Raw genomic sequence first — 108107 nt, 5'->3', positions numbered from 1 at the left:
TCCGACAAAATCAAAAGATCAAGCCATGAAGGCCACCAAAAATTGGCTGCAAAACCCTTTGATGCATAAACTGCTAAAAACCTTTCTAAGAACGCTGAAACACAACCTTTTTCTCATCCTAACGTCATAAGGATCCACAGAACAACATTTCATCAAAGAGATCACCCTATGTCAGAATCTTACATTAAAATATTAGAAATTCCAAGATACGGTTGAGGCATAAGCCAGGTGCCCTGCAAAACCGGAAATCAAGGTAACTACCACTAAAGTTCAATAAAGGCCAATAAGAGAAGATTACATACGCAACTTTAAAAATGAGAAGTTCCGCTTAATACAGTTGCAACTGTCGATTAGTTCTAGCCGTATCAGCCTAGAATAACCAAATTAAACATTTGAGACAACATAATTTGAATGGAGTCATCCAAGGCCATCCAAGTTTCGTTAGAAGCAACAATAAAAGTTCCGGATATGCAGCACCAACTAAAACAGACACCAAAAACAATCAAACAAGTTTACTCAAGCATTGTGTTCTGCGAACACGCCCAAATCACCAACATTCTAAATCAAGTCTCGTCATCCCCTGCCCACCTTGAACTTGTAGGTACTGGAGCCTTCACGTCATGCATCTAATCATTTCCAAGCAAAAAGAATGATGGGTGGTCGGTACTAAAATCAATTTCAACTGTTGTCACCTCCATCAGGAGATTGCTTTCTTTCATGCTCTCCCTGTTTTCCATTTGAATCCATGGAATTTCGATGATGATCATGATGGCGATGATTGTGATGGCGATGGTGGTGGTGGTGCCCGTGCTTGTGATGAGGCTTCTTGGTATCTCTTTGCTTCCCAACCTCCTCCCAGTCGTCATCTGATGACTTCCCCACAGAGTGGCTCCTTCTATTATGCCTGTGATCATCAGAATCCGACACAGAATCATCAGCACTTGATATATGATGGTGCTTCCGCTTCAAGTGAGTCTTCCTCTGTTCAGAGTCTGATGCTGAGTCATCATCATTTGATCTGTGGTGGCGCTTATGGTGCCTAGAGTGGCCCTTTCGTACTCCTCTGACTTCATCTTCACTACTTGATCCTGAGCTGCTGGACTCTGTTCTTGAAGAATGATGTCCGTGCCTCCTCTTCTTGGAGCATCTCTTCCTCCGATGATCTTCCTCAGACCCGCAATAGTATCCATCACTGCTGCTCTCATCACTTGAGCTTGTGTTCCTTTTCTTTGATCTGTGTCTACGCCTCCCGGTGTCTTCTGAGGAGTCAGAGTGACCATGCTTCCGGTGTCTTTTGTGAGCCTTCTTCTTCCTGTGCTTCCTGTCAATGTCACTGTCATCAGAATCACTGTCATAATCAGACGCTGAATCCATCTTCCTCTTGTGCTTTATGGCCTTCAGCTTCCTCTCCTTTGTTTCTGCATCAGCTTTTGCCTTGGCTGCAGCTTCTAGCTTCTGTTCCCATTTTAGGGGGCCTTCTCTCTTCTCCAGCATTCTCTTTTTCTTCTCTTCAACCAACTGCAAAAACTTCTTGCTTTCCATTTAATATTATAAAAGTCCAACTTGACACCTGCATAATGGTGAGATGATGCAAGGAAGTGCATCTCACAAAAGAGAAAAATCAATGTTAGTTCTTCATTCATCCAATGATTTGTAAGTTCCAATACATATATGCATATATATATAAACTCTAAAGAAAAACTAACGAGTCACGCTAAGCATAGCAATTATACCAAATTGTCAATAGAATATTTATTCAATCTTACAGAATTAGAATTGCTCAATTTTGTTTGATTTAATGGAAAAGAATATGAATCAATACTATTACATTCCAATTCCTTTTTGATACTCCGAAGGAAAATCTTGAATTGGATCCAAAATTGATGGATTGGTGTGAGCTTATTCATGCGGTTATACACTTCTCAAATAGAAATCGATTTTCTTAGCTCTTTCTATCTAACATACTCTCTTTCTCATGAAGCAAAAACATATTCTTTGGTGGCAGTGGCACTCCCAAAAACTGGATTTCATCCACAACGAATAGAGATAGGTGGGCATTCAAACATAGGTAAACATCAGCATATAAAGAAGAGATCCATTTTCTACAGAGATAGTTGAGCCAAGCTAATCGACTCAGAAGAAGAAAGAGCACCGGAACCAACATCTATTGAAGGAAATCAATTTCCTTCAATAAACAAATATATACATACATATATAATGTATCTATTGCATAGAAGTCCATGTAGGCGGTTTCCGACACCAAAGATGTTAATAGGAAAATTAACAGCGGTTGATGATATCTTCAATCCTAGTTACTGCAGAATAATTAATGGATACGAGGTATCACATGTGGCAATATCGCACGAGAATCTGAAACCAGTCACCTCCAAAGCACATGAAAAACAAGGCAACATCACATATAGTCTGCCAAAAGTCATTTACCAACAGAGTAAATGGACAGATCTTCAATGCCAAGATGTGGAAAAATGAAAATTAGCAGTGGAAAATGAGTGTAGGAAAGGAGTTAGGTGAGAGGGGTAAGATGAAGCAAGACTCAATCGCTCGGTGGAAAATGAGTGTAGGAAAGGAGTTAGGTGGGAGGGGTAAGATGAAGCAAGACTCAATTGCTCAAAACTCATAGCAATCTCCACCAAGTATAATGTAATGCCCACTAGATCATATAACCAAAAAGATTTAAGTCTGGAATGCCAGGAGGATTGGAAGCCAGAGAAGGGTGTAGATTTACCACCAAAATATGGTGATGCCTACAATTCTAAGGATTGGACAATCAAATGACATGAACTTACTGCCTAGCATCTAAAACAGTAAGGAACGGGACCAGCTGTTTTAGCCCTTCCCACACGTGTGACCATGTGAATGTTTGTCCCCAACTCCTAGAAAACAAAAATTTATGTTGACATTCACAAAATTAGGTGAAAAGTTCTATGTTTAATCCAGGTGATGAGAGCCCTTCCTCTTTAATTAAAAAAAAAAATGGCAGCACTGGTTCTTCTGCTTCTAGTTCTCATATGCTACTTTAGAGCATATTCATGGTTCTAAAATGCAGTGCATATGGCCACATATGTGGCCGCATATGCTGATATCATCCCTTGACCAAACGAAATTACCTATACACAGTTATCATTTCCAGCCATAGCCATGAAGGCCAAAAAGGCAGTCCACTTAACATTGTGCTACTAAATATGAGTTGGACAGGATGTTGATATTAATAATGTTTATTACTTGCGCTATCATGACAAACTACTATGTGTAAAGTTGTAAACACCAATTGTTAGCTGTTATTGTCATCAAACCTTGACATTATTTATCAATATTAATAAAGTTACTAATATTAATAAAGTTAACATTAATATTTATCAATACTATTTATCAATTGTTAACTATTATTGTCATTAAACATTGCTATTATTTAGCTATAAAGTAGTGAATCAGCAGTCATTTTGTTGCATCCAATATTAATTTATATTAAAAAGTAAAAAAAATACTAATCATATATCAACCTGCTTATGTGCTACATGGTCCCTTGACCACCCACAAACTGTGTCCGTCTATTAAAGAACTTGGAATGTTTTCTAAAGAAATTTTCCTTAAGATTAATGCACAGGTGAGCTTTTTGAAACATTTCAATTGTATAGACAAGCAGAATGGAGAAATTAAAATAAAGTGGTTCAGAAATAATCCTACATATTAATCTTAGCTTTCTTTTAAGTGGCAGATTTGTTGATTTCCTTGGTCCCTGTACAGGTCACTTACCAATGTTCAGGCTCAGTTCTTGTAGTCAAGGTTGATTTTTATGTATAAGATAATTCTGCATATCCTATACAATAAACATGTTGTATGATGCTTCTGTAAAGGTTGGTACTCTCCTATGAAAACTCTTGATCACTAAGAATTAATGTGGTTGGAGTCCATTGTGTTCAACTTTTCAATAATAATGATGGGTTTGTTTGGATCATTATAATATAAAAAAGAAAATACAACCAAAAGATTGTATTGTTAAGAATGAAAAACAAGAGGAAGAACCACGTGATCAACATTCTTACCTTATGCAAAGGCTTCTGGAAAACAGGCTCAAATACCTTAAATCAACAAGATGGAATCTTATCTCCTTTCCAATTGGAAGCTGAAAAAGGAAAAGAAAATTTGAAGTCAATAATCACCATGATTAAATCTAAAAAGAAATTTTTTAAAATATGAATGGGAGAAAACTGATGCAAAAAGAAAGGACAACCAAACTTCCACCACAATAGAAACTGAAAAGGCAGTTGCTGAAAAAAGGGGGGAAAAAGAGGGGGTAGTTCTTGGCAGTTTAAATTCATAATAAGGTCAAAGAAATAATGAACTTCTTAATTACATCTCATCTATATATAAGTCAGACACCACAATCACAAAATATATGTTATGCAGAAGCTGAATCACCATGCCTTTAACTCAAAAGGCTCAAATCATTCTTAAATGCCATTGACAATCCAATATGCAAAGAATGACTAGGCAAGACATAGTTATACTATCCGTGCGACTGCAAGCTACACAAGACCTGTTCCCAAAAAAGGAAAAAACAATTACCGATGTTTGAGTTTAAGATAAGGTTCACAACTTATCATTTCATTGCCACTTTCCTTGTAAAGCAAGACTTCTATATTGAACCTCCTCAACCTACAATCTTTAAAAAGAAGGACATCCATCGAAAAAAGCACCTTTCAAGGACATCAAAAATTCAACCAAATCATACTTCATAAGGCTTGAGTTCATATTAGACAGATAAAAGCCTTCTTATTGCGGTTTATGACTAAATTTAAGTTAGAATGAATTTTGACCCGAGTGTGAGGGTAAAATCGTACCTATCATTCAATACAATGCTGCCTGCATTCTTGTTATCAAATTCTAGTCACGTCTTAGGACCCACAAGCTTCAACCTAGGGTGCATTGGCTCTTATGCATGATCATACATAACAACTTAAGAAGCATCATCAAAAAGAGAGCAAGAAATAAAAATCAGCACATCTAAATATTAGGTGATTCCATCTCTACAGAATTAACTAGAAACTAAACGCTAAACCCTAAAAACCCTAAACCAAATAGATTCTAAAACTTTTAAATATACAAATTTAAAAAAAAAAACACATCACTTGCAACAGATCTGGTTATAAAAATAATAAAAAAAAAAAGCCAATCAAAATATAAAAAACATAAAACTTAAGGTTAATTAATTTATAAGACACAAAATAGGAGAAAAAGAGTAAAACAAACATGAAAACATAAAACAGAAGGTACAAACCCGAAAGCGCAGCTGCATGTGCAAATAATGAAACCCTAAACCCCAAATTCCGCCAACAAAACCCTAAAGAAGGGCAAATCCAGCGCAAAACACCCTAAATTCCAGGATCCAGACTTCACCCCAAGAAAACAAACGAAATAAAAAATCAATGACATCCCAAGCAAAAAAAACCCTAAAAAATGGAAAAAGAATGGAAAGAGAAAGAGGGATCTGAAATCTACATGGCCCTCGATCAAAAGAAAGAATATTATGGGGAAAAGAAATTAGAGCCCTAAGATCTTACCAGACGGATGAAAAAAAGCAGCGGAAGACAGGAGGCGTGGACGCGGCGAGGACGCGTCTGCAGATGCCTTGCCCCAGCTCCCCCTTCCGATGGCGTGCGAAGAGGAAGACAACCCGGGCGAGCCCATATTTATAGGGTGACGCGTATATACGGTGTTAGTCTGTACATGCTGTCGAGTCGTGTGGAGACTATTATCCACCGTTGGATTTCTATCGTCCGGACCGATGGTGGGCGGTGGTGGCTTTACGTCCGCATTTCACACTGGAATGCCTTGTACGCGCCCATTTCGTGCTTGACTGCCGCGTTAGGATTCGTATCGAAGCATGTGATGGACGGCTGTTAATTCTGTCAGTGAACAAAAAGAGTTATTTATTTATTTATTTTGTAGATAGCAATGATCAAATAACCCCATATATTTTTTCATTTATACTACATGAAGTTGTTGCTGTAACTGCTATTTAACGGCTCTTGGGCCATTTATTATTTTATTCCAAGATAAAAAAAAATAGGCATATAATAGAAGTCAATGTTATAATGGAAAATCCCAATTTGTTAAAAAACTCCTCATAAATGGACCAAGTGTTTTGGGATCAGATCTCACTTTTTTCAGAATTTGGAGATTTAGAGATATTTGAAGAAGGGCCACTCCTTGTTTTATATACATACACATACCTTAGCATATATTTTCATCTCCATACAACCTTTGTTATAGTGGTGAAATCATCTATTTTTTACTAAAATACAAAACTTTCATGACCATGCATTCTTCATATGTATTATATGGGATGTAAATCGAATTATAAGTAATAAGTATTTATGAAAAAAAGAACATGCAATATGCATGACACAAGGCCGGCTATGGTTCTTATCCAGCAGATAGGTCATAATTCATAACTTCCATGATATCTATCACATGGTACATATTTTTGAAGTTCATATATCTTTAAATAATATAAATAGAGAATGAACTTTCAAGAAAGAATGTGCATCTCAAGAAAGAATGTGTATCCAAAAATAATCTTTAATGGTTAAATAGTATTCAATTAAAAATAATGATGTCAAAAAAAATAGAGATACAAATTAGGGCTAAAAATGGATCAGATATTATTTAGTTAATTTTATTTCAGGTCAAATTCAAATAGAAATTTTTGTATCTAAATATCAGATATATATTTTTCCTATTAAAGAAGTCTACAAACACCGGTAATAGAGGAAAAAAAACTTTAACATATACAAATACAAGTAATCAAGCCAAAATCCTCTTGGATTGTTGTATATTACTTAGCCACTATAACAATGTTGACTTTTAGTATATAATTATTTTTTTGTTGTACTTATTTAAAATTTCTTCATATTATAAAATAGGATCATTTCAAGTATATCATTTAATATTTTATATTTTAGTAAATAATTATTTTCATAAAAAATCCAACCATATCCCTTTTGTCAAAAATGAAAATAATTTTAATTAATTACTGATAATATTTTGAAAACTTTTTAAAAAACTAAAAAATATCAATAATGTCAATATATTGATATATCTATATATATATATATTGAGAAATTAAAAAAAAAGATAATTGATGATTATTTTTCTTCATACTATAACTAAAAAGTAATTTTGAAATTTAATATAGAAAATTTTTAATACTTTATATTATATTTTTTTATCTAAATAGTTCTAATTTTAATATATTTTTACTATAAATCATGCTAGATTAGTGATCAATAGATCATCCTTGGTCAAATCGTGTTTATGCAAGTTTAATAATATGTCTGAAATCATTAACTATTTATGGTGTATTAATTGTATTCTTGATAGTGGATTTTGTACCCATTCATTATGATTATATCCTTTATTTAGTTTTTATTATTATATTTTACTCGATATCAAAAATAATATTCAATTTATATCAATATTCTAATGGAAAAAATATGGATATAACTAATATTTGATTTGTATCTATTTTCATTTAAAATAAATATAGATATAGTTAATATCTAATTTGTACACACATGCATTTAAAACAAATGTAGATACTATATATTGGTATCCATTTAATATCTACATCTGTATCCCTATTTGTTAAAACATATGGATATACTAGTATTTGTTCAAATTTGATCCATTTTCAGCTCTAGCATAAATGATTATTTATAATAAAAATACTATACTGAAGAAAAAATTTATGCAAATTATGTCAAATAAGTTGGTCGAAGAAATATTATAAAAAATTAAATGCCATTCATAATCTACATGGAGCGATTATAAAATAAATAAAAAAATGATAATAAAAATTTCACACTCTAATCCTCCTCCCAATCTGCTCATCTTTATTTACACTATATGATGTATGATTTCTTTGCTTTCTTTCTTTATTTGATAAGATGACTATAATGGCAATTAGGGATAGGGATGTATTATGATGGTAGTTATACGCTCATATTAAGTGTTGGAATATAGAATAATATAGTTATATGATAGTATTTACTCACATAGAATGATAGAGTTAGATGATAGTATTTATTCACATAGTATATTATAGGTGTATATAATTCTTTGAAAGAAGTTGGTTTAAAAAGAAAATTAAAATCAAAATAAATAGAAAATAGACAAGTATTATATGCATGATAAAAAAGAGGAGAAGATGGAACAAACACGTGTGAATCACTTTAGAATTTTGTAGGTATATGAAATCTATAACACAAATTTTTTGATTATGTGGATATAAAGTAAGAATTATTTTTTTCATGAATTATATAAAAATAGGTAAACTTCATTTTGCTCGTGATTTCAGTTTGGTCATTTATTTTTTTCATCAACTCTTTTTTTTGAAAAAGAGCTTGTCGTGGTGAAATTTATGATAGTTTAGTATTATGATCTTCTAGTACACTTCAAGTGGAAAAGTGAGATGCAAAAAATAGAATGCTGTACAATTTCAAACTACACCAGTAATAAGAAGAAAGAAATACTTCAATCTACATTATTTCTTGAGGTAGCAAAACAAGACATAATCCTTCGATGGCATTTTCCAACTCTAAAATCTATCCTTGTTATTTCTCTATTCTCCAATATGCTCTTCTTATTTTTCTTTTTCTTCCTTCATTGCTCGAGTTCAAGCAATGTTCATTTTGTCTTCACATTTGGAGACTCCACTCTAGATGTGGGAAATAATCCATTGATCAACAATTACTCCATGTAAGCAAATTTTTCTCTGTATGGGCAAAACTTCTTTCATTGTCCCACAGTAAGATTCACCAATAGAAGAGTATTTGTTGACTTCACCGGTAAGTCTTTATTATTCTCTCTCTCCCCCCCTCTTTCTATCTACATATATATCTATCTATATTTTCTAATATTTTATAGAAATGCTGTCATATATATAAGTGAGTGCAGCAGTGCCTCTTAACATAGACTTACAAAAAGCCATATCCAAAAGTGGAGCTGTTGGTGAGGAGTATGAAGTTGAAATCCAACAAATGGCATTAACTTTGCAAGTATCGAAAGTGGAGTATTGAGAGAAGCAAATGAACTGATAATAGGCAATAATCTCTATCAAGTAGTGTGTCACTCAATATTTAGTGCATGGTATCTAATTTCTTATTTTGAGAATAATGGTATTTAATTCTTAAGTTTATATGTTGATCTGGACTAACAAAAAAAATTTATTGCTTGGTTATTGGCTTTTTAGAGTATGTGATTTGTTGAATCATGATCTTGTAACTCTTATTATGTATATTCAACAAGTACAGCTTGAAATATCTGCAATCTAATATTCACTGTCCACCTCTCTTCATTTTTAAAATTTGGCACTATTTTTTTTTAAGACAATTAATGATGCTAGGTTAATTCAGTCTCCATTCAGATAGGTAACATATTGTTTGATGCTTGATTCTCTTAAAATATTTGGTGCTTCTTTGTGCATGACACCACTGCAACTCCAAGTACCTACAACTATTGGAGAGCCTTGTGAATGAAAACAAGATTAGCAAGAAGATCATTGAGCAAGCCCTTTACATCTTTGAGATTGGTTCTAACGGTCTTTGCCTATTTCATCCCCACCAAAGCCTAGGAACCTGCTCTTGATGCTTTCATCAATATGATGCCATCAATATTCAAAGTGGTAGTTCAGCAAGTTTATGATAGTAGAGCATGCTAAATAGCATTTTTTGGGCTAGGTCCATCAGGCTGCATTCTAATGAGTATTATTTTGCCTGGGACAACTATTGAGTAATGTTATTAAGATGAATGAGATCGTGGTGGAGTATAACTTGGGCTTGGAAGCTATGGTTAATGGCATGCCAACAACATTAAAAGGGACAATTGGAGTTTATAGAGCCACAATTAACATTGTTGAATTTTTCACCAAAAAAAGAAAAAAAAATTATCGAACTATTTCTTCGACTTCCTCAATGGTACAGTAAGTTATAGATATTAAGAAAATTACATATGATGCTCTGCTTAGTATAACTACTGCTTAATTCATTTTTCGAGTAGTAAAATAAAATAAATCTGATTTTGCCGTTAATATAGCAATGTGTGGATACAGACATCCTTTCATAGTGACTAAATGAAGTGATTATGTGTCCTTGGAGTTATCCATGAACCACCACTATTTTTGTTTTGATTGGTACTAAGGATGCTTATAAGGCATCTAGGAAGTTGGTAACTGTCTGAAAGATTTTATGGCTATGAAATGTTATAAACAATTATGGTTATCATCCTTAATATTAAGATTCAGACTTGAATGGCACCATGATTTTTTTTTTTCTGATGGAGGCACCATGATACTTATTTTTTTCTTTTAAAAAAAAGAAGCCAAGGAAAAAATAATGTACTTGGGCATGCGGGACTATTTTGTATCACAGGATTGCGTACCTAGTAATTGAAGGACTCAACAATTTTGAATATTTCACATGAATCCTGTCTACCAAAAAAAACAAAAAAGAGTTAGGTCTAGAAACTTATTTTCAATCATTTTAGAATATAATTGAAAATTGATACCATATAAATAATGATGTTTTGACAAGTTTGATAAATTAAGAGAGATGCCTCGTTAGACCTAGATATGTGACTTGAATGACCTCAAAGCCACATACATTAAGTTATGCAATTGAAAATCATTGCAAGTATAATGAATTTCCTCGGAGTAAGTCTAGCCAAGTACCTAATTATGTCATTTGCTTTGTGATTTTTAACTGAGTGATCATATTCTTAAGTTTATCTTCTATTGATGACTATATTTGAATCACCTAATCCTTTGATTCCTGGCCATAATTATCAGTAGATTAATATTCTTGTTTATTTGACAAGCGGGATTGAGCTAGGAACTGAATGTTGTATATCATTGTAAAGGTCTTGGAAGTTTGAAAACTATGTTGTTACTTTTCCAAGTGCTTGTGGCAGCTTAACTAATGGCTCCTTTTTGTCACTTTTATGTTTCTTCCGGACTTCATTAATGTTTAAAGTGCTTGCTGTTGTGAGGATATACTTAGAGGAACACCTCAGTGTGGAAAAGGGAAATATGAGTCATGCAGCAGCCCTGGTCAATACATATTTTGGGATTTTATCCGTCCAACAAAGCATGCTTACAACCTCATTTTTAAGGCATTTAGGAATGGTAAAAGGTTCATGGATTAGGCCCCTTAAACTGAAAGCTATAGTGAACCTTCTGCTACCCTATCCCAGGTTTAAAAATTTTTGTTAAAGATGCACTTCCTTTAGTTTTGTTTTTGATTGAAGGGGAAATCACTTCTATTGCTCATTCAAAACAAAGAAAAAGACTTCTATCGCAAAAAGTCTTGCAAGCATGCCCACAGTATTACAGGTGCCTTTTTTTTTCCTCATTACAAATAGTATTACAGGTGTTTATGAGCTTATTGATTTCATGTTTCACTGTTATGTTTAGGACAAGGCATAGCTTTTAGTCATTAATTCTGTTTAAGCAAATTTGCATTATATAAAAAGGAAAAATTTGAGTCCTCTCTGCATCTTATTGCACAAATAATTTCGATCTCGAACGTAATTAAGCTGGAGGGTCCATGGGAAAAAGTCCTTTGGGAAAAGGTCTCTGTTTCTCTTGTTTTTTTTTAATAATATATTAAGAAAAACATGTAAGCAATGATTAGATAAAGAATACACAATTGCTAGACTCAAAATAAGAGCTTCCCTTTCTTATGCTAGTCAACCGTAAATGACATGTTTATTAGATATTCCTTCTTAACGTGGTACCTTTTTTCTGGGATAACATGATTCATAAAACTCTTATATTTTTTGGTGGAGGCTCAGAAAATATTTCAGGAGTTTACTTCGTTCACACTGCTGCTGGTGGTGCAGGACTGTAAAAGAAGGAAAATTGTCAACATATGCTGCTGTGATCAGAATTATAGTGGAACCGCCATAGCCAATCTGGAATAAAATACCAAGAGTAAGATCATGATCACTGTTTAAATTATAGAATATTACATGATTAGCCGTGCCAATATCTTTTGGACTCTGAGATGTAGTTGTTACATAAATATACCAATATCTTATTTCATACTTTTAGATGCCGGTGGAATAAAATGGCTCTTTGCCGACAAGTTAGATGAGCTAACGAACTTGGATGATAGAACATCCAGAAAACAGGACAAGCTACAAACTTAAGAACAAGAATTCTGCCTACTAACTGTACTTGATAGATATGACTGCTAGAACCGGTTCATTTTAGATCATCAACATGTAGGATGATTTCCCTTATTTTTGGTAGAAGGATGTGAATTTGAATTACAGAGTATTGATCTCTGCAGTCTAGTTGGTTTCCCATAACATAAGCCTGCTTTTCATAATGCCAGGTCAAGCTCCATTTCTTCTTTGGTCCCCATTACTACCAAGTGAAGGACCTCTTCTTCCATACCAGCTGCATCAAACTTCATAATGGCAGCTATAAACCATCTTGGTGATTAGGGACAGTAAATTATCATTATTTTAACTGGTATGCCAGTAACTACAGTGTATTTAAAAGTAGTGTGATAAAATTGGTATATAAAAACCTCTTATGAAAGTCATAATAAAAGATATGTATGTTTTGCAGGTAACTCCAGTGCAGTGGCAGCCTTACAATGGTTGTTGCAGCTATAATTACTGATCTTTGTAAATTAGAGGCCAGAGACAACCGGCCAAATGAAATACTGTTTTCATGCAAACTTGCTGCATAACTAAACTACTGCAGCACATCAAACTCTAATTCTTTTGTTCTTTATGTGTATTGTTGTGGTATACTGCTAAGCATTTTATTACTAATCAAGGCAAAAAATGCAAAAGGAACGAGTGTCCTCTATGAAGAAAGAAAACACTGACTCTTATTCATCAATGAGAGTGGGAAACCAAAAAGAAGTCTAAGAAAAGCAAAATGGCAACCAGATTTCACCTCCAAACAGGAAGAAAAAACATATTATGAACATTATTTATTAAAGAAAGTATTTGAGCGTTGACATATTGATAGACTACTTGAATTACGATGACATCATGTAATTACCAACCATTTGATCAGAGAGCCCTTCTTATATTTGTTTCTTTCCTCCCCTACCTATCTTCTTTCTCTGCCACTCCTTTATTCTCACTAATCATATGTTCTAGTGACAACTTGCCTATACCTACAAAATGTTCCCATCATATTTGTAAATGGTTCATCAGGTTGGCCTTAAGATTCTTCATATGATTAGCTAATATCTTTTCCAAACCTCCCAACTAACCACAGATGTGGGACCTGCGGTTTATAAAATAATAGTTTGCATTAGCAAGCAACTAACAAAGGGTTGTTCTGATATGGTACCCTAGGAGCAACCTTAGTAGGGTCCAACCTTGCCTTTTGCCATATAATTATAGTTGCTTTCCTTGCAAGTCTGCTGTTGCAACTTTCTTTTCCAATGTTTGCTCTGTTCTAAGACAAGAATTACAAGTAATAAAATTTCAGAACATAAACCAACAGCTGCGGCTGTTAAAACAACCAAAAGCTCAATATGGATTCATGCTGTTTAAACAAACTCCCTAGGGACCAAATCACACTTTAGACTTGAACCATATTCCATTTTGCTTTATTTGTTCTAGACAGATTCAAGCAAGAAACAAGCGTCACAAATTCAACCTAGTTGGACTAGCAACTTCCTCACCAAGCTCTAGCCTCCACCTTTGAGCACAAAGTATGGAGAAGATTTAGCCGGAGGACAAGGAAACAGACAGCATGCAAGCTCATTTCCATCAGTGAGACAGAGAGCAAACCTGATCAGATGGTGATTGTGGATAGGGCTAAAATCATATTTTAGAGGAAAGCAAGCTGCATTCAGCCCTTGCTCCACCAGCCAAATCCTCATATGTGGTGCGACTCAAATGCCCAAGAGTGGCAACTGATACTGCCTACCTACCTCACAAAAACCATGCACTTGGGGACCCCCAATTTTGTTCCACGGTCTCCGACCTTTCTTGCATCAACCCCCCCATTAGAAAAGTTTCTTCAATTTGATGAGACCCGTTGGATGGTGTTAGGTGACAGCCCAACCAAGCTAATGATTTGGTCTTGTTTGATGGCTCTCGTTTTCCTTTACGTTGCTTTGTCCGCATCCATGCAGCACCGAACTCCTCAACTCCCTGCCCATGTGCTCCTCCTAAAAAACTATCCCCACCAAAAGCGACCCCTTGCCAAATCTCTCTCTCTCTTCCTTCATGTAGACTTATATCAGCATCCACTTGCCTTCATAAACAGGTAGCTCGGGCCTCCTTCCCTCTTCTTATAACCTTCATCTTCCCATGTCAACACTCACTGGCTTTCACAGACCAGCAAGTCTGTTGCTTGGAAACGTATAGAAACTCCTCCATCTTTCACTCATTCAGTCATTCCCATGGGGAACACCACATCATGCACACCTTTTGCTGTTCCAACAGGATCCATCAAGGTCATTGATGACAATGGTGGAGTTCAAGAGTACATGCACACAGTGAGAGCAGCCGAGCTCATGGTAGAGAACCCGGGTCAATTTGTCTGCGACTCGAACTACCTCAACGTTGGATGCCGAATCCCCGGTCTTGTGGCCGACGAGGAGCTCGAGCCGCACCGCCTCTATTTCCTTCTTCCCATGGACATGCTCTACTCTGTGCTCACCGAGGAGGAGAAGGTCTCACTCTCATGTAAGGCATCCAAAGCAACGAAGAAGGGTGGAGGGCCTAAGAACATTGGAAGAAGAATCCTTCCTGTTCTCAGTGACTTCTGCTTGTTCCCTACAGAAGACAAGCAGGTGGCAGAGCGAACGAGGAGGGTCAACAAAGTGGGTAGGAGGATGTCAAGGGAGCGGTCTTGGACGCCGGCATTGGACACCATTGAGGAGGTTCCATGAACGAAGTCATGTGGAAGTGTTGGTATCGCACTGAATGGAGTTTTTTAATCCTATTTTCAAAGAATCTCTACGAGAAATTTTATTACCAATGAGGATTTTTATTTGTGTATGCAATCTCGAAACATAACTAACATTTTCCTGGCTTTCTTTGACCAAGTTTGTAAAGAAGTGCTTCGTTGTTGTAAAATTATCTTCCTTATCATGGTCCATGTTACATTTTTTTTTTTTGTCATCGCCTAGGTTATTTTCAGCTGGGAGGCATTAAATAAACAACCCTTGCTGCCTACTTTGATATATTGTAGGGAAAGATCGCTCGTTTTTAGGCCACGTAGATGTGAACAGAAAGCCAGAGTAATAAATGTAGTTTTTGGGCTTATATTGGCATACGTAATTGGAATTTCTTAACCGAAAAAAAAAAAAGAAGAGGAATTGATATTTGCTTTGTGCTTATGTTTAAATATCAGAGTAACAAAACTTAATGTAAACTAATTACAGCTGCATATCCATTCAACAATAATATTTCTATTTAAGGCAGAATAGCAAATCCTGCTTCCTAATTGGATGGTCAAAATGCAATTTAAGCATAAAAATATCCATGCAAGAGCACAATCTACTAAGAAATTGTACTTACACTATATATATACCATATAGCTGTACATATTGTCAAATCACAATTATTTATTTCTATGAGCTTTTTTTTTAATAATAATATGAATCTTGTTCATCAAGTGTTCATCTTGATACAACTCTATAAAAATGAATAGCTATAATTATCAGCATCCACAGCCACATGGTGCATGTTATATAGAATATAATTTTTTCAACCTACCATCCATGATGGCAGAGGAATACATTCTCAAGCAAGCCAATTATATTTATGCAAGATTTTTAAAGAGTGATGTCCTATTTATTGCAATGAATGATCGATTCCAAGAAGAATCGAGGTATTCTTTAGCTATGCAAATAGAAAATATCAAAATATTTCTAAAAGGGTGCAGACATTCGGCGATTCTAGTACAATAGATCATCTTATATTGAAATAATAATGACCTACTAGAGTTTTATTTTATATATCGGTTTTCATTTACAGTCACTGATGATTGATTAATTGAACCGTTGGACGCGGTAATGAAACAAAGGCGTTAGCCGGGATCACGCGGCCGCATAGAATGTTTATGCGCACACGTGGAAGTGATCGTTAGTCGTTTCTAGGCTTGTAGTTGTATCTTTTGCACGAAAGAACGATTCACCTTCCTTCGTGAGAATCTACCGTTGGATCATCCAGTGGTCGCCTTAGCTCTGTGCAGTTGGGGTGATCCAACGGTGGATTCGCGCGAAGGAAGGTGAGTCCTTCTTTCCGCTGGAAAGCTACAACCTCGACCCGCCGTTCAACTTAACCGTCCCGCTTCAACGATTTAACGTCACCATCAAATGGCATTCTCGTGGTTTCTAGCAACGTCAGGGCCAATACGTTTACCCGGCATCCCTGCGCGAGCTCCGCGAGGACGATTCGACCGTCCAAAAATCCGACATCGCCGGATGGCATTCCCTTCCTCTCTCCTCGACTCCTCCGCACATCCCTTTTCTCTCACCTCCCCCTCCTTTTCTCTCTCCTCGATCTCTCTCTAGGGTTGCATCGTCGTACTGCATTTCGGAGAAGATATCGGGGTGATCGATGGCGGGGATGCGGTTGCCGCCCGAGGACAGCGATCTCTTCCCGGCGAGGCCGCCGGCGGCGTTGGATCTGATATCGGACGACGACCGGTCGGTGGCGGCGGACTCGTGGTCGATAAAAAGCGACTACGGGAGCACGATGGACGACGAGCAGCGCCATGTCGACGCCGCCGAGGTCCTCTCCAGCTGCAACTTCCCCGCTGCTTCCGATTACAGGTCTCTCTTTTTTTGGTTCGCTCTCTATTTTGATCTTCTGAGTCGCAGAACGTTTGGGATTTGATCTGCTTTGTTAAATGGATGGCCTGTGGATTGTAATGTGTGCAATTATGTGCCCAAATTATAGCGTGGAGAATTGGCAATGGCCAAATTAGTGAAACGGACTCGCACGGGATGTAATGAATGCTGAGAATTTGGATGGATTGCATGCTATTTTCTGTCTCTGAATGTATTTGTTTTCTCGGCCGCTGGAACATTGTTCGAGATCTTTTCTTTTAAAAAAACGTAAAAGGATAAATTGTAGGAGTCAATTTTCCAAAATGTGAAGGCATTGGATAGTTTACAAAGTGGTTTACATTCGAAATATATTATTAGAAGCAATAAACATTTGCAAAACATGTCTTGAACTATGGTTCATAGTTCTGTTTGATGAAAATTAGATGCTTGGGGATTATTGATGAAATAAATTATTTGTCCCTTTGCACCACACTAGATCGCGACTGTTCATGTGGTCCATCTTCCAAAGTCCTTTTTCGCTTGCAACTTAAAACTTAACAGCATGCTTAAGCAAGGGTTGAGGGGCTGGTCCATGCTGGTCTTGTCTGTCTGTGTCAGCTGTGCCATGCTTTATCAGGTGCATGCCGGCATGTGCCGTGTATCTCGATGGTCTTGTTAACTTGTTGTGAGTACTTGGGTTTGTTGTGGTCAGGAAATTCTCTCTGTTGCCAGATAATACCAATGCTCCTTCTGTCCGTAATGACAAAAATGGAATTCAAGCTTACCAACCTTTGGATATCAATGTTCTTTTGTTGTTGTTTTCTCCATAATTTTTGGAAACATATCTATACTAAGAGAAGCAACTAATTTATGGTGATTTTTGCTTTATTATTTTGAATATGTCACTCACCTGAAAGTAGATAGCCCTGCTGATATATTAGTGCATTAGTTCGAACAATTTTGTTACTTGCTGAATATATGTACTGGTGGAGCAGTTCTGACAAGGATCTTCCAGATGCCAATGAGGTTGAAACATTGGTGTTGGGCTCACAGGGCTACTGGGATGCTGCTTATGGAGAGGATCTTGCAAATTTTCATGAGCATGGCCATGTGGGTGAAACTTGGTGAGTAGTACTCTTTAACATTACAAGAACAACTATACCGACAAAAGACTGGTATTGATGTTTAAAAGGCATGTCATCCCTGCTTTTGTTTGTTCAGTATTATGACCATTTCAATTTCATGTCACAGGCATGCATGTTTATCACTCAGTTTATCTGAACATATAAACACTAGATACTTTTCATGTGATCTCTCGTAACTACCCCTTTACTTTGTTCACAATCAGCTGGTGATTATGGCAGCAATTGGAATAATTCATAGATGGAAAGAGTACTTTTTCTACGGATGCTAGTTGAAGCTTGGTGAAAATTTCAAAACCACATTTATCTTGTGCTAATTTATGTGTTGTTGAGCATCCTAAATAAGAAAAATCTATAAATTGCATCTTCTTGCTTTTATGTAATAAAAGCAGGGTGGTTTACACCTTTCTTTCAATCAAAAAAAGGAGAAATATCTATAATTAATATGTTCTAGGACTCCTTCACCCTTACAGGCAAGGCTGTAAAATCAGTATTGGGAACTGTACCTGTATGTTATTGGTTTAGTATTGTCCGGTATGTATAATACACATCCTGTACTACGACAGGCTCTCGATGCTTTCTTCTCATTCACAATTTTAGTGCTATCTGAAATCAAGTGGTAGGGGTTGATACTGGGTAGTTTTGCTCAGTTCAAATCAGTAAGGATTGGTTCAACTCAAATACCAAACTGAACCTTGGTATCTTATGGGTATAGTCAGGATGGGGTCATACAAGCTGGTATGGCAGACCTTGCTTACACCTACGCAATTATAGTAAGATAGTTATTTTTAATCTGACAAAAATCAAGTGAAACATGTCAATGACGAGATTACTACGTAAAAATCTGAGCTCGGATTCATGGTGTTTGGCCTTATTCTTCATGATTTGGTCATTTTTGGTGGTGAAATACCTCAAAAAGGATGATTACAATGTCAAGTCAATTTTTTTATCTACTTTTTTGTTATTTGAGATAAGAAATTTCAAATTACTTATGTATTAGAGAATTATAGAGAAAAGGCAGTTAAAATTTGAAATTTGTAAAATTATTAAGTGGAGGAAACAACATGTGATGTTGTATGGGTAATTAGAACATTACTCTAGGGAAACAACTTCTGCAGTCCATTATAATTTAAAGATTCTTTTGTGGGAAGCTGCAATTTAAATGATTTGGTCTCTCTTTATTTTCTTAGAATAAGAAAATCACATAATTTATCAAATTGTTGAGCGAATTTTATGAAATTGAATTTAAGCAATAGCTGGCAGCTGAACTATTTCTTCATGCATGTCTGTGAATTTCTCTATATATTGCATAAAATAAAAACTATTCAGGTTTGGAATTATCAATTTGATTCAACCACCCTCTTGCAGCTTCGGTGTTGAAGTCATGGAAGTTCTTGTTACTTGGACTAAAAACGTGTGTGTCAGCATGTGCCAAGGTCCTAACATGGCTGATGACAAAAGTTGTAAATCTGAATCAAGTGACAGCCACAGAGAGTTGTCCAGCTTGAGTGTACTTGATATTGGAACTGGGAATGGTCTGCTTCTGCAGGAGCTTGCAAAGCAAGGGTACTCTCCCAATTTTATGTCCTTACTTTAATCTAATAGGTTGCTTCAAACATTTGTCACAAAATATTTAAGTGGCTCTTAGATGATATGAGTTCTACTCTCTGTGTTTTATATCAAGTGTAGAAATTTGGAATTTTATGTGTGTTTGTGTGAGTTGTTTTCTTTGTGGATGGATGTTCATGTTAGTATTGCATTTTAATATATATCAATTTGGATGCTTCTCTATAAATTGCTGAGTGGGAGTTCCTAGTAAGCTAAATGCTATTTTAAGTAGATAATGAGGTATTCTTTATGTTTGAAACGAATAGATCCATAAAAATTGACAGTATTTTCTCCTTATTTAAATGCAAATAGAATTTCTAAGGGAGGGCTAATTTTGTGACCGTTCATTAATAGTTTAATAGCTTGGTCTTCAGCACTAAATCTGATTGTATACACAATTTGTTGTTCACTGTTATGATCAACCATCATCCTATGGTGAAACATTGATGTGTATTAGCAAGAACATTATCTGCTTCATGTTGTTGAAAGTGAAATATGTTGCTTTTAAAAAAAAAAAATCCAAAATGCTTTTTGGATGAGCACACATAAGCAGATATTTTGCTGTCTGAAGGAAACCAAATTTGCCTGATATGCCAGCAGAACTGGACTGGCTCTTAAGATCTAGCTCTCATCCGTGTACATATGCTTCCATTCTGGGCAGGGAATTCTATGGAAGTAACATAGTGAATGCAAGTTCATCCATGTCCCACAACTCATCCTCTTGAAGGAAGAGGAGCTGCCATACTTTGCTTATCTATAATTTCATATTAACTAATGGGTCGACTTTTTTGCAAAGCATTTTAATGGCTTCAATCCTATGAGTACATTTATAGATCCACCATTCTCCACCGGTCTGCAGTAGCTTGTCATAACTTTTTTGAAGAATCTTGCAACTGTTGAGACCTTCATCACCTGGACCTGTTACCAGGTATCTTGCCTGCTGTAATACTTGGATCTTCTTGCCACCTTCTATTGGAAAGCCTTGTGGTGCATGGATGGATTGGTTGGACCAAGAACTTCCACCTTATATTTTCTTAAATACTTAGTAGCTGCACTTTCGGGTGGGAAATTGATGGTTGTATTATTTAACTAACATTAGTGATCTATCTGAGTAGGTTCCCGCATGTTACATCAACGTTGCTAGGTGTCACCCTCAACTAGGGCTGGCAGTGGTTATATTCTGGTTTAACTCTATGTTTATCTGAATCTCTCTTAACCTGTATTTGGATCTGAGTCCTCTTTGAATCCAGATACAGGCATGCATAATAATCTTCTTCCATTTTTTGCATTTATACAAAAGAAAAGGATCAATTATGTTGTTATATTAATGTTTTAGGGTTGTGACTTATGAAGCAAAATTGGATCTGGCAAGATCAAAATTGGTCTCATAAGTATTCAGATTCAATTTCTTTGATCAGAAGCAAACCTAATAAAGTTCAGAAATCAGAATCTGGATTCTCATATCGAATCTGAGATTTTCAGTTACATACAAATCAGATTATTATCCATTTGTCCAATCAAAATAAATGTTTCATGCCAATCTGAAATTTACATTTGGGCATTGATTCTATTATCAGCAATTTTTAAACAGGAAACACAGTAATTAATTGATTTAAGATTTTACATGTTAATGGAGATGTATAGTAGAGGTGGTAGCACACCAAGGACATATTTGCATAATTTGTGCTGTGCTGAGTTTTCAACCCCAGCTTCTTGTTATTGAAAATACATTGTGGAATTTGTGCACAAAATTATACTGAACGGCATTAGCAAAATGTTCATGAAGCCTTGTGCAGATGTAGTTCTAGTGTAGTGCAAGTTTTTTATTTGCCTTCTGAATCACTTGAGTTATTTTCAGCCATAGGAAAATTCAATCTTCACTATTACGTCCATCGACAGTTTATGGTGCCATTTCTGTCTAATGAGCAATAAAAAGTCATTTGGTGTCGCAGAATTTTACCTTGCATGCTTGTCTTCATCAGATTGGATTCTCTAGGCCATTGATCTTCTTATCGCTTATCCATTAGGCATTATCGATGATGCCAATCTCCAAGTAGCTTCACTCTAACACCTGCTATAGTTATTCTACAATTTTGTTTTATTTTATATCTTCAAGACAACTTACTGGTATATCAACTTCCAGGTTTATTGATCTTACTGGAATTGATTATAGTGAAGGAGCCATTGAGCTTGCAAGAAACATTGCTCTTCGTGGTGGATTTTCCAGTATTAACTTCATGGTTAGTCATATTTTCTATGAGGATATGTTGCTTAATTATGCTTTCTTGTGCTCCTTTTCTCCATGATGCTTTTTTATTATTTGGCAGACATTCATGCTTGTGTTGTGGTGCTGATATGTGGTTACATGCATGACTGTCCGTATGGTGCCCCTTATTTCAAATCATGCATGTAAAGAAGCCTAAGTTCTAATTTTCATAATATGAAGGCCAGAAGGATTTTTTTAGATTTCATTAAAACAGCAACCTTAAAGGTCCTAGTCAATAATTAGGACCTTATGGTTATGGACATCTTATGTGTTTTCTTTAGTTTTTACTACACATGAAAATATAGTTAATCATTTTGTTTGTAACCCATACTTGGACTTCATATCCTTCATCTATAAACTATTTTTTCATATATAATTAGGGGAATTCATTGCATCAGCTCATCCATGTATCATGTGGAACTATCTATATCCACAGAGATGCCACATATCTGTTCAATAAAGATTTATATATGCAAGCACCAAAGGTTTTCATTTTTTTTTTTTTTTTTAAATAACTTATTGATGACTTCTGTTGTAATGTGGATGTTCTCATGATTCTTACATCAATCATAGAAACTATTTGCATCTTTTTCTTTTTCTTTCTTTTCTCTGGAAGATGATTGCAGGTGACTTTATTGTGACCATGTTGATGTGCGCATGTTTATTTGTATTTTATTTTGAGATTTAAATCTTGTGGAGGAGGCCTTTTGTGATCATTGTATCATTGTAATGAACAGGTCCAAATGTTTCAGTTGCTATTTCTTTTCTTTTCATGTTGCCTCTGTTCTTTTCCTTTACTTACCATGAAGCACAGGATGAATTATATCTCTAGTATATAGAACTAGACTTAGCAGTTGCATTTGTTCATAGAATTGGCTCATTAACAGAGAGCTATCGCTGGCCACGGAAGCAAAAAGAACCATCTAGCTCACATATCCATGCTAATGAATGTTTGGCATGTGCAACTCTCTCTCTCTCTCTCTCTCTCTCTTTCTCTCACATGCGCTTGCTTGCTCGCATTTTTAACATAGCTCCAAAGATACCATGTTAAATCAGTTACAGGAGTAGCAAGTGAAAACTACTGCTGTCTATCATGTGCCAAGTGTTAAAATGGAAATGCTGTAGGTTGTCTATTCAAGTTTTTTGCTGGTATTCTGACTGAAATCCAAATGTGTTGTGCTTGTGAAATGTGGTTAAACTAAACAAAGTTTATCTAGCAGTCAAAATTTGGATGCTTCTCATTGTATACCTGTTAGAGTAAAATACAAGTGTCTATTGCTATCACCTGTTGGATTTTTGTGTTAATCACTCTGGTGGGTCGTTCCTTAATTTGATGGTTCTTTTGCAGGTTGATGATGTTCTCGAGACAAAACTGGAGAGAAAATTCCAACTTCTTATGGACAAAGGGACTCTAGATGCCATAGGGCAGCATCCAGATGGCCCCATCAAAAGGTAACTGTACTTAGGCACTGGGAGATGGTTGCTCCAGGTTAGCTGTAGTCTTAGTTCAATTGTTTACATACTCTGTATGTTTCTTGCACTATATGTTCCCTGCACTTAAAAGAATTAAACTAACCATGTGATTAGATTTAGTTTGAATGCTTTTTGTGGCATAACCTAAAGATAACCAGGAAAAATTTAGATCGGGTATTGAGTTTGAGAGGATTCCTGTAAACAGCACTTGTATTTACTATTTAGATATTACTTCACTCCACTTGTTTTTTTTTTTTTTCGTTAGTATTTTTGGTAGAAGATATTCCAAGTACAGAATAAAAAGAAATTAGTATAATTACTGCTGCCTTAGGAAAAAGTTACTTATCTAATATAATTTTTTAAATTTTTATCATAGTTTGATCTGTGTGCAATTTAATTTTCAGAATTATGTACTGGGAGTCTGTATCAAAGCTGGTTGCTCCTGGTGGTATACTGGTTAGTACACTAGCTCGATTTTTGTTTCCTATAAAATGAAAAATCCTTTCATTTACAAACTATTGTCTTTCTGTAATCCGCCCTTTTCAATCTTTCTTTTGATGCATTGGCATTTTTTCTAGGTTATCACATCATCTAACAGTACGAAGGATGAACTACTGCAAGAGGTGGAAAATTTTAATCAAAGGAGGCTTAGTGCTCAGGACATCGATCAAGAGAAAAACAGCAAACCTGCTGTCTTCCGATATCTTGATCATGTCCAGACCTATCCTAATATGGTGTACGGTGGGGCAGAAGGGTCCCGTGTGGCCACTGTCGCATTTATTCACAAGTCAGATTAGAAGCTGTTTATCTCTTTCCACTTCTATTCGTATATGGAGTTACATTCTCTCCTGAAGTTCTCTGGTTTTGAGAGGGATTGCTTATGTTTTTGATGAGAGTTGAGTTGATACTGTTTGCTCTGGAAAGTTTGTGCTTTGTGTAGTTTTGAATGTTTTTGTTGTCTTGGCATCAGGTATGGAAATATTGACATACTGCATACAAAGATTATTTTACTGAGAACACTGTTCTGGTTTTTTGCCGGACAGAAATGTTCCATTGGACTTCTCTGGGTCATCATGCCTCTATCCTCGTAGTCATGATTATCTCGTCCTCACTCCTCATTCATTTGTCCAGAGGAAGAGAGGAAAAAAAGAGAAAAACCTGGCTTCAATCTAGCTTAAATTATATTATCATGGCTCAAACGTGTTGAGGTTGTATGACCAAATCACCTGCCAATAAACTTTACTGTGGTGATAGAGTGTCATCAGATAGCCACGAATCCCACTAACAAACAAGGATTTACCTGACTCCTAACATAACATTAAAAGGGTTTAGATCTTCTCTCGTTCATGTTTATAAACTGGAGAAATTAGAATTACTATGGATGGCAGGTGATTTCAGCAGGCGTCTCATAGCTGAGAGAGAATCCAGGCTTGGTACTCGCCATGCTCACGTGAGCTCAAGGATAAATATCCCATCCAACGCATGCTTTATCTACATGAATGGAAGCGTGTCAGTTTGTGATAATCTGATCAGAAGTTTGTTCTAGCATCTTGGTAGCTTGATATATGTAATTTTAGGGGATGTTTGGTTTGTGACTAGGATTAGAATCGGAATCGAAGTGGATTGGAATCCAAATCAGACGGCCATATCCTTCAAAGTATTTGGTTTGTGATTGAAATCAGAATCGAGTTTTGAATCTTTAGGAAAGAGTAGGGGTTAGATCATTCTCATTCCATCTTAAAATCAAAATAAGGCTTTCTCCAATCAAATGACTGAAATGGTTATTTCCATTCCGCTCTCCAACTAAATAGTTAAAATGGAATGGATTTCCATTCTAGGCCCCAACTTCTCCTAATCAAACACCTCTAAACCATTTTATGTTTTGGTAGCTTGATATGTACTTTTTTTTTTTTTTTTTTTTTCTCATTTGAAGAAGAACAAAATTTAACCGTGTATTTTTCATTGAAAGCAGAACTAGTTGTAGAGATGTTTAAAATGGAGACGACGTCAGCCACATGAAAAAGAATACAGTTCTTTTAGTTCTAATTTAAGTCACATTCAGCATTGAAAAAATGTAATAAATGCACTTTTTGGAGGCAATAAGTTCATTAACTTGCTGGCTTTGAATACAGAGGCTTGCTTGATATTCCTTAGGCCAATATATGCGAACGTCTTGATCGATTTTCCCTCACAACTTCCAACTCCTAAAAGACTACAATCCTCCAACCATTCCGCTGGGCCTGTTCTTTTATGGCTAAATATTATAAAAAATTTAGCTAATTTTCTCATTGATCAGCTTATCCATATTTTTACGTTTTTCAAGATTGATAAGTTATTTTTCATGAATAGTATGTACTTATGAAATGGAGAAAAAATTTTATCCACTTAGATGATGACTACATCATTTTCTAATCAACCAGTAAAGTAGGTATTTAATTTTATTTCTAAAATATCCGATCCTCATTTTCAATGCCTTCATCATTTAATATCCAATAACTCAATTATCCACTTTCTCCAAACCTAAAAAGCATGAAGGGTGTTATAAAAAATATGGATAAATTTTAGCAATTTATCCAGAAAAGTAGTAATCCAAAAGAACGTGGATAATAGATTTTGAAGTCACTTTCCTATGTATAAAATAACATGAGTAAATTATGTTTATATCTAATTATTTTTTAAAAAATATTTACTTAGAAAAATATAGATTTCAAAGTAAATTTTTTATCCACAAAAGAACAAAACCTTTTGATCAGCGATTTCAATTTCTATGTACCACCATTTTCATTGGAAAACACGATTGCTCATTACAGAGGCTGGTTACAATGTTCTTGTTCTCTCCCAATATATAGCTCGAAACCAAGTCTTCCATGTATCAAGCATCTCTTTATCAAGGAGTTAATCTAAGCGTGCTATCAATTCAAAAGATGAGAGGCAAAGATGGTGGTGGTGGTGAAGGCAACAATAAAGATGGTAGCAGCAGTGGTGGTAGGAAAGATAATAAAGATAGAGACAACTCCAGCAAAGGAAGTGGTGGAGGTGGTTACTTGGCAACTTTGGCAATGCAAGTAGTTGCAGGAATGGAGGCAGAGGAATGATGAATGCTCTATTGGAATTTTAAGGGGCAATAGAACTTATATGATGAAGAAGTCAAATCACTTAGTCCAATTACAAGGAGTTTTCTTAACAACTTGATAAGCCGATTGTAGTATTCTATTCAAAAAGCATTTATATAGAGGTGAAAGTGATATGGATAATATTTATCTGGATTCATTTTCGTATCTGCAACAATTTGGATATGGACAAAAATTTAAAAATGTGACTAATATTCATATCCATATCCATCAAAGAAAAATAGATATAGATAAACAACTATCTGATCCATATTCGAATATTCGAATCTACCTATAATCTTATACAATTTTATATAACACTTATTAATTTTTAAGAAAAGTATAAAACCATATAAATATTTTATTAACTTGATTTGCCATCTATTTAGTAATATCTTGGATTCCATAATTATAAAATTTAATTATCCAACTTGTATTCATAATTATATCCATAGTTTCAGTATCCACATTGTGTCAATATCTATTTAAAATACATATGGATATGAATTTTTATATCTAAATAATCATCATATCCATATTTGTATTCATCAGATAAAATAAATATGGATATAAATATGCTAAAATTTAATCCATATTCGTTCTGGTTTAATCCTATTTTTGTATGCTTTTGTTTTTAAAATTTTTACGAGCATATTAACATGTGCGATGCACAGGCCTCCTCCATCTTCCTCCTCCTCCCCTGCAGCTTGAGGCTTCTTCGCCCCCCCACCAACCCCCCCCCCACCCACCTAGCGCCGTGGCTCCTTTATGCGACCCTGACCCCCTCCGCGGTTCCCCACCTCCCCACCCCTGCGACCATGTGGCCCGCGACTTCTCCTCTATGCATCCCAGATCCTACTCGGGAGACCGCGCCTTCTCTGTGGTACCCCACCATCACCCCCATGGGTACGGCCCGTGGCTTCTCCTCTATGTGGTCCTCCTCCCTGCCCCTCTCATCGGCAGCCCATGGCTTCTCCATGGTTTCTCCTTACGCCTCCTCCATCTTTGTTGGCCTACGGAGGCGGGCTTTCTCCATCCTCCTCCATCTCTGTCTCCTTTGGCGGCTGAGCGGGCCTCGAATTAAGTGGCCAAATAGGGAAGCTTAGGCGCTGGACTTCTCCAACAACAAAACCCTCCTCCGCTCCTTTGCCACTGGCCCTACCCCCAGCTCCTCCTCACGTCGACTTCCACCATGTTGTTTTTTTTTTTTAGTTTTGAACCTTCTTTGTGGTTTCCCCCCATGCCTCCCCTGCCTTCGCTGGCCCACGAAGGCAGGCCTCCGCCATCTTCCTCAATCTCCATCTCCTTTGGCGGCTGAGCGGGCCTCGAACCAAGCGGCCAAATAGGAAAACTTAGGCGCTGAACTTCTTCAATAGCAAAATCTTCCCCCGCTCCTTTGCCATCAGCCCTGCCCTTAACCCCTCCTCACGTTGACTTCCATCATATTATTATTATTTTTTTTATACACACATGGCGGATAGAGGCATGCCCATATGATAGACGAAGACACACCAACATATAGACACACACATACACACACACATACATATATATATATACATATTACATGCGCACGTGTGCACACGAGGGAAAGCCTCAGCACAACAGTAAGATTGCTTCATTAAAACCTTAGTGTCACAATTACAATATATAGAAACCCACATGTAGGGATAAGGCTTAATAAATCTAACTCTCTACCAGTCCTGCATTGACGGGAGCGTCGTGCAATAGTCTACCCTTTTTTATCAGATGTAGATGGATATATAATCATGAATGTGAAAAGTATTTGTTGGTCATTTATTAAGCTTGCAATTTGGATTAACAACTTAGTCTAGCTTAACCTTCAACAACATCAATAACGAGATGTTTATGGGAGGATTTCTTTTCTGATGCTTCCTTGGAATTGCCAGCTCAGAAGCAGCCTCACCAAGCTTCAGTGATAGCAACCACACTCACTCTCCAAATTTTCTCCCAGAGAAAGGGTATAAACAAGAAAGGCAACCAGCAGAAATAACTTAAAGAACCACTCTAGCTTTTAAACATACTTTCAAATGAAGAGAGCGAGGATCTCAGACTAGGGTACTATTATATCAATTCCCCGAGATTAATCTATTCGGTTTAGGGTTTTTAAGGTTTAGGGTTTAGTTTCTGGTCAATTCTGTAGAGATGGAATCACCTAATATTTAGATATGCTGATTTTTATTTCTTGCTCTCTTTTTGATGATGCTCCTTAAGTTGTTATGTATGATCATGCATAACAGCCAATGCACCCTTGGTTGAAGCTTGTGGGTCCCAAGACGTGACTAGAATTTGATAACAAGAATGCAGGCAGCATTGTATTGAATGATAGGTACGACTTTACCTTCACACTTGCGTCAAAATTCATTCTAACTTAAATTTAGTCATAAACCGCAATAAGAAGGCTTTTATCTCTGTCTAATATGAACTCAAGCCTTATGAAGGTATGATTCGGTTGAATTTTTGATGTCCTTGAAAGGTGCGATGTCCTTCTCTTTAAAGATTGTAGGCTGAGGAGGTTCAATATAGAAGTCTTGCTTTACAAGGAAAGTGGCAATGAAATGATAAGTTGTGAACCTTAACTTAAACTCAAACATCTGCAATTGTTTTTTCTTTTTTTGGGAACAGGTCTTGTGTAGTTTGCAGTCGCACGGATAGCGGAGCACGTACCACTGGCCTAGTCATTCTTTGCATATTGGATTGTCAATGGCATTTATGTAATGATTTGAGCCTTTTGAGTTAAAGGCACGGTGATTCAGCTTCTGCATAACATATATTTTGTGATTGTGGTGTCTGACTTATATATAGATGAGATGTAATTAAGTAGTTCCTTATTTCTTGGACCTTATTATGACTTTATACTGCCAAGAACTACCCCCTCTTTTTCAGTTTCTATTGTGGTGGAAGTTTGGTTGTCCTTTCTTTTTGCATCAGTTTTCTCCCATTCATATTTTTAAAAATATCTTTTTAGATTTAATCATGGTGATTATTGACTTCAAATTTGCTTTTCCTTTCTCAGCTTCCAATTGGAAAGGAGATAAGATTCCGTCTCGTTGATTTAAGGTGTTTGAGCCTGTTCTCCAGAAGCCTTTGCATAAGGTAAGAATGTTGATCGCGTGGTTCTTCCTCTTGTTTTTCATTCTTAACATCACACTCTTTTGGTTGTATTTTCTTTTTTATGTTATAATGATCCAAACAAACCCATCATTATTATTGAAAAGTTGAACACAATGGACTCCAACCACATTAATTCTTAGTGATCAAGAGTTTTCATAGGAGAGTACCAACCTTTACAGAAGCATCCTACAACATGTTTATTCTATAGGATATGCAGAATTATCTTATTACATAAAAATCAACCTTGACTACAAGAACTGAGCCTGAACATTGGTAAGTGACATGTACAGGGACCAAGGAAATCAACAAATCTGCCACTTAAAAGAAAGCTGAGATTAATATGTAGGATTATTTCCGAACCACTTTATTTTAATTTCTCCATTCTTCTTGTCTATACAATTGAAATGTTTCAAAAAGCTCACCTGTGCATTAATCTTAAGGAAAATTTCTTTAGAAAACATTCCAAGTGCTTTAATAGACGGACACAGTTTGTGGGCGGCCAAGGTAGCAGCACATAAGCAGGTTGATATATGATTAGTATTTTTTTTTTTTTTACTTTTTAATATAAATTAATATTGGATACAACAAAATGACTGCTGACTCACTACTTTATAGCTAAATAATAGCAATGTTTAATGACAATAATAGTTAACAATTGATAAATATTAATGTTAACTTTATAAATATTAATGTTAACTTTATTAATATTGATAAATAATGTCAACGTTTAATGACAATAACAGCTAACAATTGGTGTTTACAACTTTGCACGTAGTAGTTTGTCATGATAGCGCAAGTAATAAACATTATCAATATCAACATCCTGTCCAACTCAAATTTAGTAGCACAATGTTAAGTGGACTGCCTTTTTGGCCTTCATGGCTATGGCTGGAAATGATGACTGTGTATAGGTAATTTCGTTTGGTCAAGGGATGATATCAGCATATGCGGCCACATATGTGGCCATATGCACTGCATTTTAGAACCATGAATATGCTCTAGAGTAGCAGCATATGAGAACTAGAAGCAGAAGAACCAGCGCTGCCATATTTTTTTTAATTGAAGAGGAAGGGCTCTCATCTCCTGGATTAAACATAGAACTTTTCACCTAATTTTGTGAATGTCAACATAAATTTTTGTTTTTTAGGAGTTGGGGACAAACATTCACATGGTCACACGTGTGGGAAGGGCTAAAACAGCTGGTCCAGTTCCTTACTGAGTTAGATGCTAGACAGTAGGTTCACGTCATTTGATTGTCCGACCCTTAGAATTGTAGGCATCACCACATTTTGGTGGTAAATCTACTTCCAATCCTCCTGGCGTTCCAGACTTAAAATCTTTTTGGTTTTATGATCTAGTGGGCATTACATTATACTCGGTGGAAAATGCTATGAGTTTTGAGCGATTGAGTCTTGCTTCATCTTACCCCTAACTCTTTTCCTACACTCATTTTCCACTATCGATCTGGACGGCAGAAATCCAACCGTGGATATGTACAGACTAACACCGTATATACGCGTCATCCTATAAATATGGGCTCGCCCTGGTTGCGGATCCCTCTCGCATGCCATCGAAGGGGGAGCTGAGGCAAGGAATCTTCTTTTATGCAGACACGTTCTCGCTGCCTCCGCCCCTCCTGTCTTCCGCTGCTTTTTTCGTCCGTCTGGTAAGATCTTAGGACTTTTATTGCTTTTCCCCATAATATTCTCTTTCTTTTGATCGAGGGCCATGTAGATCTCAAATCCCTCTTTCTCTTTCCATTCTTTTTCCATTTTTTAGGGTTTTTTTCACTTGGGATGTCATTGATTTTTGATTTCGTTTGTTTTCTTGCGGTGAAGTCTGGATCCTGGAATTTAGGGCATTTTGTGCTGGATTTTGCCCTTGTTTAGGGTTTTGTTGGCGGAATTTAGGGTTTTCAGAAAACAGAGGACCAATAACAGATTTTTTTTTTTTAATAGGAAGGAATGCACTCCCAAATTCTGGTTGAAGGTAAATGACTCAATGGACTACAAGAAGAGGCAATGGGGAGAGAATCAGGGGTCTGAGTGTAGTAGGAACAGCTTTAACCTTGTGCCAAATTTTTCCATGTTCCATCAGTGAGCTTCCGTTGCATAACATGGACCAAAGGTTGAAGAGATGCAGCTCTTCAAATGCCACGGAGGCCATGGGTGCATGCTTGTTGAGGAAAATTCTACCATTCCTGTCTTTCCAATAGCTCCATGTAACAGCTCCAATGAGCATTAACACCACCAACCTATCTGGGAAGTTGCGTCTTATCCAATTCAAGGAAAGCCTTGTATAGGATCCATGACATTGAAGCACCCCAAGCTTGATGGCATATGGGGGTCCTAATCAGTCCTAACACGCCATTTCACCTTGCATTGTTGATATGAGTGTCCAAAAAATTGAGGATCTTCAACCTCTTATTTTATTCTAGACTAACGCATGACAAAACAAAGCAAGAATTAATGCTTTTTCTATACTTCAAGAATATCGGCAAAATTGCTTATTGATCATCATAGGAAAAAGATAAGGCTAGCACAATTTTGCTAGTCTGCTGGTTATAATGTTAAACTATTTTGAGAGATAATACAATGAAAAAGAATGAAAAAGATATCGAGAGGAAACGAGAGATGGAGAAAATGAAAGGAGATGGGACTAGGATGAGAAGAAAAGCGAATATATTCAAACTTAAGAATATGCACTATAAAATTGTTTGGTAACCTCCTTGTTAGGTGAGATAAAAACTGTAATTGATATTTTTGAATTGAGCAAAGGGGTATTACCTCAAACTATTGAATTGAATTATCCTATCTAGTAGATATTCTAGAAACAGAATGAGTAACTATAATGAGCGTGACTAAATCCCTTCCCTCACAAAAACCCTTGCAAACAAATAATAATAAAATAAATGAGAAAGGTAAGTGGAATCTGATAACTGACAATAACTAGAGTAAGAGGGGTCACCATTGGATTGATTAGGCTCAACTTGAGCATCCTCTATTTTTTATTAAGGCCCTCTTGAATTGGATCACAGGAGTCTGTAAAACTTCAGCAATTTTTTTAAAGATTTTTATCAGTGATGGAAGGAAATAAAAAAATGGATGGGATGAAGTAAGAGAAGGGATTGTACTCGGGATGAGAGATCGGGAGAATTGGATGATTCAATCTTTAGAGGAGAGCAATAGGAGGAGATCGAGACCGAGCCGAGTTGGGAGAATGAAAGGGAGGAGAAAGATGAGACTATTTAAGATACTTTTTATTGGTCCGTCATTCCAGAAGGTTCCTACGATTTATCCCATCTTTTTCTTGATTCTAATACTTGACTCCCTTGGTCAACGTTACGGATTCCTTCGTCTTGGTTTTCAAAAACAAGGTTTAAATAATTAAATTATGATCGAGAAGAGAGAAAATGATATTGATGAGATTGCCAATTTACATTATTAGTAGAAAATATTTATGGTTGAATTATCATCTGACCTTGACCTACCCTTCTTTGGTACATTACTAAATGCCTACGTCGGATCCGATATCGGCAACTTGAAAGAAAGCCAAAAGATATCCTCGGACAATGAGAATAGAAGATTGGACAATTGGACTATCCGGACAAAATGATTCTTTGATGTTGGCTATAACTCGAGCTCACATGCATGCCGACCTTGAGGTTGTCGGGACCATACCGATGACAAGAGACAAAGTCTAGACCATTAGGTCGTTATAGAAATAAGGGTCATTCCTAAAAAGTCTTTCAAAATTTTAGATGATTTTTTTTAATTATAGGCACGTGAGCTAATATCACATAATTAATGCTCGTAATCCACTACCTCCGATCCTCACGATCGTGGGCATTGATTCTCCACTTCTGTTATCGAATTTGGAGGTAATATATGACTACTCTCTATACAAAGGGGGATACAGAAGACTCTCATGTAAGTTTTTCTTCAAGAGAATAGGCTCTCTCTCTCATTTTTCTTTTTTTTCACTGTTTTTAAGCTGCTGCTGACTTAAGCATTGGAAGAGATCCTATCCTTGGACAAATACTGAACTCCAGGTCGATAGGAGACTGACTCTATCTGTCCATCTTGACCCAGAGACTTGCAGCAACATATTAGCATTAGAGGAAGGGCCTTGTCCAATTTGAAGATGAAGGAGAAAGTAAGAATGTGCGCACAAAAACTCCGCCACCTCACATCGCTAAACATCTTGGTGAAGCCAAGGAGGCATTGCTCGATCGTCCCTTGTAGTAGGATCCACAACCTCTGGTAACGGTGGACCCACAAAAATTTGGCATCCTGGTCCAATAGATCCTGGGATTAACCTATGTCGTTTAACAACTTCAATAGGCGATGGAGCGGTAGTAGCTCTTGGAGCTCATTCATGAAGCGGCTCGGCATTTCCGGTGATGCCTTCCCTGAATCCGAAACTTGACCATCCGATTCCGTACGGACGGCCGTGACGATTTTATTCGGTGCCCGTATTATACGAGAATTCCGTCCGAGTTCGGGTATCGTCACCGCCACTTAGCGATACGTTCTGCGATCGAATCCCGATTTGCGGCTAAAAATGGGAAGTAGAGCGGGTGAAACGTGGAAAGGAGGCTCCGACCTCGTGGGTTTCTATTGGGGAGATTTGGATCACCATTTATAGGCGTCGCAAAGGTCTTTGCAAAGGTCTTTATTGGCGACTGCCTCGAAACTAACCAGTTTGCCAAGAAGAAAAGTTTGAATCTTCCATCCTCAAAAAAAAGTTTGAATCGTCCTCTTGTTGATGGTGGGGTAAGCTTCCACAAGCTACTTGATCCAATTGATGTGCTGTTTGTGTGTTTTTTCTTCGAAATTTCTTGCTTTCTTTGGTGTATATGTATATCTCTGAACAGGATTCCGATACGAAATCCCTGCCTCAGTTCTTAGTATTTTGTGATTTTGCTGCTAAATTTTCGTTGCTCGTTTATCTAAATCAGCTGTTACTACACGAAAGATCTATTTTTTTCCCGGTTTCTCTCATCTTTATTTTAATATCTTCAGTGAAATCTCCAGAACCTGTTGCATAGATCTTGTCATCACCTTCGGGGTCGTGTTTTTTGGAAGTTTTATTGTGGTTGGGATCAAAAGTTCTTCGTTTGCAATTAGAACCTTTTGTGAATCCGAGGAAAAACCCCAGCTTTTGATGCTCAAGTGAAAAGCTGAGATTTTTTTTTTTTTTTTTGATTTAGCTTCAAATCTTTACAACAAGTTTTAAACCCATCTCCAATATCACCTAAAATCCGAGAAAGGGAGAATGATTTTCGCTGCCATGGATCAAATGAAAAACCGACACGAGAACTTATTGTCGGCCGTGGTGCCCCTGATGAAGCTTTTGTGCCTCACGGTCATTGGCCTCATACTTGCCCACCCAAAAACCCAAATTGTGCCAAGAGCCACCTTCAAGCTCCTCAGCAAGCTTGTCTTTGCTCTCTTCCTTCCCTGCCTCATCTTCGTCCACCTCGGTGAGTCGGTCACTCTTAATGATGTACTGCGCTGGTGGTTTGTGCTGTCAACGTGCTTATCAGCACAGCCATAGGCTGCGCTCTTGGTTATATTGTTGCAATCATATGCCGGCCGCCGCCCCAATTCTTCCGGTTTACTGTGATCATGACTGGATTCGGCAACACTGGGAATCTTCCAATTGCCATTGTTGGATCGGTTTGCCATAGCTCAGACCACCCGTTTGGACCAGACTGCCATAGGACGGGCATCGCCTATGTCTCTTTTGCCCAATGGGTTGCAGTGATTCTTGTTTACACCTTCGTCTATCACATGATAGAGCCACCTATGCGACATTATGAGATAGTCTCAGCAGAGAACGAAAGAATGAAAATCAAAAGTAAGGTACATATTTTTTGCCAATATTCTTGAAGTATAGAAAAAGCATTAATTCTTGCTTTGTTTTGTTATGCGTTAGTCTAGAATAAAATAAGAGGTTGAAGATCCTCAATTTTTTGGACACTCATATCAACAATGCAAGGTGAAATGGCGTGTTAGGACTGATTAGGACCCCCATATGCCATCAAGCTTGGGGTGCTTCAATCTCATGGATCCTATACAAGGCTTTCCTTGAATTGGATAAGACACAACTTCCCAGATAGGTTGGTGGTGTTAATGCTCATTGGAGCTGTTACATGGAGCTATTGGAAAGACAGGAATGGTAGAATTTTCCTCAACAAGCATGCACCCATGGCCTCCGTGGCATTTGAAGAGCTGCATCTCTTCAACCTTTGGTCCATGTTATGCAACGGAAGCTCACTGATGGAACATGGAAAAATTTGGCACAAGGTTAAAGCTGTTCCTACTACACTCAGACCCCTGATTCTCTCCCCATTGCCTCTTCTTGTAGTCCATTGAGTCATTTACCCTCAACCAGAATTTGGGAGTGCATTCCTTCTTATTAAAAAAAAAAAATCTGTTATCGGTCCGTAACTGCCTCTGTTTTCTGAAAACCCTAAATTCCGCCAACAAAACCCTAAACAAGGGCAAAATCCAGCGCAAAATGCCCTAAATTCCAGGATCTAGACTTCACCGCAAGAAAACAAACGAAATCAAAAATCAATGACATCCCAAGCAAAAAAAACCCTAAAAAATGGAAAAAGAATGGAAAAAGAAAGAGGGATTTGAGATCTACATGGCCCTCGATCAAAAGAAAGAGAATATTACGGGGAAAAGCAATAAAAGCCCCAAGATCTTACCAGACGGACGAAAAAAGCAGCGGAAGACAGGAGGGGCGGAGGCAGCGAGAACGCGTTTGCAGAAAAGAAGATTCCTTGCCCCAGCTCCCCCTTCGATGGCGTGCGAGAGGGACCGCAACCAGGGCGAGCCCATATTTATAGGGTGATGCGTATATACGGTGTTAGTCTGTACATATCCACGGTTGGATTTCTGCCATCCAAATCTATGGTGGAAAATGAGTTAGGAAAGGAGTTAGGTGGGAGGGGTAAGATGAAGCAAGACTCAATCGCTCAAGACTCATAGCATTTTCCACCAAGTATAATGTAATGCCCACTAGATCATATAACCAAAAAGATTTTAAGTCTGGAACGCCAGGAGGATTGGAAGCTATCTTTCTAAAGAAAAACGAGTTGTGGTGATGACTTTTCACCTAATTTTGTGAATGTCAACATAAATTTTTGTTTTTTAGGAGTTGGGGACAAACATTCACATGGTCACACGTGTGGGAAGGGCTAAAACAGCTGGTCCAGTTCCTTACTGTGTTAGATGCTAGGCAGTAGGTTCATGTCATTTGATTGAAGGATGAGACTGAAGTCCTAATTCGGAGATGCTACTTTGGTAGATATGTTTGGGAGCGGAAGTCGAGTATCAGAATCATAGGAGAGATGGGACGAATGGTAGGAACCTTCTGGAATGGCAGATCAATAAAAAGGAAGTATCTTAAATACTTTTGTTTTTCTTCTCCCTTTCGTTCCCCCAACTCAGCTTGGTCTCGGTCTTCTCGTGTTGCTTTTGTCTAAAGATTGAATCATCCGGTTCTCTCGATCTCTCGCCCCAAATATGATGTTTTCTCCTACTTCATCCTATTCATTTTTTTCTTTCATTCCATCATTGATAAAAATCTAAGGACAAAAATTGTTGAAATTTTGCAGACTCCTATGATCCAATTCGAGAGGGCCTTACTCAGCAATGGAGGATGCTCGGGTTCAGCTTAATCAATCCAGTGGTGACCCTTTTTACTCTAGTTATTGTCGGCTATCAAATTTCATGAATCCTCTAGCATTTATTATTATTTTTACTATTATTTTTATTATTATTATTTGCTTGCGAGGGTTTTTGTTTTTTGGGGGGGGGGAGTTTGGTCTTGCTCATCATATTTACTCATTCTGTTTATGGAATGTCTGCTAGATATGGTAATTCAATTCAACAGTCCGAGGTCATACCCCTTTGCTCAATTCAAAAATATTAGTTTCAATTTTTATCTCACATGATGAGGAGGTTAATATCAAATAATTTTATAGTGTACATTTTTTGGTTTGAATATATTCATTTTTCTTCTCATTCTAGTCCCATCTCCTTTCATTTTCTTCTTTTCTCGTTTCTTCTCGATTCATTTTCATTCATTTCATTGTATCATTTCTCAAAATAGTTTAACATCATAACCAGTAGACTAGCAAAGTTGTGCTAACTTTATCTTTTCCGTATGATGATCAATTAGTAATTTTGTCAGTGTTCTTGAAGTCCAGAAAAAAGCATTGATTTTTGCTTTGTTTTGTTATGCGTTTCTACGGAATAAAATGAGAGGTTGAAGATCCTCAACTTTTTGGACCCTCATTTAAACAATGCAAAGGGTTGATTTTTGGGCCCTCATTTAATTCCTATTCAAGCTTCTGTTTAGTTTAAACTTATTCTTTTTTTTTATCTTCTAATATAATACACATTCAAGATCTCTCTGTCTAGACATCTATGGTACTTATTACATGCTTTTATTTTGTTCCAGATTCTCTTCATAAGTTTTACTTTAGGTGTTAATCTACCCTTATGTCTTTGAATTGCTGAATATTTTCTGTTCTGTTATTTGGTGACATTTTTGATTGGTAGGTAATCATATGGTTTCTTTTGGACCTTTTCAAATTTATTAGTCACTCTGGATGCCTAGATTTTCATTCTTTATGCATTGTGTAGGTCTGAATGATGATGATGATGATGATGTCATCACTGAGAGTGCTGCAGTTGTGCGCGATGAACCTCCCCAAGATGACAAAGGTCCCCCGAAGATTGACTGTGAGATGGAGGTCCTTCACGAGAAAGTCAAGAAGCAAGTAATTAAGGAGGGACATGGTCAACAGCCAGCAAAGTTTGCGACATGCTTTTGTAAGTGTTGTATGATTCTGTTATGTCTAGGCCATTGAATGAAGTTCACAAGCTATTTGGTGGCAGTGCAGTTTCTTTTGTTTGAAGTCATGCTATAATTTTGTTGCGAAAGGTTTATGTACATAGTATTTAGATGGCTGCTTCCTTCTAGTCTACTGATGCATCAATTTTCAGATTTTCATGTGATGAAGAGGCAATAACCAATACCTTAATCTTCAAGTTTTATTTGATCTATGGGGGTTTGGCTATTTATGCTAATATTGAGCGTATGTGATGCATGGAAGGGTTGTAATGCACAAATTAAATGTTAGTTTTCAATTTATAAATCTACTTTCCTGATGACCAACATGCATGTTTTTCAGTCGTAGTCATACTTTTCGAGAAACATGTAAGAGAGTATTTGTGAGTTAGAAGCATATTTACTAAAGATGTTCATATCTTCACATGCTCTTCAGTTGGTTAATAGCTGAAGCAAATTCTTCTGATCCATTGCAACAATGTTGTCCAAGTTGGGAAAAAATTATTCAGAATAGTCACCTCTTCCATTAAAATCAGTTGTAAACACGAGCTGTATCCCAATATGGGCAAGCTCCAGATCAAACAGGCGATTGAATCTTCTGATCATGCAGTTCCAATCTGTTTGACCAACCTTATCCGATCCTAAGAAATCTGCTATTAGACAATAGCCTCTTGTCTGGAAAACAAGCTCTATAATTCAGGCATTTGGTGCCGTTAAAAATATACACACACACACACATATATATTGGTTTTGTCTGTTTGTCCAAATACCAACTTTAAAACCAAGTCTAAAACCAACTCTAAGTTGGAGTCTTCACACTCTATTGGTTGGGAGGAGCTTTTTGCACCTAAGTGTGGTGAGACTTAATGTCTCAGGCAATTGTTCATCATCGAGTCAAGAGGAAACCTCAAATGTGTTTTGGCATTCACACATAAGGTTTTGAAAAGTAAAACCCTTTATTGGTTACTTCTGGCCCAGTAATGTTTCTTTCAACCATATTGTTCTTCTCCAGTTTTGTCTTCAAAGTAGCCAGCGAGCTGGCAATTAGGATAATTACAAACTTAAAATAGATAAGAAAAGAGAAAACCAAAACATGACAACAATTTATAAAAATAATTACAAACTTAAAATAGATAAGAAAGGAGAAAACCAAACCATGACAACAGTTTATAAAAATAGTAAAATTATAAAAAGGATTGTAAAGCAACTTAAGCAGCAAACAACAATAATTAATATAAGAAAATAAGCATCTTCATGTGGCAGAAGAGGAAATATAGAAACAAGTTTAGGTGCAAGAGGAAGAAGAGGGGAGGAAGTAAGCAGCAGCAGCCAAAAGGTGTGAAGGGTAAAAGGACAATTCAGACAATAAGAAAAGAAAAGAGATCCAGTACAGTTGGAACATAGGGGTAAGAGGACTGGCAACAATAGGGTGGAGGAAGAGTCACTCAGTAGGGTCATTAGAAGTAAGAATACGAATGACCAAGGAGATGGTGGAATTTTACTGGAAGAACATTGTTCTCCTATGTGGCCCATGATGGAGCCCCTAGATAGGGACATTGTTGCTGATGAACACCAATTTTGTGATATTTCAAACATGTTGTAACTTTTGAATCCAACTACTGTGAAGAGCTTATTCTTATTCAGCGGCAATTTATCTTTGTTATCATTGTCCAGAGTTATGTGTATTACCTTTCATCAACTGCATCTAGTTGTGGTTAATATGTGTTCATTGTATTGCTGCATGTAGCAAACCTTGTCCTTGGTTTGTGTATATGGCTATCTATGATTGGCACAACTTGCATTACTAAAAGTTCTTCATCTTGTGGAAGATTGTTAAAAAATTAGTGATGATTCACATTTATTGTGCAAGTTTTTTAAGTCTCTCTTTGTTGTGGCAGTGCACTATAGGGCATGGGTTGAGAACTCTTCGCACAAGTTTGAAGATACCTGGCAAGAACAGCGACCGGTTGAACTTATCCTGGGAAAAGGTATTTCATTTCATTGTATTTTTCAGTATATTTTTTGTTTTTATATTAACTCCTATCTAGCTGTAGGATGATTTTATTCTGCATGCTTTTGGATTTTCAACATTACTGTTTCTCTGTTCTCATTCTTCTCTTACCATCACAAGTGGAATGAAACTTGTATAGTTGGTTGTTGGCTTCCCGTGTTGCTTGACAACATTTATAGATCATTTCTCCCTGGTAATCCTGTCACACATGGATATTTTATCAATATTACAAAGATTCTAGAACTGTTCCGAAACAATAAAAAAGGGATTCTTCTGGCTCAATTTCAAGTGGTGTCAAGCCGTGTTTACCTGTTAGTTTGGAATGGGTTGGTATCCTTCATATCTGCTGTAAATTGTATCAGACTTGCCTGCTGCACCAGCCCAGCATCATTGAGCCCTCAATGACACACAGTCATACAGTGCCAATACATTGAAAAAACTCAACAGAACATACAATGCTTAATGAGTAGCTACTTTGAAAACATGCAAGCTAGAAAAATCTATTCTCTTATAGAGACCAATTATGTTGAGTTTCAAAATGATGAATAAACTTGCTTTCTACCTTTGAAAGGTGTGACTTATTCTCTTGAACACTTTTTGTTATATTAAAAATTTTGAGTATGTACTTAATTGGTATGTGTTGTTCTGCATTTTGGTGAATACACCATGATAGTAAGCAATGCTCACCAATTCTTGGTCCCCAAAATACATAACTTTGCTTGTGATGCCTAGCTGTACTATGCATTTTATGATACTAATGCAACAATACTGCCAACCACGGTTGTTAGTAAGTTATCCTGAAACTAACTACTACATAGAAATTGAGTATATGTTCTTTTAAGAGTTCATGAGTACTCTGGTCCCCATTCATGCCATCTAAGAGTAACAAATGTCTTATAAATTATGACATATCATAGCATCTTTAATATCCTATATTCACATTTAATTTCTTTAGCGTGCTTTAAATTACTATTGCATATATGAAGATGATGTAGGGAATTAAGTGAAAGAAATTTCACAAACTTCTCATGCATAGGAAGTGTAGAGAAAATTTCAGATCACATATTGAACGATAGAGAACTTGAACTGTATATTTTAACAAAAATGTAAAGAGGGATATTAGGATAAGTTGACAGATGATATCTAGAGACGTATTAGATGTTTTGTGAATAAGAACAAAAAGCAAGGCCTTAATAAATCAGATTGTTGTAGCAGATAGAAAATTATAAATTACGTTAAAGGTTTACAAGGCCTTAACTGACAAGAAGTTTCAATGGTTGACTCAAAAACAAAGATCACTTCAGTGCAAATCTTATAAATATCATACTTGTCTATTATCATTTCAGAAACAGGGACATGAGCTTAGCCTAGAAATTTGTTTCATATCCACATCAAATATTAATGAGGGTGGGAGCTTAATCCATTACATTATAGTAGTTTTATTTCAGATCTTGCCTTTCTTTTCTCTTCATATATTTTATAAAAAGAAACATATTGGAAGTGATCAACTAAGAGTAAAAGAAAATTTATATTTTATGTGTATGTGCATGTATGTGCATTTTGGTGTTACTCCCTTGGCAAAGACTATGGCTACATTCGTCTTCCTTGTTTCCTCAATAGCCACCTATGCCTCCATTCCGTCCCTTCCCTCTTTCATCATTCTTACCCCTTGCCCTGTTTCCCTGGTCGGTGGCTCCAAGTTTGAAATATTGGTATCAGGTAAAAAAGTAGGAATTCTGAGAGTTTAATGTAGGAAATTTTGAGCATTCAAACCATGTAATTTGAGCATTCAAATGCATTTGCCTTTATCCTTTTCTGAGTAATAAACTAAGAGAATATATTATAGTGAGGGGACAAATAAAGTTTTTTCATGGCCAACCCTCGTCTCGCCAGAACTATTTTAGTGCCAAACTGCAAGATAAGGCCTCTATTAATGCAAATATTATAAGAATATGTAGTGACACCAAGGTGTTTGTTGAAGAGGATATGGAACTTTGTTCAATAAGTGTCATCTATATCCATCCAGGAAAAATCATTTCCCAAAAGTGTATGCAATGGTATACACAAAGGCTATCTGATCCATGAACTTAAAATCTTGTCATCAAGAATCTAAATGGATGAAGGGGAAAACTCATATGGTCTAATTCAATTTATGACTGGCTGATGGCTTATGACTGTCAAAATGGAATTTTTTGATGGATTGTTAATTATGGCCATATAATGTCCAAGAGTTAAATAATTAGAAATTATTAATGCAACTATCAGGTTTTATCCCAACTATGTTTGGTTAGCCTTGTGGATCCTTTTTCACCAAGAATTCCTATTTAGGGCCAACATGTTCCTGATTGTATTCCAAACATAATTTTTCTTTCATTACTTTTAATCTTGACTAAATATTCCTAGAAAGCTAAAATCAATATGGAGAAAACTTTGATATGATTTTGGAGAATTGAAAAAAACTAGAAGTCACACCAGGAATTTTAGTTCTGTTCCAAACTAATACTGGAAGAACCTGAAATTGGCCAATATACCTGGGCCATGTCATAAACTGAATCATTTCCTTTCCTATATGAGTGATCGGTCTAGTGTGAACTCTGTATTCATTCTTGAATTGATTAGGGAGAAATAATTTGTAGCAAAGAAATATTACTGACTCTATTTATGCCACAACAGAAAAAACAGAAATGACAGGGCTGGGCATCGGTGTGGCAAACATGAAGAGTGGGGAGCGTGCGCTGTTGCATGTTGGTTGGGAACTAGGCTATGGAAAAGAAGGAAGTTTTTCATTCCCAAATGTCCCTCCTATGGCAGACCTTCTGTATGAAGTTGAGCTTATTGGTTTTGATGAAGCCAAAGAAGTATGTTGTCTCTTGTTTTTTTGCTACTGTGGCATCTTATATCAATAATCCTCCAGTACTTGGTGTGTTTTATATTGTCAAATATGTCTGCAGATTTTATTATAGGCGAATCTTGAAGTTTAGATGATTAAAAATTTAAGCTTGATATACTACCGTGAGTTTGTGACATACATCTGATTAACAGGGGAAAGCTCGAAGTGACATGACAGTAGAAGAAAGAATTCAAGCAGCTGATGGAAGGAAAATGGAAGGGAATTCTTACTTTAAGGAAGAAAAGCTTCCGGAGGCCATGCAACAGTATGAAATGGTTATCAACTTTATGACCCCTGGATTTCGTCATTTTTGTTCTTTTTTATAGTTACAAGTTTTGTAGGAAGTCATGATGAACTTTTCCTTTGTGTCAGGCAATAGCATATATGGGTGATGACTTCATGTTCCAGTTATTTGGAAAATACAGAGACATGGCTCTGGCTGTCAAAAACCCATGCCATCTTAACATGGCTGCATGCTTACTCAGGCTAAAGCGATATGAAGAAGCTGTTGGACAATGTAGCGTTGTAAGTTTATTGATTAAGTTGGTTTTTAATTTCTTGCATTAGTTTGTGCTTGTTTTCTTTTACTGATCATTGCTTGATAATGACAGAGACCTGGTAAATAGATGATTCCTGTATGCACATGTTATATTTGAAGACTGTTTTTCAAAAAATTGTTTTGAGTTTTTTGTTTAAAAGATGCTATCGTATGGTTCATCTTTCCTTTTCAAGATTTTCTATTAAAACCCACCTTGTTATTTCTTTTCTAAAACAAAAATTTCTTTTCAACTCCCTTGGAGAAGTGGCATAACGTAATTTTGTTTTCAAGCATTTTGTACCAGTTGTAGAGTGTCGACATCATGCCGAGGACTTGTTGCAAATAGTGCTCATTCAAAAGGGTATAACATGAACTAATAGGTTGACCGTATGTAAATGGGACTAAATAGTGCTTTGTGGGGTCATAATATTTAGCTATAAGTTGGGTACAGACATAAGCACTTGGTTTTGCAAAGCTAAGAATATTGAATTGGATGCATGACAAAAGTTGGGTGATTGAGTATTAAATGACCAAAGTTGGGGAAGCTTAAAAGTTACAATCCAAGTGTTCGAAGTGATGGGGAACTAATTGAGCTTGTGCGAGAAGGTCTCTGCGGGGTTGGGTAGAAGTTGTTGTCAAGATTAGAATGGAAAAAAGTCTTGTCTATGAAGTAAGCCTAGCTACTGTTATATTTAGAACTTGGTTTTCTCTATTGTTGTTTACCTATTGGAAAGGTAATATGCAGTTCTATAATGAAACATTAATTTTTGTATGTTTTCTTTTCACCTTGTGCCTATTTTACATTATTGTTTTGACTTTTGACAGCTGGTGCTGGTTGGTTCTATATTATATTTACCGTGTTGTAAGAATGAAAAGAATGATTTTCATTCTATTCTTGAAGTAGGGCATCCAAGGGTTATACCATTTTAGTTTTTGTTTACATAAATGCTGCCTTGATCTTGAAACTGTTAAATTTATAAATGGTGTGCACTGATTAGAGTTTTGTTGCTATTGTAGTCTGGAGTATCTTCTTTTGTTTGGATGCCTTCTAGCACCAAGAAATCCATGTCAGCTGGGTGCCTTGGTGAGATAAAATTTTGATGTGACTAAGTTTTCAGGTGCAATGGGCTTTTTTCAGGTATTATCAGAAGATGAAAACAATGTGAAAGCATTATTCAGACGAGGAAAAGCTAGAGCAGAACTTGGTCAAACGGATGCTGCCAGGGAGGACTTTCAGAAGGCCAGAAAATTTGCCCCAGAAGACAAGGCTATTGTGAAAGAGCTGAGGCTGCTCGCTGAACACGACAAAGCTGTCTTTGAGAAGCAGAAAGAGATTTATAAGGGGATTTTTGGACCCAGGCCGGAGCCCAAACCCAAAAGGTTGAGTTGGGTGGTTGTTTTCTGGCAATGGCTTGTGTCCTTGATTTGCAGCCTATTCAAGCGCCGGCGGCCTAAAGCTGACTAAGCATTGTGCGGTAAGCACTCAGCACCAAATGAGACCATTAAAAAGCATTTTAATTTCTTTTGAATCCCATGAAGGAGCCTGCGTTGCTTGTTCCTTTATATTTTGTTAGCGTTGATGCTTGTCTTTTGTTTTGAATAGAAAAAGCTCTCTCTCTCTGTGTGTGTGTGTCAAACCCCCCACCTCCCCACCACAAACCACCCGCCGCCCCCAAATTACTGCTGAATAAATTGCTTTAATGGTGGTGGGCACTCTATGATCTTCTAGAAACAATTCCGATGCTATGCCAGTCACATCTACAGTTAGCGTGTGATGCAATCAATCCGAATACAGAAATTTAGTGCCTACATGAACCGCATGCTTCTTAAAGTTCCCACATTTTGTCTGCTTTTCAAGAATAACAAGCTGTAAGGCAACTATGTTTGTTTTAAAGGCACCCTGCATAATGCAAAGTTTTGCGTGTCTGATTCGCATTATATGAAATTTTCATGGGATACATGCTAAAGTAGTATGTGATAGTGGCAGGTGACAGCTCTTTATAACTGGCAAATGTGGTGTCATCTTCCGGTTAATCTCAACCAGGGGGAGGCATGAATGTCTGGTGTAAATTATCTTCAAATCCTGAAGAGATTAATGACTTTGTTAACGTTTGTAGAACAGATGGAAAAGAGTCTGGAAACAGGCGTTTGTTATGATGTTGAATTTCTATCGAGAACAGGGCCTCTGCTCTTTGTTTTGCAAAGTCTGCGCATATGCGAACAATTTGCATCAGTCAGTCAGTGTAGAATCTGCAACGGTATTTGCATTCCTTTCATTAACTTTTACATGCATCTGTGGAAGATTGTGTGTTATAAATCACTGCAGCATGAATCTATCTTTTACTCAAGGATCCGTTCGACAACAGTATTTCTATTTAAGGCAGAATAGCAAATCCTGTTTCCTGAAACAGGATGGTCAAAATGCGCTTTAAGCATAATAGTATCCATGCAAAAGTCTGGAAATTATACTTACCCTATATGTACCATATAGTCATGTATGTCATCAATCGCAACCATTCATTTCTCTCGGTTTTATTCCTTAAGCGTTCATCTGGGTACAATCCCATGGAAGTGGACTGTGATGGTGCATGTTATATAGGATATAATTTCTTCAAATCTACCGGCTATGATGTTCAAGGAACACATCTTTAGCAAGTCTGTTATATTTATGCAAGGTTTTTAAAGAGTGATGTCCTATCTATTGCTATGAATGACGGATCCCAAGAAGAATCAATCTATGCTGAACTTCTTGAACTATGTAAACAGAAAATATCAAAATATTTCTAAAAGAGTCCAGACATTCGGCAATTTTAGTACGGTAGACCATCTTATTGAAATGATGACCTGTCAAAGTATCATGGGTTTCATTTGTAGCGACTGAAAATTGATTTTTTTTTTTCCGGTACATGGTCGCTGAGAAATTGATTAATTGAACCGTTGGAAGCGGTATTGAAACAAAGCGGGTTAGCGAGATGGACGGAACATCACGCACCCGCATAGAATCTTTATGCGCACACGTGGAAGTTATAATTAGTCGTTTCAGGGAGCTCCGGGCGGTTGGGTGATGCAATGACATTCTCGTGGCTTCTAGCACCGTCAGGGCCAATACATTTACGTGGCACCCCTGCGCGAGCTCCGGGAGGGCGACTCGACCGCCCAAAGATCCGACATCGCCGAATGGCATTCCCTACCTCTCTCCCTCGTCCCCCTCCCTCTCTCTCTCTCTTCGTTGTACTGCATTTCGGAAGTGAATTTTCCAACATGTGAAGGAATTGAATTGTTTAAAAAGCGGGTTACATTCGAAATATGTTATTAGAAGCAAAAAAACATTTGCAAAACATGTCTTGAACTATGGTTCATAGTTCTCTTTGATGGCTTGGGGATTTTTGATGAAATAAACGATTTGTCCCCCTTTGCACCACACTAGATTGCAACTTATTTTCTTCAATCAGATCACGCATTTCATGTGGTCCATCTTCCAAAGTCCTTTTTTGCTTGCAACTTAAAAACCTTAACAGCAAGCTGAAGCGAGGGTTGAGGTGCTGGTCCATGCTGGCCATGTCTGTCCGTGTCGGCTGTGCCATGGTTTATATGCCAGCACGTGCTGTGCATCTCGGTGGTCTTGTTAACTTGTTTTGCGTACTAGGGTCTGTTGTGGTCAGGAAATTCTCTCTGTTACCAGATAATACCAACGCTCCTCTCAGTCTGCAGTGACAAAAATGAAATTCTAGCTGTTGAGTTATTTACTCCTATTCGAGTGTCCAAATCTTTTTTTATCAAGACAGAGATTTTGTATTATATATTTTCTAACTAAATAAGGGTTATAGTATTTCCTATTTAGTTGAAGATCTTATATCTCTATAAATATGAGGATAAGGCTATGGATTTTTGTGGTGCATGGTACATGGTATGCATGAAAGATTGTGAGAAATGATTTGAGAGTTTCTCTCTTTGTATTCTAATCCTGAAATAGTGCATCTCCATTCTATCGCTTGTAAACGTAGGCTTCGGCCAAACCATGCAAATTTTTATATTTTCTCTGTATTTTTATTTTTGTGTGCCTATTTATTTGGTCTACTTGTCTCCAAAAATCTCCAATAACTAGTACCAGAGCTTCGTTGAATTTTTTTATTCTTTTGGGATAAGATTGATCGAAGTTCGTGCATATAGTGGACTATTTTTTGATGCAAGGGTTATTAGTACTATTTTATGTATCCTGAGATCTCAAATTAAAAAACTGGTCAGACGGTTGCATTCTTAGCATCAAAAAATGATGGAAGGTGAAATTTTGCATCAATCAAAAGTCGATAAGTCTTTGAACATACTGGTTAAAATTTAAAATTTCGATCAACACTTCCTACCACGTCATCGATCATGCTAGTTGGTAGATCAGCAACTGCTACGACATCAACCACGTCAACATTTGCTGTATTATCGACCACATAATCAGCCACATTAACAACTACCATGCATCTGCCATGTCATCATCTATTGCATCATCGGCTATGTTAGTTGCCACATCAGCTTTCGTTCATCGGCCGCCACATTATCAGCCCTTTAATCAAAGTTTGACCCATTGATTTATACATTTTTAAGTCAATTTTTTGAGTTCTAATACTGATTTCTAAGATTTTCGGACGTGCTAAATCTATTTTTGATATTATTTTTGCAAAATTCAGACTCCAAGATATCTTTATTTCAATTTCAAGTTGTTTGAGAAATTTGAAATTGAGAAATTTGATGGATTTGAATCTCTAGTAGATTATGACGGAGGCTATTTTGATTTAGAATTGATTTGATTCAGCTCTTTTGAGAAAGAAAAAGATGTCCTCGATGTTGAAGGAAGAGTAGATACAAGATATAGATCATCTAGCATCTTCAACTATTCATCTCTATCTCTCGACAGTGTGGTTAAAGAGATCTTGTTTGCAAAATCTACGGCAGATTTGTGGAATAAGTTGAAATCGCTGTATTTGATGAAATCCACCTCCCATAAATGATTTTTGAAAGTCTGACTGCAGACTCTATGCATGGAAGAAGATATGTTTATTCGATCATATTTAAATATATTTAATCAAATTATTATTGATGTCAGGACTCTGGAAGTGAAGTTAGATGATGAAGATGAGGCTATCGTCCTTTTGTGTTCTTTATCACATTCTTTGGTAAGTTTCAGAGATTCGTTCCTTATCATCAGAAGGAACTGACTAAAGTGGAGAAAATTAAGTCAGCTTTACTATCCAAAGAGCAGATTGATAAGAAGCTAGGTGAAGGTGAGAATGGCAACAGTGACTTTATATTGACAGTTTGAGAAAAAAAATAAAGCAATCCACTGTTATTATTGCAAGAAAAAGAACCATGTCAAGGTAGATTGTTTGAAATTAAAGGCTCGATGTGAAAAAAATTTGGAGGATAGCTAAGAGTACAAGAAAAAGGGGGATGCAATGGTTGTTCATGAATTAGATGATGGAGATGTCTATGTAGTAACCAACAATACCGGTGTTGAGCATGACGACTGGGTTTTTAATTTCATTAGTTCCTAGCACATCACTCTTAATAGGGATTGCTTCTTTAATTATAAACTCGTGAGGAGTGGTATAGTGCATCTAGCAGATAACACCGAATACTAGGTTATTGGCATAAGAATGGTTCGTGTGAAGTCATCTGCCGGTTCAGTTGTGATACTCCTGGATGTATGTTATGTCCTCAATTTAAAGAAAAATTTGATTTCACTAGGTTGCATATTGTCGAAGGGGTGCAGAGTATGTGTGCAAGGTGAAATTATGTGCATTTGGAAGGGATCTTATCAAGTTTGGAAGAAAATTATGTGCATTTGGAAGAGATCTTATCAAGTTTGGAAGGCGAAGTTATCACCTGATTCTAACCTATACAAGTTGTGAGGAGTCACAATTTGGAGAAATAAATACGGTAGAGGTAGCATCGTGCACCTCAAAGAATAGAGCGATCCTCGTTACATTATAATTGGTTTCATTAGTATTTTTGTATAGCATATTCAGAGGTTTTGAAGATCGTGGAGCTCTGCATGCTTCGAATTGAAATCAAAATGGAGATTATTGAGTTATTGACTCCAATTCGAATGTCCAAATCTTTTTTTGTGAAGGTAGAGATTTTATACTATGTATTTCTTAACTAAATAAGGGTTACAATATTTTCTATTTAGTTAGAGATTTTATATCTTATACCAGAAATTATTTTCAGACTCCGTGTCCAGTATGTCAGGATCAAATTACCATAGGTCATTTAAGTCGGCATTTAATCGTAGCCCTGGCATCTATCAAGACTCGAGCCTGAGTCGTTTGGTTGGAAAATAAGGCTCGTTCCGCTGGGCTACCACTACGATGATTTTTCTCCATAATATTTGGGAAGGCATCTATACTCAGAGAAGCAACTAATTTATGGTGATTTTTGCTTTATTATTTTGAATATGTCACTGACCTGAAAGTAGGTAGCCCTGCTGATGTGTTGTTGAGGATCCTAAATAAGAAATGTCTATAAATTGCATCTTCTTGCTCTTATTTAATAAAAGCGGGGTGGTTTACACCTACCTTTCAATCAAAAAAAAAAAAAAAAAGAGAAATTCGATAATTTATACGTTCTGGGACCCCTTCACCCTTACAGACAAGGTCTGTAAATTCAGTATTGGAACTGTACCTGTACGTTATTGGTTTAGTACCGTATGATACACATCCCGTGCTACACCAGTCTCTCAATGCTCTTTTCTCATGCACAATTTTAGTGCTATCTGAAATTGAGCGGTAGGGGTTGGTACTTGACAGTTTTGCTCAGCTCAAATCATTATGGATTTTGAATAGCATGTTTATGAGCCGGTTATCAAATCAACTACTCTCTCCATTGCTCTAAGCCAAGGCTGATAAATCAAACCACTTCATGTTAACAACATCTCACTTACAACATTCATGAAAATAAATGATGAGGCGCGACGGACGGGACTAACAAGACTCTATGGCTTAACCAGTTCCTTTCCTGCCAAAATCCTGGCTCGGGCCTCAGCAAGGCGAGAGGGATCAACTCAAATACCAAACTGAGCCTTGGTATCTTACCGGTGTAGTCAGGAGGTAGCAAATCAATTATAATAAAAAAGTTAATTTTAATCTCACAAAAGGCAAGCGAAACATGTCAATGACAATATTAGTATGTAAAAATCTGACATTGAAACCATGGTGTTTGGGCTTATTCTCCATGATCTGGTCATTTTTGGTGGAGAAATACCTTAAATAGGACAATCACAATGTCAAGTCGATTTGTTTATCTTCTTTTTTGTTATTTGAGATAAGTAATTAAAATTTCAAATTACTTAAGTATTAGAGAACTATAGAGGAAAAAATAGTTAAAATTTGAAATTTATAAAATTATTGAGCGGAGGAAACAACATGTGATCTAATTGGATGGGTAATTAGAACATTAATCTAGGGAAACAATTTCTGCAGTCCATTGTAATTTAAAGATTCATGTGGGAAGATGAAATTTAAATGATTTGGTCTCACTTTATTTTCTTAGAAGTGAGAAAATCACATAATTTATCAAATTGTTTAGTGAATTTTATGAAATTGATTTAAGTAATAGCTAGCAGCTGAACTATTTCCATGCATTTATGCATGTACACGAATCTCCGCATATATTATATAAAATAAAAACTATTCAAGATTGGAATTATTGATTTGATTCAACCACCCACTTGCAGCTTCAGTGTTGAGGTCATGGAAGTTCTTGTTCACTTGGACTAAAAACCTGTGCGTCAGCATGTGTCAAGGTCCTAACATGGCTGATGACAAAAGTTGCAAAATCTGAATCAAGTGACAGCTACAGAGATTTGTTCAGCTGTGAGTGTACTTGATATTGGAACTGGGAATGGTCTGTTTCTGCAGGAGCTTGCAAAGCAAGGGCAATCTCCCAATTTTATGTCCTGACTTTGATCCAGTAGGTTGCTTCAAACATTTGTCACAAAATAATTAAGTGGCTCATACATTAATTCCCATATCGTATGGTGCATTGCGAGTATCACAGAGGATCTGCACCACCCTGAGAAGTTTATTCTACCACCTTGGTAGCTATAATCTCTTTTTTTATTTTGGCAGCTTGGTATGTCTACTTACTTTTCTTCTTTGGAAAAGAACAAAATTTAAGTGTGTATTTTTCACTGAAAGCAAAACTGTTTATTTACAATGGACATCAGCCACTGAAAAATAGAATACAGTTGTTTTAGTCCTAATAAATTATATTCAGTTAGGACTGACAAAATATGATCCGATTCATCAATTTGATTCGTATTCAACCCATCATAAACAGTTTGAATTTAGGCTAAACAGATTCGAATCATAAACGGATCGATCCGTTTAACCCATTTAATAAATGGGTCGGATATGTGTTTTAGATATCTAATACGTTTAACTCGTTTAATATTTGGGTTGAGTTAAGTCAGATATCCCATTTAATCTGTTTAACCTGTTTAACCTATTTTTGACCCATTTAATTCGATCTATTTAATCTGTTTAACCCATTTATGACCCGTTTAACCTGTTTAAAATCTGTTTAACCTGTTTCTGATCCATTTAATTTGATCCGTTTAACCTGTTTAATTTAATTTGATCTATTTAATAAATAAATTAAACGGATCGGATCGAATTATCTGTTTAATAAACAGATTGGATTCAGATTTAAATTTTTGATCCGTTTAATAAACAGATCGAATTTGAGTTGATCATTTTTTGATCTAATTTATTTATGATCCGATTCATTTACGGTCGGTTCGATGCAATTGTCACTTCCTACATTCAACATTGAAATAAAATAATAAATTCATTTTTTCGGGGCAAATAAGCTCATTAACTTACTGGCTTTGAATACCGAGGCTTGCGATCGAGATATTCAGCAGACCGTCTTTGGGAACGTCCTGATCCATTTCCCCTCACAACTTCCAACTCCAAAAAGACCACAACCCTCCAACCATTCCCCTTCGGCCATTAACAAAACCCTTTTGACCGGCGTTTCCACTTCCTATGTACCACCATTCTCGTTGGAAAACATGCCGACTAATTAATTAAGAGGCTGGGATACAGTGCTCCGGTCCTCTATATATAGCTCGAAACGAAGTCTTTCAAGTACCAAGCATCTCTTCATCAAGGAGTCAATCTAAGGTTGATATCACTTCGAAAGATGGGAGGCAAAGGTGGTGGCGGCGGCGGCTGCAAAGGTGGTAGCGGTGGTGGTGGTGGGAAAGGCAGCGGAGGTGGAGGCAACTCAAGCAAAGGAAGTGGTGGTGGTGGGAAAGGCAGCGGAGGTGGAGGCAACTCAAGCAAAGGAAGTGGTGGAGGTGGTTACTCAGCCAAGTCTGGCAGTGGAGGCAGCTACGGAGGTGGAGGCGGAGGAATGATGAAGGCCCCTGGTGCTGACGGCTACATTTTCAGGGAAGCATTTAAGAGCGACCCTCAGGGATACTTCCAAGATCTTCGCCATGGAGACAAGCAGGCTGGCAATTGAGTGGCCTGCTTCTCTCTACTCTAGTTACAAACTAATATAACTATTAGTTATAATCCTATATGCATTTGGTCTTGATGTTGTTGGTTTGGGTCCTTATGGTCTTGGGATGTTCTTGTGCTTTTTCTTAATTTCAACTACCCTTCAACATCTGGATCTCAATGTCAACTTTTTGCCGTAGTATCTATGGGGAAACCTTTCTGCATCTAATTGCATGCGTCAGTTGCTCGTACTTTAAGCAAACAGGTCAAGTTTTGCGGCACTCGATCCGTGTTTTAAGTTGATACGGGCCACATAAGTGAAGTTCTATTCTTTCCAACTGCCAAACATGTCCCACCATGCTGAAAGCTTAGTATTCTCGGTGAATTTTTTTCCTCTGAAACTGAAAGTTTATAAAATTTTTCAATTAACCAATCAAATCCGAGTCGTAGAGAATTTTTTTCAGACTTTGCGGAAAGTAGAGAGATGTACTAGAAGATGATGCGAGCGTCCAGGATTCTTTTTTGGGTTATAGTTGCCAAGACAAAATGGTCAAACACAACATGGTTGCCAAGACAAATGGTCAGAGGAATAGTTCTTTTTAAAAAAAAAAAAAAAAAAAAGAAGGCTAGTAGGTATTTCAATATGCAAGAGATAGCAGCCCTCTCCCAAATACCTTTGTGAAGGTATTTTTGAATCCAAGTATCTTGTATGACCACCAAAAGGCTTTACCAGTAAGAATAAGTAACATCAAATGATTTGAGATCAAGGTGTTCGGCGTTTTGAATCATGAGCTTTATGTAGTTCCTTCTCAGCTACTACAGTAAAGTTGCTTCTCAGCTACCATAACAAGTCATGAAGTGGATGCAAACCTACAGCCATTGTCAATTATGGTTGGACCTTATCTTCTGAGATTCTTCACGCCACTGATCACATCGGAAACTGACTATACGACAGAACATCTCGTGGCTCGTAAACTCTAATTGGCATCTGATAGCTATCTATTTGTTCAATGTTCATTTAAAATTCCATTTGGAGGCCCACTGGGGGTTCTGAAAGTGTTGTTTGATCACATCCAGATCCGTTTTTTCAAAGGTGGCCAGTCTAAGATATTGCATCGGTGGCTTTCCATCACTCAAATTCCCTTATCATGCCTATGGTGCTATTGATTGATGACTCTACACTTTGTTTCCTTATGATCCTTCAAAGAAATTTGAGGTTTAATTTGACATTGCTGCGATAATTTCTTAACTGATTATTACTTTCCTGTAAGGTGACAATGCTAATCGAAGATAAATCTTGGATGTAACTTCTATTGCTTAATTTCCTACATCACCATATGTTGTGTAGCTTTGTTGATCATTTCACTCGTAGTTTCTTCATATTTTATTCAAGTAATAAGATTGGTTTGGCAACAACTTATAAGAAGATCACGCTATTGCTAAGCTGCCACAAAATGCTCGAGTCAGTGATTCGGTCGAAGGCCATCTCATGCCAGGACTCGTTTCCCACATGTTTACAGCGTTGTAGCGGACCATACCTGAGACTAGGATTCTCAAGATGGTTAGGTAGGGTATTATATTTTTAAATGGATCTTCCTTTGGGCTACATTAAGATGAATAAAGTAGAACCGTATGTAACAAATATTTCAACTACAGTTTCTTGAATCAGAGCACAATATATCATCATAATCATCACTATCATCATCATTATTTGATTAATGATAATCTCAAGATTCACCATCTTGATACTGAATTTTGTACCGATAAAATTCTGCTGCAATATCAATATATAGTTTAGTAACGCCGATACGTTCCAAAACACCATATTGGTACGATATATCTCGTACCAAATGATATGGGATGGTATGGGATTCCATGGATGATCTTGTTGATTGATGAGCAAAGAAATGAATAAGATGAAATTCTAGAAGGCAATTTGAGTGCAAGCAAGTTAAATCATTTTAAGTTGATACGCCTAGATCGCAAACTTTCTCAATACTCTGCCTGGTCAATCGCAAATCAGAAGGCCAGGAAAGAACCAATTGATATACTTCCCAGAACAACAGTAGGAATCATTAGAAGGAATTGCACAAAAATTTAAACAACTAGCAGTGGTTCTTTAAGTCATTTAAAAAAAAAAAAAAAAAGGGAAACATCTAAGCCAAACTGAACAGGTTTGGGAGCAAAAACATAGATGAGTAGAATCTCTGATTTGTGGCATTGATGATTCTGAATCTTTTTTGCTCACTTGAAACACAATTCTGCTTTCAGCTGAGTGAGCTAAACTAGCTTCAAATAAAATGTGCAAGATGCGCAAATGAGATTGTTTCCAACTCCTTTTCACACTTTCAAAAATTCAACTTGGACGTTATTCAGTCATGATTGAACGATTGACTGGTTGAGTTTAGGGTACACTGATGTTTTATATGAACCCATCAATCTGGCTTTTAAAGTTTTACTTTTTATGCAGCTGGCGCCCGGAGGCACCAACTGAGATTACCATGCTTTTACTTTTAAATGTTTTGAGCTCGAGAATCATTCTTTGTTGTCTCATGGTGGCTTCAGATTCTGACCTTAGAAACGATACCAAAGACAAATGCAGGGCATGTTCTGGATTTGAATCCAAACTTCCGAACAGTCTCATAATGTTTTGCATTAATCTAATCAGAATTATAAAGTTGGGACCCAATGTGTTCATAGCTAAGCAACATTTTACTGCACCGGAAATCGCTAAAATTGAAACAATTCTCCTCGTTCAAGCATAACAAACCACTTCATCTTCAGACTTTTGAAGCGAGTGGCATCCTCGTGGGAAGTCTGCAAGTATTCATAACATATATATACAGTGACTTAATTTGATCTTCTCAATATAATGTAATCATTAAATTCCATCTGAAGCTTCACTTGATTGATCTCCGATTCTTCTGATTCGTTTTTCTTTGTTTCATACTTCTTGCATCACCAAAGCTGTGGTGGGATTATTTTGGTGGAAACCAAGCAGCAACTTTTGATTTTGTTAGTGTGTGCGAATGAGATATGGTTGAGACTGCATTAGCTGCAAGGAATGAGACTGTATACTTTCCCCATCAGATGAAGAGATGGATATTTCATGACTCACCTGCATTGTTGATTGATCGAAATTGGAACCGTCGACAAGAACAAAATGAAGAACATGATTTCATCCTCAAAGAACCAAAAGAGAAAAAAAAAATACCCGTCGCTGGTGTCGACGATGAAATGTGGTTAGCACTCTTGCCATTACAAATATTGGTAGAAGGATTCCAGCAGTCCTCAGCATCAGCAGCTTTTAAAAATATGCACATATAAACACAATTAAACCATGAAAAGACACATTTTCAGAAGCCAGTGATTTCTATAATGTGCTAAGAGAATAGCTTATTTTGTTCCATAAGGGCTTTACTGAGAAAAGTGCGAAGGAGTACTGCTCAGATCCACTGATTATGAGAGGAAGTGTATGGCGAAGAATCAAAAGACCAATGAACTGGATTCAGATGAAAAATGAGGTTATATTAGATTCAGAATACCACAAGGAATAAGAAGCCAAGATATGATCCATTCAAACTTATCAACTGGAAGAAACTCACAAGTATGGCAATTGATCGACAATAAATTGTGCTTCTTGTGCTTGAAGGTGAATAATCGTCATAGTCGGATCCCATACGACCATGATCTGATGGAACCATTGTTATGATCTGGGAATCATGTTGATCCTGCCGGGAAATCTCCCAGCTTCCCCTGATAGTTACAGAAGTTATATTCAAGGCCTATGAGAGAGACATATATCTATACTATTGGCACTATTACTGTACGTCTAAATTCACTCATAGATTATTAGAACACAAAAACACAGAGATAGATTGGTGTATAGCACAAAGTGTACCTGAAGTTCATGGGGATACTACCATAGTGAAACAATGGAGGCGGAGCAGTATAACCTGGCTTGAATTGCTGGCATTCAACAAAGTAAGATTAGATATTAAGCCCATGCATCCTCATACAAGAAAAGAAAACAACATGGTTTCAGTTCTTGGTCTAGATGTATGCCTAGATGAAAACACCTAAATATGCAATACACAAATTATCACTTATTGTGCAAGCCCCACCCAGCACTTGCTTGGGAACAACACCCATTATTTTAAGTGCCTTCTCACCTAGATGATCATGTAGGTGCAACAGTCATTTTAGAATACAATGCATTCATAGAACAAGACACCTGTAAGTCCAGACAAATAGGCATCACCTGCAGGCATATCTCACAAATGGTATCACCCTTCTCATTACACCACCGCTGTATGCATTTTCGGTGAGCATACTGCAAGCAAGAAGATGATTGTAATGGATTGAGATTTTCTTTCCAAGTTCAGTATCAGAATGAAATAGCATCTTACATTCACTTGTCTGAAAACAGATCAAAAACCAGAATACTTTCCAAATGGAATATGAACAATTATTAATCCATTTCTTGAATTAATAGGAAGCTTCTGCTAAATTTTCCAATAATTACAAATTCACAAGGCATAATGTGAACTCGTATTTATGATGCAATGCTGTTATGTTGCAAATGGTACAATAGACTCTTCAATTTTTTTTTGAGATAAAAGACTCCTAAGTGCTCTTGTTTGATTGTCATTTAGCCAGCTTACAGCAGGAACCAATTTAACAAACAGTTTACCTTCTTCCAGAATCACATATTTCCAATTGTCATCTTTCTTGTCATATTTAATGAACTCATCAAAGATTTTAATACAAACCAGTTAATCAATGAACAGCAAACTAATTGATGCACTTATCATAAACTTAAATAGAATATAAAGGAAAACAATTATACGATCCTATCCTTAGCAAACTGGATGGTTTACTATTTTTCAAGTTAATCCAAGTAAAGTACATTCATTATTGAATTTTCATGTTAAAGGCCACCAAGTAGGTATGACCTGGCTCAATCTTTCAGCATGGAGTTAAAATTAGTTGGCACAAAGCATGTTTCTAGTACCATTCTTCATGTGAATATTAGTTTGCATTTTAGTGTTACATGAACTTCCGGGTGGACATCTGTCAGGCAGCAGTCAACCAAAAAAAAGAGTGAAAAATGAGAGTTTAGATTCCAAACTAAAGTTACATCATGCTTTACATAGAACCTAGACATGTGCAGAATTTGAAGAATTGTTTAGTAGACTCAAATTTCAACACTGCAGCACCCTCTATGCAAGAAGAAACACAAAATGCAGGAAGTTCCATAACAATATGTACTGCATTGGAGATCACAATAGTGGTTTTCCCTCATGTCTATGACAAAGTAACACAGATCATAGTCTTTACTTTAATTCATATAGATAAGAAACTGGAAGTAGATGCAAAATTTGAAACTGAAGTGAAATTAGGCAATGTGACTCCCCAAACTTCCCTTCCGCTGAATGTTTCAATGTAGAAAACTATTCATCCCTTATATACACATCACCCGAAGAATTGCATCAGACTTGATATTTAGCAATTTTTGGGGATCAGGAGCCTCCCAGCTTATGATCTTCTAAAGGCTGTAGAATCGATGTATCCCAATGTTTTGTCATTTACTAAAACTCTTGCTCAGACTTCAACCGATCCAGCAACCAATATATTTCTTATCATGAACCAGAAGCTAACTTCATCAAACAAGCACAATTTCTCTATATGCTAACTAGGAAAACCAGATTATCCAGCAGAAGAAATATTTGTACAGACAGAATACGGTATCAGATTAATATCTAATCACCCTTTACCTTTAAGCTGCCACAACATGCACAGGGAATCTCCATGTTGGAATCCACATCTTCCTCTTGGCAGATCCGGCACTCGACCAAATTTTGGTGAGAGGTCTTATCTGCAGAAGTTATCTTCTGAGTTAATTCACTCCCAGGATCCCCAAATGATGCCGAGACCGGCCCAATTTGTGCCTGTTTTCTGCTTGCAATGGCTGCTTCAAGAGTTGATTCAGTGAGCAGGCGGTCCACCAGTAGGGCAAGATGGTCTCCCATCCCTCTAGGATTATCAAAAACAAAAGACAGAGTAAATTGAGAGGCATACACAAATTATTCAAACTTTAAAAACGAAAAGACTAAAAAACGGAAATGAGTTCTGTATGCACAAAAGAGTAAACCTTTAGCCAGAAGAACAAGAGATTAAACTGCAAGATATATTTAAAAGAAAAATAAAATTCCAACCATCAAAAAAGAGAACTAAGGGAAAAAAAAATAAAAACAAAAACTAAATGAAAACAAAAATTCGATCATATACAGGCAAGCAAAGGAAGAGATTAAGAAAAAGAAAACCACATAAATAAGAACAAATAGAAAATCATAAGAAAGAAGCCATCTTTATAAGCAAATTGGAAGAGGAACTGAACCGAACTACAAGAGAGATCAGAGAAGAAATTAAACCCGCACTAAAAAGGGGTAAAACCCCCAAACAACTCTTCGAAAATCAAGAACAACCTGACAATCTAAACATAGACAACTGCAACCCGAACGTACCGACAAAGGAAAAAAGCAGTAATTTCCCCAAAAGAGGAAACCTCCTTTATCAATAGAAGCCAGCAATGAACCAACAAAAAAAAGGGGAAGTGAGGGAACCCAATGAAGCCCTGTACTGGAAAAGGCCAGAGAAGAGAAAAAGGGAAGGAGGAAAAATAGCCAAGGAAGACCAGTAAAGGAAGCCGACCCCTCCAAAAGCGAGGAGCCTAGCCGCCCAAAACCCAGGAGAAGGAAAGCAAGAGGAAAAGAAGTTACCAAATGGAAAAGTTGGCAGCTTTCTTATGGTTCCGGAGAGCTCTTTCTTTCCCCTTCCCAAAAGTGGAAGGCTGAGGAAAACCAAGCCTTCGAGGAAGAAACCCAAGCAGTGGAAGGAGGAGGAGAAGACTTGCAAGGTGGGATAAGGATATGTTGGAAGTGAAGGAAGAGTAGAGAGGTGAGAGGAGAAAAGAAGTGGAAGAGAGAGGAGGGGTTTGAGGAGGAAGCAAGAGATGGAGTGGGGTGGGGTGTTACAAAGAACCCAAGCCAAAGTCTCCAAAATTTAAATACTATCCTCTTCGATATTTTGCCATCCTCGTACCAGTATCCTACCCCTCTTCCCCTCCCTCCTATTTCATTATTATTATTATTATGATCATCGTTCTCATCCTTACCTTCGTATTTTACCGCTCTACCATTAACTCCCCCGGCATTGGCCAACTTTATGACCTTGGCTTCTAGCCATCAATCTTGGCTCCCTTTCGAACTGTTGTCGTTGTCAATGTAACCCATCGAGATTTCCATGAATACCCCTCGGAAGGTTAGTGTTCCCGTGCTGCCCCCGTAGCATCCTCCATATTATCATCCAGTCTACTTCCCTCGGTCTCTCTCTCTCTCTCTCTCCCCAACACGTTTGTCACGATATGGCATTACGGTTTTACCGTTTCAGTCGTTTCTGCCCACGAACACTAATTTTTCGCTCAACCGTATGTGATGGATTGTAACATGTCGTGAGTCTTGGCTTCCATCATTGGAATCTTAGAGGTTGGTTAGGGATAGGTGGGTCGATGCAGTTGCAGCTGCAGACGAGAACACACTGGATTTCTTATTTTGACCCGAGCCAAATTCTTTGGGTTTAGGCACATGTTTACAATTATATTGCTAATTTACCTAAAAAATATTTGGTTGGGCCAAGTCCGGTCTAAGCTAGAGCCAAGAGTTGTTGGCTTTGGTTTTTGTCGATTGAAGCCAACTTCTGTAATCTGGACTATATAAATTCTATATGGTCGGACTGTTTTAGAGACTGTTCTCTCTGTTTTTTTTTTTTTTAGAGTAAGGGAAAGGACGATTGTTTTGCCTGAATATAAACAAAGTCAGATAATTACAGCACAAACACAAGAGTCCTTGTGCACAGAAATAAAATAGCCACCGAAGAGGCCGTAAAGAACAAAATCAGCGAAAAGACCTCCCCGACAGGTAGGGTTTACATTAGATTATGGAAGCATATGCAATCTGATCCAAGATGGTAACCTGGACCCAAAAAAAAGATAGCCTGAAATTTGTGCAACTGAATCTCAAAATAGCCTGATCCAGTAGCAAACGAGTGAGATGTAAAAGATAAGTGCAATGAACATGAGACATAAGAAACCCAATTGCAGCTTGGCAATTTGAACAGAACACCTACAGCAGCAGAGTAAACCGGTAGCCCGCCGCCAAGAAGCCTGTAAAGCTGAACAACTAATTCCCGAGCAGCCCAAAATGTCCTGCTGGCATGGCAGAGCTGAAAGATAAGAGGAATGAAGTTTCCCAAGCATCCAGTTGTAATGCAGAAAGAGAGTTCGATTGGATGGCCTGCCAGGAAACCCTGCAGAAGAAGACACAATTCGACCTATTCTTGAGAAGCTGCCATGAATGAAGCAAGGAAGTATCAAACAATTGTATTGTGACAACCAGCAGCAAAGAAAACGTTTTGCAGATGAATGGTTCCAATATAGCATCAGCATGAAGAATACGGATTAAAGTCCCTAGCAATGTATCAAACTCTGAAAAAGAAAACGAACCCTTTAGAGCATCAGCATCATCAGAGTTGAGCTTCATTACTCCAAGGGATGGGAGCTGCCAAGAAACATGTCTCATAAAATCAGACTTGAAGAAGAACCACAGCCTTGATCGGTACCTTGCGTGAGTATGAATAGAAGGAATGATAGAAGATCAGAACGTATCAACCGCCAAAAAAACACTATATCTCACCAGCCGATTGGGCTCCCAACAAAAGTTTGGACTGCTTTAGAGATTGTTTGGTCGCCTGCACCCGTAAATAATTGCATTCCAGATGCAACCTATTGGGATATACCGGCCGACCTCTATACGCCGACTTATTCTCAGAATGGTCCGACCAACGCCCGACTCTACCCATCGGGCGGACAGACGACTCCGACAATAACTGCCGACAATATTCGGCCAAAGGTATGCCGGCCAAACAGGCCCATACTATTTCCAACCGGCCGAACGACTGAACCCATATCACCGACTCACTGTCGGGGGTGGCAACCGACGTCCGATTTTCACAAGGCACCAGATCAGGCGACGGTGTTCTCGAGTCGTCACCCGATGTTCCGACAGCCGAATACCGACATATAGTCGGCCAACCTGCCCAAATACCGTACAACCGCTATGGACTGTTGTCCTGCCAAGGACATGCTGTACGACCGTCATGGGACGTTGTCCTGCCAAGGACATGACAACCCACACCGATTTGACAGCTCCCGATGATTTGACAACTCTCTAGTTGTCTGCACCATTAATGGCGGGACCATATCGCATTCTACTATAAAACGGGGTAAGGCAACAGTTTTGGTAAGTTTTGGCAAGCTTTCTCAATCTCTCTTAAGCTTTCTCAAGCTGAGCCCCTGGTTCTTTTCGCTGTTGTCTAGTCTCCTCTCTGACTTGACTATCGAGGGGTCTCCGTCGGAGGCATCTCTGGTCAGTGAGGACTTTTCTTGCAGATGCGCGACCCCGACGATCGGACGACTAGGGAATTGGCCGCAACAAATTTGGCGCGCAAGGTAGGGGTATTCGACGGAGGCAAGACAGCAAGCTCCATAGAGCTTGAAAAATCTCTCGAGATGACGAAAATCAGGGCTTAGCGATCGAGAGCTACCGGATCGGTGAGGCACTCTTCCCGTCGGGAAGAGGCCCCTCCTTTACCCTCCATAGCGGAACCCAGCTCTCCGCATCCGATGGTGACCACGGAGGCACAAATCACGACGATCGTGCGGCAAATGACTGTTCTGACGGACGCGATTAAAAACCTCCAACAATGACCGACCCAGTTGCCGCAACCGCTGGTGGAACAACCGACGGCGCACCCTATGCCATCCAAAAGCAGCCGCCGATGCCCATGTCAACTTCCGTCTCCTTCTCAAGAGCAGCCGTCTCAGCACTCCCATCGAGAAGGAGTGAGGCGGCCACGGTGTGACACCCACCGGTCTCGACATCCCTCTCCTTTCCAGCCGCAGCGAGCGAGGAAGGAGAAGCGACCGCAGACACCGTCCGCCTCACTCTCAAATTCATCGGGAGGTTCGACCCCTGGGGTTTCTCAACACCGACGGTTGGACGACTACGAACGTAAGTTCGAAGAAATCGACCGTCGGCTTGCCCAGCTCCAGGCGGATGGTCAGAAGTCTTCAAACGACGTCGACTTTCGGACCACCCAACCTCTCTCCCGATTTATCCTCGACGAACCGATCCCTAGTTGGTTCAAGATGCCTCATGTGGAGCCTTACGATAGCTCCACCGACCCAATTGACCATCTAGAGAGCTACAAGGCTCTCATGACAATTCAAGAGGCAACCGATGCCCTCCTCTGCATCGGCTTCTCCGCCACACTCCGTAAAGCTACCAGGGCCTGGTACTCCGACCTCCGCTCAGGAGGTATCCACTCCTTCGCACAACACGAGCATTCTTTCGTGACTCATTTCAGCACTAGCCGGAAGCCGTCACGAACCTCGAATAGTTTTTCTCCCTCAAGCAGGGAGAAAATGAGACACTCTGACACTTTGTGGCCCGATTCAATGCGACCACACTTGAGGCTCGGGATCTCAACGAAGACATGGCTATCTCGATCATGAAGAGGGGGCTAAGGGGATCTCGATTCACATATTTTTTGGACAAGACCCTCCCCCGGACATACGTCGAATTGTTGGTGTGCGCGTACAAATACATACACACAGACGAAGGAGCTTCCGACCGGCGCCTGACCGAGAGCACGGGTCAGAAGGAAAAGCGGAAGAAAAATCGGGCTCCTGCTGAACCCAGCAGGCTCCCCCACCGATAGACGGGTCTCGCTCTGACGACGGAGTCCGAGACCGACGCATTGCAGGTATGACTCCTACATCCCTTTCTCTGCTCCTCGTGCGCAGATCTTGATGGAGATCGAAGGAGCGAAATATCTACGACGGCCTCTGCCTCTGAAGGCAAAGGGCCTCGACTAACGCGGCTGGCTAACTTACCGATTTAGCTTCGACTAAGAAGGGCAAAACACCAAGACAACCACGGTCGCACTCGCGACATACCGACTTGGTCACGATCGACCGAAGGATATTTGGCTTGCCATTGTTTATCATACGTCCCGACGTGCATGCCCGACCAAGGGCTGGACAATAGATATTCGACTTGTCATCGTTATCCTATTTAAATACGTCGGACGCTACTCGACTATCAGACTCTACGGGATGATCGTGTCGACAAGCTACGTTCTGAGATTAGCCGACACCTGACCCGACGTGCATGCCCGACCAAGGGCCGGACAATGGATATTCGATTTGTCATCGTTATCCTATCCGAATACGTCGAACGCTACTCGACTATCAGACTCTACGAGATGATCGTATCGACAAGCTACGTTCGAGGATTGGCCGACACCCGACCCGACATGCACGCCCGACCAAGGGCCGGATTACGGATATTCGACTTGTCATCGTTATCCTATCCGAATACGTCGGACACTACTCGACTATCAGACTCTATGGGATGATCGTGCCGACAAGCTACGTTCGGGGATTGGCCGACACCCGACCCGACACGCCTGACCAAGGTCTGGGCGACGGATGCTCGACCTACAGACGGGATGACTCTCGACCATCGGATCCTATGCAATCTATACGACAGTTAGGACGTCGGCCTTCAATCGGGGCTTGCTTTGCTCTTAGCATGGCGCACACCACTGACTACCTTGATCAACTACGCTGGATCCTACCGAACATCCTAACGAGGTATGTCGGAGCTACAACCTATATACTCGAGGATGTCTCGGCAAGGGGCATGACGTGATGGAAAACCACTCCTTTCGCTCGAGGCCGTCGCCCACGTGGTGATGCGGGCCAACATGACATCGAACTCAAGAGTGGGGGGGGCAACTATTGGGATATACCGGCCGATCACTATATGTCGACTTATCCTCGGAACGGTCCGACCAACATCCGACTCTACCGACAATATCCGACCAAAGGTATGCTGGCCAAACAGGCCCATACTGTTTCCAACCGATCGAGCGTTCGAACCCATATCACCGACTCACTATCGGGGGTGGCAGTCGACGTCCGACTTCCACAAGGCACCAGATCAGCCGACGGTATTTTCGAGTCGTCACCCGACGTCCCGACAGCCGAATACTGACATATAGTCGGTCAGCCCATCCAAATGTCGTACAACCGCTATGGACTGTTGTCCTGCCAAAGACATACTGTACGACCGTTATGGGGCGTTGTCCTGCCAAGGACATGACAACCCACGTCGATTTGACAGCCCCCGACGATTTGACAACTCTCCAGTTGTCTGCACCATTAATGGCGGGACCATATCACATTCTACTATAAAATGGGGTAAGGCAACAGTTTTGGTAAGTTTTGGCAAGCTTTCTCAAGCTCTCTTAAGCTTTCTCAAGCTGAGCTCCTGGTTCTTTTCACTGTTGCCTAGTCTCCTCTCTGACTTGACCGTCGGGGGGTCTCCACCGAAGGCATCTTCGGTCAGTGAGAACTTTTTTTGTAGGTGCGTGATCTCGACGATCGGACGACGAGAAAATTGGTCGCAACACAACCGTATCCAAAACTGTTGCATTTGTATTTCCAAGTATGCTTGCGTATGAAAAGTACAAATATAGCTCTTGTATTTGGCCGTTTAATGTAGAGAGGTTGCAACTACTTTGAGGGCCCATTTAGTTGGAAGATAATCTGGTATAAAAAAATAAATTTTATATTAGATTATCATATTCGTAGATGATAAAATAAATAATAAATTTTATATTAATTTTAAAAAATAAATTTTATATCAGATTATTATCATATTTGGAGGTGATAAAATAAATGGTGAATCCTATTCGATTTTTTCGAAGAAAAAAAAAAAAATATCACCAGAGGAGTGGTAATTGTTTTCCCATATTAGATTACTAAATGGCAATTATATGAAAATATTTGAAAAGAAATACCCTCACTATATTATATTAATGTTGTGTTGGTTACACTAATATAATTAATATTAATCATAGTAATATATATTATATTAATATATCATAAATATATTAAAAAATTGATTAATGATATTTATAAATTATAATATATTTAATATTAATATATATCAATTATTAATAAATAATTAATAAAAATTTATTAATTATCAAAAAATCTAATATAGAATTTATTAATCATTAATATATTTATTTACATACTAGAACATACTAAAATTTATTTATAATAAAAAAATATTTTTTAATATATGTATAATTAGTTTAAAAATATTTATTAAATTATATAAATATATTTAACCATTTGAAATAGTTAATATTAATAGTGTTTATATAAGTAAGCTATAAAAAACAAATAAATGGATTAGAAAAATATTATGTGCTAAATTATTTATTTAAAAATATTATTAAAAATTTGATAATATATTCATATAAAATTGACTTCAATCAGACATAATAATTTTTTTCAATATTTTTTTAAATAATATTTTTATCATTAAAATATGATAAATTTATTTTTTTATCATTATTTAAAATAAATAATTTTAAAAATTATTAAATTATTTCATAACATGACATATTCCAACTAAATGAACCATCATGGGATGGAAAGATTACCTCCCATATTACACAATCAATTTCTTAGGAAGTGCAGCAAGCCACCGTGGACATTGAAGATTCATACCGTACATGAGAGTCACATGGGTAAGGATGCGCCCGTGTATCATGTCACCAGTCACCACATGGGACGGACTAGCGTGGAACGATGCGGCATCCTTCTATTTTATAAACATTATTATGTTATAATATATCTATAATATTATTATAAATTGTATTGTAATGTAATATTATCCACTATGTAACAATATAATTCAATACACTATAATATAATAAATATAATATAATATTATACTTTGTACTATAAAATCTAGTATAATATAGTATAATATAATATAATATTTAGCATCTGATACTAAAAATAATACATGATGATGATGATGATAAAATACTGATTCATACGATTATTACAATATCTATTTTTACTTAATTAGTTAATTATTATAGATGTCATATTAATTAATGATAAAATGTAACGAAACGGTTTCTGGCCTAGCTTTCCCAACCCAAAGTCGCTGGCTAGCCACCTTCCACGGTTCCACAAACGTGACGTGGCGCCTCAATTGGAGTTAATGGCACCAATATTATAATAACAACGGAAGGCCCGTTTCGGAAGAGAAATTAATATCCTTTAAACTTGAGTCAACATATACCTGCACCCAATCAACTAATTTTCTGGTATGATTTTTAGATATTAAACCTATTAATCAATAAATTCTAGATTTTGTTTGCAAAAAAATATCGTGGTCAATAAAGATGGTACAAATAGGAAATTGAGGCTCCCATTTGACTATGGACGAGATTGGTTTGGTTCGGTTGGTGACCCAAACCTAAAAATTTGGGATTTGTCTCTCATTCATTTACGGAGTGATGTAACCTCTATGACCTCGTTCTTATTTATTCCGGTGGTCAACTAGGTTTTATATCCAACTTAACACGTCTCAGTTTGAACTAACACTTACCCATTGTTTGGACCCAGTCCACAATCTAGCACTAATTCACCAATTTAAGCAAATATAAATTTATTAAATGTTATTAACTTACATTTGTGAGAAGTATGTTCAAAATAAATTAGTTCAGATAATGGTCTAGCTTGTAAGTTATGTTCTTAATCAACCTGATCCACCCCACAAACAAGTGGGCCGGGTCTCTAAAAAAATAAAGTTACAGCAGATTAGAAGCTACACCAGATTTTTTAGCACACATCTTAATGGTGGTCAGATCGTTTTCCCAGAGCCCATCATTGGATGGGCCTCAAGCCTAAGCTATATTCATTTTTAGTTAGGCTTGGGACCATGTCTCTCTAAAATTTAATGTTTTTTGTGCCTAAGGCCGGCCTATGATCAGCTTCAATCCACCCTAAGATGTTAGACGGCGATTTGTGATTGGAACAACCTGCCACCTTTTTACTTGCAAAGAAACATTTTTCATTCTTGAGGTTGTTGTGATCCACATAACAAACTTACAATAAACTCTTTTCAACATAAATTGTACCCGGAGAGGTAAGAGGAGATAACTAGAGGGGTTTCAGCTTCCACACAATTGAGGAATGCACAAGAGCTGTTGGTAATGAATGTAAGTTTGCTTTGTTTATTTTTGATTGCTTTGCATGATAAAGAATGTAAGTTGTAGTTAAGTGACGGGAAAGATATGACCTTCCAGAAGCAACCCAATCAACTTGATTGGATAGGATTTTAAAGAGGCATATTGGCCAATTATTTATAATATTTAAAGAGAGTGGATGAGGTAATGTCTCACTTTTTCTTGTGATGCATGATTCATTGTTTGATGACATGTCGTATGTCTACTCAGGCCAGGATAAGCCTAAATAATTAGGTCTTTGGTCCTCTTGGTTGGTGCTAGGGCAGCAAATGGATTTGGTTGCATCCGGTTCGACTGACTTATTTCAAGATGATCTTGTCATTAAAAATTTTAGACCTAGATGTAATCTATCACTCAGGGTTTGAATCAACTCCAGATTTTCAATTATTTTTCATTGTGCTAGAAAGTCAAACATGCTGAGACCAATGTTGAGATCTATACATGATCCAATTATGGTTCATGTTTGAAATTACGGTTGACCAAATGTTCTTATGCCTTTGTCTGAGTTCAAAACAAAGTCAACTTACTTGGACTATTAGAGCATCTAGTATGCTAACGGACTCTTTATTGTCAAAGCATTTTCTTTTCTAAAAAAAAATATATTAGTTATATGTAACTAGAATATAGCCCGTTCATGACCAAGGAATTAGCTACTTGTAAAATAATTTAATGATTTTAAAATCAATACTAGGTCATTTAAATTAAAGATCCAACCTAATTGGCATAATACATACTACAAAAAAAGATCTCTAGATGGCTCAAAAATTTTCAATCACTTATAATATGAGTACATTTTTAAAATTATTTACTTTTTAAATCAATCAATGTTGCAATCTTGGTTGAGGTTTCCATATCTTTATTCTCATATCCTTTGAGACTTTGACAAATCTTGCTGCTGCTTCAAAGTTTTTATTTTTCATAGTAACTGAGACATATAAATGTTAATATATCATGGAACCAGCCTCCTATCGACTCGATTGGCATTTGTATTTAAAAACATGGACAAGAGTCATTTTCTCTACAAATTGTGTAACGTTGATATCGGTAGGCACTCCTAGGCTAGGTGACTTGTTACGGTGGATGTGACTCTTTCCTAGATGCAATGTTATGTTGTACCACAAGCACCTCTAGCCTTGTTGCTGAGCTAGCCTAGTGGCTACTGCACCGGTAGAAGGGCAAGCACAAAAAAAAGTTTAAAAATAACTGTTATGTTGGTTCCACTTCCTGCGTTCAATGTTTCAGTAGCAAGGTATTTTTGATTCTTACCCTAAATATTTGGTTTTAAATCTTTCAAGTAAGATATTAACTATTATAGTAACATCATACTTTGAAACAATAGATTAACAACAGTGTTGTATTTCCAATAACTATTCATTCAATAAAATACTATTTAACAAAATATCTCAATACCATGCAGCTTCTTTGAAGGGAGGGCTAGTTTAACTATTTGAATTTTGAAAAGTAAATGATTTGAAAAAATACTGCATATAAAAATATAACGTAATTATTTATGTTATAGTGAACCATTATAATATAGCTGTTATGTTATTCCTCATCACCATAAGCATAAGATAACAAAAAGGACCCAAAATTGTTATAGTAATTGCTATCTTAAATCTTGACTATGTCAAATATATATAATAGCATAGAAAGAAGTTACAGTCATTGCAACTGATAATTCAGTGTTGGTAATCAGTTATTACAAAAATGGTTATCATTATCTGCATGTGTACTATTTTTTTAGATAAAATAATAAATTTTCAAATAAAATAAAAAACTTTTCAAAAAATGTATTGTTATTTTATCATTATTGCCTATTAATTGTTATTATAATGTCATTATAATGGCCGCTACAATATTATTAAAAATTGAAATCTTATTAATTTGTGAGGCAAATAACGGCAACCGGCTTTAATAGGGGTCGCCCAGATGGGATGACGCTGTTTATTTGCCAACGCACCATTCACGTACATGTACATGTCGCAACAACCCATTTCACAGCCACCCAATACCATCAGAGCTGAGGTATGAAAAAGGCTTTTAGTTTGACTCATTCCACCCTCTCCCGATTGCAAACGGTCAAATTTAGTTGTCGTCACGGCAGCTTTCATATTTAATGCATGCATGCTAATGTAACTTCAGGACATTCATTCCGCTATCACTACACGTGTGTGGTGGAAAGCTCACACAGCGAACCTCGAATCTGACATTCAGATCTGCTACTAAGCGTACGGTGCTCCACTGCGCCTCTTTTCTGTTCGCTTCTTTCTATTGTTTTAGCATCAAATTTTCTTGTGCAACGCCTTTCGTCTCACAAAGTAAGCTACTCATCGTATGGACAGATTAACAGGTTTGGACATGCAACGACCTCAAAAAAAAAAAAAAAAAAGAAGGAAAAAAATGAAGCAATTTTGGAGAACTTTAATTCTATTTAGTTGATATGGATTTGGCAATGTTAATTAATGTAATTTTGGAGATCCTAAAAGACACTTGCAAAGTAATCCTTGTTTCAATTGGCATGACCTCTTGGAGTGAGTCAACCAACCCTGCTCAAGCATTCTGAGCTCAAAATCCATAATTCTTAAAATATATTAACATTTGGCAGACGTTTGGCCCTTGTGCTCTAGCACCAAACCAATCATATGATACAAGCAACTCTCTTGTACATCGAGCAGTCCGCCTACGTCTGACAAAATCTTAATTATGGCCTAGATGCGGCCCAATATTTGGTGCCAAATCCACATCAAGCTAGCTCCAACTGGGTCCCACACACATGCAGCCCAGCTCATATTTCCAGTCCTCCAGTCCCCAAAGTGACCACGTAAGTAGGAGTAGGACCACACTAGTCCAGACTGCTATGACTATCGGTAGTCCGCAAGCCGAGCGCATGCAGATTTTTGCGATTCTTTCTTCCTGGTATGCTTAGGTTCCACTGCATAGTAGCCTTTCACTAATTTCAAATCAATCATTCCCTTCCACCGTTGGTTAGACCATTGTTAAGGGAGCATCAAAAAAACGCATCATTTAGTCCTTTTAACCAATAAACTCAACTAACTTGGCTAAAAATCAAAGATGAAGCCGGCAATGGAGAGCATCATGATGGTGTGCTCTTTGTCAAGCCTGCTATGGCCTTGTGCCACCAAAGTTTGAATGGACTGGCCTGCATGCACTGAGCCCCGACATCATCATCGACATGTATGATGACGGCTGCAACCTCAACGATTCTAGGGAGATCGTTCAAACTTGGAAGTGATGCAAGATGTATACACCCTCCATTTCCCAACACGGTTGGGAAAAAAAAGGGAGGTAAAAGGTCGTTGAGCCCACTTAAAAATTCACCCTAGTTTGCCATGCACGCTAGCAATTTACGTATCATACCAAGTTCTTTGCTGAATCCTTTCAAGTCTCAAATGTTGGAATGTCGGCCATCCTTGGGTTCTCCTATGTCGCATGAAGTGGTTGTTCTCTTATTCAGCCAGATCTAATTTGCTGATGCACCGAATTAGTGAAATTTAAAACCGCATTCCATCGTCCTGCGTAAGAATCGACATCGAGGTACCTTCAGTTTGAGGTCAGAAATATCCTAGCGTCCACCTTTACTAAAGGAAAAGATCTGATCCAGTCCGCCTCCAATCAGGAAGTGGTTCCTTTGATAAGAGGCTTCTGTGCGGGTGCTATGGTCCTTGAAGCTCATGATGGTGCTAGCGCAAGGACCACCAAATAAGAGGCCATGATGTAACTTGAGCTCCGGCACAAGGAACATGCTCCCAGGCACCTGGACTCCAAATGATAACAAATACTATAGTTTACACAGGTCCACGAGTAGATAACATGGGTGAATACACTGCATCAAAAGCATAAACATTCGACAACAACCAATCCAACACGAAACCATCACGAAATAGCCAAGCACGCCAGAGTTACAATAGAACTCACCTTTATAGCTCATTGCTCCAAATACCATGGAGAAGGCCAAAGTTGATGAATTGCTACCGGTGCAAGAATAAGTGCTCATATATACGAATTTAGATGATATATTTTTCACCCAGATGGTGCTTCGCCCCACTTTTTTGGGAGGGGCGGAGGGAAGGAATGCAATGCTTCATATATTTTTAGATCTACGTACACTAGGATGATACATCGATTCTTACGGAAATGTTGCTATTTGGAGCAAACTTCACTTCAGACAGCGGCGCAAACACCTCCTCCCTTTGGGGGCGGTTCGCATAGAAAATCCACAAGATGAGGCAGAGCAAGACCCCGATGGATATCAGGGCCAGTCCAACACTGACCATGCGGAGGTCGTGCTCCAGATTGGGGCAGTAGTTTGTGGTGATGGTGTCGAACGTTTCTCGGACGAATCTGCAATCCTGAAGACTGAGTAATAGCGGAGTGTAGTGGTAGAGGGCATAGCTCGCATTTACTGCCTCTGACAGATGAAAATATATATCTGGAGTAATCCTTCCACTGCTGATACATAAACCTGAAACCGAAACTTCGCACGTGTAGTTCTGCCAAACCTGAAAATTTTTAAACATGGAGAGATTAATGCAAGTGAAGAAGATATATTGATCATATCGTAGGGGCAAAGAGACTATCATTGACTGTGAGATGGCAAAAAGCATACGACAAAAGTGAAATCCCTGTGGCAAAAGACATGAAATGTTCCAAAAAGAATTTAGAAAGCACAGCCATCTGAAAAGGATAAATTATGTTAATTTACTTGTGGAGACTTTGAAATAAGAAATATCTAGCAAGAAAATGTGGGATTAGTATAAGAGTTAGAAGAAAATAGTATGCTATGGATCTATTTGCTATGTACTTTACAAAGTGGGTTGAACCGTTTCAAACAAATTAATCCTTCTATTTTACAAATATAAAACTAATCTAGGTGAGGGGGGCAGTGATAACAGCTGGCATACCTGAAAGGACAAATAGTTCATGATAGCACAGCATGATCTTGACTCTACAATACTTTTTTTTAAGGATTTCAAGTTCATCTATGCTTGTAATTTCCAATTTCCTCTTTCTAAGCAAATGTTACAAATGAAAAGCATTTCAGGGAATTTTTGAGGTGTGACTTGCTTACGCACCACTGGTGCATCGGTGATTGACACCTCTTGAGGTTCACATTGCCGATCATTCAGCTGAGAATCATACGGGGAGCAGAGAGATGGCATTGGCTGTCCAGACTGATTGTAAAAATTGAACACATTTTGGAATGCAGCATTTGAATTTGCAATAGCAAAAACTGCAATGTTGACCATGTTTACGAGCAGTCGAACCACTTCTTTACTTTGGTAGAGTGTGTGTTTTGTTGTCTGCTCATCAACACATGGGAGAATGTTACTGAGAGCTGTCTCTGCCTGAGGATAGCGCACCCACTCATCCATTGCGGTACAAGTATCTGCTGCAGCACTGTTGCAGTCAACATATGTGATTCTTGTGAGATACCAAAGTGAATAGATAACTATCTTCCACCAAAAATACCAAAGTGTCCACATACATACATACATACATAACCATTTAAATGTTGTATAGGAAAGGTTAGCACACAGAGATGAAACCACCAAAACACTCCTTTATCTCTCTTCCTACGCACTGAGAAAACAGGAGGGGTGTTTTAGTAATTTCACCAGTGTATTAAAGGCATCCAAAAGTCAAGAACATGAAGCTTACATATTTAGGATACCTGTAAAATTACCTACATACTCTCATAGATCTTAAATGCATGGAAATAAACATGATGGGCCTTTTGGTAATACACCCCTAAATCAGTACAAGTGATGTGCCTTGCCTTGCTACTCGCGGCATGCATACATGAAATGTACACCACACACATTCAAGTACATTTATACAGATGTTCTGATCAGAGCATAAGCATTTGATCACTTCTATGACAAAATGCCCTATATTTTCATATGGTCATAGGTTTGTGTAAATGAGAGTTTTGGTTCTTTAACTGGTTTGCATTTAATGGATGCAGCATTTCTTTTCTGTGCGTGCATCAGTAAGAGGACAAAGAGTTAGGAGAATTCATGGAAATAGAATAGTTATTATCATGTACCAGCAACAATATGTAATGATTGCCATGAGATTAGAAATCCCATGTGCATACATTCTGCACAGCCATTCGTGTGTCTGCATGCTACTTATGCATGCACATAGATATACATGAATATATGCACACACATGTATCATGTTACAGTGAATAGCTTCCATACTAGAAACTGATCCAATGTAGTTGGAAGTTGAATTTTCCTGGAGTTGATTGAACTTCTGATCCTAACCTCATTATTTCATCATTAACACATGTTCATTAAGAAACCTTTCACCTCTCAGAATGTAATAATAATGAATGGACAAAAATTGTATAATATAATAGCTAAAGGCCTGTCTATTGATTAGAAGAAGAATCATGCTTATGCATCTTGGCAAAATCAATGAATCAATTATTAGGGATGAAGTATAATCCCTTAAATTAAGAACTCAGAACTCATTGCTCAAATTTGACTCCAGAAAAATGGAGAAAAGAAAAAAAAAGGGGTTTCAAGCGAGTCCATTATGTCATACTGGAGGGATTAGTGATGATAACAACAAATTGTCAAATACTTCATCCGTGTTCTGGTTGATGAAGATGCCAATGACTATTAAATATTCATTAATTTTAAAAATTCCAACAGACCTTGATGGACATTTGGGGATCTCTATTTGCGTGTTTTGTTGACAAGTTTTTTACTAAAACAGGTTTACATTTTTACAATATGTATGTTTGGTCGCTTTCCATAAGCATTGTTGGCCAAAATTGACAAGTATTAAATTCTGATAAATGAGTTTTATGGAAAACAGATCTCCCCCTCTTTTTCATCAAACCTATTTTACAGAGAATCATGTTTTATGATTTTCTTGGAAAAGCAACCAAACAGCCTACTTATATTTCAGTATTACCACTATGAACGATTCTGACCGGGATATTACAATCTTAGATATTGGCAGATCCCTGTTGCAGGTCTGGGATAACGTGTGGAAAGAGTCAACTATTGAACTATTTGTGAAGGAGTGAACGAAATATGACATGAACTGCAATTTTTTTATTCAGTCCAGTTCTAAGAGTGTAGTGCAGAGCTTGTAGGTATTTTCAGAGACATTTTGCTGATTCACATTAAGCTGACAAAAGGATGTTTGAGTGTCTTGCATGCATCAATCAGAACCTTGAAAATTGTGTGAATCAATTTATCACAGGACAATAAAAAAGATGAATGGTTTCTGTTAAGATGGTTACCAAGATTAAACATAAGAAGGCAGATCAGTGCGATTCAGTCCATTAACATCTTGTTTTTGAGGAATATTTTACCATGTCTGGTTCATTTCTGTAAGTTTACTTGGGCTAACATAGGCAATCTAAAAAGGCCATTACCCAGTTACAGTCTCGGCAATCGGGGTTCTTGGGAGGGGCAGCCTTAGGATAATAAACTTAACATTTGGTGCCTTTTTTCATACAAAGTGGCTGCCCCAATACTTCAACCCACACCATTGCGCTTGTCAGCTCAAGCCCTTTATCATTCACCAAACAATGTGCAAACATATTTCATACAGCAAGAATTAGTTAGCATTCTATGGGTATGCATTTTAATACATTAACCCAAATAGTCATTCATTTAAAGGGTTCCAGGATTTAAGGTGTTTGTTTCCATTCCAAATTTGGTTCAATATTCCCTTTTTTTTTTTCTTTTTTGAGAAGAAAGAAGGGGATTACCCCACCTCCCCACCTAGGTGTAAGTGGAAATCGAATCCAGGTCGTTGGGTACCACAACCAAATAACCCTACCAATTGCACTATTGGCACCCACACTCTGGTTCAATATTCAAATCAAACTATATCTTGCTATGAAAAATCCTCTACCTGTGTGTACTTCATGCATATAGTAATCCCCCCATCTCCACCCCCCGGCAAAGGAAAAAAAAAACAAAGGACAAAGTTTTAAAGCATTTTGGATGATCCAGATCACTATGAAATGCATAAAATACTGAATTGGATTACCAACCATGCACTTTGGCACTAGGCATATAACCATGTTAATGCTGCCTTCTGAACAATGAAGTTCCCATCTATATGGCACAAATGGTCAGGGAACCTATTCCTTTTTGTATGTGCAAGTAGAAGTGCATGCAGAAGTTGAGAAACACAGTGTATATCATTCTATTGGTGATGCAAATATAATACCGATTGTTTAGATGATAGTTGTATATGTTAGTTGTGAAAGAATACACATGGAAAGAACATATGAATGCTACCAACTAACAAAAAGCAGATATTCCAAAAGGATGGTGAATAGATACCCAAAAGCTTTATTTTGTTTTCCATGACTTCATCTGAGTTGTTATATGCTTTCCTGTCAGTTATGTAAGCAAAAGCTGTTATTTTCACCATACTGCTTCATATTTGTCAAAGTCAGAGATGGTAAAACAATGCCCTTCTATAGAGAAAAAGTCTGCATATGCTTCAAAGGAGGCACAAAGAAAATTTTATAAGCGATCTTGATGAAAAATTGATTCCTTGGATTCTCGCTTTGAGAGCATTACAATGCATAGTTATTAAAGACCTTTCTTGAAGGTTGATAAGGCATCCAGGAAAATCTGTTCTATGCCCATAAAACATCATATTTCTTACATTTTTTTTTTGGAGGGTAGGTGAAGGTGGGGTAATTCTTGAAATTCTTGCGCAAGCCACAAGGTATCAAGATTAATGCCATTTCAGGGTAGAATATTTTTGAATATATTAAATTTGTAACACTGCCAGCTAGTTGTGCAATAATAATGTACAAATGCATCCATTCATATTCACCACTCATTCAAACACCGTGGAAATAGTTCCATTTATGAGTATAGAAATGCCATGATAACAACATATAAGATTACATTTGGTTGGAAATATTAGTCTTTCAGGTAAAAAAGACATTTATCTTCACAATCAGCTAATTATTTGTTGAAAAAAAATAATAATAACAACAGAGAACAGAGAAGATCACACAGTATGTGCAGAATGAGAGGTCTGCCTGGCACATGCATTTGCCAATCTCCTAAGCAACAAGACTACATTTCAACTGAGGGTGATATATGAAAGTTTATGACAAATACAAGAATTTCTTATATATCCAAGGATTTATATGCAAGTACAGACATATGTATGTGTGCACACTTATAGATATTATGAATGTATGTGTTGCATATATACATGCATAAAAGTAGGAAGGGCAAAGTGTTGAATGAGATTCTTACTTATTAAGGATCACAAAAAATCCATAGAGAATGAAGGTAACTGCCACAAGGAGCCAACCACTCATTATAAATCTGAAAGAAGAAAATAAAAGATTATAAATAGACATTAAGAATTTCAGATCTTGAAAAAATTATACGTCAAGTTAACCAGTAGTTTATCTCCAACTAAAAAGTACAAAGCTTTCAACTTACACATAAATTGCATGTTTGTGACCCCAAACTGAAAGCACTGCAGAGAAAAATTGCTGCAGGTCAATATAAAATTCCGGTAGATTAAAAGTTAAAGTACAAAAAAAAAAAAAAAAAAAAAAATCATTCTTGTATTTGGAGAGATGCGAAAGAAGTGAATTAATGCAAAAGAAATGAACTTCTACAAATGTGAAGTAAAAAAATTCTCAGTAAGGAGATAAATTACATACAGAAACCAAGTATGGCCAGCAAAAGCATCAGTGATGCTACCACAATCAATATGCAACGCCTATCACAGGACAAAATTTCAGTTTGTGATTTTAATATGGATATAGTAATGGAGCTTTTAAAAGAGTAGGAAACATAATCTAGGGAAATACAAGTCATCGATGACGGCTCTGATTTTCTCAGAACTTTCATTTGTTTTCTCTGATAGGATACTAGCTGCACCATTTAACTCTCCATTTAACTTGTCAATTTCATTCCAAATTTCCGGCGGGAGATAGACCTCTGCCACATTAATTGTCTTGGCAGAGGACAGAAAATCTGTGACATTCCTTAGTATCTGAATAGTGAAATCTGATTGATTGACAACAAACTTTAAAGTATCCAAAACTTCCTCATGGAACTCATTCTGGCCCACAGAGAGAAGAATGCACCCGGTCCTGATTTTACAAAAATAAAAGGACAACAATGTCAACACGAGCTACTCTAGGAAATTAAAATAAGAAAATGAAAATGTCTACCATCTTTCGTGCAACATGTAACTATATATCATAAATAATCAATAAAAATTAAAACATGCAGTTATGATCTTTTAGAAACTTTAACAGAAAACCTAAAGCTTGCTAGCCCATTTGACAGGTTAACATCTGCCCACGGATAACATCTCTTCCTGCTGATGAAGATAAAAATGACTCACCATTTTCTTAACAAAACTTATTGGGTAACAATATCCTGAAATGGAACTTATAGCAATGACTAGCATCTTCAACTACATTATAGTCAAACCACAAACCAAGATTCTTACATGAGAAATCAGATATGATATTCATATCACCAAATGATAAAAAAAACAAATTGCCATAATAACATATAATTGATAAATGCAGATGGTACAAGTTTTAGTCTATGTTTAAAAGGCTCTCAGGGTCATGATTAAATAAGAACATCTTCTTAAAGTCCTAGGTCTTTCAAATGCTGAGGCACCTGTTGTTAAGATGTAAGGAACCATGAAGGCGTAAAGGGGAAACAATCTAGCTTATTTCCTCCCATACAATTATTTTTTCCTAACTGGAAATCCAATAGGTTTAAGAAAGAAAAAAATGGAAAACTTAAACATGATTTTGATGGCCATTTGAACTAACCCACAAATAGTGCTTGACTATTTAAACAAAATGAGACAACAAAATCTTTTCTTGACATAATGGATAATTAAGGTCTAGATATATCATGCGTGAGATAAAAGGAAGTAAGGAGTTTTATGGATTTATTTGGCCAGGGAAACAAACTATATGTTAATGAATATGTGCTTGGAAGTTCCAACATGAATTCTATTAGAAAAAGAAAAATCAGAAGTCTAAATTACATGTCATACACTAGGTTTCCATTAGTCTTGACTTACATCACAGGATGCCAAACATAATATGAGAATCAAAATAGCATCCTCAGGAAGTACGAAATCAAGAAATAACGTAGCATCTATCTGCAACTACCATGTATAACAGCAAAATTAGGCTACATAAGCATCAACTGGCAGTTCTATTTCTAGCTCACAATTATGGGATTTTTACATCATGAGTGCTGAACAAAGAATTTTTGCTAAAATATATTACTTGACATTGGAGCTACAAAAAAGATACTTCTTTTTTTGAGCAATTAATTAAGAAACTGCTTCAAAATTAACAAGAGTTTATCGAAAGTTTAGGTGTATTACGCTGCAGCACATGTGAAGAGCATCAACAATGCAAGACAAATACGTCGTGCACAGAATGATCCTCCCTCTTTGGTTCCCATTCCCCGTCTACAGCAGAGATGTACACCTAAAACCAACCCAAAAGAAACAAACCACAATGCTGAAAGAACAAATCCAGCAGCTCCTGTAAACGCAACAGACTGCAACAATAGTAATCAATATACAGTAAAAGAAACAAATTCAAATTTGAAGCAAAGAAGTAGCTGTTATGCAAAGTCCATACCACTTGACCTGAACATCGCAAGTGGGGCCACATGATAGAGAAAGATTAAGATAATTCCAGACAAACTTCTTCAATTCAATAATGCATTTCAGCAAACTAGATAGCTGTTATTATATTTTGCACAAATGAAAGTGCAGCCCAGTCAAAAGAAAAACCAACTTATCTTGCTATCTTCAAGCTTGTTGTTATTGTTCACCAATATGGTTGTAAATTTTAGAGACTTTTGCATATGCATGCAATATTAACGGTAACTTTTCACCAAAAAAATACAAACTTTGCAAAGGAGATTTTTCTCCCCTGTATGAATGGAGGTCAGAGATTTTTGATTTAAAGTGTTTTCACTTCTGCCGTTATCAGTCAGAACTCCTGTTATTCAAGGTACATCACAAATTTAAAGCCACAGATACCATCAGCTTAGTAGCATCTGCTCCATCATTCCTATTGTCTTACCTATAACCAAATGCTCCCTGGCTTCTTTTTTCTTATTTTTTCTTCTTATGTGTAGCATAATACCGCACAGCATCTTAAAATTTCCGCTCGTATCAGATTCAATCATAACCATCATAACTTCGTTGACATCATGCAATCAAGCTTAAAACGAAAACTTACTGGAAAATATCCCAATTTCAGCAGTTTTTCGATCCATTATATTTCAGTACACGAATGAAAAAAAATATATATGAAAAAGCAGGGGCAAATTTAAATTACTTACCACCCAGTAATGCTTGTTAGTAATGTTCCAACCTCCGCCATACATTCTGAAGTTATCAAGCACATCCGGCCTCCTTGTTCTGTTTGCCGCTAAAACCAGCGGGAATTTTGCACTTGGAGCCGAAGTTGTCGGTTCTGGTGCCATTGGTGTCAACTTTAAGAGATCTTTCGCCCATGCCGGCAAACTCTTTAAATCTTCAGTTAGGCAAGAAATTAAAGAAAGCCAAATTAACGCAGAGAGAAAGAAAATTCCAACTTCCAAGTAACGTAACAGAAATAGGTCAAAACATTCAAAAACGAAACAGCTCGGAGAGTATCCCGTCACGGGCCACCAGCAGAGCATCCGGCAAAACCATGTCATGTCATCTCCTTGCCTCACCACTCTCCACCACGAAGAAGAAGCAAGCAAGAAGAAAAGAAACCTAGCAAACAAACGAGAACGATCAACAAGCAAGATCATCTAACCGACCTAGGCTAATCTTCCTAGCGCCTTCCTCTCCACCAGCGAGAGCCGGCAACGCCTCGGAGGCCACGAAAAGAGAGACCAAGACGAGGAGGCAGAAGGCGATCCCCCTTCCGCCGCTTCCTCCGGAGCCGGCGGCGCCGCGGGCATCCATCGGCCGATCTCAGCTCAAGAACCGCGAGCGGCGAGATCGCATCGGGATCAACATCAAGAACGATCAGAGAAATCCTAGGGTTTTTCTCTCGTCTCCCTCGCCTCCATGAATTCCAGGGTAAGGGTTGGGAACCGAAGCGGAGGAGTACAGAGGAAAGGAGGAGGAGAATAAGAAACGGGGAGAAGAACGCGGGGGAGGGAGGAAGGTATGGATCCAAATGGCCTTTTATCGGCGGGAGAGGAAAGAGCTCGCATAGAGTGAGTGGGGCAGACACGGCGCACCAATCCGGGCTCGATACTGAAAGTTTTAATGACGTGGCAAATTCTTGAGCCAAACAATTCCTAACCGCGTTTATTGCGTGGGAATTCTGAGTGGGTCCCGTGTCAAGCCCGTATGCTGAAAGAGCAACGCTTGATGGTTTCTTCGGGGTTACCTTTTCGGTCTATTAAAAAAAGGATGAATCTTAGTGGATCTTTAGCTTTGTCTTCGGTTTTGCGTGATTATGATGGGAAGGCCCTGATATCTGGAGATATTTACGTGAGTACCATTATCCGTTTTCTCTTGTTGACCCGGACGAGGATTGGACGAGAGCGATGGGATGGACGCGGATGTTCCGGTCCTGTCATTTTGGTACTTGAGTAGGGGTATTTTCGTTATAGAATTTGTTGGGATTCGGGAAAGTCGGGGTCGGGGACGCCTCGTCCCCGGGGAACAAAACGCTTTTGGGTGGATGAAGCAACGACCTTATTCCACGCGTCACCTGATTATTGAACGAATTGGTAGGACCATGAAATTACGGTGATGGCACATTCTAACGCCTGACTTACGTGAAATGGAGAAGTCACTTTCAAATGTTTACGCTGAGGTCATTTTCTGATTTTAACGAAGTCAGATCCTTCCAAATTAACAACAACATCTCAATGGCAGGAGAATTATATCCTACATTGGATGGATGTATCAAATCAACAATACACCATATAAATAATCTTTTTTCTTTTGAATTGTATTTATCATGCAGCTTCTGTTAGATTATTATTGCCCCTCTCGTCTCATCTTAGATTATTCCTTTAGTGCACCCATGACATGATGCATTGGATATCGGATATAATTTCTTCAAGATAAAATCTTGTTATGATATTGAGTTTAATTCACTTTACGCATACGAACGTGAGCACCAGCTAAATTTTCAAAAGATTGTATAAGGAAAATAATAATAGATTAATATCTTCATAGCCTAACTTGACTAACATTCGAAAACATATCTCCCTGTGTAGTAGTATTCCGTGCTATAGAAGGCCTTCGAGCTTTGATGAGAACATGTATCTTTCATCACATACTGAAATCTATTATAAAAATATGTTGTCATGTAGATCTTTAATAGTATCCACTTCTAGTTAATTAGCCACCTTTTGGGATTCACATGCGTATAATTGAGTACGAATAATTTGGGAGCTTTTAGATGTTAAAATATTGACATACATATATTTTCTAAAATGTTTTCTTCAATAGTCCTGGTGAATTGTTGATGAGATTAAGCATATCCCACAAATAATTAAATCTACTTTTTAAATGAAACAAGTAAATCACCTAGATGAGATCTGCTATTTTATTTACTGTCACGCCCCGAACCCAACACCCGGGTCGGATACGTGATGGCCGCACACTCCTTAGAGCAAGCCCTAAAGAATATGCAAGGCCAAAATAAATCATTACAATCTTATCAACCATAATATTTAATTTCAACAGTAATTCATAAAACTTGCATAATAACAATTAACATTCCTTCAATTCTCTGATCAGATACTATGACACTCTATTTATCCTTCTGCTCACCCGTAAATCCAAGCCATAGCCAATCTAAGTCATCCTGCAACTCTGAGAAGAAAAAGAAAGATGAAGGGGTGTGAGCTTTACAGCCCAGTAAGAATTCCCATATCACACTGATATAGTAATATAGTCTGAAAATAAGGATAAGCAATAAAATATAAAATCTCATGTTCAATGTCCAGAATAATGCAAACATTCATAAATTTTCTGTCTTGTCAAAATAGATGCATCATCATATGTTAACCGGTGAAACACTTTTGTTCAACAATTGTTTCATATCTTATCTTTCATTTCTCCTTTCATAATCATATGATTTTAACATTTTCTTTCTGGCTCTGGACTATCCAAGTCTATACCTCAGTCATCATCCGGATCGAATCCACTTTAAAAAGTCTTTCAAGACTGTCCCAGGATGAGCTCCTGGCCGGCTGTCCCACGTACCAAAGCCCGTGAGAGGCTGTCCCAGGCATAAGCTCCTGGCGGGCTGTCCCAGGCATGAGCTCCTAGCCGGCTGATCCACCTGTAAGCCAGTGGGGGCTGTCCCAGGCATAAGCTCCTGGCGGGCTGTCCCAGGCATAAGCTCCTGGCCGGCTGTTCCACATGACAAGGCTAGTCCATACCATATATCTCTTTCTTTTCATTTAATCATTATGTGTTGATTTCATCAATCAATTCTGTCTTGCATTATGATCAATTCAGATATGTCATATCCATATAATCATGCCATCAATCTCTGATACATATATATTGACATAACATACTCATGCTCAAAATCAAATAACAGTATCTCAGATATAATAAATTCATCGATCTCAAATCCGATAATGCAAAACCAACGATGCAAGACCAATAGTAAAATAGCATATATAATAGTGATCATGTACAGGGATTCTTACCTTTACCGGTGACTGATCCAAACACAGAAATCAATGTTCTTCTTTGATTTATGAATTTCTCTAACAAGATATTCCACTCGATATCATATGCAGACAATCATCTCTTCATAACCCTGATCAATATAAAAATCACATATATAGAGAAAATTACCGATAATCGATCTGATAACACAAATCTAGGATCTCTCTTAGGATTAACCAAAATTAGGATTTACCTAAGTATCTGGATCCTCCATTGATCCATAAGACTTCTAGAGAGAGAAAATCCATGAAGAGAGAGAAAATTCTAGAGAGAGAAAGTAGAGAGAGAAAGTGGAGAGAGAAACTTTCGTATCCTTCCGATGAGGCACTCATGATCGAGATCATCAGAGGTCCTATCAGGGTAACTCAATATGAATCAAGTGTTACAAATTTTGAATAGGATCGAACTGGGATCAGATCTACTGCACAAATTTCGGAGCAACCTCAGATCATCTTATTTTCATCTTCAAGTTTATTCTAGGATTCATGATGCAATCAGAGAGAAAGAAAAGATCCTAGAGAGACAAAATCCATAAAGAGAGAGAAAAGTCTAGAGAGAGAATCTAGAGAGAGAGAATGTAGAGAGAGAAGGTAGAGAGAGGAGAGAGAAAAGAGAGAGAAAGAAGAGAGAAAGGAGAGAGAGGAAAATTCTCGCCTTCTTCTTCTTTTTTATTTTATTTTATTTTATTTTTATTTTTATTTTTTTTCTCTTTCTCTTTTTCCTTTTTTTTTTTCTTTTTCTTTTTCCTTTTTCTTTTCTTTTTCTTTTTCCTTTTTCTTTTCTTTTTCTTTTCTTCTTCTTCTTCCTTTCTTCTTTTCTTCCCGCGGCCTCCCTTGGCTGAAACAGGGGAGGACCGTGAGGTCCCCCCCTCAATGGCTCGGGCTCCGGTGGCTTGGCCGAAGATCCGGCAACAGGTGGAGGCGGCGGTGAGCAATGGACGGCCGGCGGCAAGGTTCGGCCGGCAAAAAATCAAAAAGAGATCGGAAAAACAGGGGATTTCTTGTTCATGGATTTTCCGACGAAGACGGTGGCCGACGGCGAGGCTTTGGGCCAGGGGAGAAAGGGAAGAGGGAGAGGAAGAAGGGGAGGGGCTTACCTCGAGCTCCGGCAGCCGAGAAGAACTCCGGCAATCTTTTTCTTTTCCATCTAAGAACCCGCGGATCCTTTTGAAAAAAATTCCTCAATCTCTCAAAATCCCGTGATAAAAACCTAAAGGAAGGGGAAAGGAAATTTTATAGAGGAGGAATCCGATTTTTACTCGGATTCCCCACTCCTTTTCACGGTGGGAAGAAGACTCTCAACGGGAGTCTTCTTCCTCCCGATTCCTCTATTTTTTTTTTTTTCTGGGTCGTTACATTCTCCCCTCCTTAAAATAATTTCGTCCTCGAAATTAGGTTATGTCGTTTGAGATATCTATTTCAAAGTATACATTCTTCATGTCATTCTCAAGCTTACAATAATGTCTTTTATTTCTCATGATCTTGTTATAACAAAAATTATTTGAAATCTCAAACTCATCCCTTCTTATTGATTTCTCAACTTTTTGAAGAACTGTAACATTTTGGACTTGTATTAATATACCACCATTACATTTCACTCGAAATTCATAATTATCTCAGACTACCCTTGATAGAAAATAAATAAAGAAAGGTCGAACATTGGACAATCTTCACGATTATCGATTTCTTTCTTCTCTTGACCTTCCAATAAATTTTATATGTAGACTCTCATCTTAAGAAAAATCTCAATCTTCTATATCAGTTCGAATAACAATATTAGATTTTAAAAAAAAAAATATGAGATCTATGTCAGAACATTCTAAGTTTGAACTAATATCAGAACTATCAAGCTGTTAATAAACTTGAGATATCTAAGATTTCTTGGCATTATCTACAATGAAGCAACCTACTAACAAAAATTATCTGACTATGATCAGATTAAAAATTATTCTTTATTAACAACTAATGTATTCCATAATATCTTCAGAATTAAAGAATTAATATTTCTAATCAATTTAACCCACCATGCTTTTGCTGCGCACTTTGATCTTAATTTATCAATTTATATAATTATATCAAAGATAAAAATATCTTTATATGTTAGATCAATCCAAGATAGATCTAACCTTCAAATTTCATATAAGACTTAGGGCAAAATTTTAAGTTTTTTTTTTTTTTTTTTTACTACCCTTGGATATAGCATATAAAAAAATTAAATCTTGATCCACTTCCTATGTTTGAAATCATTGCATAAGTTTCATCACTTTTCAAGAATCCAACATGTCTAGAATTAATTGAAGTTAATCTTAGATTTACCTTACAATCATTTAGATAATTTCTAAATCAATCTTTCTTTTTAAAAGAATTAATTCTAACTGACAAATTAGAAGAACTCAAGCCAACATCTTTATAAATAGAATTAACTTGATTATTTCTTATAGAACTCTCTTCATCACAACCCTTAATATTAATCGATAAATCCATACAAAATCTTGTCCCTTGTATAAGTCATTCAAAATTTAACATTAACAAGATATCTTAATTTAATTTAAAAATCCAAACTTTGACTTGAATGATTAATACACTTCACCATCTTCAACAATCACCAAAAAAATAAAAAAAAAATCTAATCCAAAGATAATAATATGAATTATTAAAGATTTCATCATAACCTGTATATCATACTCTGACAAAATAAATTTTCTTCTTTACTTTAACAACAATATCAAAATACTTTTGATCTACTTAGAAAAATAAACTTTTGACTTGAAATTCAATGCAACTTGAAAGATCAAGGAATCATATTCAGAATATGATATTTTGAGTAACCAAAAATTTTACCAAGATGTGTATCTCATATTCTCATAATAAAATTCAAGTATATTTTTCATTTAAAATTGAGTTTCATATATGATCCTCTTATAGATTCAATGTTCAAAAAATATTTCTCTCTCATATGATGAAATTTCTTCTTAGACCATACCCTAATTAACTTTCTTTTGATAAATCTAAAATTCATAACGCATCAGACAATTATCATCGAAATTAGAAAAGTATCATGATCTTCAATCATAAAATCATCTAGTATACTCAACATAACTTATCAATACCTCCCACTTCATTCCAAGGTCAACTCTTTTCATACTTAGGTCAACCTTACTAATTGAAATCCAAGATATAACTCGTCAATTTTATTATAGATAACATATGCCACTTATGCATAAATTCCATCTTAATATCTATTGATTCGAAATCTAAATATTGAATCTTCTCTTTCATATCTATCGTGTTCCTCATGATCATAACCTAAGTTCAGATATCACTAGAATTATAATTCTGAATAATTATAACCTTAAACTCAAATACCACTTAAATCATATTTTCTAGTGATCATAACCTAAACTCTAATATCATTTTATCATACCTTTAATGATCAAAATCTTAAACTCTGATATTATCAATCATATTTTAGTGATTATAATCCCAAAGTTTTGATATCACTTATATGACAATCCCTAGTGACCTTAAACTTGGCTCTAGTACTATTCTGTCATATCCTAATCACTTATATCATTGTCTCCAAATGAACGTAACCTAAGCTCTAAGCTCAGATGCCACTCTGTCACATCCTACTGATCTTACATAAAGTTTTAATATCTCTTCATAATCTCTAGTGATCTTAAACCTAAGCTTTGATATTATTCTATCACATCCAAATCATTTATATTGTAATCTCCAATGATCATAATTTAAGCTCTGATATCACTCTATAATATTCTAATCACTTATATCATAATCCCTAATGATCATAACCTATGCTCTGATACCATTCTGTCACGCCCCGAACCCAACACCCGGGTCGGATACGTGATGGCCGCACACTCCTTAGAGCAAGCCCTAAAGAATATGCAAGGCCAAAATAAATCATTACAATCTTATCAACCATAATATTTAATTTCAACAGTAATTCATAAAACTTGCATAATAACAATTAACATTCCTTCAATTCTCTGATCAGATACTATGACACTCTATTTATCCTTCTGCTCACCCGTAAATCCAAGCCATAGCCAATCTAAGTCATCCTGCAACTCTGAGAAGAAAAAGAAAGATGAAGGGGTGTGAGCTTTACAGCCCAGTAAGAATTCCCATATCACACTGATATAGTAATATAGTCTGAAAATAAGGATAAGCAATAAAATATAAAATCTCATGTTCAATGTCCAGAATAATGCAAACATTCATAAATTTTCTGTCTTGTCAAAATAGATGCATCATCATATGTTAACCGGTGAAACACTTTTGTTCAACAATTGTTTCATATCTTATCTTTCATTTCTCCTTTCATAATCATATGATTTTAACATTTTCTTTCTGGCTCTGGACTATCCAAGTCTATACCTCAGTCATCATCCGGATCGATTCCACTTTAAAAAGTCTTTCAAGACTGTCCCAGGATGAGCTCCTGGCCGGCTGTCCCACGTACCAAAGCCCGTGAGAGGCTGTCCCAGGCATAAGCTCCTGGCGGGCTGTCCCAGGCATGAGCTCCTGGCCGGCTGATCCACCTGTAAGCCAGTGGGGGCTGTCCCAGGCATAAGCTCCTGGCGGGCTGTCCCAGGCATAAGCTCCTGGCCGGCTGTTCCACATGACAAGGCTAGTCCATACCATATATCTCTTTCTTTTCATTTAATCATTATGTGTTGATTTCATCAATCAATTCTGTCTTGCATTATGATCAATTCAGATATGTCATATCCATATAATCATGCCATCAATCTCTGATACATATATATTGACATAACATACTCATGCTCAAAATCAAATAACAGTATCTCAGATATAATAAATTCATCGATCTCAAATCCGATAATGCAAAACCAACGATGCAAGACCAATAGTAAAATAGCATATATAATAGTGATCATGTACAGGGATTCTTACCTTTACCGGTGACTGATCCAAACACAGAAATCAATGTTCTTCTTTGATTTATGAATTTCTCTAACAAGATATTCCACTCGATATCATATGCAGACAATCATCTCTTCATAACCCTGATCAATATAAAAATCACATATATAGAGAAAATTACCGATAATCGATCTGATAACACAAATCTAGGATCTCTCTTAGGATTAACCAAAATTAGGATTTACCTAAGTATCTGGATCCTCCACTGATCCATAAGACTTCTAGAGAGAGAAAATTCATGAAGAGAGAGAAAATTCTAGAGAGAGAAAGTAGAGAGAGAAAGTGGAGAGAGAAACTTTCGTATCCTTCCGATGAGGCACTCATGATCGAGATCATCAGAGGTCCTATCAGGGTAACTCAATATGAATCAAGTGTTACAAATTTTGAATAGGATCGAACTGGGATCAGATCTACTGCACAAATTTTGGAGCAACCTCAGATCATCTTATTTTCATCTTCAAGTTTATTCTAGGATTCATGATGCAATCAGAGAGAAAGAAAAGATCCTAGAGAGACAAAATCCATAAAGAGAGAGAAAAGTCTAGAGAGAGAATCTAGAGAGAGAGAATGTAGAGAGAGAAGGTAGAGAGAGGAGAGAGAAAAGAGAGAGAAAGAAGAGAGAAAGGAGAGAGAGGAAAATTCTCGCCTTCTTCTTCTTTTTTATTTTATTTTATTTTATTTTTATTTTTATTTTTTTTCTCTTTCTCTTTTTCCTTTTTTTTTTCTTTTTCTTTTTCCTTTTTCTTTTCTTTTTCTTTTTCCTTTTTCTTTTCTTTTTCTTTTCTTCTTCTTCTTCCTTTCTTCTTTTCTTCCCGCGGCCTCCCTTGGCTGAAACAGGGGAGGACCGTGAGGTCCCCCCCTCAATGGCTCGGGCTCCGGCGGCTTGGCCGAAGATCCGGCAACAGGTGGAGGCGGCGGTGAGCAATGGACGGCCGGCGGCAAGGTTCGGCCGGCAAAAAATCAAAAAGAGATCGGAAAAACAGGGGATTTCTTGTTCATGGATTTTCCGGCGAAGACGGTGGCCGACGGCGAGGCTTTGGGCCAGGGGAGAAAGGGAAGAGGGAGAGGAAGAAGGGGAGGGGCTTACCTCGAGCTCCGGCAGCCGAGAAGAACTCCGGCAATCTTTTTCTTTTCCATCTAAGAACCCGCGGATCCTTTTGAAAAAAATTCCTCAATCTCTCAAAATCCCGTGATAAAAACCTAAAGGAAGGGGAAAGGGAATTTTATAGAGGAGGAATCCGGTTTTTACTCGGATTCCCCACTCCTTTTCACGGTGGGAAGAAGACTCTCAACGGGAGTCTTCTTCCTCCCGATTCCTCTATTTTTTTTTTTTTCTGGGTCGTTACATTTACACCCTACACAAACATTGCTATTGTACCCATCACCACTTTGACTTTTTGATAATTTATCTAAGCCAAGATTTGTCAAGTTAATGATTATTATTGGGAAGAAAATCCTACCGATTAGTTTATTAATAAAATAGTTAATTTAAAATTTTGAGATTTTATAATTTTATATTGGTTATTTATCTAAACACAAACCTATTTAAATATAAAAACTTATCTTAGACTCTTGAATTGCTTGATTTTTTAAATGGATAAATTTTATTTTTTTCTTTATTATTTTTCATTATAGAGATACTTTCTCTTCTCACAAGATATTCATGCTTCAGAAATAGGTTCTTCAAGAGGTTTTCATAAATGAAGAGATGCATTATCATGAAAAGATACATCCGATCCGATCTAATGGTAATTTTAAGGATAAATGGATGGATTATGTGAAAGGATGCATCTAATGAAAATATGCCTAAGCATCCAATTAATTTTAAACTTTCATATCTATAAAGAGAAAAGTAATTATATTTTTCATTGATTAGAACATTCCTTTTCATCTGAATAATATTATATAGAAGACAATTGAGAGTACTAAAAAGTGAAGTCAAGTACACCCATTAAATATTTAAGAAGAGAATTATGTCCACATATAAAAAGATCGGGAGAGATTGCTTCGATTAAATTTGCTGATTTTCAACACATCTGAATTTGGTTAGTTTGGATTTGATCTTGATTCTCCTTTGTTAGAGTACATTTTAAGAAGAACAACGAAGCTACTCATTATATCTTAGGAGTAGACCGTTGATTGCATCTAGGTTGGACGAAAGCATCTTCGATAGCACACCTCGAACCAAGTAACATTAAAAGTTATTTTATTTATTCAATATATGTAGAAAGCCATTAATCTCCATTTTGTTTGAGTATGAAATTTAAAAGAAACAAAGTTATACTGCCTCCATGTTTTGAAGCAGGCAAGGAAGCAAAGGAAAGATACCATGGGATGGCTAAAATGGACCAACCACCCATAATTTAACAAAAGTCATGAAAATGACACATGATCAAAAGATCATGCTTGGTGTAAAGTTGGATGGTTCTGAGAGCGACAACACATAAAAAAAATGATCATGCCATTTTTTTGACATCTAAGATCATTAATTCATGTGTTAGTAGATGTTATATTGGCCTGATGCTCATGCTATTTTGTACGTATTTCCGTGAACATTTCTCTGCAAGTTAAGGTAGTTTGTTTGCTTGGATCTTCTTAGATTTGGTTCAAGAGTCCAGCACCCTAGCCTGCTCTCACCTGTCCATGTGTGGATGGAGCCACCATGCTAAATATTTGGGTTGCATCTTTTGCAGGGAAGAACAATTGGTCTTTTTTTTCAATGTCAACCATTAGATTGTATCTTGTACAGTTTTCAAAATAATTCATTCGCTTTCTTCCATCTGTTTGCACAGATCGTAAAGCATTTCAATTGCTTTCATCCATTGTCCACATAGATCTCAAAATGGTTATTTTACAATCCAATGGTTGATGTCACAACAGAAGAAAAATCATTCTTTCACATGAGATATGTATTATTTTAGGGTAATACTATGGGCCCCATCAAAATTTCTTTATGCCATGAATTGTTTCTAAGCCAGCAATCTTGGAGCAGTGGAACTTTTACCGTGCACTAAGTGATGCTTCCAAAAACAGTTTCCATTAGTTAAAAGCTGTTTAGATGGGTATTTTAGATGTGATTTCTTGGTGTGAAGGCAACAAACAAACAATAAGGAGGACGCCGAAGGTGAATAGGAAGGTAGGCATGGAAAACAAAGGAGATAACTGCGACGCCAAGTTGCTTCTATGGAACTTCTTTTTTTCAAAAAGAAAAAGGATTCTTGTCTTGGAGATGAGCCCCATCTTTTGATGTACCTTTTCCAGTTATCTTTACGTAAAGAGGCCCATGAGGAGGAGGGGGAGGAAAAGGCGCCTTAAATCAAGGGAGCCATAAGACTACGACGCATAGCCTGCACCCATGTGTGAGCACGTGAGCCATGTAAAGAGTGATGAAGTGCTTCGCGGTCCAGATGTCCCACTTCATTTGTTGCCTGCTTGCCTTTGATTTTGACGTCTGTTTTCTTGTCATGGTATTGTTGTACCCGTCAATTGCCATGATATTGTATCCCTGCACCATCTTAGAAATATGATGACGAGTTACTTGATGTTTTGCACCTTAAAGAACTTATTGCCGCCAATCTCGTAATGCCCAACCATGATGGACCTGCGAGACAATGGATTAAAGATGAACTCACCGAATTGTTTCTGATTAGATTTTTTGATGCTTGAGTCAAAAAAAAAAAAAAATTAAAAGCGAATGAAGGAAGAAAGAATAAAGAGATGGAGTCTTCCACGATAATTTTTGCATCATCGTTTTAGTGGAGGGTCTCGGAATTTATTGTTAGCAAGGATCATGAATCTCTAACGAATCGTATTCAAATAAACTTAGAATTGTATCGTAACAAATGCTAACGGACGTGATAATCTTGAAGATATGTTGTAATAGCTTAGCATGTGATATGATTGCTGAGGTTATACGTAGATTTAAGATAGAGGATTGAGCTGATTTCTGTATGGTAAGATGGTATGTAGCTCAAATTGGTGGACGAGAGAGCCAAGCTGAACCGAGGGGCATCAATGGCGCAGGTCAAATGCCCCAAGTCCGCTAGCTTCCACAGAGAAGACCCGATCTTAGGGGGTTTTCTGGATGCGCTGGGCCGCCATGCGAATGTAGCTGGATAAGTCTCACCACACTACATCATTAAGTTTTACGTGCCCAATAAAGAGGGAGACCAAGCACGTCAAGGTTATGTCGATGGTACAAGGGGCGTCGGTGGACCGAGGCCGGGCTAGCCCAAAGAAGAATTCCGACGTTGGGCTTGGCCTGGACGACTACGTCCACAAGGAGCAAAAGACCAGGCGACGGCCCACCTTTGCCCCTTTAAAATTTTGGGATAATAGTATTAGCAGGTATGAAAAATTCTTTGTACCCCGTCCATGACGTAGAAAATTCGATATGAAATGCACCACCTCATCTAATTGGACCACATAGTTAGCACATACCAATGCATATTTAATGTCCATTTAATACCCATAATTTTAGTTTTTCATTTAAAATTTTGGACGACGAAAATGGTCATTCTTTTTCAAAAAAAAAAATGATATTTTTTGACAATATTATGACATCTTGCATTGAAATTATGATTTTTTCTACAGAATATTATAATTTTTATAATTTTTTCAATGATAAAAATATCCTTCTCTTTTTATGACATCCTGTGAAAAATTATGACATTCTATGCAGAAAGTCATAATTTCAATGCAGGATGTCATAATATCGGCACAGGATGTTATAATTTTTTCGGAAGGAAAGAGATATTTTTGTCATCTAAAATTTCAAACGAAAAAATAGAACTGCGGACATTATATATGCATTGGGAGAAGCGGTGGCCACGTGACCCAATAGGACAAAACGGTGTGTTCCACGTTGGATTTTTTATACCGCGAATGGTGTACAAAGAATTTTTCTAGCAGGCATTGTATCTCATATGCTGGTCAAGTACAAAGAATTTTTCTAGCAGGCATTGTATCTCATATGCTGGTCAAGAACCTTGGGCCAGTAAATCTTGGACCAACTTACCGGTTGACAAGCAAATATCCCTCAGAATGTTGCAAAGAAAGTTGCTAATTGGGATACGGGGGTAGATGATTAAGCTATGATAGCATCCTGCCATCCCCTTCTCTTTTCTCTTCTACCCCTATCCAATTTTTTATTGAGCACCAAAAGGACGTCTGATCTGAATAGTAATGCAGAAGTTTTTAAAAACTTTGGTTTACAGAACAGATCAAGTACTAAATCTTTATTCTTTTTATAGTTTCATCATGATATGAACCGATATATCAGAAGGTTTATTAACAAACTAATTATTTTTTCTAAGTAGCAAGGTAAGATAGGTTAATGCCAGAAAACTAGAGTGACACGGCTTATCAGAAACAGTAGATAGAGTAAGAGCTCCTCTCCTCTGTCAAAAAAAAAAAAAAATGATGCAACAAATTTAGAACATACAGTACATACAAGTGCGCAGCAGTAAACTGAAAGATTATATATATATATATTAAAAAAAACAACAATAATAACAACAAATTATTGAAACCCCCAAATGGATGCCAATAAGTTAAGAAACCAACAAAATAAGACACGATTTTTGGATTTCTGATGGCTAAATGCATGCACAATCGAACCACTCTTAACAAATCAGCCCAAATGAAATGATACTAAGAAGTTTACAAGAAGTAAATGTAATTGTCATATTTTAATACAGTGTAAAAGGAAGAACATGTATGTAAGTCGTTTTCAGGTCAAGCATGGAGTAACCCTTTAAAAGCAGATCGGCAAGGGTACTAAATAGCTGATATAACAAAGATCATGGTAAAAACATCAAAGTTTTGAGGAAGGCATAATTTACTATATCAAATATATCCTGTTGTCGAAAGAAAGCAAACCTGATAAAAGCTATCATCTGAATATTACATAACAAGAAGTCGTATAAACTAAAATTGAGCATTCATATCTTCCTCCAAGTGTTAACATAAAAATTTGTCAATTCCTGTCATAGAAAATAGATGATCTGCAAAAATTACCATTCACAAATCATGCCATGCCTAACAAAAAAAGTTATTTTATGGAGTTGATCATTGTTGCTACAAGACTTCAGAGAAAAGAAGATGGGGTCGGTGTTGAACTGAGCTGGAGGGCTACTGAGGATCAGACCAATGTAGATCATGAGTTGACTTGCAAAAAAAGTTTTAAAACTGATGGGGTACTCTCTAGTTTAGGACTCTCCAATGCTTAAGTCAGTTGGGGCCTTAAGAACAGATAGTGAAAATAGAGAAAATAGAAGGCAAGGAGAGGAGTTTTGAGTAAAAAGAGTGAGAGCCTTTGGTTCCTGTTGAAAAACTAGAGAAAGGAGAAAATTAGAGAAAGAAGATGGGAGATGAAGAAAGAATTTCTTCTCTTTATTTTTTCATATCCTGGCTTTAGGGGTTCTCCCCATTTTATACCAAATTTTCTTGTTATTTACCAGAAGGTGATAATCCATTTTTGGTTATCCCTTAAACAAGAAAAGCATTTATAATTTATTCAAGGAAATGCAGGGCTGTCAATAGGTGTGTTAAAGCTGTCAATACTCCCCCTCAAGATGATGCGAATATATCACGAAGTCTCATCTTGCTACAAATTGAAGAGAACATATAACCACTGAGACCCTTTGTTAGAATGTCTGCCACTTGGTCTGAGGATTTAATAAATGATAAACAGATAACCTTTTGATCGAGCTTCCCTTTGATGAAATGGCGATCAATTTCTATATGTTTAGTTCTATCATGTTGAACCAAATTGTTGGCAATATTAATGGCAGCCTTATTATCGCAGTACAGAAATAGGGAAGAGGACTGAAAGATGCATAACTTAGTGAGCAGTTGTTTCAAACATAAAACCTCACAGATACCTTGAGCCATAGCTCGATACTCAGCCTCCGCACTAGATCGAGCAACAATGTCTTGTTTCTTACTATGTCAGGTCACAAGATTACCTCCAATAAAAGTACAATAGCCTGAGGTTGATCGACAATCATCTATGGAGCCTGCCCAATCAGCATCAGAATAAGCTTCAACTTTGAGATGTTTATGATGAGAGAAAAGAAGATCACATCCTGAACAACCTTTAAGATATCGAAGAATTCTGTATACAGCTTCTTGATGGCGTTTACGAGGATCATGCATGTACTGACTCACAACACTGATTGCAAAGGCTATGTCAGGTCTTGTGTGAGATAGATAGATCAGTCTGCCAACAAGACGCTGATATCGTTCACGATCAACTGGCTTACCTCTTATCAGTAATGAGATGATGATTTTGCTCGATAGGTGTGACAGCCGGTTGACATCCCAATATTCCTGTTTCAATCAATAAATCCAGGATGTATTTTCGTTGAGAAAGAAAAATGCTATGAGATGATCTGGCTACTTCAATTCCAAGAAAGTACCGCAAGTTATCCAGATCTTTGACTTCAAAAGATTGTGCCAATTGAGTCTTCAAACGATCCAATTCTGAGAGATCATCACCCGTAAGAATAATATCATCAACATAAATAATTAGGATGGCAACCTTTTCTTTATTATGACAAAAGAACATAGTATGATCTGCATTACTCTGGTGGTAATCTATTTCCAGCATCGCACGATGGAAGCGATCAAACCATGCTCTGGGTGACTGCTTTAGTCCATATAGTGATCGACATAGTCGGCAAACTTTGCCATTAGTTTCTGTGCTCGTGAATCTAGGAGAAATCTCCATATACACCTCCTCTTGAAGATCACCATGTAAAAAGGTATTTTTCACATCTAGTTGGAATAAACTCCATCCAAGATTTGCCGCACAAGAAATGAGGGTTCGAACTGTGTTGATCTTGGCTACAGGGGCGAAAGTCTCCTTATAATCAATGTCATATGTCTGTGTATATCCTTTCGCAACTAAACGAGCTTTGTAGCGATCAACTTTACCCTTAGGAGTTTGTTTCACAGTATAAATCCATTTGCAACCCACTGGTTGTTTTCCAGCAGGTAAGGAAACTAATTCCCAAGTTTATTTTTTTTTTCAGGGCTTGCATTTCTTCAAGCATTGCTTCTTTTCACTTAGGATTTATCATAGCATCCTTCCAGTCTGTTGGTATAGAGATAGCTTCTAATGATACAATAAATGATCTATATGTAGGTGATATAGACTCATAGAAAATAAAATTAGCAATATCATAATGATATCGAGAAGGAATAATATGAGAACGAGAAGCTTTTCTATGAGCAATAGAAAGATTTAAGATAGGATCAAAAGGAGAAATATCACCATTGTCAAATGAAGATGCTGGAGCTGAGTCAGAAGAAGATTGTTGGATAGCGATAGAATGCACAATGGGCTCAGTTGAAGACTCTCTTTGTCGATTAAGGTCACTATCCAGTTGTTCATCAGTTTGCTCCTACTCAGTCTCTTCTGTTACTATAATCTCCCCCTCTCGACTAGTAGCTGTAGAAGGAATACTAGGAGAGCAAATGAATTGTTGGGCTAAAGGTAATTGAGTAGCTGGCTGTATTGTTGAAGCATTATCAAAAAAGGCTTCGGTCTCTCGAAAAGTGACGTCCATGCTAACAAATATTCATCTTTCAGGAGGATAATAGCATTTATAGCCCTTTTGAGTAGCAGGATATCCCACAAATACACACTTCAGAGCTTTTGGATCAAGTTTGCCGACCATCGGATGATGATTTCGGACAAAGCACATACATCAGAATACTCGAGGAGGTACAATAAAAGAAGACTTTCTTTGTAGATATTCAAGTGGTGCCTTGTACCCCAGAGTTTGAAGAGGCATCTGGTTAATTAGATAAGCCGCAGTGAGAACTGCCGCACCCCATAAGATTTTTGGAACCCACATAGTAAATAACAAGGATCTAGAAACTTTCAAAAGATGTCAATTCTTCCATTCAGCAACACCATTCTGGGCTGGTGTATCAACACAAGTAGTTTGATGGATAATTCCATGAGTAGTTAGATACACATGAAATTCCTTACTACTATATTCTGTGCCATTATCAGATCTCAATACTTTAATTTTGACACTAAACTAGGTATCAACTAATTTATGAAACTCTTTGAAACAGCGTATAACCTCATCTTTAGCCTTTAGAAGATATACCCAAGTTACTCTACTGTAGCAGTTAATAAAAGTCACAAAATAACGGTATCCAGAAATAGAGACAGTACTACAAGGTCCCCATACATCTGAGTGAATAACATCAAATGGTTTAATGCTACGGGTTCCTGAAGCTGGATAGGTATTTCGAGTGTGTTTAGCATACTCACATGCATCACAAACTAATTATTCTTTCAGACAAGAATTATATAAACCGGGAAACAGTTGTGATAACATAGAAAAAGAGATATGTACAAGTCGATGATGTTGCAACTGAAGTTCATTCATGGCATCAATAGATGAAGAAGCAACCATACCAGCTTCCTGATAGTTTTGTAGTTTTCCATCATCCAAATAGTAGAGCCCATTGTGCATTTTACCATACCCAATCATCTCCCCCGTTGTCAGCTTCTGAAAAACATAATAAGTAGGGAAGAATGTAACTTTGCAATTTAGATTATTTATAATGGAATGGATAGACAATAGATTAGTGGGAAAACTAGGGACATGCAAAGCAGAAGATAATTTTATATTTGGTGTACAGGTGATAGATCCTTTTCCAGACACAGGTTGAAAGGAGCCATCGGCTATACGAACTTTATCAGAACAGAATGAGTAAGACATAAATTTATCAGAATTACCAGTCATATGCATAGTGGTGCCAGAGTCTATGACCCACATTTTATTTGTATCAGGAGTTAATGTACTATGAGAAAGATTGGATTGTGCAAAATGAGAGAAAAAATTTGAAGAGAAACTAGAGGATTTGCTAGTCAAACCATTAGTGGAAGGAGCATTGTCAGAAGAAATATTAAGTTTGTCCATGATTCATCGGAGCATCTCATCAGTAGACAATGAACTTTCAATATTAATGGGTGGAGTTGTTGATGCCTTTGTAGATAAAACATCTTTCCCTGCATGCTCAGAAAGATTGGCCTGATGATGATTAGTGTTTGCACCAGAACGACCTCTTCCTCGACGACCACCCCAACCATAACCAAAGGGACGGCCATGTAGCTGCCAGCATGTATCACGAACATGTCCCGTTTTATTGCAATAGGAACATATCCGTATATCTCCACGTCCACGTGATTGCTGAGATTGTAGCTGGGGTTGGACAACCATTGCAGAGCGGATGGTATCCGGAACAACCATTACATGATGACGAGTTTCCTCGCTTAGAATCAGAGAGAAGACTTGCTCAAGGGAAGGTAGATCTATACTTTGTCCCAGAATCTGAACCCTGATTGGGTCAAATTCATCATTGAGTCCAGCAAGGAAATCAAAGATGCGCTCTTCATCGGTGAATCTTTTGAACATAACAGCATCTTCAGAGCAACAAGCTTTGAAGGGGCGATAAAAATCCAGCTCAGACCATATACGCTGGAGTTTTGCCATATAAGCAGTAATAGAAAGATCCCCTTGTCGAAGAGCACGCACCTTACGTCTAAGCTCAAAAGCTTGAGTAGTGTTACCTTGTTGTGAATAAGTCTAGGTAGCAGTCTCTCAAATTTTGTGGGCGGTTTCAAAAAACGACATACCTTGAGCAACAGAAGGTATCATAGAATTGAGAAGCCAAGCCATTACAAGAAAATTCTCTGATTCTCATTTTTGAATTTTTGTGTCTCCGGATTGAGGCTTAACAGCAATTCCAGTGAGAAATCCTTCAAATTCGCGAGCTTTGATATATAGCCGAACATTCCGAGACCACATAAGATAGGTGAGAGGTCCATCAAGTCGAACAGAGCTAATCAAAAGGGATGGGTTGTCCATCACGACTCAAGAAGGATGGACCACCTCACTGAATGGCATCAATACCACCTGTTACCTCAAAATAATGACAGAGAAACTACTGGATGATTGTCATCTTTTTTTTTTTTTTGGAAGGAGGGAAAAGCAAAAAAGGAAAAAACTTTAAATAGAGAGGGGCTAACATTTTCCTATTTTAAGCGGCGACCATGGAGGAGATGTCACGGAGGAGGGAAGCAACGGCGGTGACATCACGGAGGATGTTGGCGATGGTGACAATGGAGCGTGGAGATGCGCGGGAGTAGTGGAGGCAGCGGCGGCGGAGATGGGCGAAAACGTGGCGCAACTTGCAACGATCTGAGAGGAGAGGGCGGAGCGATGGCGGTGAGAGGAGAGGGTGTGAATCGTGGAGGAGGGGCAAATGCAGTGGCAGAGATGGCCGTGAATGCGTTGGTGGCAGAGGAGAGGGCGGCAACGATCGCGGAAAAGAGAAGCGGTGGCCTGAAAGGGTGGTCGCGAATGTGAGGGGTGGTGGCCTGAGAGGGTGGTCGTGGAGGAGAGGGCAGAGGAGAGGAGCGGCGGACAAAGGCCGACGTGCTGAGAAGAAGAAGAAAGAAAAAAAATGGTGGTATCGTGCTGGGAAGAAGAAGAATACAAAGAAATCATGGATCAGATCCCAAAAGCTATGATACCATGTTGAAAAACTAGAGAAAGGAGAAAATTAGAGAAAGAAGATGGGAGATGAGGAAGGAATTTCTTCTCTTTATTTTTTCATATCCTGGCTTTAGGGGTTCTCTCCATTTTATACAAAATTTTCTTGTTATTTACCGGAAGGTGATAATCTATTTTTGGTTATCCCTTAAACAAGGAAAGCATTTACAATTTATTCAAGGAAATGCAGGGCTGTCAATAGGTGTGTTAAAGCTGTCAATAGTTCCCTTAAGTTGGGGAGCTAAAATGAATTCAGCAGAGTCTTGACTTTTTGGAATATGACTTATCTTGAGGAGAGTACCGCATCCCTCTTTACATAGAGAAAACTTTATCTAGGCTGTTAGGTCATTAGAAAAGTTTGTTAGACCATTAGAAATTTGTTAGGCTGTTAGCTTGTTATAATAGAATGGCTAGCTGTTTAGAGATCGTGGGTTGTTTATTCATGTGGTGATTAGCTGTAGTATAACTGGAAGATAATTATTGTAGAGTTGGACAACAGCTATAATGGAGCTGTAGAGTAACTGTTTTTATTTTGGATCAGATCGATTTTAGACCGATGTCTTTGTGGTAGATCGGACAAAAGTCGAGCTGATCACAATACTCAATTAAGGGTCAAACTAGATCAATTCAGATCGATGTATAACCAAGCTATGGATTGACCAGATTGGCATTTCATCGATTTGACTAAAAAGTCGACTTGATCAATGTGATTGTTAGATGATTCTTTCTGATTTTATCACATGGCTAGGGGTCGGTTAACTATACGAATAATCATAATTAATTCTTACGTATAAAAATAAGAGAATCAATCAAATATTATCAGTCAAACTCTTATATTTGTTAGCTTCCAGGAGTGGTAGTGCGACACCATAGTCGCTAAAGAAACTATGAGATCATTAAGATCATATATGGATCCTTCTAATAAACCTGAAGTGCATTCCCGCCAAAGAAAAAGGTTGACGTTTCTCTCTCTAACTAACCTCTTAACAAATATTCAGCTGCTAGGGCCATAGCCTTAGAAGGACTTCATATTTTGTGACCAAAATCTTCTTTCAAAATTCAGAAGAATTTAGATAAAGGTTAAAAATATCTTTAGAAATCTTCACAAAGGCGCACATATTAGATGTGTGGTTCTTTCTTCACATTTTGTTTTATTTTTTTCCATGTACCAGCTGTAATATATTTTTTTAAAAATATTTCATCCTCTCTCATATTATTATTATTATTTGGATACATAAGGGGGTCATGAGCGCCAAAAAATAAAAAAACAAGAAAATAAGTACACACAAAGAAAAGAAACTCCAACACTATTTGCTAGTACCAGAGTTTTTTCTTCTTCTTTTTTTTTTTTTTAATGTTGGAAGGGACGTAGCAAAATAGAATACCATTGTTTGAGGGAGTCTGATTAAGTTGATTGTAGGCTGGTTCGCTTCTCAAAAAGTATAAGACACCTTGAAGGAGTTTAAAGAAGCTGCACATTGAACAATATTTCAGAGAAAAAGATTTTGAATATGAACAACGGAGGATAGCAGAGGAAGCTTTTGTTGATATTGCTCTATCCATTTAATTATAGTGAGAGAGTCTCCTTCTAACCATATATTTGTTTTGCTACGCTGTAGAGTTGCAATAAATAAGGCAATCCAAGTAGCTAATAGTTCGGCCTAAGGAACAGTTATAGTTTATGGTTCTAGCTTGAAAAACAATACTGTAACAATCATGAATAATATAACACAATCTTGCATCTCCTTTATGCCATGAAGCATGAACATTAACCTTAACTAAACCACTTGGTGGGTGTTGCGGCCAATCGCCTCGTCGCCCGATCGCCGGGAAGCGTGCACCTGCAAAAAGAAGTCCGCACTGACCGGAGGCGGCTCCGGCGGGGACCCTCCGACGGTCAAGTCAGAGAGGTGACTGGGCAACAGTGAAATGCAGACAGAGAGCTCTGAGAAGGAGAGGGAGAGGGAGAGGAGCGAGCCTGCGTATGTGGGAGAGACGGGCGGATCCCCCCTTTTTGCACTATTGCCTTCCCCGGTATATATAGTGGAGCTAGGTATGGCGCCGTCATTAATGGCGCGGACAAGTGAGGAACTGTCAACTCACTGTGGACTGTCAGAGCCGCCGTAAAAACGTCATGTCGCCGTGTGGCCGTCCAATCACCAGGGTTGACCCGGCTCTCGGCGGGACCATGTCCCTAGGTAACTGCGCCGCATGTCCGTGTCAGAGCTGACAACGTCTGGCGGCTGTACGGTGGTTGGAGGAGCCGACCGACCCAAAGTCGGTAGCCAGCTGAGTGGTGTCGGGCCCCTCCATTGGTCGGCGAGCATCATGTTGCGAGAGTCGGCCATCAGACTTCCTGGCCGGAGTCGGCCAGTCGGTCGGTCGGAGTCGGCCAGTCGGTCGGTCGGCCAGTCGGTCGGTCGGCCAGTCGGAGTCGGCCGTCGGGGTCGGCCAGTCGGTCGGTCGGCCAGTCGGAGTCGGCCGTCGGGGTCGGCCAGTCATCCGTCGGGGTCGGCCAGTCGGTCGGTCGGCCAGTCAGGGTCGGCCATCGGGGTCAGCCAGTCGGTCAGTCGGCCGTCGGGGTCGGCCAGTCGGGGTCGGCCAGTCGGAGTCGTCCGTCGGGGTCGGCCAGTCGGTCGGTCGGCCGTCGGAGTCGTCCGTCGGGGTCGGCCAGTCGAAGTCGTCCGTCGGGGCCGGCCAGTCGGTCGGTCGGCCGTCGGAGTCGTCCGTCGGGGTCGGCCAGTCGGTCGATCGGCCGTCGGAGTCGGCCAGTCGGTCGGTCGGCCGTCGGGGTCGGCCAGTCGGGGTCGGCCAGTCGGAGTCGTCCGTCGGGGTCGGCCCCTTCGACCGTAAGTCGGTCGGTGGGTATTCCCCAACAGTTGCCCCCCTCCACTCCTGAGCCCGATGTCGTGTTGGCTCGCGTGAACACGTGGGCGACGGCTTCGGACGAAAGGAGTGGTGTTCCATCTTTTCCTGCCCCGACTCTGGCGATCATATCAACGAACGATCCAATATCGATCGTCCCGACTGTAGGTCGAGCATGCACGTCGGGTCGGAGGTCGGCCAACCTCCGAACGTTGCTCGTCGACACGATCATTCTGCAGAATCTGATAGTCGAGTAGCATCCGACGTATTCGGATAGGATAACGATGGCAAGTCGAATATCCATTATCCAGCCCTTGGTCGGACGTATGCGTCGGGATGTATGATAAACGGCGGCAAGCCGAATATCCTTCGACCGGTCGTGACCAGATCGGTATGTCGCGAATGCGACTGCGGTCGTCTTGGCGTTTTGCCCTTCTTAGTCGAAGCTAAGTCGGCAAGTTAGCCAGCCGCATTAGTCGAAGCCCTTTGCCTTCAGAGGCCGAGGCCGTCAGTTTCGGCGATCAATGATCGAGCCGTTGATTCGGCGATCGACGATCGGCCATGTTGGTCGAAGCCTTTTGCCTTCAAAGGCCGAGGCCGTCGGTTTCGGCGATCGATGATCGAGCGGTTGATTCGGCGATCGACGATCGGCCATGTTGGTCGAAGCCTTTTGCCTTCAAAGGCCGAGGCCGTCGGTTTCAGCGATCGATGATCGAGCCGTTGAGTCGGCGATCGACGATCGGCCATGTTGGTCGAAGCCTTTTGCCTTCAAAGGCCGAGGCCGTCAGTTTCGGCGATCGATGATCGAGCCGTTGATTCGGCGATCGACGATCGGCCATGTTGGTCGAAGCCTTTTGCCTTCAAAGGCCGAGGCCGTCGGTTTCGGCGATCGATGATCGAGCCGTTGATTCGGCGATCGACGATCGGCCATGTTGGTCGAAGCCTTTTGCCTTCAGAGGCCGAGGCCGTCGATTTCGGCGATCGATGATCCAGCCGTTGATTCGGCGATCGACGATCGGCCGTGTTGGTCGGAGCCTTTTGCCTTCAGAGGCCGAGGCCGTCGTAGATTCTCCGCTCCTTCGATCTCTATCAGGATCTGCGCACGAGGAGCGGGGAGAGGGGCGTAGGAGTCATACCTGCGATGCGTCGGTCTCAGACTCCATCGTCAGGGTGACTTTTGGATTCGTCGGGGTGGCGAGACCCGACTATCGGTCGGGAGCCTGCTTGGTTCGGCGGGTTCCCGACCTTTCCTCCGCTTCTCCTTCGGGCCTCTGGGTTCGGCCAAACGTCGGTCGGATGCCCCTTCATCCGCGCGCATATACTTATATGCGCGCTCCAGTAGCTCGGCATAAGTTCGGGGGAGGGTCTTGTCCAGAGAGTAGGTGAATCGGGATGCCCTCAGCCCCCGCTTCATGGCTGAGATTGCCATGTCTTCGTTGAGGTCCCGGACCTCGAGCGTGGCCGCGTTGAATCGCGCCACGAAGTGTCGGAGCGTCTCGTTTTCCCCCTGCTTGAGGGAGAAAAGGCTGTCCGACGTTCACGGCGGCTTTCGGCTGGTGCTGAAATGGGCCACGAACGAGTGCTCGAGCTGTCCGAAGGAGTGGATACTTCTCGATCGGAGGCCGGAGTACCAGGCCCTGGCAGCCTTGCGGAGTGTGGCGGGGAAGCCGATGCAAAGGAGAGCGTCGGTTGCCCCTTGAATCGTCATGAGAGCTTTGTAGCTTTCCAGATGGTCGATTGGGTCGGTGGAGCCGTCGTAAGACTCCGCGTGCGGCATCTTGAACCGACTGGGGATCGGTTCGTCGAGGATGAGTCGGGAGAGAGGTTGGGCGGTTTGGAAGTCGACGTGGTTTGAAGACTTCTGGCCGTCCATCTGCAACTGAGCGAGTCGGTGGTCGATTTCCTCGAACCGGCGCTCGTAGTCGTCCGCTCGTCGATGCTGGGAGACCCCAGGGGTGGAGCCTCCGGAAGATTCTGAGAGAGAGGCCGATGGCGTGCGCGGCCGTTTCTCCTTCCTTGCCCGTTCCAACGGGGAAGGGGAGGGCCGCTGGGACCGTCGGTCGTCGCGCCATGGTCGTCCCTCCTCTTCTCCGTGGGAGTGCTTTTGGGGGCGCTCGCATGGAGGCGACAGGGATCGGCGCGATCGTCGGCGGCTGCTCCTGGAAGGCATAGGTCGGGCCGCCGGTTGCTGCTGGAGGCTTTTGACTGCGTCGGTCAGTACGGTCATCTGCCGTACGATGGCCGCAATCTGCGCCTCCGTGGTCACTGCAGGGCGCGGAGAGCTAGGCTCCGCCGCCGGTGGTGGCGGGGAGGCCTCTTCCCGGCGGGAAGAACGCCTCGCCGACCCAGTGACTCTCGATCGTTGAGCTCTTGTCTTTGTCATGCTGTCCCCTACCTGGCGCGCCAATCTGTTGCGGCCAATCGCCTCGTCGCCCGATCGCCGGGAAGCGTGCACCTGCAAAAAGAAGTCCGCACTGACCGGAGGCGGCTCCGGCGGGGACCCTCCGACGGTCAAGTCAGAGAGGTGACTGGGCAACAGTGAAATGCAGACAGAGAGCTCTGAGAAGGAGAGGGAGAGGGAGAGGAGCGAGCCTGCGTATGTGGGAGAGACGGGCGGATCCCCCTTTTTGCACTATTGCCTTCCCCGGTATATATAGTGGAGCTAGGTATGGCACCGTCATTAATGGCGCGGACAAGTGAGGAACTGTCAACTCACTGTGGACTGTCAGAGCCGCCGTAAAAACGTCATGTCGCCGTGTGGCCGTCCAATCACCAGGGTTAACCCGGCTCTCGGCGGGACCATGTCCCTAGGTAACTGCGCCGCATGTCCGTGTCAGAGCTGACAACGTCTGGCGGCTGTACGGTGGTTGGAGGAGCCGACCGACCCAAAGTCGGTAGCCAGCTGAGTGGTGTCGGGCCCCTCCATTGGTCGGCGAGCATCATGTTGCGAGAGTCGGCCATCAGACTTCCTGGCCGGAGTCGGCCAGTCGGTCGGTCGGAGTCGGCCAGTCGGTCGGTCGGCCAGTCGGTCGGTCGGCCAGTCGGAGTCGGCCGTCGGGGTCGGCCAGTCGGTCGGTCGGCCAGTCGGTCGGTCGGCCAGTCGGAGTCGGCCGTCGGGGTCGGCCAGTCATCCGTCGGGGTCGGCCAGTCGGTTGGTCGGCCAGTCAGGGTCGGCCATCGGGGTCAGCCAGTCGGTCAGTCGGCCGTCGGGGTCGGCCAGTCGGGGTCGGCCAGTCGGAGTCGTCCGTCGGGGTCGGCCAGTCGGTCGGTCGGCCGTCGGAGTCGTCCGTCGGGGTCGGCCAGTCGAAGTCGTCCGTCGGGGTCGGCCAGTCGGTCGGTCGGCCGTCGGAGTCGTCCGTCGGGGTCGGCCAGTCGGTCGATCGGCCGTCGGAGTCGGCCAGTCGGTCGGTCGGCCGTCGGGGTCGGCCAGTCGGGGTCGGCCAGTCGGAGTCGTCCGTCGGGGTCGGCCCCTTCGACCGTAAGTCGGTCGGTGGGTATTCCCCAACAGTGGGGATACCCGATAAACCAACCTTGGGCAAGGATGAGATGAGCTCATAGAGTTACCGATATGCCAGAACTGTGGTTTTATAGATCCGGCTAATTTTAATGAAACACGATAAAACCCTTTAGCAAGATGATGAGCGGAGAATTAGAAGTGAAAATAGACCAAACCAGGCCAAGCTTTGGCTTAAATAGATCCGATCTGTATTATAAAATACTAGTCTGAGTCTGATTTGTTGAACTTGTTTAGACTTAAAATGAGACTTGATCTGACCTGTTTTGCAAAATAAAAAAATCTGATCTAGCCTAAAAGTCTATTTAAAAGTCCATAGACATTAAAACCTTTAAATAGGCTAACGGGTCTAGACTTTTAAGGCCTCAACGGTACAGGTCCAAAGACCTATCAAACATCATAATTTTCTGCTTCTAACAAACCTCAAATTACCGAGTATATAACTTGAACCAAATAGAAAGTAGTATTTAAGAACCATTTTTACAATAAAAAGCTAAAGTAGTATCTCAAGAACCGTTTATACAGGCCAGCCTGCAGGCTTTCAGGTCGAGCTTTAGAATTTTAGATCTGTCCTATTTATTTAAATAGGTCATTTTAAAAATCTATGCTTGACTTATTTAGATAAACAGATCAGATCCGGCTAGACCGATGGCAGGTCAGGCCACAGGCCCTTGACAGACCGTCTGGCCTATTTTTACCCCTAGTAGAGATAAAAATTTGTAGAGTGCCGTAAGATTTTTCTTAAAATAGATGATCATTTCTTGAGTTCCAAATAGCCTAGGTGATATAACATATTAGCACCTTATAAAACTC

General features: G+C 38.4%; 8 protein-coding genes and 1 long non-coding RNA gene across 16 annotated transcripts; 6 read left to right on the top strand and 3 right to left on the bottom strand.

Annotated features, from left to right (window-relative positions):
* Positions 1-274: 274 nt before the first annotated feature.
* Positions 275-5731, bottom strand: LOC105041150 (uncharacterized). Of its 5 annotated transcripts, none has more exons than XM_073254248.1 (4): positions 5583-5682; positions 4863-4977; positions 4065-4144; positions 275-1570 (listed from the first exon to the last, which is right to left on the bottom strand). In XM_073254248.1, the coding sequence occupies exon 4, from the start codon at positions 1540-1542 to the stop codon at positions 679-681; it is 864 nt and encodes a 287-aa protein (XP_073110349.1). In that variant the 5' UTR covers positions 1543-1570; positions 4065-4144; positions 4863-4977; positions 5583-5682; the 3' UTR covers positions 275-678. The 5 variants fall into 5 exon arrangements, with proteins under 5 accessions (XP_073110349.1, XP_073110347.1, XP_010916293.1 ...); XM_073254246.1 differs by having other exon boundaries at positions 275-1604; positions 5583-5681; XM_010917991.2 differs by lacking the exon at positions 4863-4977 and having other exon boundaries at positions 275-1604; positions 5583-5731.
* Positions 5732-14333: 8602 nt separating this feature from the next.
* On the top strand, positions 14334-15054 carry LOC105041154 (uncharacterized). The gene has a single exon (XM_010917999.3). It carries the CDS (start codon positions 14460-14462, stop codon positions 14949-14951), a length of 492 nt encoding a protein of 163 aa, XP_010916301.1. The 5' UTR covers positions 14334-14459; the 3' UTR covers positions 14952-15054.
* Positions 15055-16481: 1427 nt separating this feature from the next.
* Positions 16482-24380, top strand: LOC105041155 (uncharacterized). The gene is made up of 7 exons (XM_010918000.3): positions 16482-16841; positions 17834-17962; positions 19349-19546; positions 21732-21828; positions 23203-23306; positions 23732-23783; positions 23906-24380. The coding sequence occupies exons 1-7, from the start codon at positions 16627-16629 to the stop codon at positions 24122-24124; spliced, it is 1014 nt and encodes a 337-aa protein (XP_010916302.1). The 5' UTR covers positions 16482-16626; the 3' UTR covers positions 24125-24380.
* A 6187-nt stretch (positions 24381-30567) lies between these two features.
* Positions 30568-31984, top strand: LOC140856568 (uncharacterized). The gene is made up of 2 exons (XR_012139916.1): positions 30568-31238; positions 31531-31984. It is a non-coding gene; the product is annotated as an uncharacterized lncRNA (long non-coding RNA).
* A 1665-nt stretch (positions 31985-33649) lies between these two features.
* LOC105041156 (peptidyl-prolyl cis-trans isomerase FKBP42) lies at positions 33650-46165 on the top strand. 2 transcript variants are annotated; one of them, XM_010918001.4, is made up of 9 exons: positions 33651-34347; positions 37206-37279; positions 38239-38427; positions 40345-40434; positions 43131-43315; positions 43500-43622; positions 43720-43872; positions 45024-45360; positions 45873-46165. In XM_010918001.4, exons 2-8 carry the CDS (start codon positions 37243-37245, stop codon positions 45348-45350), a joined length of 1104 nt encoding a protein of 367 aa, XP_010916303.1. In that variant the 5' UTR covers positions 33651-34347; positions 37206-37242; the 3' UTR covers positions 45351-45360; positions 45873-46165. The 2 variants fall into 2 exon arrangements, with proteins under 2 accessions (XP_010916306.1, XP_010916303.1); XM_010918004.4 differs by lacking the exon at positions 37206-37279 and having other exon boundaries at positions 33650-34347.
* On the top strand, positions 34865-36826 carry LOC140856307 (protein PIN-LIKES 2-like). Its single transcript, XM_073253417.1, has 3 exons — positions 34865-35057; positions 35126-35439; positions 36743-36826. The coding sequence occupies exons 1-3, from the start codon at positions 34865-34867 to the stop codon at positions 36824-36826; spliced, it is 591 nt and encodes a 196-aa protein (XP_073109518.1).
* A 6786-nt stretch (positions 46166-52951) lies between the features above and the next one.
* Positions 52952-53551, top strand: LOC105041157 (uncharacterized). Its single transcript, XM_010918005.3, has one exon. It carries the CDS (start codon positions 53081-53083, stop codon positions 53402-53404), a length of 324 nt encoding a protein of 107 aa, XP_010916307.1. The 5' UTR covers positions 52952-53080; the 3' UTR covers positions 53405-53551.
* Positions 53552-56075: 2524 nt separating this feature from the next.
* On the bottom strand, positions 56076-60499 carry LOC105041158 (uncharacterized). Of its 3 annotated transcripts, none has more exons than XM_019849036.3 (8): positions 60165-60499; positions 59160-59418; positions 57644-57715; positions 57284-57351; positions 56988-57138; positions 56804-56884; positions 56597-56686; positions 56076-56500 (listed from the first exon to the last, which is right to left on the bottom strand). In XM_019849036.3, exons 2-8 carry the CDS (start codon positions 59412-59414, stop codon positions 56399-56401), a joined length of 819 nt encoding a protein of 272 aa, XP_019704595.1. In that variant the 5' UTR covers positions 59415-59418; positions 60165-60499; the 3' UTR covers positions 56076-56398. The 3 variants fall into 3 exon arrangements, with proteins under 3 accessions (XP_019704595.1, XP_010916312.1, XP_010916308.1); XM_010918010.3 differs by lacking the exon at positions 60165-60499 and adding an exon at positions 59910-60133 and having other exon boundaries at positions 59160-59416; XM_010918006.4 differs by lacking the exon at positions 60165-60499 and adding an exon at positions 59537-59554.
* A 12046-nt stretch (positions 60500-72545) lies between these two features.
* LOC105041160 (uncharacterized) lies at positions 72546-81810 on the bottom strand. The gene is made up of 9 exons (XM_010918014.3): positions 81471-81810; positions 81003-81196; positions 80029-80207; positions 78473-78757; positions 78323-78381; positions 78096-78132; positions 77904-77975; positions 73719-74043; positions 72546-73145 (listed from the first exon to the last, which is right to left on the bottom strand). Exons 1-9 carry the CDS (start codon positions 81616-81618, stop codon positions 72753-72755), a joined length of 1692 nt encoding a protein of 563 aa, XP_010916316.1. The 5' UTR covers positions 81619-81810; the 3' UTR covers positions 72546-72752.
* Positions 81811-108107: the final 26297 nt, after the last annotated feature.

Source organism: Elaeis guineensis, chromosome 3 (genome assembly GCF_000442705.2).
Source record: "Elaeis guineensis isolate ETL-2024a chromosome 3, EG11, whole genome shotgun sequence".
NCBI classification, from domain to species: domain Eukaryota; kingdom Viridiplantae; phylum Streptophyta; class Magnoliopsida; order Arecales; family Arecaceae; genus Elaeis; species Elaeis guineensis.
Note: the sequence above shows the minus strand (reverse complement) of the source record. Positions and strands in the feature narration are given on the sequence as shown.

Excerpts from the sequence above, each read along its gene's own strand:
- LOC105041150 (XM_010917991.2), bottom strand. The coding sequence starts at position 1,542 with ATGGAAAGCAAGAAGTTTTTGCAGTTGGTTGAAGAGAAGAAAAAGAGA.
- LOC105041154 (XM_010917999.3), top strand. The coding sequence starts at position 14,460 with ATGGGGAACACCACATCATGCACACCTTTTGCTGTTCCAACAGGATCC.
- LOC105041155 (XM_010918000.3), top strand. The coding sequence starts at position 16,627 with ATGGCGGGGATGCGGTTGCCGCCCGAGGACAGCGATCTCTTCCCGGCG. Across the intron at positions 16,842-17,833 it reads CCCGCTGCTTCCGATTACAG|TTCTGACAAGGATCTTCCAG; the intron begins GTCTCTCTTTTT and ends CTGGTGGAGCAG. Across the intron at positions 23,784-23,905 it reads TTGCTCCTGGTGGTATACTG|GTTATCACATCATCTAACAG; the intron begins GTTAGTACACTA and ends CATTTTTTCTAG.
- LOC140856307 (XM_073253417.1), top strand. The coding sequence starts at position 34,865 with ATGGATCAAATGAAAAACCGACACGAGAACTTATTGTCGGCCGTGGTG. Across the intron at positions 35,058-35,125 it reads CCTCATCTTCGTCCACCTCG|CCATAGGCTGCGCTCTTGGT; the intron begins GTGAGTCGGTCA and ends TTATCAGCACAG. Across the intron at positions 35,440-36,742 it reads GAATGAAAATCAAAAGTAAG|GAGTTGGGGACAAACATTCA; the intron begins GTACATATTTTT and ends TTTGTTTTTTAG.
- LOC105041156 (XM_010918001.4), top strand. The coding sequence starts at position 37,243 with ATGGAGGATGCTCGGGTTCAGCTTAATCAATCCAGTG. Across the intron at positions 37,280-38,238 it reads TCAGCTTAATCAATCCAGTG|GTCTGAATGATGATGATGAT; the intron begins GTGACCCTTTTT and ends TGCATTGTGTAG. Across the intron at positions 43,623-43,719 it reads CCATGCAACAGTATGAAATG|GCAATAGCATATATGGGTGA; the intron begins GTTATCAACTTT and ends CCTTTGTGTCAG.
- LOC105041157 (XM_010918005.3), top strand. The coding sequence starts at position 53,081 with ATGGGAGGCAAAGGTGGTGGCGGCGGCGGCTGCAAAGGTGGTAGCGGT.
- LOC105041158 (XM_019849036.3), bottom strand. The coding sequence starts at position 59,414 with ATGGGAGACCATCTTGCCCTACTGGTGGACCGCCTGCTCACTGAATCA. Across the intron at positions 56,885-56,987 it reads GTCGATCAATTGCCATACTT|TTCATTGGTCTTTTGATTCT; the intron begins GTGAGTTTCTTC and ends ATCTGAATCCAG. Across the intron at positions 56,501-56,596 it reads ATCGTCGACACCAGCGACGG|GTGAGTCATGAAATATCCAT; the intron begins GTATTTTTTTTT and ends TCAACAATGCAG.
- LOC105041160 (XM_010918014.3), bottom strand. The coding sequence starts at position 81,618 with ATGGATGCCCGCGGCGCCGCCGGCTCCGGAGGAAGCGGCGGAAGGGGG. Across the intron at positions 78,758-80,028 it reads CTCTTCACATGTGCTGCAGC|GACCGGGTGCATTCTTCTCT; the intron begins GTAATACACCTA and ends TTGTAAAATCAG. Across the intron at positions 73,146-73,718 it reads CAATCACCGATGCACCAGTG|GTTTGGCAGAACTACACGTG; the intron begins GTGCGTAAGCAA and ends AAAAATTTTCAG.